This window comes from Oncorhynchus clarkii, chromosome 17 (genome assembly GCF_045791955.1).
Source record: "Oncorhynchus clarkii lewisi isolate Uvic-CL-2024 chromosome 17, UVic_Ocla_1.0, whole genome shotgun sequence".
In the NCBI taxonomy this organism is placed as follows: domain Eukaryota; kingdom Metazoa; phylum Chordata; class Actinopteri; order Salmoniformes; family Salmonidae; genus Oncorhynchus; species Oncorhynchus clarkii.
Genome location: NC_092163.1, coordinates 73,146,842 through 73,249,357, shown reverse-complemented (window position 1 = coordinate 73,249,357; position 102,516 = coordinate 73,146,842). Strand labels below are relative to the sequence as shown.

Genomic DNA, 102,516 nt, shown 5'->3' with positions numbered 1-102,516 from the left:
ATATATGAATGAGTGATGGTACAGAGCAGCATAGGCAAGATACAGTAGATGGTATCGAGTACAGTATGTACAAATGAGATGAGTATGTAAACAAAGTGGCATAGTTTAAAGTGGCTAGTGATACATGTATTACATAAGGATACAGTCGATGATATAGAGTACAGTATATACGTATGCATATGAGATGAATAATGTAGGGTAAGTAACATTATATAAGGTAGCATTGTTTAAAGTGGCTAGTGATATATTTACATCGTTTCCCTTCAATTCCCATTATTAAAGTGGCTGGAGTTGAGTCAGTGTCAGTGTGTTGGCAGCAGCCACTCAGTGTTAGTGGTGGCTGTTTAACAGCATTGAAGTGTTGAAAATTAAATGGGTTTTTATGTAAGCTGCCCGTATTAGAGGCGTGATCAACCAAACCTATAACAATGTATCGGGGTAAAGAGCCTAGAAAAAGGTTTTCTTGACTGCAGATTCTACTGCCCACAGGTATGCTAAAGGTTTTCATGGTAATTCTTTTGAGAAGGTAAAGGGCATTTCCTTTCATCAAAGCCTGTGAGTGACCCGGACAAACTGCAGGAGATAGACACTTTTTTAATAAAAAACGTTGCCCCCAACACGTTTAAACTAAAGTCACCGTCCTGGGCAGATATCAGACAAAACTCATCCTTGGCCCTGGTTAATTTTAGTCTTAAATCAACCGAATTTAAGAGTAAACGTTCTTGAAAGAAAATGTCCCAGTGTATAGGCCCTAGCAGATGAAACTCTCAAGATTCGGCACAGTAGCGAGCGCGTGCCTCCAGTCCTTTGTTTGCACCGGTGGAAGGGTCTGTAGATTCCATAGAGACTCCTGCAGTATCCTTGCTAAACAACCCGGCGCTGAATTGTGTTCAATGTTATTGGTGGCAACAATATTATACTATTTTGACCAGACAGCATCAGATAGATGGGCTACACATACAGATATAGAGAGGGGCTGTTTTACTCGCTCGGATGATTTCTCCGGTGAGATACATTCATCAAATTAAGAACTGAAAAAAAAAAAAAAATGAAACACAGAGAGACGAAATATAAATGATTTAATGTTTTTTTCTTTGTAAATTCTTTGGGGAAGCCCGGCTTCCCTTGGCACCCATAAATACACACCGTCTCCTGGTTTAGATACTGGATATCAGGAAATACAACACAGATATAAAGTGTATTGTGTAATTAATGAAAAGTCATGATTTGAAATAAATGTTTAAAAGATTACTTTTGTTAATGTAAAATATTAACATGCAAATCTGGACCAATGCCCAGATATTTGTAATTGTCAACAGTCTCCACAACTTGATCCTTTAATAGTTGTTTGTTGTGGGGTTGGGAAATCAACCAATAATAAAATAATGATTGGCACATTTTGTGTCTGCTCTCATAGTCATAGGTGTCATTGTGAATTGACAAAGTTGCATCAGTGTCCCCAAAAAATATTAGATCTCAGAATCTGATGACAGGTTCCTTTCATCTGCCTCTAATGCATCAACGCTGGCTAGTTGCAAATTCTGCGATGCGGCGCGTATCCTCCTTGCGAGGCAAATTAAAATGCAGAACAGAATAACAATCAGCGCCATCACCAGTGGAGCTGAGAGGATGAATAGGTGAACTCTCTCTGCCCCAGACTCCCAACTGACATCCAGCTTGTTGTTCAGACTGAGGTGAGAGGCAGTGCAGGTGTAGTTGTGTTTCTCCCTTAGCTCCTCAGTACTGACATAAATACTCTTCCTCAGCTGGTAGGTCCCGTCTCCACTAGGCAGTACCTCCCCCCCTGTCAGCTCCTGTTCTGCCACTGGATGGCCGTCTCTCAGCAGGGTCAAGTTGATGTGGCGGGGGTAGAAACCAAACGCCAGGCAGATCACCTGGAGGTCTCCAGAAACCTCTTTCTTTATCAACCTGAGTCTGGGAGGCACCCTCCGCATCACAAAGTTCTTCTCTCTGTTCAGGCATTTTTTCAGTGTGTTGATGCAAATAGGAAGCCAAACATTAGCATAAAGTGTTCTTTCAGTTGCTTGCCTCATCCAATTATATCCTAGTAGGAGTTGCCCAGAATCATATGTAAAATGTGTCATGTTGTAATATACCGCATAATCTGCAAAAATTCCATTAAAAGAGTTCTTTGTCATGATCAGGGCCGGTTCACCATTGTGCAATATCTCACAGCCACCAATTCTTTGCTGAACGTGAACACCTTCCGTGAGATTTAAGTGGTGCTTTAGGCGAAATGATCTCTCTTTCATGTGGTGGTACATAGTTCCAAGTACATAAGTTCCATCCTGAGCTTCGTCATTCATTTTGTCTGTAATATGGTAACCCCTGTAGACAGACAGTTTAATGTTGGAGTCATAGTAACCTATTTGAACATCATCCAACATCAACACAACTGTAAACTCAGGGAAAGGTGTCTCTCCGATTATGTATGTTGCAAGTGCCCACAGAGAATGTGATCCTGAACCTGAGAAAAGAGTGACATTATACACCGTTGTGGACCGTTAACATTTTATGACATAAAAGTCATTAAATGAGTTTGAGAGAAAGTTAGTAGTCCATCTTACCTGCGTTGACAATGGTGTAAAATGAAAGAACAAACAAAAAGATTGACAGTTTGCCCATGATTTTGAAGTGTAGCCTTGTGTAGCATGTCTCAAGTTTCTGACAGACTTCCTGTTTCACTTCTAAAAATAATATATACTACGTTCCTGCACGTGGGCATTCTTGCGTTTGCAGGAACGCCCCTCCCTCCAGCATCCCATTGGTTCCTGCATTCCTGACGTGGCGAGGCGCGCCGGTATTTCGTGGACGGCAGCGATTGGACACGCGATATTGACAATTTTGTAAATGTAAATATGCAGGTGCGCTTGCCGGACACAGAGTGTATTTATGTAAATATAACTACCGAGGGACACCGAAACCACTGAGCTGTTTCTCCTCGCGCCATGGCTTGTCCCGCACACCTGCTGTCAACAGACTTTACTAGTTGACTTCCTCAGGAACGATGTCAAACAGATAGTTATTTAAAAGTTGATTTGACTTGGGATTTATTGTAATCACGGTAAGATAAGGGTTCCAATATGTCTGCTAGGTTTAGAAAGCTGTCAGTTGGTTTGTGTCATTATAGCATAAGTGTGTGAGTTATTTTCTAAATGGAAAAAAAATGCGTTATGGGTTTACAAGCATCGGCTAACCATGTGTATGTGACCCAATAAAATTTGATTTTGATTTGAGTGGATAACCGTACAAAGTTCTTACATATAGAATAGGACTATGTTTTATGTTTCCATATGGCAGTTGAGCTGTAACAAAATGTAATCAATTCATAAAAAACGGACCATGAACACCGAAGTCAAATTAGTTTTATACTGGATATTCGGTGTTCTCTGGCCAATAGCTATTGAACCAAGCTTGCCATGACTATGAAAATAGTGTCTCCTGAATCAGGGGTGGACAGAGAACATTGGGGGGGGCACTTAAAGATTTTGTCTTGCACATTCACCCTCTGAATGGCACACATACTAAATTCTTCTTTTACCGCTCTCCTCCCCTCATCTACTCTAATTTGAAGTGTATTTAAGTGACACCAATAAGGGGTTGGAGCTGGATTCACCTGGATAGTCTGTCATGGAAGGAGCAAGTGTTAATGTTTTGTGTATTCTGAAGCAGGTGGATGATGTATAAAGCCACTTTATTCCTTCCCTGATTCACAATATAATTTGTTTGTTTAAATGCCCACACCAGTAGGAATCAACCTTTTCGTGTTAAACTATTGCCAGTGCTTACCCTGATGTTGCACAATGACAAAATGATGACTTATGGTTCAAAGTATGATAAATCTGAACTGCCCTCTTCATGCAAATCCATGTGACTGCGCTTCCTTTTCCTATTATATGACATAAATTGTTTTCAACCTACATTTTAGTTTCAGGGCTGGGTTTTATTTTAACGTTACCACTAGGCTAGGGTGGTATACTGTATATTTGGACATTACCACGGGTTCTTTCAATATCATTTAAACTAATTCGTTGCAGTTTTTTAAATAAATGTGAATATTTGTACCTACATCTTAAGTAAATCCCTGCAGTCAACATGCAATACGTTAGGCGATAAAGATCTCGTTCTTCATTTCTCGTCACAATTTTTCATTTTGAAGTCATGTGGTGTTTGTTTACGCCTGGTGATCTAGTTACAGTATGGAATTCGCAAGTAAATGTTTGCCAGCTAGATAACTTACTAAAATGTGCTAAATTCTCTGCAGTTGTGCATTTTGGTTTGCTAATTTAGTAGCATTTAGCTAAGTGGTAAGCGTCTTTCAAAATCAAGCTTAGTTTGGGAACAGCAGAGAATCCCCTCCTGGATCAAGAGCCTTGCTGGCTAATATTTGTGAGTAGCATGTTTGAGTTACTTGTATAACTTTTTGAGCTGGTTTGTCTGTCCTGAAAATAGTTAAACTGTATAAAATGTTCGCAATGCGCTCATTAGTATTTAGTTAGCATTCTCTATGGGATATTACATGCACTTTATAGCATTGCTAACCTTTGCATTAGAGGCTGGGGGGTTAGAAAATAACGTCCCTTGTCTTCAGTGCTGGTATTACCGACTATCCCGGTATGGCACAAGGTTGGTATGATAATCTGAATACCGCCCAAGCCTAGTTATCACCCACCAGTGATATTATTAATCAGAAACGTCTGCTAAGTTATTTGTCTTCGTCACTGAAATGAGCCAAACAGCCTGTGAAATTGGCTATTGAAGATTTTAATCTGAAATCTTGTATTTACATATTTTTTTTTTTTCTCCATTTAAAAAAACAAAAACATTTTACATCCACACCTGATTCAGAATACACACTTTTCATAGTCATGGCCTGCTTTGTTCAGTTGCAATTTATGAAAGAAAACAGACTATAAAACTCAATTTAACTTATGCTCAAATTATTTGATTTATTTATATAGCCTACGGCAGGCATACCTACCTGCTGGCACCAACCGTTTTAGCCTACTGATAATTATGTCCTGTTCTCTGGTAAGGCCAGGTGTCGTGATGCCCCAGTTAACAGTGGCAACCATCCTGCAGCTCACCCTACTGCTCTCCGCACTACCAGCCCAGTACCTCATCTCCCGGTGGACCGGAGCGTCCGTAGCGCAGCGCTACCACGCCACCAAACGGTAACGGTCCGCTCAGACCCCCTAATGGCATGGCACTTATTCATCTGCAAGCACACCCCTTCACCATTCTGAGAGCCACCACCTCTCTAAATCTAGCAACAAACATGGCACAGCATATGAGCGCTTTTCTTTTACCATTATTCTCCTAATATTATAAGTGAAATATCTGACTGCAGGGTGTGGGGTTAGGGTTAATAATGTTTCTGTTTTTACTGCAGTTTTCTGGGTATCTGTGATCAGGGGTTAGAGGTCAGGGTTATGGTTATTATAATGTATATCTGTCTCTACCAGGCTCCAGGGTATCTAGGTTGAGTTGAAGAAGTCCTACCTGAACACTGCCATCTGGACTGAGTTAGGCTGGGGTTGGGGGTAAGAGGTTAGGGTTATTAATGTGTCTGTCTTGACCAGGTTGTTGGGTATGTGGGGTGAGTGGAAGAAGTCCTACCTGAACACCACTGTCTGGACAGAGTGGATCGCAGACCTTATGAATAGAATCACGTACGTCACATTTACCTCTAGTAATTCTACAGCATTACTCCTTATAGCAGAGGTGTCAAACTCATTGCTGGAGGGCTGTGTGTCTGTGGGTTTTCACTGCTCCCTTGTACATATTTGATCAATTAAAGTAATTGATTAGTTAGGACCTCCCCTCACCTTGTCTGGGTCTTAATTGGACACAAAGGGAAAAAACAGAAACCAGCAGACACTCGGTCGTCCAGAAATGTAGTTTGATCCCCCTGCTGTAGGGGTGAGTGGGGTAAGTTGAGCCACCCATGTTTCTAGGGAACCATACACATAATTCATAATTTCACCAAATATTTAGTAAGAGGTCATCATTTCATGAAGTCTGAAGGAAAAAAAACATGGAAAAGTGTTAAGTTAGGTAAGAAAGTAAAATTAATTAAAATGTTGGAGGTTTCATGATGCTTGTATCTAAACCAAAGTATATAATTTTATACATTAGTTGGTCTCTAAGCTTCAATATGAGTTCCTAAAACTAGCATTAAAGTGCATCATTGTAGCTGTGTGGGCTAATATAGTCAGTGTTTACCTTGGTAAGTTGAGTCAATAGCAAGTTGAGCAAATAAAAGTGTTTTCTTCCCAGGCGTAAAGCAAGGCATTATCGTTGGGATATGAGCTAACAACAGGGCCTCTTTAAAAAATTAAAACTTAGCATACCTGGTAAGAGTATGTGAGTACGAGACCACTTTCTTTTTTTTTGTTGTTGGACAAGTTATGTTTTCAAAATGGTAGTGTTTACATTCATTCTTATTATTACCAGGGATACACAACATCCTCATGGATGTAGATTATCTTTGTTAGAAAGAACACTATTCCCTTGACGGAGTGATGCATTAAAAAAAGAGTCTAAATTTACCCCACTTTCGTTACATTATACACCAGCTTATAGTATCCGCTACCTGCAGACTGACCCAGGCCCCACAGGCCATTTTGGAAGCAACCATGGTAACACTGTCTCTAACTCCCAGGATGCTGGTGGGAGGGGAAGAGGAGGGAGAGGTTCCTGGAGAGTCTCCTGCTCTGGAGGTCATGCTGCAAGACAACGACCTGGGCTTCTTTGGAGGTGTGTGTGTTTGTTCTTGGTGTGTCTGCCAGGCAGAATGAATGAAGGGGAGAAACCCTGCAGAACCAGTCTGAATTTACTTCCTGTTACTGGCCTGGTCTGATTGGTATGAACCTCTCCTTTCTCCTCTCCTTTTTCTTCCCTCATCCTACTTTACCACATATCCTCTCTTTATACCCCCAGCCTCCCGGTCGGTCCGTAGGCCGCGCCCTCCCTTCGTCTTCCTGCGTGTGGGTGATGTTGTCATGGAGCGGAATGGTCACATGATCGGGGTGATCGTCAGCTGGGACCCAGAGCTCCGAGCCCCCCCAGAGTGGATGAGCAGGTTGCACCCAAATGAGGAGGTAGCTTTGCAATGGAAAGAAGTTTTGAAGTTGAGGACTTTTCCCATTCTGACTGACTCGTCATCTCGATGGTCAGCTAATTGAGTTCTATGTAGGCTAAAGCCTGCGCTGACCTTGTGTTTTGCCATGCTGACAGCAGTTAGCTAGCATAGGTTGGGGATAGATAGGCTAGCCAGCTGTAGATATTTCTCTGTCAAATCAAAGTTATGCCAAGATAGCAAGAACGAGGATCTAGAATGTGTTTCGTAAGACACGCTTTCTTAGCAAGGTGTTGTAGAACGAAAATCTTGAAACTTTTCAAAGTTTCATCATTGCATGTAAAGACATGTAACCATGGTAACAATATCAACTGCAAGTTGAATGCCTGTGGTCTTCTGTCAGCTCAGCTGTCATACAACACAATATTCTATAACTGGATAGTTTTATCTCTTATGTCGACTGATATTTTTCCTGGGGGAGAAATCCCAAAACGACTAATATCCCTACAGGGGTAGGCTATATGATAGCATTGCCCAGCTTGAGCATAGATGCATTTATCAACAAAAATCTATGGGTGTGTTCGTGTTACAAAAACAAAACATTTGTAAATATATTGATGTGCTTATAAAGACAGTATGTCTACACTTAACTAGCAAATACAAATAGGTTTCGTGTAGAGTCTAACCAGAACTAGAATGGCATTCTAATTCATTCAACCTTTATTTAACTAGGCAAGTCGGTTAAGAAGAAGTTCTTATTTCCAATGACGGCCTACGCCGGCCAAACCTGGACGACGCTGCGCCAAATGTGTGCCGCCCTATGGGACTCCCCAATCACGTCTATTTAACCACACACTGACCTGCACAGCTCTCTGGGTGAGGTTCTATATTCAACTCTCCAGTGGGTGATGAAGTCCCTTCCATCTATGTTAGGGACAGGTGCAGGCACGAGGGGTGGCGTGCATGACACTCCATCCTGGATATGCCAGTGTGCCTCAACCCCTGGGTCCAGGAGGCAGAGTTCAATAACTACAGACAGATATAAGATGCAGAAGCAGACCACTCTGTAGGCTACTGACCAATTCAAAGCTCCTTCCAGGAGGAGCTTTGAGAATGGTCCTTTAAGAGTCTCATTAGGTCATTAACTAACGTTTTCATAGGAACGTTTCCATTCCCACGTCAAATAGAACTTACCCAGAACGTGGTTACCATGATCTCAGAATGTAATATATTAATGTTATGGACACGTTTCATGGGAACGTTGCAAGAATACGGCAGGGTAGCCTAGTGGTTAGACCGAAAGGTTGCAAGTTCCAATCCTCGAGCTGACAAGGTACAAATCTGTCGTTTTTGCTCCTGAGCAAGGCAGTTAACCCACTGTTCCTAGACCGTCATTGAAAATAAGAACTGACTTGCCTAGTTAAATAAAGGTCAAATAAAAATACCTTTTTTATTTATCGGTTGTCACCTGATGGTTCCAAAAACGTTCTCCCCCAAATGTTGTTTTCATTACATATCGTTCCTTGTTGCCGAGCCAATCAAGGCCCTGATTGGTGAAACGTTAATCCATTCATGGCTCTATTTTTTTCTGTTGGCAAGGTTAAGGATACTCCCACACAGTGCTTTTAGCATAGTATTTTCAATGTACATATTTTAGACACTTTGACGTAGAGTCGTAGATGATTACATTGTGCATGTTCATTTATAAAGGAATTATTATTGAACATTGTTGTGGAAACCTTCTACCTTTAGCTAATAACGAGTAGAGGCAAAATCAAAAAGTATTACTTTTATAATGAGGAGGCTGGTCGCCCCACCCACGCAGGTGAGATGGAGTGAGAGCCTCCTATACAAAGAGTACAGGAGCATTTATACAGTCAAGCTACCCCATGCAAGCATCTGCAAAACACGTGTCCTTGTGTATGTGTGTGATTGGACTGGGTGAAAAGGTTGCCTCGGTCTGTCACAACTCAGTGAGGACAATAGGGGCCAGAATGACAGGAAGTCACTCCAGGCTTACCTCCTCTAACAGTAGCTCAAGTGCCTTTGACTGTCGGCCCAGATCATGTATGTTCGTACTGGTCACACACAAAACATGCTTCTTTGGCCCAGAAACAGGCTCCAGACAGAACAATAGCTTTATCATTGGTGTGCAGGATAAAACCTTTACTCTGTTTCCAGTTAACTTAAGAGGAACCAGTTAGTTTCTGTCAAGTATTGGCTGAGTGCCCAGACATCATGGGGTCATTCTACATACACAGAACTGTTATAACAGGCCTCTTATTAATGCGTGCACACACTTTTCTGAGTTAGTTTCTTTGACAAGTTTGAACCTAATGCCTAGGCTTTAAGACTTTTTTAGTACACAAGCATTACTAAGGTTGAGCAGAATGTCCTCACCTGGGATTTGTACTCGCAACTTCTTGGTTCATGGTACCCTCTTGGTTCATGGTACCCTCTTGGTTCATGGTCTTCCCGCCACGCTAACATGTCCGTGTCAGGCATCAGTTTATTTGACTATACTTATCATTCTATAGCCAGCAGCATACCACCCTGCACCCCACTGCTGGCTTGTCTCTGAAGCCAAGCAGGTTTGGTCCTGGTTGGTCCCTGAATGGGATACCAGATGGTGTTGGAGAGCTAGTAGGAGGCACTCTTATCCTCTGGTCTCCCCCAAAATATCCCAGGGCAGTAATTCGGGACATTGCCCTGTGCAGACCATGTGAGCGGAGCTGGAGAGCTGAGCGTGATCCCCAAAAGGCTGGAGCATCGGCCTTCTCACCCGCTCCAGTAGCGCTCTCTTCACCAGATCAGGGAATGCCAGGCCCTGCATGCATTCGTAGGCTGTGTGCTGCTAATAGCCCCTTGCTTTAGTTACTGTCATGGAGTTTGCTAAATATTTTCATAAAGAAACTGATCAAATGCACAGGTGCAAAATCAAGGTGACTTACAAAAGATTAAGAGCAAGGGAGGGGGTGCAGTGATGTAGTGTCCACAACCTAAAGAATCCATTTGGAATCTGAAAAGACACGTATCCCGAAAGCATGATGGTGTACTTACTACGTGCACATGCTAAAATAAAGGAACGAGCTGTGTAGATAACTGTCATTGTAGCAAAGTATTTATAAACTGAAAAACTTTTTTTATAAACGGATACTTTTTTGTTCTATTATCGATCAAATAGGCTATATTAATATGACATGTAGCCTATTTGAAATTATGAGCACCTTACAGTCATGTTTTATTAATACTTTTCACATGGTTTGGTTTCAATACTTTAAAACCAAATGGTAGGTCCATGTAGTGGTTAAATTGTGATTTTTAATGACTGGAGTGGCAGTTTTTAGTTTTTTTCCTGTGAGTTGGAAAGGACGTAGAGCCCTGGGGCAATGATTTCCAACCGCTCAACTCACAGGGTGCCGGCTAACGGCTGGGACGTTAAACGGGTGTCCTGACTGTGGTCACTAAAGATCCCATGGCACTTATCGTAAAAGTAGGGGTGTTGACCCCGGTGTCCTGGCACCATCATGGCCACCTAATCATCCTCAGCTTCCAACTGGCTCATTCATCCCCCTTCCTCTCCCCTGTGTGCTCATTTAACTTACCTGGTAAAGTAAGTTTTTTAAATTAAAAGACTCCTGATATCTCCAGGAGTGGCAAGTATAATTTCTTGTCTGTTGTTTAGTAATGTATCTTTGCTAGCTAGGGCCATCTACATTAAGTGCTGCCTACTTGGTGTGCAGACTGCTGTTAACTTGCAGATGATTGACATATCAACCTAGGCAATCAGCAATTAGTACTGGGAGGTGTGCTCTTCACCTTTTGCAAGGCCAGTAGTACTTCAGTCTCTCCTGTTTTCTCAGCAGCTGTAATCGGCGGATTCATCTCAACTAAGGCTATCGCCAAAACAGACTGTTCTGCTGTGTTAAATCAAGTCTAATTTTATTGGTCACATATACATATTTAGCAGATGTTATTGCGGGTGTAGCGAAATGCTTGTGTTCCTAGCCCTGACAGTGCACTAGTATCAAAATTCTCAAGAATTACACATCTAAATGTAAAATAAATAAATATATTTTAGGAAGGAAAGAGGGCAAGGCTCCACACCACTCTCTCAATTCAGTATTTTTACCTAGTTATTTTCAGATTCTCTCATTTTACTCTTTTGTAGCTTTGGAAAGTGTGTTTCCTATCCCAGTTCGCTTTTCTCGCTGTAGGCTTGACAGATGCTCTCCACCCTTTTGACTGCAACCATTCTAATTTAGTGTACCCTGTGCGCACAAACCACATGAAATTTCTGGTCTCTGGTGTTGTTTGGAACTGCTGATCTGTGGTCAGGAACGCTGAGTTCGTCTCAGCCTATGCTGCCCTTCAGTCCCTTTACTTTTTGACCCTGGCGGAGACATGGATCGCCCCAAAGAGCAGCTCTCTTAATCTGACTACGTTTTCTCAGTCATATGGTCGTCGCGGTGGTGGCACAGGGGGTACACATTTTTCCTAAATGGAGATTCTCTCTTCTCCGGCTCTCACCTGTCCATCTCCTTACTTGAATTCCATGCTGTCACTTGTCCACTCAAGCTTAACATTGTTGTCCTCTATCACCCACTAGGTGTATGTTGTCAAATCCAATTAAAAAGTTGAACGTGTAGGAGATGGCGCACGTGAAGATGAAGCGTCATTGCGCAAGCAAACTCTGAGTCGAGAGAGAAATGTGGTCGAGTGAGCAGAGGACGGGTCCTGGGAGAGAGGGAGAGCAGAACAACACAAAGGGCAGAATCTGCTACAGTTTATCCAGTACAATAAACAGAATATAGATGCAGAATTTCCAAGGATCCACACGCGCAATATAGTTTATTATGAACATTTATAAGCTACATTATAAATGATGCATGTAAGAGATGTTCAGGGATAATAGTGTAGGGTGCGTAGTCTGTGGATGAATAGTGCGAAGTCCATGGATGGGGAAGAAACTGTTCAATGTGACAGGGTTTTGGTCGTGATTAACCTCAACCGTTTGCCAGAGAGGAGTCTTTGGAAGAGAGGGTAGAAGGGGTTGGCGGCGATCTCTTCCTTGCCCTGGAGTCGTGCAGGACCTCTATGGAGGGCAGGTGGCAGTCAATGACCCTCAGCAGACCGGACAATCCGTTGGAGTTGAGGATGGACTTGATGGTTGTTCTAGAACTGAATCAGTACACGCAGCGTTCAAAGGAGGACTGAGGACAAAACGACACCATGCATTCACCAAACATTGCACTGAGGAAAACCGATTTTAATTGTCTGATTGTTGATCAATTACAATGGTAGTTCCCAATCTCATTTAAATTTGGCATTGGAAGTTTTATTGAATAAAGTTAGTAATGCAGGAGTCAAATTGCAGGAAGAGTCGGATCAGATGTCATCAGCGAGCCAGGGCCATCTGTGGAAACGGCACAAGTAGAACAAAGATATCAGTGCAAACAGAATAAGTGAGCTCTGTCCCAATTCATCTCTCCTTAACCCCTCGCATCCTTCTCAAAATCCATTGGAGGAGGTCCAATGTGAGGAACCTTGGGTCGTCTCCTCCAACAAAAATAAATACATCTATTGAAGGATGCGTGATGGTTGGTTCTTGCATTCATAGCTCTGTCTATGAATTTAGAGAGGGTAGTTAAATTTCTCCAGCCCCATCCCGCAGCTTTTTACTGAAACATGGTTGGGAGATCCACTTTGTTGTTCTTTAAACTACTGATTGACTCTTTAAAAAACGCATAAATGAGCACACAGATATGTTTAAGCATACATGACTGTTGGGAATGCTGTGCCATACCTTCAGCTCCCAGGTGCAGCAGAGCTGACACACTAAAGATGAAGTTGCAGCAGATGTCTTGACCACCCTCTGGCTGTTCTCCAGACAGCAGTAGCATTGGAAGGTGTCCCAAGCACTGTTTGTGGTCACCTCCCTCAGAAACAGTGGAGATCTCCAGGTTCTTACAACAGGGCATCAGCATAATCTATAGAGAGGTCAGAACAGTATAGGAAATGGAATTAGATTTAGTATGGAGTCAATGTCCCAAATTCAAATCCTTGTACAATCCATAGACATTGGTAAAATGGTAAACAAAAGTAGGGCACTGGAGTTGGTGGAGCGATATGTGTCGGAACTGTGTAAGGCATAAGATAAGCTGGTGACTCATTGGTCCAAACTTGGCGTCCTCTGCCTTGTTGGTATAGTGGTCCAGGGCGATGAAGTAGAAGTCTGACTCCACCTGGTCAAACGTGTTCCCTATACACACACTGACCTGTCTCCTGAGAATAACTGGAGTGAGAGAGAAGAAAATAAGATGTCAGGAAATGTCAGAGTTCAATTGGAGTTCAAATGTTTTTTAACATCTTAAAGTTGCATTTCAAGGTAACAGTCCATTTTAAGACTGCCGTGGCTGTATCAAGAGGCAACTATGGATAGTCATTTAGTCAAATAAATGAAATTGCCCTGTACCAATTAACACCACTTGTCGGTCAGCATGGCTCAGTATTGAACAGCCTGCTGTCATGTCATGCCCAACCCACCTCGAGGAGAGCTATTCTTCTATAGGTTCTCACTTCATCCCTTACCTACACTAATCATATTGTTTAGCAATGACTGTCACATACATTCAGTATAGAACCATATTTCTAACCAATAGACAGCAGCAAGGTCATCATCCTCTCTATATGTCAAATATCCTATGGCACAATGCCTTCATACAGCATCAAAGAAATTAGAGGAACTCTCAGTACCACTAATGTTTAAGTTACAGGGGTGATTGGTGGAAGTCATGGTTACCTGCAGGAAGTCCCCAGAGTGATGTGCATAGAGGAGAGCAAAGGTTACCTAGTTGGAACAGAATGGACTGTATCTCCTGTCTGTCAGCTGAGCAGAGAACTTCACCACCACATATTAGTGACAGAGGAATGGAGAGAAGTCATTCATTTATTGTACCTGCACCAAAACTGACAGAATAAAAGGTCTTTATTTCAATCAAACTGTATCTCAAAGTATGCGGTTAGTGGTTCACAATATTGGATATTATTTGGTTCGGAGAATGACCTCATGGCTCCCCCTCCTCAATCACTGACCTCTTCCCCAGTGAGGGTCTTCCCTGTCTATTCTCACGCTGCCTCTCCCCCCTCTTCTGCCACCCAGTCATGCTGATCTTCCAAGTACTCTACTAAAAAAAAATAACTCCTCGACATAGGTACAATGCTCTTAGTTAAACCAGAGACGATATAGAAAACAAAACCAACTTGGCTTTGGTTAACCTCTCTGGGATATTCGGGACGCTAGCGTCCCACCTCAACAGCAGCCAGTAAAATTACAGGGTGCCAAATTCAATACAACAGAAATCCCACAATTCAAATTCAATTTTAAAGATAAACTTGTTGTAAATCCAGCCACAGTGTCCGATTTCAAAAAGGCTTTACTACGAAAGCACACCAAACGATTGTTAGGTCAGTGCCTAGTCACAGTAAAACCCAGCCATTTTTCCAGCCAAAGAGAGGAGTCACAAAAAGCAGAAATAGAGAGAAAATTAATCACTAACCTTTGCTCTTCATCAGATGACACTCATAGGACTTCATGTTACACAATAGATACATGTTTTGTTCAATAAATGTTATATTTATATCCAAAAATCTCAGTTTACATTGGTGCGTTATGTTCAATAGTTCCAAAACATCCGGTGATTTTGGAAATCAAATCAAAGTTTATTTGTCACGTGCGCCGAATACAACAGCTGTAAACCTTACAGTGAAATGCTTACTTACAGGCTCTAACCAATGGTCCCCAAAAAAAGGTGTGTGTGTGTGTGTGTGTGGGTAAGTAGAGAAATAAAGCAACAGAAAGACATTTGAAAAAAGAGTAGCAAGGCTATATACAGACAGACACCTGTTAGTCAGGCTTATTGAGGTAGTATGTACATGTAGGTATCGTTAAAGTGGCTGTGCATATATGATGAACAGAGAGTAGCAGAAGCGTAAAAAGAGGGGTTGGCGGGTGGTGGGACACAATGCAGATAGCCCGGTTAGCCAATGTGCGGGAGCACTGGTTGGTCAGGCCAATTGAGGTAGTATGTACTTGAATGTATAGTTAAAGTGACTATGCATATAAGCTAAACAGAGAATAGCAGCACAGCGGGATTGGGGGAGGCACACAATGCAAATAGTCCGGGTAGCCATTGGTTACCTGTTCAGGTGTCTTATGGCTTGGGGGTAAAAACTGTTGAGAAGCCTTTTTGGCACTCCGGTACCGCTTGCCATCTGGTAGTAGAGAGAATAGTCTATGACTGGGGTGGCTGGGGTATTTGACAATTTTAGGGCCTTCCTCTGACACCGCCTGGTGTAGAGGTCCTGGATGGCAGGCAGCTTTGCCCCAGTGATGTACTGGGCCGTACGCACTACCCTCTGAAGTGCCTTGCGGTTGGAGGCCGAGCAATTGCCATACCAGGCAGTGATGCAACCGGTCAGGATGCTCTCGATGTTGCAGCTGTTAAACCTTTTGAGGATCCCAGGACCCATGCCAAATCTTTGTAGTTTCCTATGGGGGAATAGGCAGAGCCACATCAATTTACAGAAATACTCATAGTAAACATTGCTAAAAGATACAAGTGTTATGCATGGAATTTTAGATGCACTTCTCCTTTAATGCAACCGCTGTGTCAGATTTCAAAAAAGCTTTACCGAAAAAGCACACCATGCAATAACCTGAGTACAGCACTCAGACAACAAAACAAGCCATACAGATATCCGCCATGTTGTGGAGTCAACAGAGTCAGAAATAGCATTATAAATATTCACTTGCCTTTGTTCTTCATCAGAATGCACTCCCAGGAATCCCAGTTCCACAATAAATGTTTGATTTGTTCGATAATATCCTGTCTAGGACTGGGGTTCCGCTAGCGTTTGGTAAACAAATCCAAATGCGCGTTCAGGCTGCGCCGAACGTCGGACGAAAAGTTCAAAAAGTTCCGTTACAGCCCGTAGAAACATGCCAAACTAAGTATGGAATCAATCTTTAGGATGTTTTTAACATAAAACTTCACTAATGTTCCAACCGGACAATTCCTTTGTCTGTATAAATGAAGTGGAACGTAGCTACCTTTCACGTGAGCGCGCCAGACCGAGGCTGTGGCACTCTGCCAGACCACTCACTCAAAGAGCCCTCATGAGCCCCTCCTTTAGAGTAGAATCCTCAAAACAGGTTCTAAATACTGTTGACATCTAGTGGAAGCCTTGGGAAGTGAAACATAACATTTTATCAGGTTTTTGCCTACCATATGAGTTATGTTATACTCACAGACATCATTCAAACAGTTTTAGAAACTTCAGTGTCCAAATCTACTAATTATATGCTTATTCTAGCTTTTAGGACTGAGTAGCAGGCAGCTTACTCTGGGCACCTTTTTATCCAAGTTACTCAATACTGCCCCCCGTCCCAAAGAAGTTAAACCACATGGTTAAACGTTAGCTTACTAATGTTAGCCTGCTTTAATAACAAAAGACTAAATAAACTACTGTTGACGTGGGGTCTGGTATTTTGCGGGTACTATTTAGATTCAACGTCAACAGTGAAGAGGCGACTCCGGGATGCTGGCCTTCTAGGCAGAGTTGCAAAGAAAAAGCCATATCTCAGTCTGGCCAATAAAAATTAAATATTAAGATGGACAAAAGAACACAGACACTGGACAGAGGAACTCTGCCTAGAAGGCCAGCATCCCGGAGTTGCCTCTTTACTGCTGACGTTGAGACTGGTGTTTTGCTGGTACTATTTAATGAAGCTGCCAGTTGAAGACTTGTGAGGCGTCTGTTTCTCAAACTAGACACTAATGTACTTGTCCTCTTGCTCAGTTGTGCACCGGGGCCTCCAACTCTTTTTATTCTGGTTAGGGCCAGTTTGTGCTGTTCTGTGAAGGGAGTAGTACACAGCGTTGTACAAGATCTTCAGTTTCTTGGCAATGTCTCGCATAGAATAGCCTTCATTTCTCAGAACAAGTATAGACTGATGAGTTTCAGAAGAGAGGTCTTTGTTTCTGGCCATTTTGAGCCTGTTATCGAACCTACAAATGCTGATGCTCCAGATACTCAACTAGTCTGAAGAAGGCCAGTTTTATTGCTTCTTTAATCAGAACAGTTTTCAGCTTGCTAACAATTGCAAAAGGGGTTTCTAATAATCAATTAGACTTTTAAAATTATAAACTTGGATTAGCTAACAACGTGCCATTGGAACACAGGAGTGATGGTTGCTGATAATGGGCCTCTGTACACCTTTGTAGATATTCCATTTAAAAAATCTGCCATTTCCAGCTACAATAGTAATTTACAACATTAACAATGTCACTGTATTTATGATCAATTTGATGTTATTTTAATGGACAAGAAATGAGCTTTTCTTTCAAAAAGGACATTTCTAAGTGACCCCAAACTTTTGAATGGTAGTGTAAGTCACTAATTAATCATTTCCTTGTCAGTCTCATTCTGAACGTCGCAGACTTCGTGAATCTGCACAAACCCGAGTCTTATCATTCCGTCCACATTTATTTGGTTATTTATTTACCAACAAACTAAATGATAACATAGGATATACACACACACAGTATAGGTTGTGGATTAGAAAGTTAATACGGTGACAACAGGTCCCCAGCGGACTAACGCAATATGACACTTGTTAAACAAGATGGAGTTAGAGAAAAAGCGAGAGAAAGAGAAGCAACACTTGGATACATTTGGGAACTACGCTCACAGTAACCCTAATACCTTGCCCAGGACTGCCGCTCTTATGGGTAAGAAAAATGCATCTATTTACGTGTTGAAGGTCTTCGTCGAGGATCTCTGTTGGGCCCTTCGTGGAAAGGGTTCCGCTTTGTGAGAAGGGTTCGATTAGGCCTTCTTCATTCTCAGTTGTAAGTCTCTGATTGTCCACAAGAGGTCACAATGTCCTTCTTAGTTGTCTGTTTACTTGTACTCATTCTGGAAAAGTGGTCTTCTGAGGACAGCTAATCAGCCATGTCGATGATCCCAGTGGTGATGAAAGCAGTGTAGCACACGATGATTTGAAGAAAAGAACCAGATGGTCCTACTTAAATTCACCTTCCTAGATAACAGCTACTCAACCGTAGCATTGATTGTTAAGAGGTTATTTTGTCTTCAACATTGTTTTGCAGTTTTCGGTGTCGTGACCAATGTGGATCAAGCTGCAGCTTGTGGTCCGTTTTAGTCTGTTTAATTCTTAACTCAATCTTTTTATCCCCTCAGGTGAAAAGAGGTCATTTTCGTCATGCAGACACGCTCTCTGGGCTCCCTGGGGCGTGGCTAGTTACGAGGAAAAGTATCCTAATTACTATGATCTCGTTAGAGAAATAAAATCACAATCCAATCGTTACAAACATTCTCTTCATCCTTGATATTTTCTACACCACGTGAAGGATGTAAAGATGAGATATATAATTGTACTTTAACATAACGAAAAGTTATGAAAAAGGACTGTAGTGTCCTCTTCACGTGTGTGTGTGGACTATGTTAATTCCTTAGTGATGTGGACACAGAAGAACTTGAAGCTCTCGACCCACTCCACTACAGCCCCATCGATGTGGATGGGGGCGTGCCCGCCCCTCCGTTTCCTGTAGTCTACGAACAACCACTATCCCAAAAAGGGACATCTCTAGGACATGTGCTTATTGGGTCAGTATAGTTGGGCGCTGTCCTGTCCAGAAGAAACCCTACCCCTGCTCCTCAGGCACTTGTGTAGATCTGAAATAACTTGATTGGTGTAAGGCTGTAAGCAATAAGGTCAACGCACTTTGAAGTAAATCTCAGCTTTGTTAAAAGTACACAAAATGTATCATAGTGATTCAGGAGTATCATTTAAAATGGGTCAACATGCCCCACAAACATTAGACAACGATACTGAAAAGTGTTAAATTGCTGAAATAAGTAAATCGATTCAATGATGAGAATAGTAAGATTAACCGGTACATGGTGGTATAGCAGGGAGATTGGCAAACTGAACCAAGTGGTTGTGAGTTCAAATCCCAGGTGAGGACTATTGAATATTAAATTGCTGTTCATTTACACACTATAATCATGTGTGTCAAATACATACATTAAATTAATTAAACACCAATTAAACACTGGAGTGATTGATGTGCAGAAGATGAATGTGCAAGTAGAGATACTGAGGTGCAAAGGAGCAAGATAAATAAAAAATACAGTATGGGAATAGGCTACTTACAGATGGGCTATGTGCAGTGATCTGTGAGCTGCTCTTACAGCTGGTGCTTTAAGTTAGTGAGTGAGATATGAGTCTCCAGCTTCAGTGATTTTTGCAGTTCGATACAGCCATTGGCAGCAGAGAACTGGAAGGAAAGGCAGCCAAAGGAGGAATTGGCTTTAGGGGTGACCAGTGAGATATACCTGCTGGAGCGCATGCTATGGTGACCAGTGAGCTGAGATAAGGCAGAGACTTGTAAATGACCTGGAGCCAGTGGGTTTGGCGACATATGAAGCGAGGGCCAGCCAACGAGAACGTATAGGTAATATATGGGGCTTTGGTGTTACGAATCCCTTTTGGCCCGACAGTCTAGGGGGGGGGATGGTAATGAGACCCGTAACATTACTCAAGCAAATTATAATAGTGACAAAGTAAAAGTGTGAATGAAATAACCAGGACAACTGAAATCTACCGTCAAACTCAAGGTTTATTTGAAAACACACAGTAATAGGGGGGAGCAGGAAAAGGGGCTGAGCTGGACCCAAGGAAAGAAACAATAAGTATTCAAAAACACCCCTAAGCTAGACTAGCCTACTTTAACAACAGCTAACTAACTAACCAAAAATACAGTGGGTGGTCCGCCCAGTTCTAACTAGTGTATTTAACAAAGTCTACCTACGGGTAGTGTATGCCCATGGGCGACTTGTCTTGGTTTCCCCTTTTCCCACCAGCAACCAAACACAAACACCATAACCAAAAACAATACTCACAGGTGAGGACAAAGTGCTATGGAGGTGCTCAAACAAAAGATAGGTTAATACACAAAGAGAGAGTGAAACACAGAGACCTACAGACATGGCATTTACAGAGATATTGAGCTCTAGAGCAAACTACTGACAGGGTTTTTAAACCAAGGGAAAGGAACTGTGATAGGGTAGGAAACAGGAGGAGGTGTGTCTTCTGATTGATGATTGGATTGGTGACTGATTGGGGAGTGGTGATTTTCACCTGTGAGGGGAGAAGGAGAGAAAACAACACAGGATACATACACACACACACACACACACAGAGGATACCTGTATCCGTAACATTTGGTGACAAAACGGATGGCACTCTGATAGACTGCATCCAATTTGTTGAGTAGAGTGTTGGAGGCTATTTAGTAAATGACATCGCCGAAGTCGAGGATCGGTAGGGTTGTCAGTTTTACGAGGGTATGTTTGGCAGCATGTGTGAAGGATGCTTTGTTGCGAAGTAGGAAGCCAATTTTAATTTTGGGATTGGAGATGCTTAATGTGAGTCTGGAAGGAGAGTTTACAGTCTAACCAGACACCTAGGTATTTGTAGTTGTCCACATATTCTAAGTCCGAACTGTCCACTTAGCTAACGTACTCACCAAGTTTGTGCCAACTTTATGGAAGCCCATTTTACCACCTATTTGCCGGGTGACGTGTGTGTGTTGCAGACTTCACAACATGGCAACTGGGGGCGGACTACAAACGTGTTGTCACTGGGCAATTGTATAATTCGCAAAAGTGGGCATGTAAGTCATGCATTACCAAATCCTCAAGTAAGTCGTGGTGAATTTACTTACAAAACTCAAGTTTTGGACGAGACTAACTTTTATGACAAATTATCCCATTTACACTTTGTAGTGAATTTTGACACTAGAATACATTTTTGACTCCTCTATCGATGCCACATGGACTGTTTTCAAAAGGAGAATTTGGTTTTCAGGGGCAGTTGCTCTTTAAAGATGGAATCCTCAGTAGGGAAAAACGATGGCACTGTCCGCCCCACCGTCGTTTTTTGTTTTGTTGACGAAACCGAGCTGGGGAGCATCAAGGTAATAACAATTGCAATAGGTCCTACATGCTGCTGTTCTATCGTGTGTGCAATGATGTCCGAGGGACTTCGTTGTTGTACTGTAATATCACTAACGGAAGTGGCAGTTAAACCATTTAAGAATTCTAGCTTGAATTTTACCTTCACCTCTCACTGTGTGTGTGTGTGTGTAGGTTAACGCAGAGAACACCCCCCACTATAAGGTGTTATTCAGTGGTCCTGGCCCCTCCTCTCTCCTAGTGGGATACCTGCCTCAGACCAGGCTGGAACGGGTCACTGGAACCAGGGTAGGAACACGAACACACACTCACTGTGCATTCAACCCCCTTGACTTTTTCCACATTTTGTTGCATTTCAAAGTGGAATTAAAATGGATTTAATTGTCATATTTTGTCAACGGCCTACACAAAATACTCTTGTCAAAGTAGAAAAAATGCAAACTTTTTTTTTTTTTTATTAATGAAAAATGAAACACTCATATTTTGATTAGATAAGTATTCAACCCCCTGAGTCAATACATGTTAAACACCTTTGGCGGCAATTAGAGCTGTGAGTCTTTTTGGGTAAATATCTTAATTTCTTTGCACAGCTGGATTAAACAATATTTGGCAATCATTCTTTTAAAAATTCTTCAAGCTGTCAAATTGGTCTTGCCATAGATTTTCAAACCAATTTAAGTCATCTGTAACTAGGCCACTCAGGAACATTCAATGTCGTCTTGGTAATTGGTAAGCAACTCCAGTATAGATTTGGGCTAGGTTATTGTCCTGCTGAAAGGTGAATTTGTCTTCCAGTGTCTGTTGGAAAGCAGACTGAACATGGTTTTCCTCTAGGATTTTGCCTGTGCTACCAGGTTTTCCTCTAGATTAGTGACACAATCTCAATAATCCATTTTTAAATTCAGTCTAACACAAAATGTGGAAAAAGTCAAGGGGGTTTAATATTTTCTGAAAGCAAACTGACACACTCAAACATACGTATACACACCTAACCCTAGCTGAACCTCCGAGTGTGTGTGTGTGTGTGTGTTCCAGCCGGAGATCCCCACCCTAGAACAGTACTTCACACACTTTGATGGAGAGCGGTTTATCATGCAGCCCTGGCTCCAAGAGATCTTCCCTGAAGACTGACAGACGGGGACCACAAGAGTGTGTGTGTCAGTGGGACACCTAACTGGACGGTAGATGTAAAGAAAAGGACAGCTCCTCTCTCTGTTCCCCCCACAACAAGATCAATTTAATTTCACACAGTAATTTAATGGAGGGGAAAAGGCTAACGCCTTTAGCCACCTACTGTGGAAAAATGCATTGAAAATATAGGAAGCATTATTTTATTAGCTGCAAACGTGATCAGCGTTTACCCACCTACTGTTTTAACCACTACATCATTGAAGATGTCATACAGTATTTCATATCAGAACAAAATTAAAGACAGAAAATATAATACAGTTCATTATCATAAAGACCTCAAACTTGAATCAAGAACAGCCACATTTACATAATTTATTGACATTCATGTTTATGGACAGAAGCTTTGAGGAAAAGCTTAAATAAATATTATTCTAAACAAAACAATGACTGTCCATCCTCGTCTTTGTCTTCATATCTACAGTGTGATTGTGAGGGAGTGTGTGTTTGCACTGTGCTGACAGGGTAGATGGGTAATGTAGTCTTCAAATCTTCTTCCTGGTTCTGTCTTTGTGTCGGAGGTTAAAGGTGACAAACACACGAGAGGTCGCACTGATGCTAGGCCTGTGTACCCCCTCTCCTCCTTCTCTCCCTCCATCTCTCTCCGTGGCCTCTTCCTCTCTGACCAGTAGGGGGTGCCCCAGAGTCTGTCCCAGCATGCTGCTCATCTCAGACGCCTTCAGACGAGCATTCTCTACTGCTGCTACACACACGCTCCGCCTGGACACATACACACATTATTATGATAGTATAGTGTGTGTACATGTGTGTGTGTGCGTGTGCGTGTGTTACCTCAATAGGCCGAGACACTCTTCACTGTGGTAGAAGTGAGGTGTGCTGACACACACACTCTTATCCAGCTTCTCCAACAGAACAATACACACTCTCTCCATCTGACCAAAGTCTGAGAACACCACCATCACCTGTAAAAACACACACCCACAGCGGTAAGATTGTTGGGCTAGTAACCGAAAGGTCGCTAGTTTGAATCCCCGAGCTGACAAGGTACAAATCTGTTGTTCTGCCCCTACACAGGCAGTTAACCCACTGTTCCTAGGCCGTCATTGAAAATAAGAATTTGTTCTTAACTGACTTGCCAAGTTAAATAAAGGTTAAAACAAAAATGCTTTGAAAGGCTGGCCATGGCTCAAACACCATTTTCCCAGAAACCCTAGACCCACTCCAATTTGCATACCGCACCAACAGATTCACAGATGATGCAATCTCTATTGCACTCCACACTGCCCTTTCACACCTGGACAAAAGGAACACCTATGTGAAAATGCTAGTCCTTTAATACAGCTCAGCGTTCAACACCATAGTGTCCTCAAAGCTCATCACTAAGCTAAGGACACTGGGACTAAACACCTCCCTCTGCAACTGGATCTTGTACTTCCTGACGGGCCGCCCCCAGGTGGTAAGGTTAGGTAACAACACATCCGCCACACTGCTCCTCAACACGGGAGCCCCTCAGGGGTGCGTGCTCAGTCCCTTCCAACACCATTAAGTTTGCTGATGACACAACAGTGGTGGGCCTAATCATAGACAACAATGAGAAAGCTTATAGGGAGGAGGTCAGAGACCTGCCCGTGTGGCGCAAGGACAACAACCTCTCCCTCAACGTTGGTCCAAAAGGTTGCTGGATTGAATCCCCTAGCTGACAAGGTATAAATCTGCCATCCTGAGCAAGGCAGTTATTCCACTGTTCCCCGGGCTCTGAAGATGATGTCGATTAAGACAGCACCTCTGATTCAGAGGGGTTGGGTTAAATGCAGAAGACACATTTAATTTGTACATATTACTTCAACAGTATTTAACATGAGATCCTCTCTAATATTTACAGGAATGTGGTTCTGAATATAAACAGCAACACCATTGGCATTTCTATTTAACCTTTATTTAACTAGGCAAGTCAGTTAAGAACAAATTCTTATTTTCAATGGGTTCAGTGGGTTAACTGCCTGTTCAGGGGCAGAATGACATAGTTGAACTTGCAACCTTGCGGTTACTAGTCCAACGCTCTAACCACTAGGCTACCCTACCATGGTAGCCTAGTGTTTGAAACTACTACTTAGGTAGTTTTTTGGGGGTATTTTTGATTACTTTTACTTCATTACATTCCAAAAGAAAATGTACTTTTTACTCCATACATTTTCCCTGACACCCAAAAGTACTCGTTGAGTTTTGAATGCTTAGCAGGACAGGAAAATTGCCTAATTCACACATTTATCAAGAGAACGAGCACATCCCTGGTCATCCCTACTGCCTCTGATCTGGCAGACTCACTAAAAACATACTTTGTTTGTAAATTATGTCTTGAGTTTTGGAGCATGCCCCTGGCTATCCGTTAAAAAAAGAAAATGATGCCATCTGGTTTGCTTTATATAAGGAATTAGAAATGATATTACTCTTACTTTTGATAAAGTATATTTTAGCAATTACATGTACTTTTGATACTTAAGTATATTTAAAACCAAATACTTTTAGACTTACTCAATTAGTATTTTACTGGGTGACTCACTTTTACTTGAGTCATTTTCTATTAAGGTATCTTTACTTTTACTCAAGTATGACAATTGGTTACTTTTTCCACCACGGATTTCATGAACCTTGTTTCTCTTCGATATAGGGGGCGCTCTTTTAATTTTTTGATAAAAAAACTTTCCCGTTTTAAACAAGATATTTTGTCACGAAAAGATGCTCGACTATGCATATAATTGACAGCTTTGGAAAGAAAACACTCTGACATTTCCAAATCTGCAAAGATATTATCTGTGAGTGCCACAGAACTGATGCTACAGGTGAAACCAAGATGAAATTTCAAACAGGAAATGCCCCAGATTTTGAATGCGCTTTGTTCCAATGTCTCCTTATATGGCTGTGAATGCGCAAGGAATGAGCCTACACTTTCTGTCGTTTCCCCAAGGTGTCTGCAGCATTGTGACGTATTTGTAGGCATATCATTGGAAGATTGACCATAAGAGACTAACTACATTTACCAGGTGCTCCGTCTGGTGTCCTCCGTTGCAATTATTGCGTAATCTCCAGCTGCATGTATTTTACCATTTGCTTCAGAGGAGAAACCAAACTGCCACGAATGACTTATCATCGAATAGATATGTGAAAAACACCTTGAGGATTGATTCTAAACAACGTTTACCATGTTTATGTCGATATTATGGAGTTAATTTGGAAAAAAGTTTGGCGTTGTAATGACTGAATTTTCGTGTTTTTTTCTTAGCCAAACGTGATGAACAAAACGGAGCGATTTCTCCTACACAAATAATATTTTTGGAAAAACTGAACATTTGCTATCTAACTGAGAGTCTCCTCATTGAAAACATCCGAAGTTCTTCAAAGGTAAATTATTTTATTTGAATGCTTTTCTTGTTTTTGTGAAAATGTTGCCTGCTGAATGCTAGGCTTAATGCTATGCTAGCTATCAATACTCTTACACAAATGCTTGTGTAGCTATGGTTGAAAAGCATATTTTGAAAATCTGAGATGACAGTGTTGTTAACAAAAGGCTAAGCTTGTGAGCCAATATATTTATTTCATTTCATTTGCGATTTTCATGAATAGTTAACGTTGCGTTATGGTAATGAGCTTGAGGCTATAATTACGCTCCCGGATACGGGATTGCTCGACGCAACAGGTACATATGTTGATGTGGGCTATTTTTTTAGCACTTTTCTTATGGGATGCTTACTTGTTTTTATTGCTTTACTGGGACGCTTAGCAGAAGTAGATATGCTCATGTTATTTATGTTAGTGCAGGGTGAGCTGCACATGATTGATACTATATGCTGGACTTCTCACAGTAGGCATGGACTAGAATATAATTCCCAACACTTCGTAGACCCGTCTCCATTCCTTTCCCATGTTAATGCACGGTCTACTTCAGTCTGTACATACAAATTTAGGGATTTCAGCACAGGGAACCTACCAGAGCCTCCATGTGGTAAAGGTCATCAGCTCTGTAGATGTGTCTCGTCACTGTCAACTCTTCCCCCTGCAGGGTGAGAGGAGAAGATGAAGAGTGGAGAGGAGGGAGGAGAGACATCTTCAAACATCCTACTTAATAGTGATTAGACAGCTGTGTCAGTCAGTCAGTGTGCTGACTGTATGTTTGCCCCGTGTCTGTCTGTCAATGTCACTGGCATTGCACTACACCAGTTGCCCACCTCCTGTCCTCCAGTACCCCCAACAATCCAGCACACATTCTAGTTATATCCGCAGACGATTCAACTCATTGAGGGCTTGATGATTAGTTGACAAGTTGAATCAGGTGTGCTTGTCTGGGGCTACAAAAACATGTGTGCTTTTGGGGGTACTGGAGGCCTGGAGTTGAAATACTGAATTACACAGCTGGGATATGAAATTACCTATCCAACCAATAGCAATAGATACCCTATTGAATTGTTTTAGGCCTATATGCCAATATATCCATATTACAAGTTCTTTGAACTAATATAATTAGGAATTATAATACTAGAATAGACATGAGCCTTCATATGATGGGATAAATGTCAGACATTTTGGTCATTGTTTTGTATTTATTAGGATCCCCAATTAGCTGCTGCCGGGGTCCAAACAAAAAAAACATTGAGTTGGTCAACCCTGGTTTGCCAGTGCTGTGATAAGATATGTGTAAAATAATGAATTTGAAGAATGTATCTGCACTGTATGTTTGTTAGCTAGCTAGGCAGACCGTTTTAGAGGAATGATTCCATAGATTTATTTTTATAATTAACTGCCAATATGCCAATATTCCATTCAAACAATGCAGTCAATCCACACCCATACATGCACTGGAGGAAATCAGTTGATTATAGAACTTAGACAAGTTGTAAATGCAACAAGTACTTGTATCAAATACTTGTAACAACCACCTGTATCAAGTACTCGTAAGAAATACTTGTATCATACAATAGCACTGACAGCTTTCCAAGAACTAAAATGTATACATTTATGGTCTGTTTACATATTTTAGAGGATATTTATACAGAGCATTTGTATAAAACACTTATAAACTGTATATATAATTGTATGACTATTCTAGGTTGACAATTCTATTACACCAGTTCTGATATATCACATGCCTTACTTTTATTTTTCTGCATAAGTATAATCAGGATTAAGTCTCTACTGCCATTCATTCCAATTACTGTTTTGGATTTGTCCCTGAACAATATGGCTGCCATTTTCAAAGCCATTCTGGAACTTTAAAGGCTTTATGACATAGCCCATCTAATAATTTAATAGGATGTCTATGGTTGTATGAACTCCAAATTACCTTGACATGGTGTTGTCTCAGGGTCTGTAGAATGTACTCTACTCTCCTCGAGATGCTGTTGGTGACGTCGTTCACCGACTCCTTGCTGTTTTTGAAACTAACGGAAACAGTAGCGCGGTCGGCTGGGCACGAGACCTCTGCGCTCCCAGTCACCTGGACCTCTCGCGCGCTGTTCTGGGTTCGCTGAACGGTAACCGTGTGTCCCCCCATCCCTGGTTCGTTTTCGTCCCGGTAAATATCTCCCGCGGGTAATAAAGCAGCGAAAACTCTAGACGGACTGATAGCCATGGCGGAACACAAATTAAACTCTCGCTGCTATGGTAACTAACGCGGGTGTAGGGATGTGTAGTTCATATGTAGATCCATCTGCGAAGAACTACATGTTCCAAGACAGATGGAGCGGGAGGTTTACAAATTTAGCTGACACATTTTCTTTGTCAAAAATGTCAATTTTGTACACATTTTAATGTATACAAATTGTAAGATTTGCTGAGATTTTGTATAAAGCTTGTTACAAATGTTAGACTATTAGAGTGACTGATAAGACAATAGGCTTTACATTGTAGGATGATTTATTATGCTTTTGAGTTATTTAGCCAATATTTCAGATGTTGAGCACTATATTCCCAGTCCCCCAGAACATTTCTAATAAAGACAGACAGGCTTTTACCTTTTTAAAATAGCCCGCCCAAAAATGTACCAGTGTATTGATGTGGTCAATAGAAGGCACCAGAAGCCTTTTAATGTAGGCCGACCCAGTAAACCAAAGTAAGGAAGGGTACCTTTTCCATTGGCTTCGGAATGAATCAGTAATGCTGAGGGGATTTCCATTCCTAGCTATTAATTAATAATAACATATGACAAGTCTATTTCTACAATAGCAATTTAAAATAAGAATATAGATATTTTTATGGACCCATGTCACTTGAAATAAGCTTTAATAATAGATCTATCGTAGGCTAGGCTACAGCTTTTTCCCCCCCTTTTTTGTTGAAATGTTATCAAACAATAAATAAAATAACCAATTGATAATGGAAATTAACTATAATTAGGATTATTTTTACCCAAATAATGTTGTTTGTATATCAGTAGGAGGGTACTGGAGGTGCTGCTGCATATGTGATGCAGTCATATGATAATAGTATTTGGTCTAATGATTATGGCAGGGGTCAAAGACGGGCAGTAGAGAGAGTGAGAGAGAGAGCACCGCCCATGTTGAGGCAGGTTAAAGGACGAACAGGTCATCAGGTAAGAATTTGAGTTATAAGGCACTATCAGTTCAACTCCTCATCTTTGCTGACTATAGCCCAAGTGCTATAACATAGAGGTTAAAGTTATTGTCATATTTTCCATCATATTTTGAATGTAACTGAATTATTTTATGAATTAATACTGCAATTAAATTGTGTAACCAAGTAAGAAGTGCCTTGACTCCTTTTTTAAAAAGTTAATAGGGCATAATTGTTTTATTTATTCAAGACCATGTACTAGCCAAGCGTGGTGATAGAATAATGGGTTTTGACATTTCAATTTAGTTAAAGAAGGGGTGTAGCTGTGACTTTCTAAACTGTTAAGAGTAAGAACACAGTTTAAATTAATATAGAAAATATTGCTATTTCAGTTGTAATTGGGGAATATTGATCGTTTCTGATCAGGACATTTTTTAAATGTATTTTTGCGAGACTTGGTGAAGGGCCCTGCGAGGCCCCGGATAAAACTCAACTACTCTTCTCCTTCTCCCTTTTTGACACCCAGGTGGCGGCACGCAACTCTGCATGCCTGGCAGACATCTCAGCTCGGATGTTGGCCCACCACCTCAAGCTCAACAAAACAGAGCTGCTCTTCATCCCGGGGAAGGCCTGCCCTCTCCAAGACCTCTCCATCACGGTTGACAACTCCACGGCGTCCCCCTCCCAGAGTACCAAGACACTTAGTGTGACCCTGGACAACACCCTGTCATTCTCTTCAAATATCCAAGCAGTGACTCGCCCCTGCAATTCCATGCTCTAGAACATCCTTACAGTATGACCTTACCTCACACAGGAAGCAACACAGTTCCTAATCCAGGCACTTGTCAACGCCCATCTAGACAACTGCAACTCTCTGTTGGCTAGGCTCCCCGCTTGTGCCATCAAACCACAGCAAGTTATCCAGAATGCCGCAGCCAACCTGGTGTTCAACATTTTTAAGTTCTCCCATGTCACCCCCCGAGCACTCCGTTCCGCCACCTCTGGTCTCTTGGCCCTCCCGAGTCCCGGCTGTCCTGACTTTACCGAGCTGCCCTATGGGAGGGCAGCTCCCATAGGGGCAGCTCGGGTAAAGTCAGGACAGCCGTGTCCCTGCCCATGTTCCAAGTACATCTGAAACCCCTACTTCTTTGAAGAGTATCTTAAGTAACTCTCACAGCACTTGTCTTTTCCTACTAGCACTGACTTTGCTGATAAATACTTTGTTGAAGGAAAATGTACTTGATATGATTGTGATGTGTTATTGTCTCACCTAGCAATCTTAAAATGAATGCACTAATTGTTAGTTGCTCTGGATCAGAGCGTCTGCTAAATGACTCAAATTAAAAATATATATAAATAAAAAGAGGTCCCAGGATGAAAACAGGACCCGTGGCACACTCAGGGAAACTATTAACAATTCACCTTATTTGAACTATGTAATGCTAATCCTTAAAATAATCATGAAACATTTTTCTCATGTACTAAAAGTGATACCAAGGATAATTTAGCTATTTGATAGAGAATTTTCAGATCCCTTGAATTATAAAAAAAAAAAGATATAATTGTTTTAATTTAATGAACATTTTTTAGGCCTTACTGCTATTAGCCCGTACAAACGCATTGAATAACATATTTACTACACGGAACAACAGATAGTCCCAAAAACAAATCTAAAAGATGTTTGTTCTGAAGTGTCTATCCGATATCTGAGAGGTATTAGAAAGATCAGGAAACATTTCTTATTTTTGTACATGTAATTAACCCCTTATTTTTGGCACTAAACAGTCTCCACATTTCCATTCATGGGGTTCTGGGGGACCTATATACGAGTCTTGTGAGGCATGTGGTTGTCCTAGAGCAAAAGAAACTGACATGTACGTGTTCGTGAGAGTTTCACCTTCCCACAGAGTCTAAACTGTTCGGACACTACAGACAGAAGTTGGCAGATCAGCTGTATCAACTTCAGACAATTCCCAATTCCCAAGATGCTTGTGGGGGTTGTGTCCATAGAGGGGTCATAATAGTTTGTAGGCCAAACCGTTTGGATGCTAAGGACAATTTTGTGAGAAGACCGATTTTTCGGGATATCTCATGGTCTGACAGACACCATGAGTTTGTTTCCCCACCAGCATTTTCTTTCTTTTTTACAAAAACAATAAATATATAAAGTACCAGTCAAATGTTTGGACAAACCTACTCATTCAAGGGTTTTTCTTTATTTTGACTATTTTCTACACTGTAGAAAAGACATGAAGACATGAAGACATCAAAACTATTAAATTACACATATGGAATCATGTAGTAACCAAAAAGTGTTAAACAAATCAAAATATATTTTATAATTTAGATTCTTCAAAGTAGCCAACGTTTGCCTTATAGCACACTCATTCATAGGAAACCGTGTGTGTGTGTGTGTGTGTGTGTGTGTGTGTGTGTGTGTGTGTGTGTGTGTGTGTGTGTGTGTGTGTGTGTGTGTGTGTGTGTGTGTGTGTGTATATATATATATATATATATATATATATATAGCAGGTCTGTGTGTGATTATATACACTATATATACCCAAGTATGTGGACACCCCTCAAACTAGTGGATTCGGGTATTTCTGTCCTCGGTTGCAACACTTACTACAATGTTCCAAACTGCTTCATAAAATGGGTTTCCATGGCCAAGCAGCCACACACAAGGCTAGATCACCATCCGCAATTTCAAGCGTCGGCTGGAGTGGTGTAAAGCTCACTGCCATTGGACTCTGGAGCAGTGGAAACGCGTTCTCTGGAGTGATGAATCATGCTTCACCATCTGGAGGAGGAGGAGAGGTTATCAGCCTGGGGCAGGAGGAGACTGTGGGCAGAAAGACAGGTGTGGTTACTTAGACCTCAGTGGCTGGGTGGCTGGGCGGGTGGGAGGCTGGGTGTGGAATAATTAGGTTTTGTGTGTAGTAATGGAGGTATTGTCTTCTGTCTCTCTAGCCTGACTCTGTAAACAGAAATAAATAAAGAGCCAACCCAGGCAACTTCCCTCTCCCTCCCTCACCTCATCCCCCTCTCCTCCTCTCTACCTCCCCCTCTCCTCTCCCTCTCCTCCTTCCAGACTGGGTGTGTAATATAGGCAACCCATTGCGTATGACTACCTCAAAACTAAAACAACTGTTACATCAAATCCTAATCAGATACTGCTGACATGGCACTGACACACACATGCATACACACAACACACAAACTCACCTCTGAACCTGCAGGACTAGCGGGTGCATGTGTGTCAGAGCTATGATTGGCTGAGAGCTGTCTGTCAAAGAGGTCAGCAGGTCCATGTTTATGAAGCCACGCTTCATTACCTTAGATAGGTGTGTGTGTTCAATCTCCTCTGTTCTTCCTCCCTCCCTCTATACGTCCCTCTCCTCTCCACCCCGCTCTAGCCCTCTCCATCTCTCCCTGTGTTTTAAGGCCTGGTTGGGTTTCAGGGTTCTATTAACAGTTCAAAGGCAGTGTTTAACTACAGGAATTGGAACTAACCTGCACCAACACAGCTCTAATGAGTACACACACGTTCCCCTCATGGCTCTGTCGCTGTCGGCAACAACACAAAATATTCCCATTGGGTAATAGGCTGTCATTACCATGGTAATCCTGTCTCACTTCACGTCAAAATCTGTCACCTTTCAGTCTCTTTTTCCCCCTCTCCTTTGCCCTCCCTTTCTCTCCCCCCCACCATTTTCTCAGTTTTGAATTGTTGTTGGAAGAGATCAGATCAGGCAGTGTATCATGTTATATTTGTCCACCAGTTTTATTTCATGGAGGTTTTGGGTACATGGTTTCTGCAAGCAACCAGTGTCAGGCAATAATAGCATATTCATACAAAATACTTTAAACAACTTAAACAGACCGACAACCAACACAGGACATACAAAGAAGGATACAAAGGAACACTGGCTTTTCAAGCTGCAGAAGGAGTTGGTAATTGAAGATCCAGCTGTTTCCCCTGACGAGAGGGCGGGGTCAGAGCTCCAATCAGCTATGGGACCGACCAATCAGCTGCTTGAAGAATCCAGGATTCCATTTCCTGAAATACACACACACATACAAACACACAACACAGAAACTGGGGAACGTAACAGCATGGATGGGTGTATGGATGGATGGATGGAAGGAAGGAAGGAAGGAAGTAAGGAAGGAAGGAAGGAAGGAAGGATGGGTATATGGATGGATGGATGGGCGGATGGATGGTTGGATGGATAGATTGATCGTTGGATGTGACAGTCATCAGACAGGATGTAAACTTCTCCTTAGGACAAGTCAATAATCAGAGAGGCTGTTGATAGTTTAACAGTGTACCATGTTATTACAGTGCCTTTGGAATGTATTCAGACCCCTTGACTTTTTCAAATCAAACTTTATTTGTCACATGCGTCGAATACAACAAGTGTAGACTTTATCATGAAATGCTTACTTACCAACAGTGCAGTTCAAGAAGAAGAAAATATTTACCAAGTAGACTTCAATTAAAAGTAAGAATAAAAAGTAACACAGTAAGAATAACGAGGCTATATACAGGGGGCACCCGTACCGAGTCAGTGTGCTGGGGTACAGGCTAGTTGAAGTAATCTGTACATGTAGGTGGGGGTGAAGTGACTATGCATACGTAACAAACAAACAGCGAGTAGCAGCAGTGTACAGAAGGGAGGGGAGGGGGGGGGGGGGGGGGGTGTCAATGTAATGCACTTCACATTAGATGGCTGTAACTATAAGAGGCCTCTCTGCACTTCACATGAGATGGCTGTAACTATACGAAGCATCTCTGCACTTCACATTAGATGGCTGTAACTATAAGAGGCCTCTGCACTTCACATTAGATGGCTGTAACTATGAGGCCTCTCTGCAATTCACATTAGATGGCTGTAACTATAAGAGGCCTCTGCACTTCACATGAGATGGTTGTAACTATAAGAGGCCTCTGCACTTCACATGAGATGGCTGTAACTATAAGAGGCCTCTGCACTTCACATGAGATGGCTGTAACTATAAGAAGCATCTCTACACTTCACATGAGATGGCTGTAACTATAAGAAGCATATCTGCACTTCACATGAGATGGCTGTAACTATAAGAGGCCTCTCTGCACTTCACATGAGATGGCTGTAACTATAAGAAGCATCTCTGCACTGCGATTTTATGAATTGCTCAGAAGTCTTATGGCTTGGAGGTAGAAGCTGTTGAGGAGCCTTTTGGTTCTAGACTTGGCCCTCCAGTACCGCTTGCCGTGCGGTAGCAGAGAAAACAGTCTATAACTTGGGTGACTGGAGTCTCTGACAATCTTATGGGCTTTCCTCTGACACCCCCTGTTATATAGGGGACTACGTACACACCCCTGAGGGGCCAAGTGTTAAGGATCAGCGTGGCAGACGTGTTGTTGCCTACTCTTACCACCTGGGGGCGGCCTGTCAGGAAGTCCAGGATCCAGTTGCAGAGGGAGGTGAGTTGTTTTTTGGGTATCTGTACTTTACTATTTATATTTTTGACTACTTTTACTTCACTCCATTCCTAAAGAAAATAATATACTTTTTACTCCATACATTTCCCCTAACACCCAAAAGTACTCGTTACATTTTGAATGCTTAGCAGGACAGGGAAAATGTCTAATTCACACACTTAAAGAGAAAATCTCTGGTCATCCCTACTGCATCTGATCTGGTGGACTCACTAAACACAAATACTTTGTTTGTAAATTATGTCGGAGTATGCCCCTGGTTATCCGTAAATAAAAAAAACAAGAAAATAATGCTGTCTGTTTAGCTTAATAGAAGGAATTTGAAATGATTTATACTTTTACTTTTGATACTTAAGTATATTTGAAACCAATTTGTTTGAACAACTTTTACTTCAGTAGGATTTTACTGGGTGACTTTCACTTTACTTGAGTCATTTTCTAAGATACTTGAGTAAAAGTAAAGCTATGACAATTTGGTACTTCTTCATGGCACTGTATATATGGGCCTACTTCTTTAGTTAATTTGAGAGATACTGGTATCTGCCACGCATAAATGCAATTATCTGAAATTTGGTCAAACATCATATAGGCCAGTGATGAAGCAATCAAATCAAACAGCATGCACTAGAGATTTAAATTTAAGTTTCTTTCTTTCTTTTAGAACTCTTTCCCTACACCTTTATATCGTCTCCTTCCTGATGCCTGCAGGGCTGGCTGCCTCCCTGCTGCTCCTTTGTCTCTACTTCCCTCAACTTAATGGCCTTGCTGTGGCTCAACTAATTCAGTCTGAAGGAGACAGATTAGTTCCTGCAGGGGCGTTTCTCAAACAATAAAATTGTCGCTAAGCAGAGATTATCTCTGTTTGCGTCCCAATTGACAGCCTATTCCATAGTGTGCTGCTTTTGACCAGAGCCCTATGGGCCATGCCCTGAACAAAAGTAGTGCACTATATAGGGAAGGGGTATTCAACTCTGACCCTACGACGTCTGGAGCCTGCTGGTTTTCTGTTCTACCTGATACTTAATTGCACCCACCTGGTGCTAAATCAGTCCATGATTAGAAGGGGAAAAAAATGGAAAAGCAGTGGAACTGGCTTCGAGGTCCAGAGTTGCGTTTGAGGGATATAGGGCACAGGGTGCCATTTGGGATGAACACTTAGGGTGTTCATCGGCAACACAACACCCACTGCAAACTAAATGAATGACCTGACATTTCTTCCCATGATAATTATATTTTGGGGGAAAAAGAACGTCACCAATATTGCTGCCGGATGGTGAAAAGAACATGAACGCAAATTATGAACCACTTGCAAAGGTAGGCCTTTTTGTTTGTCAATGATCTGATCTGTTTATTAAAATGTGTAGATACCCTAGACAAATTGACATTTACACAATATAATATATTAGACATATACCAGAGAGAGAGTGAGAGAGATCCCTAGAATAAAAGTACTGTAAATCTTTTTGTGTCCTTGTTTTAGCATTAATCATCTTCTTTGTCCTTAAGATCTGCAAAGGCTTTTTTCACCATGAGGAACTGTGACTCTCTGTGAGAACGTTTCAGCTTGGCCCTGCGATTCTGGAACCAAATCTGTGGAGAACAGTGCATATAGAGCTCTTTAGAACAACCTTTGTGGTGTAAATAGTTTACCTTAGTTTATCAACTAAAACAATGTTTTTGTATAAGACTATCCAGTATTTACTCTGCTAACAACTTTTTATTAGCATGTTGTTACTTTATAATTCCGTAATTGCATAGTTGAGTTCAGATGAATAAATAACAGTCCTTATTTCACTTCTGTATTCTATTACAACGCAATAAGTAATGTGCTACTTAATAACTATTCAACAACAATTACAGTGCAACTGCACATGTATAAGAACAACCGTAAGTGTTACTAGTTTATAATGCCTACCTGTATTCTGTCCTCCTCCAGTTGCAGTCTCTGTGCCAATTCTTCTCTGATGCCAATACCCGGGTAGGAGTTGATGAGGAACACACTCTCCAGGACCTCAATCTGCACGGAGCCCAAGAAGATATATCAATCATACAATCAAATTGTATTTTTGTTATTTTCACAAAAACATCTGTCACAAAGTGAATAACATTAACTATCACAGCCCCCCAAAAAATGTGAAAACATAGGCCTACAGGATATGTCAATGAGATGTAAATCAGAAATGCTTTTTAAAAGTTGATTTATAATATCTCTATCAATCAATATTTTGTTCGTGGAATGTTATGTCACTCACTACACATGGAACCTATATGCCATTGGGCACAGTTGTGTGTAAAATTTAGAGAAACACTCTTTTCACACCACTTCCACACAGAAGTGAGATTTTTATAGAAGGTATTAGCTGAACTTACGCAGCAGGTTAGGAGAATTAACGTAGGATGTTAGGAGACTGATGTTAACGTTAGGGAAACAAGTTAGGGTTAAAGCGCCTGTCTGCATGCTTGCCATTCGAAAATGTTCAGAATAGATCGTGCATATATTAGGAAGGGATTTTAGTCCTCGTAGAGGTTTTTTTCTCTCCAGGCAAGCCGAAGTTCGGAACCGAAGTCTATGCTCTTTCGTCGGTCATTGGTCAACAGTAGGGATTCTTCAATTAAGTGTTTGTTGTCATTCAATGATAGACGACTTGTTTTCATGCACATTTTTTTCACTTGAGAAATACTGCACCAAACATCGTAGTTTGATGTAAAATTGTGTGACTAAGATCTCCTCGGCAAAAACCGTCAAAAATGTATGACAGAGTTCTCGAATGATCTTATTAACTGGGTTCATTTTTAGTATTTTGAGGAAGTGAATACTGGCTATAGCGTCTCAAGAAGGACAAACAGCACTATTGCCGCTTTTTATCGTTTTTCAGTGGTATTTTAAGAGAGTATGCTAGGAGCCAGCCAAACCGAAGCATGCGGAAGCTTTTAAAGCGAAAATGCTCTCCTAACCTGCTACGAAAATCGCTTTGTATCAAAGTGTCATGAAAAATGTGCCTAAAAGTGTATTTTTACCTGTGCACTACTGAATGCCGTCCGCGGCCTGCGCCCGATGTACCAATTCAATGTTCTCCTGTGGGACTCTGTAAAGTGTTTACAGTTGAGTTTATGTTCCTCTTCTTTTCTCTTAATCTCCGACGAAGACTTCGATGATCCTTTTACTGTAATGTGACTTCTCTGTTTGGTTGTTTCCAACTCTGAAATCCAGACAGAACCCAATATAACTCAACAGACAATGACGACAGGTTTAGTCTACAACGACATAATGGCTACAATGCAAATAAATAATATTTGACCTGTCCATGGTCGATACAGCTTCAGGGACACATTGCGTAGTTCTTGCCTGTCCAAGTCCAACCCAAGGATTCTGTCTATGGTGAAAACTGGCCGTGCGTCAACCTGCCTGATCTGGCAACTAACTGTAGATATAGCCATAGTGTCAACCAACTATCTTCTGGAAGCTGTCCGCTCAGGTTACGATTTTTAATGATTCTGGGATTTATATACGTCACTAAATAAAACCGGAGGTTCTTAAAATTTTGCATATGAATTGGAGACCCCTATTCGGATTTTGGGGGTTGCAAACAGACAAGGCATAAAGGTATTATCTCTTTAGGCAAGTGATTCCGTTTCTAATTGTCTCACTTTAACGAAACACCAGTGCCATTCTTTTCATTAAAACTACCATTCCCACTTTTAGCCTATATTGTCATTATGCGGGGCCAGTCAAGTAACCATTTTGTAAATTTTTGCCATGGAAATAAACGAATAACAATCCTCCAATACTATCAGGTTTAATCCTGATGAATGTTCCCTCTTCCTGCCGTTGTGATGCATATAGGACAATGAATTATGTTGGGGCCAAACAAAAGCCGTCACAGCACCAGGTTGACATGTTGCTGGAAATCCGCGTGTAATCATTGTTCTTCCTCGATTCGACCGATTAAGAGCAGATTAGTGCTCGCTTTAGCGAACAGAACAACGGGAGTTTTAAACGAATAGCACACTTGTTTACTTTTCTCCCTGAATGGAATGGAGAGGATTCTGATACACGGGACGTCCTCAATGCGCACGGGCGCACCCAATACTTTTGTTCAGACTATAAAAGTAGTCTGCTATTGTACGAAATAATATGCTTGTTTTTACAGTCACCCTTTAGTCTCGAGACACACACACACAACCTAGGAGTTCTAAAATAAAGACAGCCTTGAATTAGTGTACCTTTATTGTTGAAAAGCTATTTAAGACTGCAACAGTAATCACTGAAGTATATAGAGTAAACATGATCCTATTTCCCCCTGCATCAATAATTAAAGTGCAGCCCCCCCCTATTAACATCTAACAGTTCCTAACTACTCCTTTAAACACCTTTCCCCAAAATGATAATAAAGTAGACTCAACTTTCATTACCAGTAATATGTCAAATCAATTCAACTTTGTTGATATGATAGTTTTCCCTGCATTATGTGTTCACTATGAGTTGGTAAGTGGTAAACTTAGTCAGAGCTCAGCACAAACTTACATAGCAATGGGTTAAGGGTGAGGAACATTTCAGACAAACTGTTCAATAGCATACATACTTGTATGTAGTGCATTTCTTTATACAGAAATCTGAGAAAAACACAAACCACTTCGAAACATAAAATGGATTAACACACATAATGGGGGAAAAAACAAACAGTTCATAGATCCCATTCTTCCTTTTAAGAGTCAATGCCCTGATTTGGGACTTTGTAATATAGTGTTGTTCTTCGTTCCAACCAATGAGATGAATACATTACACCTCAGGCACAAGGTCTGTAGGGCTATGGCAAGTAGTCTGATCCATTGAACGAGAAACCATTATGGTGTTTGGGGTTAAATGATTAGAGATCTAAATTCTCATCTTGAAACCAAACACACTCAAACGGTTAATTGAAAAGGGTAAATATTCATTATAGAAGAAAAACAAGCGTGGCAATTAGGTATCTTGAATGATGGGATCCAAAGCACATGCAAGCGTGTTAGCTGAATGGAAGACAACATGTATATGGTTGACATAAACAAGTATTTTATACATGTCATTACAGTATTAACATGTGCAATGTCTTCCCTCCCCCAACAAATTAATACACTCTATAATCTCCATGTTTTCTAGTATGCCAATGGTATTCAGAGTCACCCTGATTATAAAAAATAAAATAAAAGCTTAAAAGCATTAATCATCTCCTTCTACATTTCCTCTGAATACAAGTACCAGTATATAATACATGATTTACATATGGAGGATGAGAAAGATCCGGAAGGATTCTTTGAGTGTTCAGTCATTCACACACATTTATTTCTCCTCTTCTTTTGTTAAGTTTAGTGGGGTCTTAATCCATCTTTGTTTAATGTTATAAAGTCTATTTGCAGTCCAACTCCTCTGTAAAACAATGCAGGAGCCAGAGAAAAACCCATAGAGGCTAAGCCGAGGCCCAGGGTTGAGGAGCCAAGGAACCAACTCCCGCTCTTACTGTGCTTTTTCACCGGATAGTACTTTGTAGTAAGACATCGCCAAGCTTGTTCAGTTGTCTGTTCAGAAAATAACATTGGCTCAACATAGGTGACTTTTAAACATTTATTTAACTAGGCAAGTCAATTAAGAACAAATTCTTATTTACAGTAACGGCCTACCCCTAATCCAGAAGACGCTGGGCCAATTGTGCCTGCCCTATGGACCAAAAATCACACAAACAATTGCTCAAAGTCTTCTCATGTCGTCTCCTTCCATTGAAGATGATCGATTTCCGGTAGTTTGATGGTCCAAAGTAGTATCTGATGAAAGCTCTTTCCCCTTCCATTCTCTTAGGCCTCAGATTCTCCCTTCTCCCGACCCTCCGGTCCTGCATCACTGTCCTCTGATTGGCTTTTGCTCAGCACCAGGAACTGCCCATCAGCGTTAGGAGCAGGGGGGGTGGGGCGACTGGAGGCTGCGATTAAACGGCTCTGTTCCTCCAGGTCCTGTGGGTTCATTCAAATTAATTGACTCATCAATTAATCAATGAATCATTCAGTTTACTGTAACATGAGTGAACACAGAGGGTAATACAGTTATGATTATAGACCAAACACTGATCAAGATAGGCATTGATCTACAAGTCAACAAGAATAGGATAAGTACTATATTGTCAATTCTTTTGGTACGGCAATGTATTGATTTGCTGGGACACTGACGCTACCTTTTCAATCTGTTTCTGTTTACTCAGCTCCTCCTGCTGTTTCTCCTTGGCCTTGTCCTGCTCCTCCTTCTTCTCTGTAGCTTTGCGATCCTGAATCAGTAAAAAAAATTGTCAAGGTCCCACATGAGTAGCTAAGATTCATCTTAAAATCTTAAATGAATTCCACTAAAACAGAGAGTCTCACATGTCTTACCATCTCTGAGTGGAAAGCGATCTGTTTGGCCAGCCCAACACTGTCACATATCTGAAAGGAGAACAACACAACTTGCAATCAGAGATAAAAAAAAGAAAGAAATTAACACAGGGAACAGTAGACACATGCAAATATCTTCCTTTTGTCACAACATGAAAACTATAAACCGTTTTAACTGATAGTGCCATCACTATACAGACACAATATGCTTATTCCTAGAGTCAGGACTTGTTCCAAACCATGAAAACACATTTGCATGTGTGGCTGACCAGGAAAAACTCCAGGCCCTAGTTATATCGTGTAACTACTGGCCCTACCAACACATGTTAGAACAAAGGCTACACAGCAGAGCAGAACTTACCTTCTCCCCATCATTGTTGGACTCAAAGATATAGCAGACGGTGACAGGTCGTCCGTCCACCCTGCCTTCTGCAGTCTGCAGGACGAATCCAAACAGACGCTTGTTCTCCTGGTGGGACGAACACACCACCACACTGGAAAGAGGGAACTTGGGGAGGGGAGAATTAAAACGAAGTCATGTCTAATGTTGAGTGTAGACAGGTGTTGTGTCAGTGATGATTGATTTCACCTACCAGTAATGCTACTGAGGAAATTATATAATTGACTATCAGTAAATAGAATGCCAAACATAAACATGTTCTAGTGGAGGTAGTGTGAGTTGGAGGACCTACCCTCAGCCGTGTGACTTGTGTCTGAGGATCGATGAGCCTGAAAACCACAAAACATCACACACAGGTAAATCTATTGACTGTAAGAGCATGCTGTTAATTATGTCACACATAAAAATAAAAAAAACGCATGCACATTACTCAAAGAGCATATGTCTCACTTGAGGCAGTCGCAGGTGACCAGCAGGTGAGACTCAGTCATCCTGAAGATGTTATGTATGGCCCTGGCTGCTAGGATCTGTCTCATGGTCTCATAGATGACGTCAGAGCTGTCTGCATTCTTCACCTCCATAGAACCCAGGAAACGCACAATGAACAGCTGGTGCAGGATGGAGTCTGGATGGACACACAGAGAGAGAGAGAGAGGGGGGGTGACACAAAGCCAGACCTGACACAGACAGATAGAGAGGGGGGGGGGACAGACAATGGCATGCGCACAGACACACAGCAAGACAGACCTGACACAGACAGACAGACAGAGACACTACCTTCACTCTCCTCAGGTGGAGTGTCTCCTGATTCACCAAACGGGTTGGTCCTTCTTTCAGAAACGGGGAGAAAAGAAACACAAAAATATGAATTAATATGACTGTTTTCGTTTCAATATAGCTTGAACGAGGGGCGAAACCTTCTGCAATTGCATTTTTATTATTGAAATGTGATATGAAACGAGGCAACGGGGTGCTTTAGGACCATGTGGATGCCTTCGAGCGGTTGGGTATGCTGTTTGGAGTGTTTATCCAACTGTATAATTCAAAGAAATAACTAATCTCCCCCCACTTCTAAAACCAACGTTTCGCCCCCTAACTTCAACATATACCAGGGTCTCGTCCCGCCTATACACCGTTTGGGAAACCCTGGTTAGTTAGTACCGACCTGCCCTGTCCCGCAGCCTTGGCCTGGCCTGCGTACTCCTCGCTGACTGGAGAGATGATGTCAAACTGGATGGGCGTGTCAGGAGCCACCAGGGCGTCCAATGAGAGGACAGAGAGGGCCGGTGAGGCCGTCTCAGAGCCCACTGAGCTCACACTGCTGGTCCGCACTGCCCGGGACCGCCCTTGTCTATACAGGAGAGACGGACGTCAGAGAGAGATGGAGGTCAGAGAGGTTAGAGAGAGATGGAGGTTAGAGAGTTGGACAGAATGCAATATCATGACACCTCTAACTAGAGCAGGGTTTGTCTTAATTTAACTTACTACAGTAGGGTTTACCTTGGTTAGTCTTGATTATGTAACCACTTTATAGGCTAGAGTAGTTATCGGCTATACACTACCAAGGCCCAGAGTGTTCCATGGTCAGGAAAAACTCCTGGCTCTAATAATAATGAAGTCTCTATGATTCAGAAACGCACGTGGTCGGCCGCATACTCTCATGCCTCTGCTGGAAGGAGGGAGACGGTGTCACAGCCTCAAGAGCTGATTGGTTCACTCTGGCTGCAATTTCCTGCCAAAAGAAAGAGGGCATTTCAGCAATGAAGAAATGTGCTTGACAACAGCTCGGTAACAAAGGGAGGTGGGAGATGAGACTCACATCACAGACATCCAGCATTGTCTGGGGGAATGTCACACCATAGGGCTCACAGCTCTAATTATAGATGACAGATTGAATGATGATGATGATGTAAGAGTAGGGTTTTCCAGTGATTGCCGGCTACTCACCTCTGGGTTCTCACTCAGATATATCCTCTTTGAGATGTTGTTTATAGTTGCAATCCACTGAAGGAGGAGAGGAGCACAGGACAGCGTTATTAGGAGATGCGCGAATTCCATGTCTGTGCTGTATTTATACAATACAAAAATAAGATGTACAATACATTGTGACTAAAACTGTTGTCTCACCTCTTCACAGTCCTTTCTGCTATCTGCCTGCAATATGACCACCCTGAAACAAAGACAAAGCACCTCCGTAACTTCAGTGAAAATAGTGTTCTAAAGGTTCATAATCAAATCAAAATGTATTTGTCACATGCCCCGAATACAAAACAGGTGTAGACCAAAACATTAAATGTTTACTTACAAGCCTTTAACCAACAATGCAGTTAAGAAAATATTTACTAAATAAACTGAAGGAATACAAAAAACAAAATAACAATAATGAGGCTATATACAGGGGATACCGGGTCAATGTGCGGGGGTATACATTAGTTGAGATAATATGTACATGTAGGTAGGGGTAAAGTGACTATGCATAGATAAAGCAGTGAGTAGCAGCAGTGTACAAAACAAATGGGGGGGGGGGGGGGGTCAACGTAAATAGTTCGGTGGCCATTTGATTAATTGTTCAGTAGTCTTATGGCTTGGAGGTAGAGGCTGGTAAGGAGCCTTCTGGACCTAGACTTGGTGCTCTGGTACCGCTTGCCGTGCGGTAGCAGAGAGAACTGTCTAAGACTTGGGTGACTGGAGTCTTTGACCATATTTTGGGTCTTCCTCTGACACCGCCAAGTATATAGGTCCTGGATGGCAGGAAGCTTGGCACCAGCGATGTACTGCGCCGTAAGCACTACCCTCTGTAGCGCCTTACGGTCGGATGCCGAGCAGTTGCCATACCAGGCAGTGATGCAACCGGTCAGGATGCTCTCGATGGTGCAGCTGTAGAACTTTGAGGATCTGGGGACCCATGCCAAAAATTCGGTATCAGGAAAAGGTGTTGTCGTGCCCTCTTCACAACGTTCTTGGTGTGTTTGGACCATGATAGTTTGTTGGTGATGTGGACACCAAGGCACTTGAAACTTTTGATGTGAATGGGGGCGTGTTTGGCCCTCCTTTTCCTGTAGTCCACGATCATCTCCTTAGTCTTGCTCACATTGAGTGAGAGGTTGATGTCCTGGCACCACACTGCCAGGTCTCTGACCTCCTCACTATAGGCTCTATTGTTGTCAGTGTTCAGGCCTCCCACGGTTGTGTCGTCAACCAACTTAATGATGGTGTTGGAGTCGTGCTTGGCCACGCAGTCGTGGGTGAACAGGGAGTACAGGAGGGGACTAAGCACGCACCCATGAGGGGGGCCCCATGTTGAGGACAAGCGTGGCAGATGTGTTGTTACCAACTGTGGGCGGCCCGTCAGGATGTCCAGGATCCAGTTGCATAGTGATGTGTTTAGTCCCAGGGACACCTGAGGTTAGTGATGAGCTTTGAGGGCACTATGATGTTGAAAGGCTGAGCTGTAGTCAATGAACAGTATTCTCACATAAGTGTTCCTTTTTTCCCAGGAGGAAAAGGGCAGTGTGGAGTGCAATTGAGATGGCGTCATCTGTGGATCTATTGGGGTGGTATGCGAATTGGAGTGAGTCTAGGGTTTCTGGGATGACGGTGTTGATGTGAGCCATGACCAGCCTTTCAAAGGAGTAGTAGACATTTAGGCAGGTTACCTTCACTTTTTTGGGCACAGGGACTATAGTGGTCTGCTTGAAACATGTAGGTATTACAGACTCAGACAGAGATGCCAGTTGGTCTGCGCATGCTCTGAGTACACGTCCTGCTAATCGCGGCCTTGTGAATAATTGACCTGTTTAAAAGGTATTGCTCACATCGGCATTTAGCCCGTCTGGTAGGCTCGTGTCACTGGGCAGCTCGCGGCTGGGTTTCCATTTGTAGTCTGTAATAGTTTGCAAGCCCAGTCACATTCGACAAGCATCAGAGCCGGTGTAGTATGATTCAATCTTAGTCCTGTACTGACGCTGGCCTGTTTGATGGTTCGTCTGAGGGCATAGCAAGATTTCTTAGAAGTGTCTGGATTAGTCTCCCGCTCCTTGAAAGTGTCAGCTCTAGCCTTTAGCTCGGTGCGAATGTTGCCTGTAATCCATGGCTTCTGGTTGGGATATGTACGTACGGTCACTGTGGGAACGACATCGTCAATGCACTTAATCAATTAATATTTGTATTTATTATGAATCCCCATTAGCTTCTGCCAAAGCAGCAGCTACTCTTCCTGGGGTCCAGCAAAATTAAGGCAGTTTATACAATTTTAAAACATTACAATACATTCACAACACACTGTGTGCCCTCAGGCCCCTACTCTACCACTACCACATATCTACAGTACTAAATCCATGTGTATGTATAGTGAGTATGTTATTGTGTGTGTGTGTGTGTGTATGCATATGTCTGTGCCAATGTTTGTGCTGCTTCAGTCCCCGCTGTTCCATAAGGTGTTTTTTAAATCTGTTTTTTAAATCTAATTCTACTGCTTGCGTCAGTTACTTGATGTGGAATAGAGTTCCATGTAGTCATGGCTCTATGTAGTACTGTGTGCCTCCCATAGTCTGTTTGGGACGTAGGGACTGTGAAGAGATCTCTTGTGGCATGGCTTGTGGGGTATGCATGGGTGTCCGAGCTGTGTGCCAGTAGTTTAGACAGACAGCTCGGTGCATTCAACATGTCAATACCTCTCATAAAGTAGTGATGAAGTCAATCTCTCCTCCACTTTCAGCCAGGAGAGATTGACATGCATATTATTAATATTAGTTCTCTGTGTACATCCAAGGGCCAGCCGTGCTGCCTTGTTCTGATCCAATTGCAATTTTCCTATGTCTTTTTTTGTGGCACCTGACCACACGGCTGAACACTAGTCAAGGTGCAACAAAACTAGGGCCTGTAAGACCTGCCTTGTTGATAGTGTTTTTAAGAAGGCAGAGCTTTATTTATTATAGACAGACTTCTCCCCATCTTAGTTACTATTGCAGCAATAAGTTTAATAATATACTCCTCAAAGCCATTGGATGAATCCCGGAACATATTCCAGTCTGTGTTTGCAAAACAGTCCTGTAGTGTAGCATCATCTGACCACTTCCGTATTGAGCGAGTCACTGGTACTTTCTGCTTTAGTGTTTGCTTGTTAGCAGGAATCAGGAATATATAATTATGGTCAGATTTGCCAAATGGAGGGCGAGGGAGAGCTTTGTATATGTCTCTGTGTGTGGAGTAAAGGTCTATAGTTTTTTTCCCTCGGGGTGCACGTGACATGCTGGTAGAAATTAGGTAAAAACGGATTTAAGTTTGCCTGCATTAAAGTCCTCGGCCACTAGGAGCGCCGCTTCTGGACGAGCATTTTCTTGTTTGCTTATGGCAGAATACAGCTTGTTGAGTGCGGTCTTATTACCAGCATCGGTTTGTGGTGGTATATAGACGGCTGTGAAAAATATAGTTGAAGTCTCTTGGTAGACAGTGTAGTCTATAGCTTATCATGAGGTACTCTACCTTAGGCGAGCAATACTTTGAGACTACCTCAATATTAGATATCGCGCACCAGCTGTTATTGACAAATAGACACACACCCGTACCCCTCGTCTTACCGGACGTAGCTGTTCTGTCCTGCCGATGCATGGAAAACCCAGCCAACTGTATATTATCTGTGTCATCATTCAGCCACGCCTCGTGAAACATAAGATATTACAGTTAATGTAGGATAATCTCGAACGGAGGTCATCCAGTTTATTCTCCCGTGATTGCACTTTGGCCAAAAGAACGGATGGTAGAGGCGTGTTACCCACTCAACCAAGGCATTCTTACAAGGCACCCTGATCTGTACGAACGGAGGTCATCCAGTTTATTCTCCCCTGATCTGTACCTACTGTATTCCCTTCTTTGTCCCGTTTGAGGTGAGTAAATCGCTGTTCTGATATCCAGAAGCTATTTTTCGGTCATAAGAGGCAGAAACATTACGTACAAAATAAGTTACAAATTAGAAAAAACACAAAATAGCACAATTGGTTAGGAGCAAAACGGCAGCCATCCCCCGCCGGCGCCATTATTTTTCATAAGCTGGTATTACTGGTTTATAAAGCTTTAATATGTAGTCATTTACTTCTTGCCGTCAAAGGATGTGATCTGGAAGCAGAAGCGTCGGTCCTCACAGTCCACGGCCATGACAGAGCAATTATCGATGTCCATGACCAGACCCCCAGCTACATGCCCTCGTGCCTGGCCCATCAGGTTCCCTCCCTGGGTGAAGAAGTACTGCCGCTCCCAGGAGGAAGACACTAGGCCTGTTTTACTAGGCGGACACATTCAGAAGAGAAAAGGTGGCATGGTTAAAACGTGTTGTTGTTCTGGTGCAGGTGACTGCCTTTTGGGACCAAACTAACGTCAAACACTACAAATTAATAGGACCAATATATATATATATATATATATATATATTTTTATTTTTTTTTATCAAGCAAGCGTTATGAACATCTGTGGCCAGAGACAAAACTGCTGTCCTACCGTAGCTTGATATGGACTAACTTGAGTGGATTGATTTGAATGTATACATTTGTTGAGGTAGCCATTGCCAGGCTCGTGTGTGTGTCTGGTGTGTGACAGTGCTGTCTTACTTTCGTCTGTAGAGGTAGCCGGCCTTGCGTGTGAGGTTGCGGTTGACAGGAACCTGGCTAGGGTCGGGGTCTGGCATGTAGAGGAGGTCACTGGCCTGCTCCAAGTCCTGGATGGTCTGTTGCATTACATCTACCTCACCATCCATCTCCCTGCGGACACTGGACACAACCACACACGCCCAGCCTTAAACACACTGCATGCAATATGGCAATAATTCCATTTGGCCTAACAGAAGGCAATATGGAGCTACCACCATTGCTTACAACTATCCAATCTTCTCAGATCTCTACAAATTCCTAGGGTCTAGGAGATTCAGGTTGAAGCTTACTTCTGAACGCTGGTTCCTATGTTGGTGAGGAAATCTTCCCACTGCTGGGTGAGGTTCTCTGATCCCAGCTTGAAAAAGTTGATCTGAGAGATACAGAGATATAGACATGCTGATCAGAACATATACTGGAGATAGAGAGACAGAGAAAGAGAGAGGAGAGAAAGAAGGTGTAATCGAGAGAGACGGAAGGGAGGCGGAAGTAAGGTTGTTGTACAGTACCTGTGCCTGCATATACCCCAGCAGCGGCTCCAGAATGGCAATCTTCTTCTTGTACTGCAGAGTGTTGAGGGCTGTGAAGTAGTGCATCATGGTCTGGTGCTGCTTCTTCCTGGAGGTATACACATCCTCCATCACCTCGCCCTTCACCTGGAGAGAAGACACACACACAAAATGTCAGGTTTAATTTGGTGAGACAGTTATTGTTACAACAAGGTCATCTTATAATAATGAACTTCTCCAAAAATAATATTATGTTCCCAAAAACAAACCCTGTACCTTCTCGTTGTCCCTCCTTTTAGAGAGACGGCTGTATCGGTTGATGGCCATGTCATGATCTGTAGACAGAAACATGTCATGAGTGGTTATTACAATTACAACATGGGCTCATGAAATCATACCATGTCACAACAATAATTTGTTTTCATGTTTTACTGAGTAGTTCGCACTCACCATCACTGGCAATCTGGAACACTTCCTTCAGAGTCAGTATCTCTGTAGGGGAGAGAAAGATGGTTAACATCCATTTCAACTATCTGTTCACATTCTGCCACTAGTCAACTTTACAAAGTGCCAGACGTTGGTCTAGGCTAGCGATAGTGCAGCACAGCCACCTTCAGACTCCTATTAATTTAGATTTATTTAATAGGATTTTATATGTAATTCTATGCCCTTGTCATCCCTGTGATCGGTCTCCATCTCTCATAACTGTATTTATCTCTATATAAACAGTAAAAAAAAGGGTTATGGAATTTAGAGTCTTACCTCTTAAGTCCCTCTCCTTAAACTGGGTGATAGGGAACATCATGGCGTCAGCCAGCTGAGTGGAGAGGACTGCATGACAGGAACTCAACTGCGGGAGAGAAGAAAGGCCAGTTACATTATGGAATCTCCTCAGGGAAATGTCTCTCTCATCACAGAGGAGAGGTGGGGGAGCCTAGCAAGAAGGAAGATAGGTAAATACAGAGTGAAGGAAGGAAGGGAGGGGTTTAAATTAAGATTGAAAGAGTATGTAAGAGTGAAGGAAGGGAGGGAGGGGTTTAAATTAAGATTGAAAGAGTATGTAAGAGTGAAGGAAGGGAGGGAGGGGTTTAAATTAAGATTGAAAGAGTATGTAAGAGTGAAGGAAGGGAGGGAGGGGTTTAAATTAAGATTGAAAGAGTATGTAAGAGTGAAGGATCGGAGAGTTTTTTTTTTTTTTACCTTTAACTAGGCAAGTCAGTTAAGAACAAATTCTTATTTTCAATGACGGCCTAGGAACAGTGGGTTAACTGCCTGTTCAGGGGCAGAACGACAGATTTTGTACCTTGTCAGCTCGGGGATTTGAACTTGCAACCTTCCGGTTACTAGTCCAACGCTCTAACCACTAACCCTGCCGCCCCAAGGTTAAGACGGAGAGATGGAAGAGGTTAAGATAGACAGAAAGAAGGAAGAAGTTAAAGTGCAGTGTGAGAGAGTGTTTATAGTGTAATTAAAGAAGGTAAAGGTTAAGATAAATGTAATCCTATGTGAGCAGCAGCGTGCCACAGTGAGGAGGAGGATGAGGGCAGAGCAGCAGTTCTCACCTCGTCTATGACTTTGGCAAAATGCTGCAGTGTGGAGCTCATGACCTCGTCGTCGCTGCAAAGAGGGAAGCGCTGCAAAGACAGGCCAAAGTCCTAATGCATTTTCCATTTATATTTTAGTCGTTTGACAAGACACTCTTATCCAGAGGGACCTACAATCAGAGCATTCAACTAATGTTTTAAACAAACGGGTTTCTTAGAAGATGGAAAAGAAATGCAAGCATTTCCTGACTGGAAGAAAATTGACTAGGCCCTAGTTTCTTGCCTGGTCAGGTCACATTATAAAACAAAACTCTGGGCCTTAATGATAATACCATAATTGACAAGGTGTTTTTATGTTTCACCTGATCCTAGTAGTGCATTAACGTGCCATAGAAAACATAACGGACAGTTCAAAGGGAAATCCATCACCTCTATCATACATACAACATGTTGACATTGTGAGAACATACCTGTTTCTCATACTCCTTCAGGAGTTTGGAGGTGAGATGGGTGGCAGCACTCAACTCATTCTGAAAAGGAGAAAAGCAAATGTAGTTTTACCTAACCGACTGTAGGAGCAACTACTTATTATTGTGTGTTTGTCTGCTTGGCCTTAACTGCATGAGGAGGTCTGGAAAATGTCTCATTTGTAACAAATGTTGAATAGTACAAATATAGTCCATTCGGAAAGTATTTCAGACCCCTTGACTTTTTCCACATTTTGTTACATTACAGTCTTGTTCTAAAATTAAATTATTTTTCATCAATCTACGCACAATACCCAATAACAACAAAGCAAAAACAGTTTTCTCCCCAAATGTATTAAAAATAACTGAAATACCACATTTACATAAGTATTCAGACCCTTTACTCAGTACTTTGTTGAAGCACCTTTGGCAGCGATTACAGCCTCGAGTCGTCGTGGGTATGACGCTACCAGCTTGGTGCAACTGTATTTGGGGAGTTTCTCCCATTCTTCTCTGCAGATCCTCTCCAGCTCTGGCGGGTTGGATGGAGAGCGTCGCTGCACAGCTATTTTCATGTCTCGCCAGAGAAGTTAGATCGCGTTCAAGTCTGGTCTCTGGCAGGGACACTCAAAGACATTCAGAGACTTGTCCCAAAGCCACTACTGCCTTGTCTTGGCTGTGTGCTTAGGGTCATTGTCCTGTTGGAAGGTGAACCTTTGCACTAGTCTGAGGTCCTGAGCGCTCGGAGCAGGATTTCATCAAGGATCTCTCTGTACTTTGCTCCGTTCATCTTTCCTTCGATCCTAACTAGTCTCCCAGCCGCTGAAAACAATCCCCACAGCAAGATGCTGCCACCACCATACTTCACCGTACGGATGGTGCCAGGTTTCCTCCAGACATGACACTAGGTACGCAGGCCAAAGAGTTCAATCTTGGTTTCATCAGACCAGATAATCTTGTCTCTCATGGTCTGAGAGTGCTTTAAGGCAAACTGTCATGGGCCTTTTACTTAGGAGTGGCTTCCGTCTGGCCACTCTACCATAAAGGCCTGATTGGTGGAGTGCTGCAGAGATGGTTGTCCTTCTGGAGCATTCTCCCATCTCCACAGAGGAACTCTGGAGCTCTGTCAGAGTGACCATCGGGTTCTTGGTCACCACCCTGACCAAGGCCCTTCTCCCACGATTGCTCAGCTCTAGGAAGAGTCTTGGTGGTTCCAAACTTCTTTAATTTAAGAATGATGAAGACCCCTGCATTCTTGGGGATCTTCAATGCTGCAGAAATTTTTTGTACCCTTCCCCAGATCTGTGCCTCGACACAATCCTGTCTCGGAACTCCACGGACTGACATATATATATATATATATATAGTGCCTTCAGAAAGTATTCACACCCCTTGTCTTTCTCCACATTTTGTTGAGTTATAGCCTGTCAAACACAGAATCAACCACAAAGACCAGGTTTTGAATTACACTTTGGATGGCGTATCAGCACACACAGTCACTACAAAGATTTCACCATGAGGCCAATGGCAACATTAAACAGTTAGAGCTTATTAGCTGTGATAGGTGAAAACTGAGGATGGATCAACAACATTGTGTTACTCCACAATGCAAACCTAAATGACAGAGTGAAAAGAAGGAAGCCTGTCAGAATACAAATATTACAAAACATGCATCCTGTTTGCAACAAGGCACTAAAGTAACACCGCAAAAAATGTTGCAAAGAAATTAACTATGTCCTAAATACAAAGTGCTATGTTTGGGGCATATCCAACACATCCCCGAGTACCACTCTTTATGTCATGGGTATGCTTGTCTTTGCCAAGGACTAGGGAGTTTTTTTATGAAAATAAACAGAATAGAGCTAAGCACAGGCAAAATCCTTCAGGAAAACCTGGTTCAGTCTGCTTTCCAACAGACACGGGGAGACAAATTCCTCTTTCAGCAGGACAATAACCTAAAACACAAGGCCAAATATACTTACCAAAACGACATTGAATGATCCTGATTGGCCTAGTTACAGTTTTGACTTAAATCTACTTGAAAACCTAAGGCAAGACTTGAAAATGGCTGTCAAACAATGATCAACAACCAACATGACAGAGCTGGAAGACTCAGACAGACTCAAAGTTGTAATTGCTGCCAAAGGTGATTCTAACATGTACACTCAGGGTGTGAAAACGTATGTAAATTAGATATCTGTATTTCATTTTCAATACATTTGCAAACATTTCTAAAAACATGTTTTCACTTTGTCATTATGGGATCTTTTATGTAGACGGGTAAGGTAAAAAAATAGTACAAAAAAAAAATCCATTTTGAATTCAGGCTGTAACACAATAAAATGTGGAATAAGTCAAAGGACATGAATACTCCTGGATTTGCCTCCCGGATTTGCCTTTTTGGCAGCACATTCACTACCCTTTCGCAGCACAGGCCAGGGGCCTGAGACGTGATATGAACTCCCCGCCTCACATTCGGCTCAATTAGGCAACTTGAGACGCTGCTGATCGTATGCTTGCGAGATACTGGACAAAAGGCCGTTTTAAAACCATCCTGCGATTAATACTGTTTACAGACATCCCCAAAACAACCAAAAACCAACTCTCAGAGAATGAGTGCACAACTGGTAAATAGTTGCTTATAAATATGTCAGTGAGTCAGGTGGCTAGCTGCCAGCAGAGACATATTGCAATAATGTTGAAGGGCTCTGGCTAGTATTACTTAGCCAGCTAGAAGAATGAAGAAGCCAAAGCGAACGTTAAACAGAGCCTATCTCAGCAGGAGCAAAAAATACGCTACTAAGTTCTCATAATAACGTTGCTCTACAGAGAGTAGGCTACCGAGACAGACAGTGATGCAGTGCCCAGTAGTGAAGCAGACTGCAATGCATGCAGAAGGGAGGGAGCAGAGGAACAGAGCCCCATGTGGGGTCCCCTGAGAAAATCTGTACTAATCTTATCAAACAAATTAGGGGGAAAAAAAACATACGTTTCAATATGAACATCTCCATGTGGCTTATGTTCCCTAAAGGCCGACATTAAAATACAACATGCAATCAACACAGTTCTGAAAATGTCATACGTTTTTGTTTTCGTTTCCAATGCTACGTGTCAGTGTGAATCCTTTCTCATATTTCCCCCCTTTCAGGGGTATGACGTTACAATTGTATAGCTAATAGGCTCTGTGTTTGTAGATGGACTGAGGTGAATGAAACTACAGCAGCCAAGGTGATAATGGCTGGGGGCATTTTTGCTTGTTTTTGCTGTTCCCCAAATAGCATTTAAAAAACATTTTGGTAGAAATGCAGCAAATGAGCTTCAACTTTCAAAAATGTCAGGACCTCACCAAAACCCTGGTTACAGCCCTGTTTGTATGAGTGTGCTTGCTTTAAAAAAAAATTTAAAAGCCTGAACACTAACTGGCATGAACTTATCCCAGGGCTCATTGCTCACTTGTGCATCGTAGATTCTGTTCATGGCCTGGAAGAGCTTCTGGGAGTAGTTGGATATTGCAGCCGCATCCTCCTCGAACACACCGAGCAGGGAGCGCGTCTGGCAACAGGGAGAGAAAGACAGTAGATGAAGGAACCACTCATCTAAGGAAAAATTCAGGTTAGGCCTACCTGAAAGAGGAAGCTTAGATGGCACACGTATGTCACCGTTGTGCAAGGCTAATCTGGTCCCAGATCTGTGGCTTTAGCCAATCCATCTGACTATTGTGTTCATCCCACACATCTCCTCCTGGAGAGCGACCCTTCATCAAGATTATGTTTAGCTGAATCAGGTGTGTACTGTGTAGGTTGCATAGGGCAGGATAATGAAGAATGCATGCCCAGTAGCTATCCAGGAGGCAGGGTAGCTGGGCGCCACCACTGCCATACTGTACAGCTACATGTCATGCCCCAGACGCCTCAGACTAGGTCAGGGACATGTCATGTCTGTGGGTGCAAGCTAGTGATCAACACTCTGGAACTGGTCTCACCGGTATATGTTGTTGCATTCTGTCAGGGGAGAGAGCCTCAGCCATAGAAATAGAATGACTAGAATGGATTGGAATATAATTAAATTGTATTTTCTATTGCCTCAGTCCCCTGACACTGCTGGACAAGCCTGTTCTGCAACAGACAGTAATGATTCTTATGACTACTGGACATGCAAGCAGTTTTGTTGGTTACTGTATCTAGGCTATATACCGTAGCTGAAAGAGGGTTTCATTAATGCCAACAAATACAAAACTAGGTGTAAAGAACATTTAACATTCACTGTACAAGTGCAGCTCTCATAGACAAGCCAAATACCAATTATAAAAGGCCTAGCTATGGTCAGACAGCCAACCCATCAACATCCAGCGGTTTGCAGCTAGAGCGGTAGCTAGCCAATAACCTATTCTCTAGATTCTGGGGAAGTAGCGGGGTTTACTCAACTCCACGATAGGGAGGAAGTGGTGCACCCAGCTAGCCAGCTGGAGCTAGGACGGTCACGTAGCTTAACCGACTAATTTGTGTGTTCAATATCATCAACAACAAGGGTGTGATGTGTGTCATGGCATTGTCTCAATAGAAACCCATTATCTAGTTACTTTTATCAGGTGGTGCAAAGGCCGATAATGCAAAAATAGCTACTACCATTGACAGTTGGCCAAATATCATGAAGCAGTTTCGCTCGTTTGCCTGGGGACCAGACATATTGGCTTTGAAGAGGCCACCTATCACCTTCTGACAGCTCTTTATTTGACGCTTGCTCAAGCGAACTAACATGTCTGGCTAGCATTCGCAGGCGCTCTTGCACACCACAAAGACAACAGGGAGCTACAGAGCATAGATTGAGATTACCTGCGGACTGTCCTCGAATGTCTCCTCGATCGGTAATTTATCTATTCCAGGCATGGCTATAGCTAGCTATTTCAATTCGTACGAATATGAACTGTAATCGGTCAATAAGAAATGAAATAGCTAGCCTATCACTCCCACTGAATGTTTTCCCTTTAGATCAACCTCCACACACATATCATCCTACATGCGGATATCCCGCCTTTAGAACGATTATGATTGGATAAAGTTTTTCTCGACAGATTTCATTGGTTCCTTGCTCTGGTTCCTTGCAATAAAATACATTTTGGCTCAATTTAACCGTTGTCCATAAACGATTACCAGTCTGTTTTCAGAGCCAAAAATGGCACCACCCGCTGTGCGGTTACGAAGGTGGGTGGCTATGTCTGAACAGTTTTGGATGACTTTTTTTCCATCTATCTTGTTTCCATGGTTAGGATTATGTTTTTTGTTGCAATTTGCAACCAAACAACAGCATAGGTTTAGGCAAAACTTTACAAAACATTAAGAACACCTTCCTAATATTGAGTTACACCACCACCTTCAATTAGTCTGGGCATGGACTCTACAAGGTGTCAAAAGCATTCTGCAGGGATGCTGGCCCATGTTGTCTCCAATGCTTCCCACAGTTATGTCAAGATGGCTGGATGTCCTTTGGGTGGTGGACCATTCTTGATACACACAGGAAAGTGCTGAGTGTGCAAAACCCAGCAGCATTGCAGTTCCTGACACAAATGGGTGCACCTGGCACATACTGCCATCTCCCCAATTTCAAAGTCACTTAAATATTTTGTCTTGCCCATTCATCCTCTGAACGGCACACAATCCATGTCTCAATTGTCTCAAAGCGTAAAAATCATGATTTAACCTGTCTCCTCACCTTCATCTACCCTGATTGAAGTGGATTTAACAAGTGACATCAATAAGGGATCATATCTTTCACCTGGTCAGTCTATGGCATAGAAAGAGCAGATGTTCTTAATGTTTTGTACACTCAGTGTAGACACACATGTACATGTAGCTCTGATAAATAACACACAATGAAACTTGACAAAAAAAAAGAGAAAGGTTTTATTTTATGCTGAAACAGACCAAAATTCTTCAATCCCCCCCTGCCCCACCCTCATTTTTTAGGTGAAAAGTAACAAATTCCACTTGATGATAACAGTAAACTCTTTTAACCTGATGTGAGTGAGCTCAGCTCGTCTGCCTGACAGACTAATAGCAAGGTTTGAATTACAGTAGAGCTAGGGGGCTATAGCCACAATGAACAAATCAGCCTCGATGTGCCCCCCTTCCTCCAAAAAATACTCACAAGATTTCGACGTTGGGCACCCTGGCCCTAAGAGACGGCACCTCTGAGAGTAAAAAAAACTGACTAATAGCATTGCTGAGTCACTGACTAATTGTTAATGTAGGCCTATCTTCTTCGCTCATCCTCCATGTACTTCTTCCAGTCAGCCCACTAGGATCTTCTGGCTGAAGAGATCATATTCCCGGTACAGGATGTAATCTTTGAGCCGGTTGGGTAGAGGCAGGAAATGCCTGAACACTGGGGCCCTGAGACGCAGTCGGCCCAGACAGCTCCGGATCTTCAGACGACAGAGATGCTGAAGACAGCGAGCGTTCTCTATGGAGAGGGATGATGATTATGATGATGATAGACACAGTCAGATATGAGCTAGTCAATTACATAGACTGTCAAGTAGGCCTAGTTCATCAACTGTCTGAGGGACATATTTCGGGTCCAGTAATTATAGCCAATAATTAGGGGCAAGATTTTTACCATGGTCAGGTCGCATGCTCAGGAACAACTCCAGGCCCTCAACATAATCATAGTCATGGACAATCTATGCCTTCCATGAAAACATAACTGTTTTCCCATTGAATGGTTAACAACACACATAGATGTGTTTTGTCCACCTAGTTTTGTTTTATTTATCCACCAACCTTGAACTTTGCAGATATCAGGCCACTGCTTTTGTTCCATCAGAACAGCCTTTAGTTTCGAGCAGAAGGTCACGTGATCGACGTAATCCATCATGATACGCACCACGTGTCCCGAGTGTTCTTTCAACCAGTACACTGAGATAACCTCGCAAAACTGCAAGGAAGCACATCATAGTTTTAGGTAACACTTTACTAAAAGCCTGCAGTTATTACTTAATGCGTTCTAACTTGTTATAAGCATACTAGGAGCCTAACGTTTTAAAGCTAGAATCCTGAATTCAAACGATAAAGTGTATTTTGGGTTCGGATGAATTTATGAAACTTATACGTTTATTCTTCAAGAATCAATGGGTACATATCATTCATTTACATATCCAAAAATGGATGTTGCAACTTTGTATTCTAGCTTTAAGGAACTAAAGAATAATACTTAGCCACATAACCTGACCAGAGAGAAACCCCTGGACCTATTCACCCTACCAATATCCCCCTTACCATGGAGTCGTTGATGACAGAATTTGTCCAGCCCTCATAGTCATCAGGAACATGGGACGCTTCACCGTAGTTGCACTCGAAGCAGCGCTGGACATCGTAGCCATAGTTACAAAGCATGCGCAGGACAACCTCGTCCTTCAAGGCGTACTGCAGCGCGGAGGGGAAGTGGGTGGTATTGATGCGGGAGAAGTAGTTGACGTTGGCTCCGAACCTCAGCAGGACGTAGATCATCTCCAGGTTACCCGACCTCAGAGCCACCTGCAGGAGGGAAGAAAAGTGTGTTGCTGTGTGTTGATAAGTGCACCTTTCTTTCAAACCTTGGTGAATCCACTGCTTTATTACAGTTTTTTGTGTGTGCAACTTTCACAAGTATGTGGTACATTTTCACAATTATATGCACAACAATACAAAACAGATCATCATAATGGTTCATGTTTGAAAACACTAAGCCATTTTCAATTGACTGAGTACAACAAACACATTCACCAAATCACTCTTTCAATTTGAATACATATTCAATCAAAGTATCTGCTTTTCAAAATGCAATATTCATTTTACTTTTGATATGATTTTCTTGTAATTTGTTCACACATTCATAACATTACCCTGAAGAAGGCACAGTGAGGTCGAAACATTGGTGTTTTTAAGCCAATAAATGACTGGGAGGTTATATTTATGGAGTGTGGGAGTCTCTTTGTTTTCATAGCTTAGTCAGCACCTCTACACTAAATCATTTTCTCTGAGTGCTCATGCTTTTTATTAGACTTGTCATTTGTTAACAATACAATTAATTAGCACTTAATCAAACTGCTCAAAACTGATAACTACTCAACCAAAATGATGTAGTGCCTAGTAAACGTACACTACCGATCAAAAGTTTGCGGTCACTTAGAAATGTCCTTGTTTTTGAATGAAAAGCAAAAAATGTTGTCCATTAAAATAACATCAACTTTATCATAAATACAGTGTACACATTGTTAATGTTGTAAATGACTATTGTAGCTGGAAACGGCAGATTTTTTTATGGAATATCTACATAGGCATTATCAGCAACCATCACTCCTGTGTTCCAATGGCACGTTGTGTTAGCTAATCCAAGTTTATAATTTTAAAAGGCTAATTGATCATTAGAAAACCATTTTGCAATTATGTCAGCACTGCTGAAAACTGTTGTTCTGATTAAAGAAGCAATAAAACTGTCCTTCTTTAGACTAGAGTATCTGGAGCATCAGCATTTGTGGGTTTGATTACAGGCTCAAAATAGCCAAAAACAAAGAACTTTCTTCTGAAACTCATCAGTCTATTCTTGTTCTGAGAAATGAAGGCTTCGGAAAATATTCAGGCCCCTTGACTTTTCCCACATTTTGTTATGTTACAGCCTTATTCTAAAATGGATTAAATTGTTTTCCCCCCTCATCCATCTACACACAATACCCCATAATGACAAAGTACATTTTTTGTTGTTGAAATTTTTACAAATTTATATACATATAAAAAAACAGAAATATCATATTTACATACACTAAGTATTCAGACCCTTTACTCAGCCAGGTACATCTGTATTTGGGGAGTTTCTCCTATTCTTCTCTGCAGATCCTCTCAAGCTCTGTCAGGTTGGATGGAGAGCGTTGCTGCACAGCTCTTTTCAGGTCTTTCCAGAGATGTTCGATTGGGCTCAAGTTGGGGCTCTGTCTGGGCCACTCAAGGACATTCAGAGACTTGCCCCAAAGTCACTCCTGAGTTGTCTTGGCTGTGTGCTTAGGGTCGTTGTCCTGTTGAAAGGTGAACCTTCGCCCCAGTCTGAGGTCCTGAGCGCTCTGGAGCAGGTTTTCATCAATGTACTTTGTACTTTGCTCTGTTCATCTTTGCCTCGATCCTGACTATTCCCCAGTCTCTGCCGATGAAAAACATCCCATAGCATTATGCTGCCACCACCATGCTTCACCGTAGGGATGGTGCCAGGTTTCCTCCAGACGTGACGCTTGGCATTCAGGCCAAAGAGTTCAATCTAGTTTCATCAGACCAGATAATCTTGTCTCTCATGGTCTGAGAAAATGTAGGTACCGTTTGGCAAATTTATAGAGGGCTGTCATGTGCCTTTTACTGAGGAGTGGCTTCCATCTGGCCACTCTACTATAAAGGCCTAATTGGTGAAGTGCTGCAGTGATGGTTGTCCTTCTGGAACGTTCTCCCATCTCCACAGAGGAACTTTAGAGCTCTGTCAGAGTGCCCATTGGGTTCTTGGTCACCTATCTGACCATGGCCCTTTCACCCCGATTTCTCAGTTTGGCTAGGCGGCCAGCTCTAGCAAGGGTCTTGATGGTTCCAAACTTCTTCCATTTAAGAATGATGGAGGCCATTGTGTTCTTGGGGACCTTCAAAGCTGCAGAACTGTTTTGGTACCCTTCCCCAGATCTGTGCCTCGACACAATCTTGTCTCAGAGCTTTCTTGACAATTCCTTCGACCTCATGGCTTGGTGTTTGCTCTGACATGCACTGTCAACTGTGGGACCTTATATAGACAGTTGTGTGCCTTTTCAAATCATGTCCAATCAATTGAATTTACCACAGATGGACTCCACCTCCATCAAGTTGTAGGAACATCTCAAGGATGATCAATGGAAACAGGAGCTCAATTTCGAATCTCATAGCAAAGGGTCTAAATATTTACAGTACCAGTCAAAAGTTTGGACACACCTACTCATTCCAGGGTTCTTCTTTAGTTTTACTATTGTCTACATTGTAGAAAAATACTGAAGACATCAAAACTATGAAATAACATATATGGAATCATGTTGTAACCGGGTTCGATCCCGGGCTGTATCACAACCGGCTGTGATCGGGAGTCCCATAGAGAGGCTGACCTTGGTCATCAGTTGAACACATTGGTGCGGGTGGGTGTTAATAAGCGTGGTTAGGCGGGTCATGTTTCTGGGGGACGCATGACTCGACCTTCGCATCCCGAGCCTGTTGGGAAGTTGCAGTGATGAGACAGGATCGAATTTGGGGAGGGAAAAAAAATATATGATTCACCGTTATTTAACTAGGCAAGTCAGTTAAGAACAAATTCTTACTTACAATGAGGCCTTTTGCGGGGACGGGGGGGCTGGGATAAAAAATAATAATAATAATAATAATAATTTTAAAAAACATAGGACAAAACACACATCATGACAAGAGAGACAACACTACATAAAGAGAGACCTAAGACAACATAGCATGGCAGCAACACATGACAGCATAAATACTACATCTGCTGAAATACTTAAATATAACTAAATATATTCCACTCATTATGTGAATTACATTGACAGGTGATAGTGTATCAGTCGACAAAGTCATGTAGAAAAGGTGATCTTGTATAATGTCCCCTGGGGCAGAAATGGTATAGAACACGTGCTACATTTTTACAGGAGCCAACTGCTTCACAGTTTTTTTTTAAATATTTTTTTTTAAATTTTACCCCTTTTTCTCCCCAATTTCGTGGTATCCAATTGTTGTAGTAGCTACTATCTTGTCTTATCGCTACAAGTCCCGTACGGGCTCGGGAGAGACGAAGGTTGAAAGTCATGCGTCCAACCCGGAAGCCAGCCGCACCAATGTGTCGGAGGCTACACCGTGCACCTGGCCACCTTGGTTAGCGTACACCCGCCACAGGAGTCGCTGGTGCGCGATGAGACAAGGACACCCCTACCGACCAAGCCCTACCGGGCGACGCCCAACCCGGTCGACGCTAGGCCAATTGTGCGTCGCCCCCCGGACCTCCCGGTCGGTTACGACAGAGCCTGGGCGCGAACCCAGAGACTTTGATGGCACAGCTGGCGCTGCAGTACAGCGCCCTTAACCACTGCGCCACCCGGGAGGCCCACAATAACCCTATTTCTGATGATTTGTCCTGAGTATGGACTGTATAAGGATAATGAAACTGTAAGACTGACATATTTCTCAACTTGCTCACAACCTGCCATTTGACAGAAATTATATATATATATTTTTGATTGCATGTCAAGTCAAGTTTTTGTTAAAATGATATTTACCATCTACTATTGTTTCTATTCAGCACGTCAAAAAGAACAGTTTTGACATTTGTATCTTGTATTTTTTGCTATTGGATTAAAAGGTAGTTAAAATGACTAAATGGTGAGTTTATCATTATCTGATGTATTGGGGACTAAACTAAACATTCTCGTGGTATTTCACAGAAAAATGTGATTTTGCATGAATGACTCAGGGGTGAAAGATGTGTGAAACCCCAATCAATGCACAATCAAAGGTTCTGAATATAAGATAGGGGGAATTACAAGTGTTATCAGTTTAGTACTTAAAGAGTTTTTGATTGAGAAAAACGAGTTTCTGCGTGTTGATGTCATCAGGGTATTTGACAAAAAGCCACGAGGGCCTGTTTTCAAAAAGTGTCTCAGAGTAGGAGTGCTGATCTAGGATCAGGTTTCCCCTGTCCATATAAATGTATCCATTATGATCTAAAATCCTAGATCAGCATTCCTACTCTGAGACTGTTTGTGAATATGAGGCCTGACCTGTAGGCACTTGACAGGGTCCTGGTTGGGCATGGCCCCAGCCTCCAGCAGCAGCTTGACCGAGGGGACATCATCGTTGGACACCGCAAAGTACAGGGCAGACTTCCGCTGGTCGTCGTAGTTACGTCGGACCCAGGGGTGCAACATGTAGTTTGGGTCATAGCCTGCCTTCAGCAGGGCCTTTAGACACTGTGTGTGACCACCAGCAGCTGCAGAGTGTAAGGGGCTCATTCCACTCTCATACACTGCGTCACAGGTCGTCACAGGGATCAGGATCTTCAGAGCTCTAAGTTATTGAGTGAGTGAGGGAGAGAGAGAAAGGCCAACTGAGCTCTGAAATGTGATTGTGATTTTTAAGCACTAAACTCAGATCTGTGACGAGGTTAAGGGTGCAGTACCGGTGCCACCTACTGTAAATGGCCCCTGTGGGAGACTCTGTGGATGGGGAGGTGTCCGGTGTGTTTGGGGACATTGGCATCAGCTCCATACTCCAACAGCAGAGAGATAATCTCAGGGTTGCCAGAGGCAGATGCCTCAAATAGGATTGTGGCATAATCCTGGGCCATAGACTCCACGTTGGCCCCTGCTGATACAAACAGCAAACAACAACAAATCTGTATTGCTTGTACAGAGCAACAAAAACAAAGTCCATGACATACAAGAACTAGTTGATGCCAATTATACACCCTTATATGGGCCCAAGTCATAAGATACAGCATGTGCTTGTGTAACAGGTATGACCTATCGGCATGCCAACTAAACAAAGCATTTTTATTGGTTAATTGACAGATCATGTGATTTCAACCTCCTGTTTTGTGTTTCCTGGCGGCTTCCCACAGGGGGTGATGCAGTGCAGAGGCGTGATGGATCCTATGCAGACTATGATGATTTAGTTGATGAAATGGTCAATGGGGTTTGAGCTGAACGTTTAATATGAGAAGAAGTAGTATGGATGCCTGCCTGCTGGGCTGCGCCCTTTCCTGTGCCACTTCGTGTGGCCGTTTTGATTTATTTGGTTTGTTGGTATGTTTTGAGTGATTTTAACTAGACTGGTTTTAAGAGTAAAACGTAAGTGAAAATGATATTTATGGGGGAAAAGTAATTAGAAACTGGAATGTGTTGGATACAGAATAATGGAAAAAAATGCCATAAAGGGGACATCTGCAGTTGCTACATCTGATATGTACCCATTGATTCTTGAAGAACACACTTTATAAATTCCTCCTGAGCTTAGTTCAACAATTGTACCACATCAGAACCAAAATATAAGCTTGCTTTACTCCAATATTTGTAAACAAAGTAAATGTAAACAAACACTGTATAGCCTCATCTCAAAACATGGTTAAAATGATATCACTTTGATATCATTTCACCAGCCCCTCCCTCAGCTTTTTACTAAAACAGGGGTGGGGATAGGCTTTGTTATTATATCCACTGCAGATTGCCACATTAAGAAAATAAACATCCCTTTTGTTGTCTGCCTCTTCTTCACTCTGCCTGCTCAACCCAGACATAGAACCTGTCACTTTTCCACCTTGTGACACAGGGACATTAGTACAGTACAAGTAAAATAATCTAATTGAGCCAAGGGTTCCCAAACTTTTTCACTTGGGGAACATTGTCTATTTCTATGGGAATAAGCACTGTTCATGACACAAACTGTTCACACCCCTCTTGTTGGTGGAGAGAATTTAGCTTATTCCCTGCAATTCGACACATGTTGCCGTTTCAGAGCAAATTTTCTTGCAATTCTATACATTTTGCCATGTCAAATGTGTATTCATGTGATATTTGAGTGACAAAAAAATTACAACAATATCTAAGGGCTAAAAAAACCCAGAAAAAAAACGTTAGCTGACATGGGCTAGTTGACCTGGACATTTCTGACAAGTTATAAATATCTCTCTAAGTTATGCAATGACTAACATGACAAGAGGAATTGATGATGATCTACACAATTTCGAAATTATATACGTATACAGTACCAGTAAAAAGGTACTTACTTTGCCTTGAATTCTAAATAAATCCCAGACAGTGTCACCAGAAAAGCACCATCACACCTCCTCCTCCATGCTTCACTGTGGGAACCACACATGCGGAGATCATCCGTTCACCTACTCTGCGTCTCACAAAGGCATGGCGGTTGGAACAAAAATCTTAAATTTGGACTCATCAGACCAAAGGACAGATTTCCACTGGTCTAATGTCCATTGCTCGTATTTCTTGGCCCAAGCAATATGCTTCTTATTATTGGTGTCCGTAAGTAGTGGTTTCTTTGTAGCAGTTCGACCATGAAAGCCTGATTCATGCAGTCTCCTCTGAACAGTTGTTATTGAGATGTGTCTGTTACTTGAACTCTGTGAAGCAGAGGCTGCAATTTTTGAGGCTGGTAACTCTAATGAACTTATCCTCTGCCGCATAGGTAACTCTGGGTCTTCCTTTCCTGTGGCGGTCCTCATGAGAGCCTGTTTCATCATAGCGCTTGATGGTTTTTGCGACTACACTTGAAGAAACTTTCAAAGTTCTTGAAATTTTCCGGATTGACTGACCTTCACATCTTAAAGTAATGATGGTCTGTCGTTTCTCTTTGCTTATTTGAGCTGTTCTTGCCATAATATGGACTTGGTATTCTACCAAATAGGGCTATCTTCCGTATACCACCCCTACCTTGTCACAACACAACTGATTGGCTCAAACGCATTAAGAAGGAAAGACATTTCACAAAATAATTTTTAACAAACCATCCCTTATTATTGAAATGCAATCCAGGTGACTACCTCATGAAGCTGGTTGAGAGAATGCAAAGAGGGTGCAAAGCTGTCATCAAGGCAAAGGGTGGCTCTTTTGAAGAATCTAAAATATATTTAAATTTGTTTAACACTTTTTTGGTTACTAAATGTTTCCATATGTGTTGTTTCATATTTTTGATGTCTTCATTATTACATTATTATTCTACAATGTAGAAAATAGTAAAAATAAAGAAAAACCCTTGAATGAGTAGGTGTGTCCAAATTTTTGACTGGTACTGTATATACATATAATTATATAATTTTGGGGGTCCAGGCCCACCCCACAGTTTGGGAACCACTGACATAGGCTACTGTACCTTTCTGGACGAGGGCTTGGACTACCTTCACATGCCCACACTGAGCAGCAAGGGCCAGGGGCGTGAGCCCATAGTCAGACCTGGCGTCTGGGTTGGCCCCAGACCTGAGAAGCAGCTCCACAAAGTCCTCCCGTCCCAGCTTGGCAGCCTCGTGGAGGGGGGTCCTGCTGTGACATCCCTCCAGGTTCACATTGCTACCGAACTCCAGTAGGAGCTTGGCCAGGTCCAGACGATCGTTTCTGATAGCTGTTGGATGGAAGGAAGAAGTGGGATAAGTCTGTAATGATCCTACATGTCCTAGAGTTCTTCTCATTGTCAGGACTACATAGGCTTACATTTGGACTGTCTATTGTTCTGTCAGCTCTACATTCAGTTATTCCCAGAACCAAATATCATGTGAGCTGGAGTCTGTCACGAGAGACTAACCTTCAGTATGTTTTCAGTGTATTAATAACAGAGGATGCAGACAGGTTTACCTATAACTAGCGGTGAGTCCTCTTCGTCATCCTGGCAGTCAGAACTGGAATGATTCTGTAGCAGAAAGGTGGCGTTCTCTATCAGACCCCGCTCCACCGCCAGGAACAGAGGTGTCTTTCCCCGGTCGGTCCGACATTGCACTGCATCTTGACTCGACGCTGAGGAAGGCGTACATCAAGTCAGTCTTATGATCTATCATTATACTTTAAATATTATTTTGTCATTGAAAGAAAACGTGAACTCATGTTCACATTTGACTATAGTGAACAAAAATATGAATGCAACATGTAAAGTGCTGGTCCCATATTTAATGAGTTTAAATAAAAATCCCAGAAATGTTCCATATGCAAAAAATGATTTTCTCTCAAATCTTCTGCACACATTTGCTTACATCCCTGTTTGTGAGCATTTCTCTATCCACCTGACAGGTGTGGCATATCAAGAAGCTCCTTAAACAGCATGATCATTACACAGGTGCACCTTGTGCTGGGGACAATAAAATGCCACTCTAAAATGTGCAGTTTTGTCACACAACACAATGCCACAGATGTCTCAAGTTTTGAGGGAGGGTGCAGTTGGCATGCTGTAGGAATGTCCATCAGAGCTGTTGCCAGAGAATTTAATGTTAATTTCTCTACCATAATCCGCCTCCAACATTGTTTTAGAGAATTTGGCAGTACGTCCAACCTGCCTCAGAACTGCTGACCAAGTGTAACCACGTCAACCCAGGACCTCTACATCCAGCTTCTTCACCTGCGGGATCGTATGAGGAGGGGGTGGTTTGGAGTATTTCTGTCTCAATAAAGCCCCAGCGGCTCACAAGTGGGTGGGCCTATTCCCTCCCAGGCCCACCCATGGCTGTGCCCCTGCCCAGTCATGCGAAATCAATAGATTAGGCCTAATGAATGTATTTAAATGGACTGATTTCTTTATATGAACTGTAACTCAGTAACATCATTGAAATTGTTGCATGTCGCATTTATATTTTGGTTCAGTGTACTTTCGAGCTTTGAAAACATCAGACAAACTTTCATTTTGGTGTTTAATGTCCCTTTGATTGTTTGTATCTTCTCGAAACAATGCATGATTTAATTGACCCTTGTGTGTAGGGATGTACTAGACGAGACAAAGATATACAAACCTGCAAAGGTGACCTCTAGAATATTTTGGTTCTTCTGACTAACGGCCTCATGTAGGGGGATCCAGCCTCTGTTGTCCACTTCAGAGAAAGCACTCTGGCTGACAGACAGCTGGCGGAGAGCTGCTTCATCACCTGGCAAAAAACCAGGAAGCAGAGAGGATTATCAAGGAGACACTGTTATGGAGACACAGTAAATAACCAATAGTGCAGAACCGGCACTCACTACTCACCTTTTCTGATGGCGGAGAAGATTTTTACATTATCTGTTATATCTTGACTGTGGAAAGAAAAAAGTCACACCATAAAAGCTGTGCCACCAACCTCATGATGAAGGTGTGAGTTCCAGATACAGACTTTATAATTTATAACCTCTTTATGTCTGGAGAAGTGTTTACAATCTCAGGACCAACGTAAAATGTATAACTATCCTACTATCTGGGCAGACCTGTGTATCTGTGTCTGGTGTGCTTCTAAAGGTTCACAAGGGTGAAGCAAGAAGCTGTGTACCTGCACTCATCCCCTAGGCTGGAATCCTGCGATTCATTCTGCTTGTTACATTCCAGAAGACTCTGTTCAATCATGTATTGAGTGTCCACATCCTCATAGTCGTCCCCTTCATATCCTAGTTCGTCAAAGTGCATGTCCAGGCCTCTTGCAGTCTCTCTAGTGGGGATCTCTCCAGCTAAACTCAACAAGACAAACTATCACCTGGCATGACCTATGGCCTACAGCATGGCATGCATGTGACAGGCACATCCCTTCACAATCAATCGACCAGGTTTACATTGTTTACTATGCCTAACAATAGTCTTAGTTGGTTTGGTGGATATGCCCAATAATTTACACAGACTCATTTAATTTGGCATGTTGCATCATGTGTAACAAAATAACAGGTATCCAGGTCAAGATATTCATAAACACATCCACGCAAACACATAGAAGTTCGTGAGTCATAACCCCTTGTTGTGAAATGTCAAGCATGCATGTGTTCAACGGCTCATGGCGCAGTAAATGGCAGGTTTCAAATGTTCCATTTTAAGGATGCATTTGTAATGAAATGTGATACAGTGTTTCAATCTTCATCTAATTAAGGGCTGTAGGTCTATAGCTAACAATCTCATGGATTTTAGAATTCTTCACTTTTTTTTTTACATATTGAAGAGAAAAAAACCCTTACAGTAGACATTTAGTGTAGGCCCACGACTCATTTATATGAACTTTTCATATGATCTAACACACCAAGACTAGGTTTATACTATGATGCAGTTTGTTTTCTTTTACCTTTCGTAATCAGGCTGTAATGTGGCTATGGCGTCCTTCGTGGTTTAAAGGGGATCTGTTTTTCTCCATTCTGGGGCTATTTATACCTCCCCTGCTATAAATACCTGATCATGAGACAGACCAGCACCCAGGGTTTCTCTGTACCTCTGGCACACTGAACGACACTCACTGACACACTTTTCCTGCTCCTGCATGTTGCTACTGATAGACACAAACAGATTCACTTTTATGACGGAATTACTGCTTTTATAAAGATTATAGACTAGAGCAAGTATATAAGAAAGAGATGCATGAAAGACTATTTGCATGAACATTCTTCCTTTAAGATACACAATTGAACAGTTTACAGTTTTGAAAGCGGAAAGAATGCATGCAATACCTTCTAAGTGAATTCTCAGTGCATTATTTTAAATAAGACAATTGAATCACCACCCATACTTATGTGAAAATGTCCAGTGTAATGAAGTGTCTGTCCATCATTACTCACCGACAGCATCCTCCAGGAAGAGTGTTATCATTCACTGTTTCTCTGTGCTACTCCAGTTGTTTGAAGGTCACCAGACTTCTGCCTGTGGAGAGGATGGATGGGTTGCTGCCCTGCACAGGCTCTGGCTGCTGGATTCCTGTCACTCACTATCACCCATGTCTCATCACTCACCAGACACCTCCACTGAAGTGATCAATGTAATCCTCTCTGCCTCTGAAGGAATGCTGTGAGAAAAGAGAACCGTGAGATCACTCTTGGCAACAATCACAATCTCTCTTATTGAACCTGATAACCTTACAGGAAGTTAGGCTAAGTGGATGTACTGGTACTGGTACTTCCTGTATATAGCTCCATTCTTGTGTCTTTTATTTTATTCCTCGTGTGTTACTATTTTCTTTTTAAACTCTGCATTGTTGGGAAGGGCTCGTAAACAAGCATTTCACGATAAAGTCGACACCAGTTGTATTTGCGACATGCGATAAATAATGATTTAAAGCTCTGGAATGATTTACACAAAATATGACAATTTATATATAATTTATATGAACTGTAACTCTGTAAAATCGTTGAAAATGTCACCTTGCATTTATATTTTTGTTCAGTATAAAAAGGATTAGGGAAAGTACAGATTATTCTCACAACATAAGAATGATCTGACAGCATGTTTTCTGTCTGTGACAAAGTACTAAACGAACTGAAAGAATTTCACCACTGAATTATAATTTCAGCAGCAGCTGGCGACGAGTCCACGTGATCTTTTCTATTCAAACTGTCCATTTCATATCCTTTCTATTATTCCCAAACATGTCACTTTCATAATCTGCAGCAAATCCTCTTCCACCCCAACACCAAATAATTTGTCATTCAGGTTAACACTGCATGTCTCAATATGTCTAGACTATTGCACATTGCATCAAACATCAAAATGTAATCCTATTAATAATTGGGATGAAAGGATATTACATTCTGGAAGAGGGGATTAGTATGGTTGTGTAAAATGTCCTAAGATACTTCTTGCCATATTCAAAGGTCCGGTCCTTCGAGCTCAAGACTAAAATTGTTTTAATAACAAAGGCTCCGGCCAATGCAATCTATGCTCCCACCTTCGAAATCAATCACTATGCCATACCAAAACAAGGATCACACAATCTGTTGGACAGCTTTTATACCGGTTAAAAAGGACTGTAAATTATACATCAACAGGTGTGGCTAAATTTGGGCAAGTGTATGAGGAAATGAGATACACCAATCATGGTTGAGAAAAAAAAAGACATTGCCTCTTATTGGCAGCTGTCTGACATTCATGCCCGTTAGTCCCAGATGATGCCACGGCATGAAATAAGTCCTCTTCATTACTGGAGGGGTACAAGTGGCATGTCAAGAGGCACAAAACTTGACTGAAGATGAAATGCATCTACTCTACGACCAATCAAGACACCCAATGTCAAACCATTACAATCCCTCAAACAAGCTATAAATAAAACACCAAATGGAACAGGTGAAGATGTAATTGCCAGAACAGACAGCTTGGGTAGAGCTGAACACATCGGCACCACTGACGCTCTGCTGGCACGATCACACGCTAACACACACTCACATCTTGAGGACATTAACTTTATAAAAAATAAATCGCTTGAGTTGTTATTCTAATTATCAACCTGGTCATGTAGAAGTGAATCAGAGAAGACCTTCAGATCAGGAACCAGGATGGGCAACTTCAGTCCTCTGGGGCCAGAATGTCAGCTGATTCTTTCAATGGCACGCACACACACACTACACCTGGTATCCCAGGTCTAAATCACATGGCGATTTGGAAAAGGAACAAAAACAACACTTCGAGGACCACCAGAGTTGCCCATCTCTGCAACATAATATCAAAATGCACAACAAAATGCACAACAAACCAACTGGAATTGTGAAAACATTTTATTGATTTCCCCATCAGAACTGTCTAAGATCTGGGTCTCTCCTTCTTGCCTTTGTAGAGGGCCAGCAGGGAGACGTTAGCCACTTTGACCACCTTGAAACGTACACCAGGGATATCACCGACGGCGTGGCCCTTACGCCCGAATCCTGCCACAAGAACTTCATCATTTTCCTGAAAGACCAAGGGAAACAAGCTGGATACACGACAAAATGCATAATTGAATATTATAAATATCGTCCCAGGCTACATCACATATACACAAATATATATTACTTTCTTTCTTAAGATTATTCAGGGCTCTATGCTGATGTTATTTTTTACAAGGAGCACGTGCGCTTAAATTGGGGAAAAAAATGCATGTACAAAGTAATTTACGATAGGCTCATTAATCCCCCTCCTCTCCCCTGTAACTATTCCCCAGGTCGTTTCTGTAAATGAGAACGTGTTCCCAGTCAACTTACCGGGTGAAATAACGGATAAAAAAAAAAATAATAATAATAATTAAATAATAGGCGCACAATGGAAAATAGTTGAGGTATCAAATCACATTTTATTGCTGCATACACATGCTTGTGTTCCTTGCTCAAACGGTGCAGAAATATCTAACAATAGACACAAATCTAAATAATAGAATGGAATTAAGAAACGCAATATTAGGATTAAAGCTAGAATCGTTACATTTTTCTAGGCGTACTGGTGCTCCTAAATTCAAAATATACAGGCTTCACATCAAATATTTAGGCTCATTTGATCTCACTGTAGACAGCCCTATTATTTATGGGGAGTCTTGCATTTGTTAGTGGATATCAGGCACAGTTTATAGACACTAAACTGCATCCATCAGACCCTTTACACAGTGGGTGTAAATAAAAATGTTAAAGTCATTGAATAAAATAAAAAACACTACTTTGGAAAAATGCTTGGGTGCCAGGCTGACTAGTTAACTCTTACCTCGATGAAGTTCAAGCAACCATCATTGGGGACAAAGGCGGTGATCTTCTTGCCGTTCTTGATGAGCTGGACCCTGACACACTTCCTAATGGCGGAGTTGGGTTGCTTAGCTTCAACACCACTGTAAGACAGGGATAGAAACATTGGGAACTGGCCTATTGGTTGACATGTCATTACACATTATTGATACTCAGAGAAGACATTAGGGCCTATATTAACAGAGTAGCGGTGCTGCTGAACTAGAATCTGTTTTGGCTTTCAGATTATGCTATAAATAAGATTAAATGGGGGGGCTGAAACCAGATGTGCACTCCAAACAAGACAGTCTCTCAATACGTCCCTGATTATTAGTGAGGATATTAGGGGTGTTGTGATGTACTTACACTTTCTCAAGTACAATTCCCTTGGCGTGGGAAGCGCCTCCGAAGGGGTTAGCCTTCAGGGCAGTGCCGAGATGGGCCTTTTTGTACTGTTTATCGTGCCATCTCTGCTCACGACGGTGGTTACGCAGCTTTCTGGCTGTACGCAGACCACGACACTTTCCTGAAGAGATACAAAGTAAATAGTTAAAAATGCTGGCTTTTGACTTAATAATAATGTCCAACAAAACGTTGTTTGACCAGTCAGCCAACTACCGGTAGCTACACAAGATAACCGGACATTAACACCGCATCAAATGCGGTTAACACTGTGGCAGTTGGCTAACAATTAAGTTCATTGGAAAATAATTAAGTTACATTTAACCAAATTGCTTATGCAGAGTGCACATCCATTTCAACAACTTTGTAACCAAAACTCTGGTAACTGGCTACATAAATGTTTGGTGACTGAAAAGGAAGCGCTGGCCAGCACTGACGGCATGTTATGGCCGTCTCCACGTTGCGGTGATCGCGCTAGTTGGCTGGTGGCAAATTTCAGAATATGTCTAGAAATACATCCTGTTCTGCCACGATAATAACGAAATGGGTAAGAATACATTCAAATTCCATGTCAATATAGAAAAGACACTGATATATTTTGTAACCATTCCGTTAAAAATAGAAAATTATCGTACCCATGTCTGCAGATTACGAACTCAGGTTAGAAAGAAAGAAGACCAGAATCCTCCGCGGCAATGTCTCCTCGCAGGACCCCAGAGGTGGATACTAACATGCCTGTTTGGCATAGTTTTCTCTCGGTAAATTTAGCGTATTTTAAATTTAGCTACATTTAAATAAACATTATTAAAAATACACGATTTAGGGAAATGGCACATGTGCACTATTTGGATAGCTTTGTTATATCAAGTCTATATAATATTGAGATGTTTACGTGCCTGATTCAAAATGCGAAAAATCATCAGTCAAAACGAGTCTGAAGAGACATTCTTCTTCTTCGATGGGATTTAACGGCGGTTGGCATCAAATGTTAATGGTGAATTACAGCCACCAGCTTAACTGGGTATTGAATAAGAAACAAACAAACACATTTCGGGAAAGGGGGAAAACAACACAATACAAAATAAAACATGTAAACAAAAAATAAATAAATATCACACTTCTTCAATCACATTCCACTCCAAAATACATCCCTACACAGGCTCAGGGGCCTGTGATGGGGCTACATTCACCAAGAGTAAATCACAAAACCAAATAAACTTTCAGCGTTATTCACAGTGATTCCAATTTTTGTAGACTTATTTTCCGCTTGTGCTGTACAGTTTATGACCATTGCAATAAATAATACAACATCCACCTTTTTAGCATGTAGAATTTCACTATCCCTTGGTTGATGAGAAATCTTCCCTGGTTGTGGCTCTACTACCATTGCTTCTTCCCTGCCACTCACTCGTTCCTTCTAATTTTCTCACTGCCTCCAGGTAGAAGACACACTGGACACTCCTTACCCTTACCACCTCATTCTCCTTCACCAGGGCACTTCAAGAATTCAGGCGCATGTTCACCTCCACAGTTGCAATATTTCCCTTCTTCTGGCGTTCAATATTCTTACCTTCTGCACAAAATTTACACATTACCAAATATTTTACATGTATGACACTGACACTGGGCTTATGCACAAAAGCTTTTACAGGGTATCTCATGAATCCTAACTTTATATGAGAAGGGAGAGACTCTTCATCAAAGAACAGTAGCATGGATGAAGTGAACTTCTTTTCTTCGTCCACCATACAAGTCAGTCGACGTGCACCAACAACTCCATCTATGTCTTCAGTTATATCCTCTGCCTTTACTTCTTGCGCCACCCCAGAAATAACCAGCTTGATAGTTACCCTGCTACGAAAATCCATGCAGGAAACATTCCACTCCGATATCTTTTTCAGTCTTAAAACACCCTTCTTCTGTTTCGCAGGCACACAAAAAATCTAAATAAGACCACTTTTTGTTACTCTCACCGACTCCACACTTTCTTCCAACACATTTTCCTGGAGATGTGAAATGGATTTCCCAAGTAGCATTGATCCAAAACGCTGACTCCGACCCAAAATAAGTCTAGTGGTTTCATATTTTCCAACACAGCTTTTACTTCTCTTGTTTCCCTTTATCTTCGCCACTGTAACCCACTCATTCTCACTTTCTGTACTATTAGCTTCACTCGACTCACTAGCAGTTTCAAACAAATATATGTTTCCGCCATCTTCCATCCCACTCATTCCTCTAACCGGCCTTCCATCAAACTCATGAGCATCTCTCTTCCTGCCTGACAACTCAGCTCTGAAGAGACATTATATCTGCTCAAGATGATATAGTAGCCAGTAAATTATGCGAAAGAGTAGTGAGGTGAAATCCCTGCTTATACTTGTCTAGCTAGGTACTACAACTACAACTTCCACCATTGGTGAAGAATTGAAAATGGTCCCAGTCTTCTCGGCTTCCCATCACTAGTAGACTCATTTGACTAGTCTTGCTTTATCACGTCTAATTTCATGTGACAAAGCAACTACAGAGACATAATTCAAGATGTCCTCTAATAATATACAGTGAGGTCCAAATGTATTTTGACAGTGACACATTTTTGTTGTTGTTTTGGCTCTGTGACCCAGCACTAGATTTGATACAAAGACTATGAGGTTAAAGTGCAGACTGTCAGCTTTAATTTGAGGGCATCTTCATCCATATCGGGTCATTAAACTATTTAGAAATTAAAGCACTTTTTGTACATAGTCCCTTCAATTTAGGAAACCAAAAGCATTTGGACAAATTCACATACAGTACCATTCAAAAGTTTGGACACACCTACTAATTCAATGGTTTTTCTTTATTTTTTACTATTTTTTACATTGTAGAATAATAGTGAAGACATCAAAACTATGAAACAACACATATTGTGTCATATAGTAACCAAAAAAGTGTTAAACAAATCAAAATATATTTGAGATTGGAGATTCTTCAAAGTAGTCATCCCTTTGCCTTGATGACAGCGTTGCACACTCTTGGCATTCGCTCAACCAGCTTCACCTGGAATGCTTTTCCAACAGTCTTGAAGGAGTTCACACATATGCGGAGCACTTGCTGGCAGCTTTTCCTTCACTCTGCGGTCCAATTCATCCCAAACCATCTCAATTGAGTTGAGGTTGGGTGATTGTGGAGGCCAGGTCATCTGATGCAGCACTCCATCACTTTCCTTCTTGATCAAATAGCTCTTACACAGCCTGGAGGTGTGTTGGGTCATTGTCCTGTTGAAAAGCAAATGATAGTCCCACTAAGCGCAAGACTGGTAGGATGGCGTATCGCTTCAGAATGCTTTGGTAGCCATGCTGGTTAAGTGTGCCTTGAATTCTAAAGAAACCATAGATGGTGTCACCAGCAATGCACCACCACACCATCACACCTACTCTGTGTCTCACAAAGACACGGCGGTTGGAAACAAAAATCTAAAATTTGGACTCATCAGACCAACGGACGCCAAAGCAAGTCTCTTCTTACTATTGGTGTCCTTTAGTTGTGGTTTCTTTGCAGAAATTCTACTATGAAGGCCTGATTCATGCAGTCTCATCTGAACAGTTGATATTGAGATGTGTCTGTTACTTGAACTCTGTGAAGCATTTATTTAGGCTGCAATTTCTGAGGCTCGTAACTCTAATGAACTTATCCTCTGCCGCAGAGGTAACTCTGGGTCTTCCTTTCCTGTGGCGGTCCTCATGAGAGCCAGTTTCATCATTGCGCTTGATGGTTTTTGCGACTGCACTTGAAGAAACTTTCAAAGTTCTTGAAATTTTCTGGATTGACCGACCTTCATGTCTTAAAGTAATGATGGACTGTCGTTTCACTTTGCTTAGTTGAGCTGTTCTTGCCATAATATTGACTTGGTCTTTTACCAAATAGGGCTATCTTCTGTATACCACCCCTACCCTGTCACAACACAACCGATTGGCTCAAACGCATTAAGAAATAAAAAAATTCCACAAATTAACTTTTAACAAGGCACACCTGTTAATTGGTTGGTTTAGAGAATGTCAAGAATGTGCAAATTTGTCATCAAGGCAAAGGGATGACTACTTTGAAGAATCTCAAATCTCAAATATATTTTGATATGTTTAACACTTTTTTGGTTACTACTACTATGGTGGAAAATAAGTATTTGGTCAATAACAAAAGTTTATCTCAATAGTTTGTTATATACCCTTTGTTGGCAATGACAGAGGTCAAACGTTTTCTATAAGTCTTCACAAGGTTTTCACACACTGTTGCTGTTATAGTATATACAAAAAGTGCTGTAATTTCTAAACGGTACCCCGATATGGATGGAAATACCCTCAAATGTAAGGTGACAGTCTGCACTTGAACCTTTATAGTCATTGTATAATTTGAAAGTGCTGGAGTACAGAGTCAAAACAACAACAAAATGTGTCACTGCTCAAATAATTTTGGACTGCACTGTATGTCAGGAATCCAATGGGATGATTTGAGGTAGGCAGCGGTCAGCGGTCTAACAGTACTGCGCTTTCGTCCCTTTCCTCGCCCCAACCTGGGAGTGAATCAGAGACTCTACACACATCGACAACAGTCGTTACCCATCGCCCCCACCAAAACCGCGGCACTTGCAGAGCAGCCTAATTCCCCGCTTTATTGACTACATTTCGATCGAAACGGATCTTATTCGTCAGGTCAAACAGACTGTGCTCACACACCAAAATATACACATTTCACTTTACATGACCGTTAAGCAAATGATGCATGGTTGGTGTGGAAACAATTCAATTTACGTTTGCGCATAGTCAATCATAATTCATCACAGAGCTACATATGGTCATAAAGGATTACGTACATACAAATGGGTCCAAGTTCAAACCGAGGAAAACCTAGGTACAATATGCTACAATAAAAAAGTTTAAAAAAACAAACATAGGCTATCAATGGACTGATTCATATTGTAATAATCTAAATAGTAATAAAATAGAGCCAAAACATCATAATATAATAGCAAATGCTCATGATATAATAGTTATATTTTAAATTAAGGGGTGGTAACACCAGTCAGTTGTCATAATAAAATTAGTTATAGGGGGTTGAAATACAGTGCCTGCTGCTGCAACTGGTGTGAAATGGTTGGCTAGTTAGCGGTGCGCGCCAGTGGCGTGTACATCGGTGACGTCACACTCCGAAACCTCGAAGTAACTGTTTCATTTGCTCTGGTTGCTGAGGAGCGTCAACAGTGTGCGGGCCTGCCTGTTCTTTACAAGCATATTGTACAATCTCATCATTCATGGGTTACTGATGAACAGACAGAAGGGTGGACGAGTCTAGGAGACAGAACGGATTCCTCTATAGTCAGACAGCTATATTCCGTTGATGAAAATGAGGATGTAATTCCAGTGGTTTAACATGCCTTTTGTCATACTGCTTCATTAACCCATGATCGAATCGGACGCAGAGCTATTTTTCTTCTGAATTAGTTATTTGATTTATTTGACCCTTATTCTACCAGGTAAATTGACTGAGAACACGTTCTCATTTACAGCAACGACCTGGGGAGTTACAGAGTAAAGGAGGGGGGGGATGAATGAGCCAATTGGAAGCTGGGGATGATTAGGTGGCCATGATGATATGAGGGCTAGATAACTGGTTTATCCTTCAAATGAATTCCAATAGAGATAGCATCGTATCTAGGTCATTTAATCATGGGGCTGCCTTCCCTATCGAACAAAAATCCCGGCAAGCATACTGACCTTGAACATATAAGTATCGGTGTATTTATGAATCAGTTTTGTTGAGGACAGCTCATGGGCTTTGTGCGCGTGTGTTCTGAGTGGGTGTGACCGTGACACATGATTACCCCTCCCTCTAAATGCCGATTGGCTGCTGCCCGTGTCCATCATTAGGTTCAGGCTTCGGCTCTTATCGAAGAACGTTATGAAGCAGTCATCATCTGTGGCAGTCTCACCTGGCCGGCTCCATGGCAAAACAAGACTTATTTATGTATTTGAATTTCTTTTCTGTCGTTTTTCTGCAGCTCTCTTTGTCCTTTGATCAAGTGTCTGCGGTTGTGGAAAAAAGGTAGGTGTGAAAGGAGCTATTTCAACTCTAGGCTGGAGTCAGGCAGGGCGATGGATGGATGCTGTGCAGGCGGAGGGGGAGAACGAAGGTATTTTATAGTGTGATGGAGACCGTGAGAATGAGGAGAAAGATACAGTTTTAGAATGCGTTTGTGAATCTGTAAAAAGCATGATCTCGTATCATCTGTAACCATTGTGATAGTGATTTCCTTCTTGTACATTTACTGCACTGTTACTGTAGGGTACGATACTGTAGTGTGCACATCTGCAATGCAAATGTAGCTACTAGGGCTCTGTCAGTGAAATACAAGAGACAATCCATGGGTGTTGCACTGAAGGCATCAGTTTACAGGGCAAATCCATATATGCACTACAAAAAAATAGGCAGGGATGAATGCTGCTACATCAGAGATGAGATGGAGACAAATTATGTTCGCTGTATACTGCAGAGACAGCTTTCCTCTGAGAATTACACTATTTGAGTACAGCTCCGTATGATGCTAGATGGAGGAATTCTATTTTATTCTACGCTATTCACCTCAGTATGTCTGGCACAGCTGCCACACAAATAATAAAACTGTAATAACGATAATCACATAAAAAACTTTAGTTATTTCTGTAACGCAGAAACGTTATTTTCTTTAGCTTTACAGTTGAATATATTGAATAGAATATGTTAACTGTGACGAAAAGGGTACAGATTGTTATAGTAAATTAATGTATTTGGTTGTAGTATTCCATTGAACAGCAATTCATTGATTTTGGTTCTAGTGATTGACAATGGAATTATTGCAGTTCATTTTAAGAACATGGATATAATATCCCATGAATTGTATTTTGTATAACTTTAATGAATGCATTATTCTGGGGGAGCCGGATCCACCATATTTTGACTGAAATATGACATAGCAGATTGCCCGGTAAATCATGGTGCCTTGAATACCCCCACCTTCTGAACCCTGCTGACTTCTTAATCATCCTGTTTTGGCATGTGGCATTTTGTCATAACCCTGATACTTGCCCCAGCTGCTGCTGCCTAGGCTCCAGCAGCCTCCAGTCAACCTTTCTTGAATACACAGCACAGGGGCTTTATATCTAAATATAAGATCAGATATTAAGCTAAAATGTTAGGCAGTATTGTACACGTACTGTTTATACATTTCTTCATATCATATTTGATTGATATTTCAATTCAGATGCCTGTAAACATGCTCTGAATACAAAGCAGCAGCTTATAATGCTCCCTGTAGGGTAGTTATGTGATATTGTGATATTTAAGTAAGAAATGTGAAATGGTGTGGTATATGGCCAATATAGCACGGCTAAGGGGTGTTCTTGTGCACGCCGAAACGCGGAGTGCCTGGATACAGCCCTTAGCCGTGGTATATTGGCCATATACCACAAACCCTGCGATGCCTTATTGCTATTATAAACTGGTTACCAATGTAATTAGAGCAGTAAAAATACATGTTTTGTCATAGCAGTGGTATATGGTCTGATGTACCAGGGCAGTCAGCCAACCAGCATTCAGGGCTTGAACCACCCAGTTTATAATGTGATGAAAACATAGAATACAGTAAACAAAGTCACCTGATGATCCAAGAGGTAAGGATCATTCCAAATGCAATAACCCTGAAACATAATCAATAAAACACATTTTCAGGCTAATTTCACTTGTCAATGTGTCTTTTGTGCATTTAGGAACAAACTATACATGGACAATACTGCTAAACATGTTTGATCTTTAACTGAAAAGATCAACTCCCCCACACCCGACCTGTTTACCAAAGTAATTATTCTCCGCCCTGTCTCCCAACACCTTGGGCTCATCTATTAGGGAACATTTAACTTAATAAAAACCCCTAATGTAATTGGCAACATATTGCCTCAAGAGCATTGGTGGCAACATGTAGGGCAGTGCAGGCTTTAGTCTGAGCACAGGAGGAAGTCTAAAAGCAGCCCCTCTTATCTTCAAACTTACCCTCACAGAATATATGACATGCCTGGCATTGTGAGGTGAGTGAGAGAGATGATCAGTGGATCATATTTATTATGTAATGGCTGGTCCACAACATGCTATGTTACAGCCAGTCAATGACAGCGGCAGGGTAGACTACAGAGTGGATTTGTAAGCTGATGTGTAGGGTGGGGTGGGGACAGAGGTAGGAGAGGATTTCTCTATCCCCTGTAGATCATCACAATCGGTTCAGTCGTTTGAATGAAAGCTACATTTCTGCTTAGGTTAGTGGTTTTGATGAGGCCGTGTAGGTCTGTGTAGCAAATTCAGGTTGACATTTGTGTTCAGATAAATGATTACTCAGTGTTTTGTCACTTTTTATTATGTAACAATGGCATCTGCTGGTGAACAAGAAGACAGAGCACTCACTCCTCATCAACTCCCAAATGTATTGTTATGTCCCTGAACCAGGCCAACAGAGATACAGCCACAGATGGGCTTTCAATAACAAATGTCAGATAATTACACTTTTACACTGAGGTACACTGAATATGATCTATTCCTGTTATAGATAACATAGTATTACAGTAGTATATGCCTCTCTGCAATAGTGTTAAACAAATCGCCACACACAATGCAGTGCCTTACTGCAGGGTCAAGCCTTATGCCCTCATGCTTTATGAAGTGATGAACGAATCAGATAAGGAATTCTGATTCATGCAGAATATTTGTGTTCAATGTAATATAAATACTATTTAGCAGACGCTTTTATCTAAAGCGACTTCCAGTCACTCTTGCATACATTTTACTTACTGGTGGTCCTGGGAATCAAACACACTATCCTGCGGTTGCAAGCGCCAGGCTCTGCATTGGATTATGACTGGGTAAACTATAGATGCGAACTACCCACTGCTCTAATAGACTAGTAATGGTCCAATGGAGAATTCTACTCGACACCCGAAGACGAAAGCTGTAGAAAATGTGCTTTGTACAATTACATTGCTGAAATTTGCATTGATATAAAAGTACAGCGACTCTTTTTTTTACAGACTACAGGCCAGTGCTAAAATTACACTGCTAATGTTTGTCAGTCAGGGTTAGAGTCAATTCCATTTCAATTCAGGAAGTTAACTGAAATCCCAATTCAAATGAAGAACATTGGAATTTCAGTTTACTTCCTGAGGACTCCAACACTGCTGTCTGCCAGTCCAGGTTGCTTCCTCAGATCTGATGGGCAGACAGTCTACGCTAACCCCCCTTAGCCATAATAAGGATACCATGGTCTGGCTGCTAGCTTCCCTGATTCCCAGTAAGGACACCACGGTCTGGGAAGATATGTTGGTAAATGACCTTTTATTTTTTAAAGACATTCTAAAAGAGATTGGTGTGGTTTTTTCCACTATCTGATCATGGCATGGGGTTGTTCAAACACAGACATTTATTTGTTTAAAATCTATCAGTTGATGGTTTAATTTCAGAGAGACAAAAAAATAATGTCTTATTTGCAAAATGCTATATATCCGCCTCACTCACAGAGACATAAGTAGTACTGTTAGGTTTTTAAATGTAACAACATAACTACATTCTAAATAAAGAACTGTGCAAATTATACATTTGTGACAATAATATTAAATCTTTTTTTATTTTAATGATGTTATGTTCAATCTACCATTGTCTCTACATCTACAGTCCTAATAATACTATAAGGGATATTTACGTTGATGTTCACTGTCGAGTACCTTATAGGCTACTTCTATATCATCTGAAATAATCATTTATTTTTGTATGTTTACAGTTTAGCGGGGCCCACATCCCAAGATATCAGGGTTCAAAACAGTGAGTTATTTTCCCTTATTGTCAATTGATTATGTAAATGTTTTGAATCCTGTTTTTCATGGTATGTGTATAAAAAATACACTATAATTCACTGGTAACACTTCACCTTATGTTGTTAATTTACCTGTGTAATAGTGACACTGGTGTAGTAGTGACACATTGTTAATATTCATTTGATAATTGCTTTATAAGTTCTAAATATTTTATTTAATAACATTTCTCTCTTTCTCCTTGTATACAGATGGGTTGGCTGTCCAGAGCCACAGTGCTGCTTCCGATGGGGAGAGTTCTTCGCTTATAGCGGAGGACCCTCTCAGGAGAGTCCTGCAGGTCCCAATTATTATCTTTCCTTCCTCCCGAAGTGTGTACTTGTTCACTTCACTTCACTGACTTGAAAGGAAATGACGAGTACAACAAATATGGTGGAAACTCCCACTAGCCAATGCCTCCACCAGATTTGCAGAACATAGTGAACGAGTGCACACTTCAGAGAAGGGAGATATAGACTACTGTGTGTGTGATTAGACACTAGAGACTGACGTTTCTAGGAATCCAATATGGCATTGTTAATGAAAAAAGCTTTTATTCCCAGTCGTCTGAAACTAATCCCAGACAGAAGGCTTAGTCTCAGTGAGATAAACCATTGGATTCAATTTCAACAAAAAATTATAACTAGATTGGATTATTCCTAACAACAACACCTTTACACAAAGTCTTATTGGTCAATGAACGCCCACTGTAGCCCCCACAATGAGATGAAAAAGCAATCTGTAATAGTTTTTCAGATGACTGTTGTTCGTCAATCAGTGAGCCACCATCTTATCTCTTTCTACCTCTCTTTCTCCCTTTATTCTTTTCTCTGTCTTCCCCTCTGTCTCTTCTGCTCTCACTCTCCCTCTTTCACCCCTTCCTGTTTCATCCTCTCATTCCCACCATCAGCCTTATGAGTGGCAGCTGGACTCCCCACACAGAACCAAACGGAGGCTACTGCAGACATCCAGCATTCTTCCTTACTCTCCTCTGAGCGTGGTTTACAACAGCAAAACATGTATCCTGTTTAGGGCCAGGAAGCTTGCCATCAGGTTCAGGAACAGCACCTTAGTGGATCTCACAGAGAAGGCCTTCGGCCCCGATGCACCAGTGGACACCAAAGGCTCTATGTGCAGTAAAGACAAAGCTACGTATGTCTGCTTTGCGGCTGTAGATATTCCTCCTGCACTTCCCAGTACATTACTCTTCCTTGCTATCCTCCATTTTTGAAGGATTAAGTAATGACAGAGAACTCTGGAAGAAGAATCATCACAAAATTATCAGAGGGAATTATTGTAATGTTTGTTTACGTGTCAATTAATCCCCTAAGGGATGGGTTGCCAACTGGCAATTTGACACAAAAATAAAATGTCATTAATTGATTCATTAATTCGACAGTACTATTGAACCTTATTTTTCCACCAGGCTTGTACTACGTTTCGGAGATGTGGAGGACTTGAGAGGACTTGCAATTAGGTTTGTCTCTTCATTCATTTTTATAGCCAGTGCTAGGCTATAAGGACCAATTTACAAATAATAGATAGGCCCATGGTTTTCCTGGTCAGGTCACATGTAGGTAAATAAAAACACTTGGTCTGAAGTATATTGTGCGGGGTCCATTTTGGTTGTGATACTTGATATTTATTTATTGTACTGTACACTGACTGTAAGTCTCTCTTGATAAGAGCATCTGCTAAATTACTCAAATGTAATTGTGTGATCAATGTATATGCACTGTTCCAACAGACTACAAATGTCCAACACATTCTATGAGTCGGCAGGGCAGAACTGGTTCACTCTGGACAGCGTACACATCCACTACAACTGGACCCATGAGGCAACGTTCAACGCCACCGATGTTTACGCTCCTAGTACCCACTCCTACCACTGTCAACACGTCAGCAGTCTGCAGAAGTACGACACGCTGCTCGTACCCAGCTCCATCACAGACAACTCTGCAAACTGGCACATCACCTTCACAGACTTCCAGGTTGGCATGCATTGTTTTTACGGGGAGGTATCGTTTTATGGCAGGAGGGCGAGGCATGTTTTAATAGGGGAGCATGTTCTGAGGGTTCTGTTGGAACCCGGCAGCTACTCCTGATGAATTATAATGGATAACTCGATAACTTGTATTGTTTCTTAAAACATTTTGGTAAAATAATAATGAAAGATCTGTAAACAGAACTGCAACTTGAGTGTGGCTTTATTCAACTGGTCATAACACAGGGCAGTTCCTAGTTATACCTCTAGATGGCACTAATTTTTTTATACCATAACAATACCTTGTTATTTATTGTATAGTTTTTTTTTGTGTGTTTGTGTATGAACCCAGAAAGATGAATGTTTGGTTTTTTAAAGAGTTACATGATATAGAAAAATCCACAAGATTAAAAAAGTATATCATATCCTTTATATGCTGCGCTGAGACAACCATAAATTATCAGCATTGTCATCATACTGCAGGCCCGCCACAGACAACCCTCATTGACTCTTATTTTTAACCCATGTCCTCACTCGAGGCATAGACCCAATGGTTCTAGACAATCTTGTACCTATACCAATTCAAACCAATCCCATGGTATTTTCAAACAAGAGGTCACCTACTGATCATAGCATGCTTGTATTAGACTCCATCTGACCTGAAATCCGGCATCTGCGGTCTAGGATCAGTTCATGTAAATTCCAGAACTTTGATTTCAAAGATGTATTTTATTTTAATTCTGGCTTCTCAATCCAATGTGGACATTCTGCTAATTTCTGAAATAATTCTGTGCAGGACTCTGATGTGTCTCTATCTGGTTATAATGATTACAGATGGGACAGAACAGGAAGTGGTGGGGGTGTTGCCATATTGACCATTCAAATGTTTTTGTAACTCTTGCTACATCTGTCCCTAAGCATTTTGATTGTCTTGTTCTTAATGTGGGCCTTGGTCCTAATAACCAGCTGTGTTCCTCTGTCCCTAAGCATTTAGGTTATCTTGTTCTTAATGTGGGCCTTAGTCATAATAACCAGCTGACACTAGTTGTCTTGTTCTTAATGTGGGCCTTAGTCATAATAACCAGCTGAAACTAGTAGGAGTGTATCGCCCCTCTCGGCTTCTTCATGTTCTCTTAACAATTTATCTCAATTGCTATCTAAGTATGGTAAATACGAACTATTCATTTTGGGAGATTCTAATATTGTCAGATACGCTAAAAGATATTTGCTCTGAGCTAAACCTGTCTCAGCTGATAACTGAGCCTACACAGCCCAATCCTAAAGCTGTCTCAGCTGATAACTGAGCCTACACGGCCCAATCCTAAACCTGTCTCAGCTGATAACTGATCCTACACGGCCCAATCCTAAACCTGTCTCAGCTGATAACTGAGCCTACACGGCCCAATCCTAAACCTGTCTCAGCTGATAACTGAGCCTACACGGCCCAATCCTAAACCTGTCTCAGCTGATAACTGAGCCTACACAGCCCAATCCTAAAGCTGTCTCAGCTGATAACTGATCCTACACGGCCCAATCCTAAACCTGTCTCGGCTGATAACTGAGCCTACACAGCCCAATCCTAAACCTGTCTCGGCTGATAACTGAGCCTACACAGCCCAATCCTAAAGCTGTCTCAGCTGATAACTGATCCTACACGGCCCAATCCTAAACCTGTCTCGGCTGATAACTGAGCCTACACTGCCCAATCCTAAAGCTGTCTCAGCTGATAACTGATCCTACACGGCCCAATCCTAAACCTGTCTCGGCTGATAACTGAGCCTACACAGCCCAATCCTAAACCTGTCTCGGCTAATAACTGAGCCTACACGGCCCAATCCTAAACCTGTCTCAGCTGATAACTGAGCCTACACGGCCCAATCCTAAACCTGTCTCGGCTGATAACTGAGCCTACACGGCCCAATCCTAAAGCTGTCTCAGCTGATAACTGAGCCTACACGGCCCAATCCTAATGCTGTCTCGGCTGATAACTGAGCCTACACTGCCCAATCCTAAACCTGTCTCAGCTGATAACTGATCCTACACGGCCCAATCCTAAACCTGTCTCGGCTGATAACTGAGCCTACACTGCCCAATCCTAAACCTGTCTCAGCTGATAACTGAGCCTACACTGCCCAATCCTAAACCTGTCTCAGCTGATAACTGATCCTACACAGCCCAATCCTAAACCTGTCTCAGCTGATAACTGAGCCTACACTGCCCAATCCTAAACCTGTCTCAGCTGATAACTGATCCTACACGGCCCAATCCTAAACCTGTCTCAGCTGATAACTGATCCTACACAGCCCAATCCTAAACCTGTCTCAGCTGATAACTGATCCTACACGACCCAATCCTAAACCTGTCTCAGCTGATAACTGAGCCTACACGGCCCAATCCTAAACCTGTCTCGGCTGATAACTGAGCCTACACGACCCAATCCTAAACCTGTCTCAGCTGATAACTGAGCCTACACGGCCCAATCCTAAACCTGTCTCAGCTGATAACTGAGCCTACACGGCCCAATCCTAAACCTGTCTCGGCTGATAACTGAGCCTACACAGCCCAATCCTAAAGCTGTCTCGGCTGATAACTGAGCCTACACGGGCCAATCCTAAACCTGTCTCGGCTGATAACTGAGCCTACACGGCCCAATCCTAAACCTGTCTCGGCTGATAACTGAGCCTACACGGCCCAATCCTAAACCTGTCTCAGCTGATAACTGAGCCTACACGGCCCAATCCTAAAGCTGTCTCTGTGTCAGAGATATGAGAATGCATAAATCTAAGCCTCATGTCATCACTAAGAGGACCTTTAAAAAAGCTTTTATTTTTTATTTTTTACAAAGTATTTATTTTAGTGACCTTGATTGTATCTCAGCTATCCCTTAACCTGATTTAGATTTAAGCTTTTTTTGCAAATGTCATCAATACTATTGTAGATAATCATGCCCCTTCAAAACTATGACAGTAAAGGTAGATCGAATGCCTGGTTCACTCCTGAATTATCCAAAGTCATTCACAAGACAAATGTTGCCTGGATCAAGGCCAGGAACACAGGCTTAGGCCGAGATTGGCAATATTTTAGTCAACTGAGGAATCAATGTGGAAGACTAATCAGAAAGGCTAAATCGGATTATTATGTCACCACTCTACGATTGTAATGGGAATCTGGCTAAATTCTCGAACACTGTCATATCTCTAAAGGGTTGCACTTCCTACTCTCTGCCCCAACAAATAAATTCTGGTCCCATTACAGACAAAAATGCCATCATTGATGGATTTAATTGCCATTTTATTTCAGCGGGCTATCTTTTTCAAAGAGCGTCTAACCCTACTATATCTAAGAGTGGGCTTAATGCTGATTCTGACATTTTGCAGATGAACTCAGAAAATGGTAGTTATTGCATTTCGGCAATTCACAGAAAAATAAATCCTTGATTCCGTACTTCAAATCAAATCAAATTTAGTGGTCACATACACATGATTAGCGGATGTTATTGCTAGTGTAGCAAATTAATTATGCTTCTAGATCCGACAGTGCAGCAGTATCTAACTGGTCATATCTAACAATTCCACAACAAAACCTAATATCTAACAAATTCCACAACAAAACCAATACACACCATCAAGTAAAGGAATGGGATAAGAATATATAAGTATAAAATATATGGATGAGCAGTGACAGAGTGGCTAAGATGCACTAGATAGTAAAGAACAGATAGTGAAGGATACAGTATACATTATATACATATGAGATGAGTAATGCGAGATATGTAAACATTTTTAAAATGGCATTATTAAAGTGGCCAATGATATCAAGTCTGTAGGTAGGCAGCCGCCTCTCTGTGCTAGTGATGGCTGTTTAACAATCTGATGGCCTTGAGATAGAAGCTGTTTTTCAATCTCTCTGTCCCAGCTATGATGCACCTGTACTGACCTCGCCTTCTGGATGGAAATGCGGTGAACAGGCAGTGGCTCGGGTGGTTATTGTCGTTAATTATCTTTTTTGCCTTCCTGTGACATCGGGTGTTGTAGGTGTCCTGGAGGGCATGTAGTTTGTTCCCGGTGATGCGTTGTGATACAGCCAGGATGCTCTCAATTGTGCACATGTAAAAGTTAGTGAGGGTTTTCGGGGACAAGCCACATTTTTCCAGCCTCCTGAGGTTGAAGAGGCACTGTTTCGCCTTCTTCACCACGCTGTCTGTGTGCGTGGACCATTTCAGTTTGTCGGTGATATGTACACAGAGGAACTTAAAACTTTCCATCTTCTCCACTGCTGTCCCGTCGATGTGGATAGGGGGGTGTTCCCTTTACTGTTTCCTGAAATCCACGATCATCTCTTTTGTTTTGCTGACAATGAGTGAGAGGTTATTTTCCTGACACCACACTCCGGCCCCCACCTCCTCCCTGTAGGCTGTCTCGTCGTTGTTGGTAGTCAAGCCTACCACTGTTGTGTCGTCTGCAAACTTGATGATTGAGTTGGAGGCGTGCATGGCCACGCAGTCGTGGGTGAACAGGGAGTACAGGAGGGGGCTGAGAACACACCCTTGTTGGGCCCTAGTGTTGAGGATCAGTGGAGTGGAGAAGTTGTTTCCTACCTTCACCACCTGGGGGCGACCCGTCAGGAAGTCCAGGACCCAGTTGCACAGGGCGGGGTCGAGACCCAGGGTCTCAAGCTTAATGATGAGTTTGGAGGGTGTTGAATGTGTAGTCAATGAACAGCATTCATACATGTGTATTCCTCTTGTCCAGATGGGATAGGGCAGTGTGCAGTGTGATGGCAACTGCATCATCTGTGGACCTATTGGGGCGGTAAGCAAATTGAAGTGGGTCTAGGGCGACAGGTAGGCTGGAGGTGATATGATCCTTGACTAGTCTCTCAAAGCAGTTCATGATGACAGAAGTGAGTGCTATGGGGCAATAGTCATTTAGTTCAGTTACCTTAGCTTTTTTGGGAACAGGAACAATGGTGGCCATCTTGAAGCATGTGGGGACAGCATACTGGGATTGGGATTGATTGAACATGTCCGTAAACACACCAGCGAGCTGGTCTGCGCATGTTCTGAGGACCCGGCTAGGGATGCTGTCTGGGCCGGCAGCCTTGCGAGGGTTAACATGTTTAAATGTTTTACTCACGTCGGCCATGAGAAGGAGAGCCCACAGTCTTTGGTAGTGGACCTTGTTGGTGGCACTGTCCTCAAAGCGCGCAAAATAAGTTGTTTAATTTGTCTGGAAGCAAGACGCCGATGTCGCGCCGATGTCCGCGACGGGGCTGGTTTTCTTTTTGTAGTCCGTGATTGTCTGTAGACTCTGCCACATACGTCTCATGTTTGAGCCATTGAATTGCGACTCCACATGGTCTCTATACTGACACTTTGATTGCGTTACGGAGGGAATAACTACACTGTAGTTCGGCCATATTTTCAGTCACCTTGCCATGATTAAATCCGGTGGTACGTGCTTTCAGTTTTGCACGAATGCTGCCATTAATCCACAGTTTCTGGTTAGGGAATGCTTTATAAACTCGCTCACCGAGTCAGTGTATACGTCAATGTTATTGTCTGAGGTTACCTGAAACATATCCCAGTCCACGTGATTGTTTCAATCTTGAAGCGTGGAATCCGATTGGTCAGACCAGCGTTGGATAAACCTAAGCACGGGCGCTTCCTGTTTTAGTTTCTGCCTTTAGGGGAGCAACAAGATGGAGTCATGGTCAGATTTGTCTAAAGGATTTCTTGATATAGATACAAAGAAATCCACAGGGGCTGACCTAATGGAACTGGATCTGCTCAAGTGAGCTGCCCCCCCCCATTGCTGGCTCAGTAAGCTATATCTTAAATCTAACATTGTTATCAGGAAAAATTCCAAAAGTATGGAAAACAGTGCCGCCACTCCATAAGGGCAGAGATCATAGTGATCTTGATAATTATCATCCAATCTCCAGGCCTGTCTAAGATGATAAAATCTTTGGTAAAAAAGCAACTTCACTATTTTTTATCTGAGCATGGTATTATGAATATAAATCAATCTGGGTTTAGGCCAGGGCATAGCACTGTCACCACATTAGTTGTTAATGATATTGTCAGTACTTTAGACGCTAAAATTAATTGTGCTGCCTTGTTTGTGGATCTTTCAAAAGCGTTTGATACTGTTGATCATGCTATTTTATTGAACAAGTTGTCCTCGATTGGCCTGGGCTCTGACTCCTGCTCGTGGTTTCATGATTATCTTAGTGACAGAACTCCGGCCATCGTGATTGATGAGGTTAAGTCTGAATTTCTTGTACATAAAGGTGTTCCACCTGGGTCGATACTAGGCCCTGCTCTTTTCGCTATTTATATAAATGCTATTGATCAATCTGTTAAAATGTTTACATTTTATCAATATGCAGGGGATAATATTATGTATGCAATTTCCCCTACTGCTGACCTGGCTGTGACAAGGCTATAGTCCGATTTTGCAACTGTACAGGAAGCCCTTACTCATATAAAACTCGTGCTTAAATACATATTTTCAAATTCATGTAAGATTGGCTCATTGGATGGTTCTATAATCGAATGAGTCCCCTTGATCACAGGAGACTGCATTGTTTACCAAAAGGTTTGCTGAAACTTTTTGAAGTCACGTAGATCACATCATTACACTCTTGTTTCCAAAGCCCTGCTGCACAAGCTTCCAACTTACCTAACTTCACTGTTTAGATTCACACTTCCTTGCACCCTGTTTTAAAAAATCTCAAATATATTTTGGTTGGATGCTTTGATGATATGTTACATACAGCATGTTTTTTAAGGACCAAAAAGTTGCCTGCTTCTGATTTGCAATACTGATTTCGTTACAGCCCTACTTTGTTGCATCGTTTACTTTACTCAAACATCTCACCTTTATATTTCTCTTTGCTCGACAGATACAATCGTTCAATGTGCTGTCCAACAAGTTTGGCTCAGCCAGTGATTGCGCTACGTTCTTCACCCCAGCTATCCTCATGGGTCTGATCACCTCTCTAATCCTTCTCCTGGTCCTGGCCTACGCGCTGCACATGGTGGTGCACCTCAAACACATCGACACCTACGAAGAACACAAGACCACCGTCTACTTCCCCCGCAGCACAGAAACTGCAGAATGCACCGGCGCCACCAGCTCCGGCACTACCAGCTCCACTGCCACTGAGAAAAACAGCTTGTAGGACTCCGTTTCCCAGGATCCACCTCAGTCTCCACCACTAGGAGTATACTGTAAACTGTTTCTGTAGGTGTCAAATAGTGACTATGCAGGGCCTCTGACTGAATCCTCTGATGGCTGGCAGACCGACCGACTGACTAACCTCAATAGATAAAGCAACCTCCCATACTGAAGGGACAGAAAGACATGGTGATAGTCTGAACCTGATATGGTTGTCCACTTTTGCATCACTGGGCTCAGGCAGTGGTTGTTCAAGCCAGATAGATCTAATCATTTGTGGCTCAGCCTCATCTGGTGGATTTGGATACAGCTTTGGAGGTGATCCGGAGACATTGACCAGTTATCGGGCATTGCAAAGCAAAAACAAACTAATTATGTACTCTTGAATGAAATTCAAACAGATATAAGAACAAGAAAGTATTTAGTTCCTTGTCAGTACTATAAATGCTGGTATATATATCTACACTGGATAAAGAAGTTTCATTTTAATAACAAAACCATACCCTAAAGGGTACATACCGTAAAGGCAATGCAGTATATACTTATGTAATTAATTAATTAATCAATATGTTACATTCTGGTGTTTCAGACCTGTGTTTAAGAACATGTGTTATTGTGAGCGTGTGAAAATAACTATGTACATTTCGGGCCATTATCCACAAAGCATCTCAGAGTAGAAAATTCTAAGAATAGAGACATTTTACTCCTACTCTTATTGGTAAAAATAAAAGATATGCATGAATCCTCTTTAGTCATTAGTCCCACCTAGTTGACAGAAATTTAGGAGACCTCATGAGCTGTCCTAACCAGTTACTTTACCAGCAGGTGTCTTAATAATAGAAAAGGGTAGCGAGTCAGTGGTTCCTGCACCACATGGAATTGCTTTTGAGTTGTTAAAATCACAATTGGTTATTCCCCATCATTTGCAGCAACGTCAATGAGCGTCATCACTGTCTTTCCTTCACACTATCTCAAAATGTTGTGATTACCAGCTGAGAAACTTTTATGAGTTGATTTTACTCCTGGCTATATGATCAATCCATAAAATAATGTTTTGATATTTATATATGATCAACCCATAAATAATCTAGACCTACATGCAACAGTATCTCTTGCTTACTTGACAATGACTTCACAAGGCCAATGTCACGTTCGTCATAACGAGGAGACCAAGGCGAAGCGTGATAAGAATACATTCTTCTTTAATGAAAGAGAAACACTGAACAAAGTATACAAAATGTGTTACGGTTTTCTGGTGAAAGAGAGGAGGAACAAAATGCCGCGTGGTTATCTTGATACATCTTTAATGAAGATGAAAAAGGAATACACCATACACAAGAACCGTGAAAAACCGAAACAGCCCCATCTGGTGCAACAAACACAGAGACAGGAACAATCACCCACAAAACACTCAAAGAATATGGCTGCCTAAATATGGTTCCCAATCAGAGACAACGATAAACACCTGCCTCTGATTGAGAACCACTCTAGGCAACCATAGACTTACCTAGACTACTTCACTAAACCACAATCCCATAACCTACAAAGAAACCCTAGACAAAACACCACATAAATACCCATGTCACACTCTGGCCTGCCCAAAATAATAAAGAAAACACAAAATACTAAGGCCAGGGCGTGACACAATGAATGTGAAGCTATACGACACGAGTGCTGACAGGCAACTACACAGACAATAACCCACAACATACCCAAGGAATATGGCTACCTAAATATGGTCCCCAATCAGAGACTATGATCAACAGCTGCCTCTGATTGGGAACCAATCTAGGCAACCATAGACAAACACCTAGATATACAAAAACCCTAGACATACAAAAACTACACATACCACCCTCGTCACACCCTGACCTAACCAAATAAAGAAAACAAAGATAACTAAAATCAGGGCGTGACAGTAGTACCCCCCCCCTCCCAAAGGTGCGGACTCCCGGCTGCAAACCTAAACCTATATGGGAGGGTCTGGGTGGAAATCTAACCTTGGTGGCGGCTCTGGTTCTGGACTCCGCCCCCCTTCCTAACACCGAGTCCGCACTTGTAGCCCTGACCCGTGGATCATCGTCAGATCCTTTGGACTGCGGATCCTCGCCGTAGGCCCCGGGCTGGGGACCCTCGCTGCGTGGATCATCGGCGGATGTTCTAGACTGGGGACCGTCGCCGGAGACCCCGGACCGGGGACCGTCACCAGAGACCCAGGACCGTCGCCGGAGACCCCGGACTGGGGACCGTCACCGGAGACCCCGGACTGGGGACCGTCGCCGGACGCTTTGGACTGCCGAGGCGCACTGTAGGCCTGTTGCGTGGTGCCGGCACTGGTGGTACCTTGCTGGGGACACGCACCTCAGGGTGAGTGCGAGGAGCAGGAACAGGGCGTACTGGGCTCCGGAGGCGCACAGGAAGCATGGTGCGTGGTACCGGCACTGGTAGTACCGGGTTGGGGACACGCACCTCAGGGCGAGTGTGGAGAGAAAGAACAGGGCATACTGGACCCTGGAGGCGCACTGGAGGAAGAGTGCGAAGAGTAGGAACCGAACACACCGGGTTGTGAAGGTACACTGGAGACCTGGTGTGTATAGCCCGAATCAATTGTTCCAGAACTTTAACACGATTCAGGATGAGTATGACACAGGTGGCAGCGGACAGTTAACACACTCAGGGCATATTTGAACATATTTGTAAACAACATCTGGTACACGAAATCTAAGGAAGTCTCTAGATTTTGCTCGCCTGAAGTTGAGTATCTTATGATAAACTGTAGACCACCCTATTTGCTAAGAGAGTTTTCAGCTATACTTTTCGTGGCTGTTTATTTACCACCACAGACTAATGCTGGCACTAAGACCGCACTCAGTAAGCTGTATAAGGAAATAAGCAAACAGGAAACCGCTCACACAGAGGCGGCGCTCCTAGTGGCCAGGGACTTTAATGCAGGGAAACTTAAATCAGTTTCAACATGTTAAATGCGCAACCAGAGATATATTTTTTTTAGATCACCTGTACTCTACACACAGAGATGCGTACAAAGCTCTCTCTCACCCTCCATTTGGTAAATCTGACCACAATTCTATCCTCCTGATTCCTGCTTACAAGCAAAAATGAAAGCAGGAAGCACCAGTGACACGGCCTATAAAAAAGTGGTCAGATGAAGCAGATGCTAAACTACAGGACTGTTTTGACTGGAACATGTTCCGGGATTCTTCCGATGGCATCGAGGAGTACACCACATCAGTCACTGGCTTTATCAATAAGTGCATTGAGGGGGCCTCCCGGGTGGCGCAGTGGTTAAGGGCGCTGTACTGCAGCGCCAGCTGTGCCACCAGAGAATCTGGGTTCGCACTCAGTCTCTGTCGTAACCGGCTGTGACCGGGAGGTCAGTGGGGCGATGCACATTTGGTCTAGCGTCATCCGGGTTAGGGAGGGTTTGAAATCCTTGTCTCATCGTGCACCAGCGACTCCTGTGGCGGGCCGGGCGCAGTGCGTGCTAACCAAGGTTGCCAGGTGCACGGTGTTTCCTCCGACACATTGGTGCGGCTGGCTTCAGGGTTGGATGGCGCGGTGTTAAGAAGGTTGTGTATCGGAGGACGCATGACTTTCAACCTTCGTCTCTCCCGACCCCGTACGGGAGTTGTAGCGATGATACAAGATAGTAGCTACTAAAACAATTGGATACCACGAAATTGGGGAGAAAAAGGGGTAACATTCAAAAAATAAATAAAATAAAAATAAGTGCATCGAGGACGTCGTCCCCACAGTACATACCCCAACCTGAAGCCATGGATTACAGGCAACATTCACACTGAGCTAAAGGGTAGAGCTGCCGCTTTCAAGGTGTGGGTCTCTAACCCGGAAGCTTATAAGAAATCCTGCTATGCCTTCCGACAAACCATCAAACAGGCAAAGCACCAATACAGGGCTAAGATTGAATCGTACTACACCGGCTCCGACGTGCGTCTTATGTGGCGGGGCTTGTAAACTATTACAGACTACAAAGGGGAGCACAACCGTGAGCTTCCCAGTGACACGAGCCTACCAGACGAGCTAAATTTGCTTGCTTCGAGGCATGCATGAGAGCATCAGCTGTTCCGGACGACTGTGTGATCACGCTCTCCGTAGCCGACGTGAGTAAGACCTTTAAACAGGTCAACATACACAAGGCTGCGGGGCCAGACGGATTACCAGGACGTTTGCTCCGGGCATGTGCTGACCAACTGGCAGGTGTCTTCACTGATTTTTTAAACATGTACCTGTTTGAGTCTGTAATACCAACATGTTTCAACGAGTTCAAAGCAAGAAATCAGATCCTAGCAGGATTAGAGTCAAGTATTTTCTGGTGGTCCACTCTCAATAAGAACGTGGACTGGATCAATTATATTTATTATAATCAACAGCTCTTTATCAATTATACCAGAGATGCAATACAAGGATTGGCAGAGCAGACTGAAGCGACCAGCTCGATGGCTTGGCAGAATAGAATAGCCTTGGATATGTTACTGGCTGAAAAGGGTGGGGGGTGAATGAGGTTCGGAGCAGAATGTTGTACTTTCATCCCCGATAACACAGCTCCAGACGGATCAGTGACCAAGGCCCTGGCAGAGAACTCTAGAGTAGATAATGCTCTAACAAATTGGTTTAATTTTAAAAATATTTTTTATCCTTTATTTAACTAGGCATGTCAGTTAAGAAAACATTCTTATTTTCAATGACGGCCTAGGAACAGTGGGTTAACTGCCTGTTCAGGGGCAGAACGACAGATTTGTACCTTGTCAGCTCGGGGATTTGAACTTGCAACCTTCTGGTTACTATGCTACCCTGCCGCCCCAGGGCAGATAGTGTGTCTGGGAAATGAAAAAAATCTCATGATCACTGTGTTTTGCACAGCCTTCACCTGTGTGACTATGTTAGTTTTGTGCGGATGTTGTGAGAGAGGTTCTCATTTCTAGGACTCGATGGAAATCGATGACGGAATAGATGGTGAGATATGGTGAGATACGGACCGATTCCGATGAAGAATATAGACTTCCAGGCCTAGGAGAAGGCTCTGTGTCTTTTAATTATGAGGAGCCAATGTTGGATGAGACTGTTTTCAATGTTTTATTAAAGGCTGTTCATTTCATGAAGATTATGATGAAGATCCTAAACCGGAAGAGTTATAATTGGATATAGGCGTAGAACAGTCATTGATGAGGAATTGAATGTAAATACATGTGTTGTTTTGCTATATTCTTGTATAAAAATGAATGTTTTCATATAGTGTTTGATATGTCAGTATGAATTATTTAGTCATTAAGGGTGGATTGTTAAGATATTTTATCAAGGTTTAAGATAAATGATTAAATAATTCTACCCAGAAACTTAACCATTAGGATTAGAGGTTATGTAGCATGAACAAGGAGTAATTAAAATAAAAAAATTAAAAAAAAATAATACAAATAAACACAGCTTCAACTAGGTTGGCGGGGGGAAGAGAGGAATGCATGTGTGTGCCTAAAGTAAGCAAAGAGAATCCTTAACCTATGTTTGAACTGACCCAGCTATAACTTTGTGGATATAAAATAAGACAGCGAAAGCCCCTCCAGGTTTTCCGTATCTGGGGGGAACTGGAACTGTCAGCTAAGTGGTAATAAACTGTGGTGAGACTTCAGGAGATAATCCAGATATAGTGTGTGTGTTAGTGGGTTGGAATGGACTTTCGAATCTGATTTGTACTTGTCGGAGAGGAGGAGGGACATTTAAAACGATTATGACATCACATGCGATTTATAAACTGATGTACACGGTATTTTGAGCAGGGCTCTCGAGAATAAATGCTATTGGCTAATTTTGGTAGACTGGTCTCTGTCTATTTTATTAAAATAAGGATCTTACAAATTCTTAGAAACAGACAGAGTGATTTAAATTGAATTGGTTAATGAACACATATAGGAATTGTTATATTCCTTTAACAGTAGCAAGCTCGGTGAATCTCGTTAAAATAAATCTTTATATTGTCCACATTGTAACAAAACTTATGGTTGCATAACAGCACATTGTGTAACATTACCACGGTTTTATATTGAACAATTGCGGAGCCAAGGACAACATACCTTGCTAGCCGAAGGTCAGCAAAAGAGGGGGGTACGGAAATACAGATAACCCGCGATGGACCAAACCAAAATATACAAAACTTTTACAATCATGTGTATTTACAATATAGATATGAAAAAGTGTTTGTACACCAAAAAATAACATTAGCTATGCAGCTGTAATTAAATAAAAAAAACACAGAATTATTATTATCAAATTATTAACTTGACCTGGTCTATTTGAATTGGTCCGTGTGTGCAACTTGGTGCATAATCTAGGGAAACAACATCACACTGCTACAAGTGCAGGTTTTAGGAACTGGAGAAAAGCCATTGAAAAATTCACAGCACATCAATCAACTCCCAAACCCACCGCTAAATCACACTCAAGATGATTTGCTGGCAAAGCAGTGGATCACTAGGGCAGAATTATTTTAAAGTGTTGGATGGTGTGGAGGTTCAGTTTGGCGACCGTTTTGACCAGGACAGTCTAAATGTCCTGCAAAAGTTGAAAGAGCGCTTCTCACCGGGGTGTTGGATGAGTCTCTAGAACAGTACCCTGAGCTGAACATAGATTCTCTTTCAGTGCAGTTGCCGCTCTTTTGCAACAAATACCCCTGTAGCAGCAGAGGTCCTCAGGAGGCTTCCAGTGGAGGTGCAGGGGTTGGTTGACCAAGTTGAGGTGCTAATCAGAATTTTGTTTGGGCACCCCAAACATGTGTCTTCATGTGAGGCTGAGAGGAGTTTCAGTGCACTCCGCAGGTTAAAGACTTGGCTAGCATGGGCCAAGAGAGACTGAACGGCGTAGTTGTCTCTAATGTACATAAAGACAGGCTGGACAGTCTCGAGGGAAAATATCCGCTAACAATTTGTTGGATCCATTGAAACCCACAAACATATGTTTGTTTATTTTGTTCAGTAGTGTGTATAGCAGTGGTTCTCAACCTTTTTTGGGTACTGGAACCCCTGCATATTTTTAGGCAAGGCGGGCAAGGTTTAGAGTTGTCCTCAGGGACCCCTACCCCCTCTATATTATATGTAAAGTTACTGGAATCCTTGTGGCGCTGGTCCTTGTTACACTTTTTTTTATTTCACGGACTCCCTGCAATTACACAAGGGACCCCTGTTTGAGAACCCCTGCTGTATAGTATGATATTTGTTATTTTGATTAGTAGTTTTCAGTTTTTAGTACATGACAGTACACTTACTAATTATTTATTTTGTTATTTTATTTAAAATTGCATACTTGTCCATAATTGCTGTTTGAATAGTTGAGACAGTGACAGTGACTGTACAATAAATAAGTATTTTTTTTACAGATATTTTGGTCATTGAAGTAGTTCTTTCACTTTTAGAACTGTACTTATTCAATCTTCTGACCTGTTATCGGACACGTTATCGATTGCGCCACTGGCCCCACGTCTAAGCTGAAGTCAGGTCACAGCTAGACCAGTGTACACAGTCATTGCGTCTGTCAACAACAAGGTTCCTTGGTTTTCTGTTTCAGATGCATATCTTAATTTGATCCTCCTGTTGTTGCATGAATTTTACTGCAGAGCAAGAAATGCAAACTTGAAGTGTATTCAATGTTTAAAAAGTCTTGTAAATTATGAATCTACAAAACATGTCACATTTGCTGTTGCTGAGGGAATATTGTTGTGTTGTGTGATTCTGCTGCCAGTTAAAATGTGGTATCTGTTCTTACACAAGTGCATCCCAAATGACAAGATGTTCTTTCCCATACTGGGAGTTCAACCCGGGCGAAAACCAGGAATCCTAAACGCCAGACCATATGGGAAGACAGTTACTTGAAAAAAACATCACAGACAAATCCATAAACGTTGAAATGATGCTTGTTGTAATTACAAGCTCCATCTTTTTTCTCAGAGATGTTGGAGAAAAGTCCCATATAAAATCAGTCTAAAATGTGTTTGAATCGAGAACTGCCAGACACAATGAAAAGTATACAGTATTTTTCCCAGCTTGATTTTGGTCAAATAAATCTAGTTTTGAGCCAAACAGGAGTCAAATATTCAATCTTCTGACCTGTTATCAGACACGTTATCCATTGCGCCACTGGCCGCACAGCCAAGCTGAAGTCAGGACACACCTAGGCCAGTGTACACAGTCATAGCTTCTGTCACCGACAAGGTTCCTTGGGATTTCTGTTACAGATGCAAATCTTAATTTGATCCTCCTGTTGTTGCATGAATTTTACTGCAGAGCAAGAAATGCAGCCATGAAGTGTATTCAACGTTTAAAATGCCTTGTATAATTTGAATCTACATAACATGTCACATTTCCTGTTGCTGAGGGAATATTGTTGTGTTGTGTGAAACTGCTGCCAGTTAAAATGCAATATCTGTTGTTACACAAGTGTATCCCAAACGACAAGATATTCTTTCCCATACCGGGAGATGAACCCGGGCCACCTGGGTGAAAACCAGGAATCCTAACCGCTAGACCATATGGGAAGACACATACTTAAAATACACATCACAGACAAATCTTTAAATGTTGACATTATGCCTGTTGGATTAAAAGCTACATCTTTTTTTCTCTGAGATGTTGGGGAATGTCCAGATGAAATCAGTCTAAAATGAGTTTGAAGTGAGAACAGCCAGAAGCACTGAAAAGTATTCAGTGTCAATGCCGGCTTGATTTCAATCAATTAAATTAAGTATCTAGCCAGCCAGGAGTCGAACCTAGAACCTTCTGATCCGTAGTCAGACACGTTATCCATTGCGCCACTGGCCCCACGTCTAAGCTGAACTCAGGTCACAGCTAGACCAGTGTACACAGGCATTGAGTCTGTCAACAACAAGGTTCCTTGGTTTTCTGTTTCAGATGCATATCTTAATTTGATCCTCCTGTTGTTGCATGAATTTTACTGCAGAGCAAGAAATGCAAACTTGAAGTGTATTCAATGTTTAAAAAGTCTTGTAAATTATGAATCTACAAAACATGTCACATTTGCTGTTGCTGAGGGAATATTGTTGTGTTGTGTGATTCTGCTGCCAGTTAAAATGTGGTATCTGTTCTTACACAAGTGCATCCTAAATGACAAGATGTTCTTTCCCATACTGGGAGTTGAACCCGGGCGAAAACCAGGAATCCTAAACGCCAGACCATATGGGAAGACAGTTACTTAAAAAAAACATCACAGACAAATCCATAAACGTTGAAATGATGCTTGTTGTAATTACAAGCTCCATCTTTTTTCTCAGAGATGTTGGAGAAAAGTCCCATAAAAAATCAGTCTAAAATGTGTTTGAATCGAGAACTGCCAGACACAATGAAAAGTATACAGTATTTTTCCCAGCTTGATTTTGGTCAAAAAAATCTAGTTTTGAGCCAAACAGGAGTCAAATATTCAATCTTCTGACCTGTTATCAGACACGTTATCCATTGCGCCAAAGGCCGCACAGCCAAGCTGAAGTCAGGACACACCTAGGCCAGTGTACACAGTCATAGCTTCTGTCACAGACAAGGTTCCTTGGGATTTCTGTTACAGATGCAAATCTTAATTTGATCCTCCTGTTGTTGCATGAATTTTACTGCAGAGCAAGAAATGCAGCCATGAAGTGTATTCAACGTTTAAAATTCCTTGTATAATTTGAATCTACATAACATGTCACATTTCCTGTTGCTGAGGGAATATTGTTGTGTTGTGTGAAACTGCTGCCAGTTAAAATGTCTGTTGTTACACAAGTGCATCCCAAACGACAAGATGTTCTTTCCCATACCGGGAGTCGAACCCAGGCCACCTGGGTGAAAACCAGGAATCCTAACCGCTAGACCATAGGGGAAGACACATACTTAAAATACACATCACAGACAAATCTTTAAATGTTGACATTATGCCTGTTGGATTAAAAGCTACATCTTTTTTTCTCTGAGATGTTGGGGAATGTCCAGATGAAATCAGTCTAAAATGAGAACAGCCAGAAGCACTGAAAAGTATTCAGTATCAATCCCGGCTTGATTTCAATCAATTAATATCGAGACAGCCAGGATTCGAACCTAGAATCTTCTGATCCGTAGTCAGACACGTTATCCATTGCGCCACTGACCCCACGTCTAAGCTGAAGTCAGGTCACAGCTAGACCAGTGTACACAGTCATTGCGTCTGTCAACAACAAGGTTCCTTGGTTTTCTGTTTCAGATGCATATCTTAATTTGATCCTCCTGTTGTTGCATGAATTTTACTGCAGAGCAAGAAATGCAAACTTGAAGTGTATTCAATGTTTAAAAAGTCTTGTAAATTATGAATCTACAAAACATGTCACATTTGCTGTTGCTGAGGGAATATTGTTGTGTTGTGTGATTCTGCTGCCAGTTAAAATGTGGTATCTGTTCTTACACAAGTGCATCCCAAATGACAAGATGTTCTTTCCCATACTGGGAGTTCAACCCGGGCGAAAACCAGGAATCCTAAACGCCAGACCATATGGGAAGACAGTTACTTGAAAAAAACATCACAGACAAATCCATAAACGTTGAAATTATGCTTGTTGTAATTACAAGCTCCATATTTTTTCTCAGAGATGTTGGAGAAAAGTCCCATGTAAAATCAGTCTAAAATGTGTTTGAATCGAGAACTGCCAGACACAATGAAAAGTATACAGTATTTTTCCCAGCTTGATTTTGGTCAAATAAATCTAGTTTTGAGCCAAACAGGAGTCAAATATTCAATCTTCTGACCTGTTATCAGACACGTTATCCATTGCGCCACTGGCCGCACAGCCAAGCTCAAGTCAGGACACACCTAGGCCAGTGTACACAGTCATAGCTTCTGTCACCGACAAGGTTCCTTGGGATTTCTGTTACAGATGCAAATCTTAATTTGATCCTCCTGTTCTTGCATGAATTTTACTGCAGAGCAAGAAATGCAGCCATGAAGTGTATTCAACATTTAAAATGCCTTGTATAATTTGAATCTACATAACATGTAACATTTCCTGTTGCTGAGGGAATATTGTTGTGTTGTGTGAAACTGCTGCCAGTTAAAATGCAATATCTGTTGTTACACAAGTGTATCCCAAACGACAAGATATTCTTTCCCATACCGGGAGACGAACCCGGGCCACCTGGGTGAAAACCAGGAATCCTAACCGCTAGACCATATGGGAAGACACGTACTTAAAATACACATCACAGACAAATCTTTAAATGTTGACATTATGCCTGTTGGATTAAAAGCTACATCTTTTTTTCTCTGAGATGTTGGGGAATGTCCAGATGAAATCAGTCTAAAATGAGTTTGAAGTGAGAACAGCCAGAAGCACTGAAAAGTATTCAGTATCAATCCCGGCTTGATTTCAATCAATTAAATTAAGTATCGAGCCAGCCAGGAATCGAACCTAGAATCTTCTGATCCTTAGTCAGACACGTTATCCATTGCGCCACTGGCCCCACATCTAAGCTGAAGACAGGTCACAGCTAGACCA

General features: G+C 42.0%; 8 protein-coding genes and 6 non-coding genes across 19 annotated transcripts; 2 read left to right on the top strand and 12 right to left on the bottom strand.

Moving 5' to 3' along the window:
• Nucleotides 1–1,062: 1,062 nt before the first annotated feature.
• Nucleotides 1,063–2,720, bottom strand: LOC139369922 (major histocompatibility complex class I-related gene protein-like). The gene is made up of 2 exons (XM_071109205.1): nt 2,589–2,720; nt 1,063–2,488 (listed from the first exon to the last, which is right to left on the bottom strand). The coding sequence occupies exons 1-2, from the start codon at nt 2,644–2,646 to the stop codon at nt 1,470–1,472; spliced, it is 1,077 nt and encodes a 358-aa protein (XP_070965306.1). The 5' UTR covers nt 2,647–2,720; the 3' UTR covers nt 1,063–1,469.
• An 85-nt stretch (nt 2,721–2,805) lies between these two features.
• On the top strand, nt 2,806–22,736 carry LOC139371398 (uncharacterized). Of its 2 annotated transcripts, none has more exons than XM_071111785.1 (7): nt 2,806–3,085; nt 5,063–5,195; nt 5,604–5,693; nt 6,686–6,780; nt 6,964–7,124; nt 21,341–21,454; nt 22,202–22,736. In XM_071111785.1, exons 2-7 carry the CDS (start codon nt 5,071–5,073, stop codon nt 22,295–22,297), a joined length of 681 nt encoding a protein of 226 aa, XP_070967886.1. In that variant the 5' UTR covers nt 2,806–3,085; nt 5,063–5,070; the 3' UTR covers nt 22,298–22,736. The 2 variants fall into 2 exon arrangements, with proteins under 2 accessions (XP_070967886.1, XP_070967888.1); XM_071111787.1 differs by having other exon boundaries at nt 2,852–3,085; nt 5,058–5,195; nt 22,202–22,733.
• Nucleotides 22,737–22,799: 63 nt separating this feature from the next.
• Nucleotides 22,800–28,050, bottom strand: LOC139371397 (interleukin-1 receptor-associated kinase 1 binding protein 1). The gene is made up of 4 exons (XM_071111784.1): nt 27,651–28,050; nt 26,301–26,366; nt 23,147–23,277; nt 22,800–23,074 (listed from the first exon to the last, which is right to left on the bottom strand). The coding sequence occupies exons 1-4, from the start codon at nt 27,936–27,938 to the stop codon at nt 22,840–22,842; spliced, it is 720 nt and encodes a 239-aa protein (XP_070967885.1). The 5' UTR covers nt 27,939–28,050; the 3' UTR covers nt 22,800–22,839.
• A 5,198-nt stretch (nt 28,051–33,248) lies between these two features.
• LOC139371396 (homeobox protein ANF-1-like) lies at nt 33,249–38,192 on the bottom strand. The gene is made up of 4 exons (XM_071111783.1): nt 37,664–38,192; nt 37,383–37,564; nt 36,280–36,381; nt 33,249–35,954 (listed from the first exon to the last, which is right to left on the bottom strand). The coding sequence occupies exons 1-4, from the start codon at nt 37,800–37,802 to the stop codon at nt 35,847–35,849; spliced, it is 531 nt and encodes a 176-aa protein (XP_070967884.1). The 5' UTR covers nt 37,803–38,192; the 3' UTR covers nt 33,249–35,846.
• Nucleotides 38,193–38,574: 382 nt separating this feature from the next.
• On the bottom strand, nt 38,575–55,347 carry LOC139371394 (DCC-interacting protein 13-alpha-like). Of its 2 annotated transcripts, none has more exons than XM_071111781.1 (22): nt 55,154–55,347; nt 53,775–53,873; nt 50,325–50,384; nt 49,873–49,944; nt 49,073–49,160; nt 48,761–48,802; nt 48,587–48,645; nt 48,311–48,457; nt 48,092–48,174; nt 47,763–47,921; nt 47,252–47,440; nt 43,288–43,330; nt 43,108–43,164; nt 42,801–42,892; nt 42,326–42,511; nt 41,938–41,990; nt 41,611–41,785; nt 41,453–41,489; nt 41,122–41,268; nt 40,761–40,811; nt 40,568–40,657; nt 38,575–40,349 (listed from the first exon to the last, which is right to left on the bottom strand). In XM_071111781.1, exons 1-22 carry the CDS (start codon nt 55,205–55,207, stop codon nt 40,194–40,196), a joined length of 2,139 nt encoding a protein of 712 aa, XP_070967882.1. In that variant the 5' UTR covers nt 55,208–55,347; the 3' UTR covers nt 38,575–40,193. The 2 variants fall into 2 exon arrangements, with proteins under 2 accessions (XP_070967882.1, XP_070967883.1); XM_071111782.1 differs by having other exon boundaries at nt 41,938–41,987.
• Nucleotides 55,348–56,208: 861 nt separating this feature from the next.
• Nucleotides 56,209–68,844, bottom strand: LOC139371419 (ankyrin repeat and SOCS box containing 14a). Of its 4 annotated transcripts, none has more exons than XM_071111818.1 (12): nt 68,626–68,844; nt 68,139–68,339; nt 67,365–67,539; nt 67,088–67,134; nt 66,858–66,989; nt 65,716–65,874; nt 65,240–65,485; nt 62,545–62,716; nt 62,134–62,419; nt 57,596–57,853; nt 57,101–57,254; nt 56,209–56,780 (listed from the first exon to the last, which is right to left on the bottom strand). In XM_071111818.1, exons 3-12 carry the CDS (start codon nt 67,496–67,498, stop codon nt 56,608–56,610), a joined length of 1,761 nt encoding a protein of 586 aa, XP_070967919.1. In that variant the 5' UTR covers nt 67,499–67,539; nt 68,139–68,339; nt 68,626–68,844; the 3' UTR covers nt 56,209–56,607. The 4 variants fall into 4 exon arrangements, with proteins under 4 accessions (XP_070967919.1, XP_070967917.1, XP_070967918.1 ...); XM_071111816.1 differs by having other exon boundaries at nt 62,545–62,719; nt 68,626–68,830; XM_071111817.1 differs by lacking the exons at nt 68,139–68,339; nt 68,626–68,844 and having other exon boundaries at nt 62,545–62,719; nt 67,365–67,713.
• A 1,689-nt stretch (nt 68,845–70,533) lies between these two features.
• On the bottom strand, nt 70,534–72,653 carry LOC139371418 (small ribosomal subunit protein uS12). Its single transcript, XM_071111814.1, has 4 exons — nt 72,558–72,653; nt 71,887–72,046; nt 71,504–71,624; nt 70,534–70,723 (listed from the first exon to the last, which is right to left on the bottom strand). The coding sequence occupies exons 1-4, from the start codon at nt 72,559–72,561 to the stop codon at nt 70,577–70,579; spliced, it is 432 nt and encodes a 143-aa protein (XP_070967915.1). The 5' UTR covers nt 72,562–72,653; the 3' UTR covers nt 70,534–70,576.
• A 9,078-nt stretch (nt 72,654–81,731) lies between these two features.
• LOC139369500 (V-type proton ATPase subunit S1-like protein) lies at nt 81,732–91,725 on the top strand (the record flags this gene model as incomplete). Its single annotated transcript, XM_071108744.1, has 6 exons — nt 81,732–81,789; nt 82,031–82,119; nt 82,729–82,970; nt 83,245–83,295; nt 83,566–83,809; nt 90,709–91,725. Coding segments are annotated over 6 exons (963 nt in total), but the record flags the coding sequence as incomplete, so codon positions are not given.
• Nucleotides 91,726–99,468: 7,743 nt separating this feature from the next.
• trnae-uuc (transfer RNA glutamic acid (anticodon UUC)) lies at nt 99,469–99,540 on the bottom strand. Its single transcript has one exon. It is a non-coding gene; the product is annotated as a tRNA-Glu (tRNA).
• A 210-nt stretch (nt 99,541–99,750) lies between these two features.
• trnar-acg (transfer RNA arginine (anticodon ACG)) lies at nt 99,751–99,823 on the bottom strand. The gene has a single exon. It is a non-coding gene; the product is annotated as a tRNA-Arg (tRNA).
• Nucleotides 99,824–100,803: 980 nt separating this feature from the next.
• Nucleotides 100,804–100,875, bottom strand: trnae-uuc (transfer RNA glutamic acid (anticodon UUC)). The gene has a single exon. It is a non-coding gene; the product is annotated as a tRNA-Glu (tRNA).
• Nucleotides 100,876–101,068: 193 nt separating this feature from the next.
• On the bottom strand, nt 101,069–101,141 carry trnar-acg (transfer RNA arginine (anticodon ACG)). The gene has a single exon. It is a non-coding gene; the product is annotated as a tRNA-Arg (tRNA).
• A 985-nt stretch (nt 101,142–102,126) lies between these two features.
• trnae-uuc (transfer RNA glutamic acid (anticodon UUC)) lies at nt 102,127–102,198 on the bottom strand. Its single transcript has one exon. It is a non-coding gene; the product is annotated as a tRNA-Glu (tRNA).
• Nucleotides 102,199–102,408: 210 nt separating this feature from the next.
• Nucleotides 102,409–102,481, bottom strand: trnal-aag (transfer RNA leucine (anticodon AAG)). Its single transcript has one exon. It is a non-coding gene; the product is annotated as a tRNA-Leu (tRNA).
• Between the last annotated feature and the right edge of the window lie 35 nt (nt 102,482–102,516).

Coding starts and splice junctions, on each gene's coding strand:
- LOC139369922 (XM_071109205.1), bottom strand. CDS start 2,646: ATGGGCAAACTGTCAATCTTTTTGTTTGTTCTTTCATTTTACACCATT. Junction 2,489..2,588: donor TTACACCATTGTCAACGCAG/GTAAGATGGACT, acceptor CTCTTTTCTCAG/GTTCAGGATCACATTCTCTG.
- LOC139371398 (XM_071111785.1), top strand. CDS start 5,071: ATGCCCCAGTTAACAGTGGCAACCATCCTGCAGCTCACCCTACTGCTC. Junction 5,196..5,603: donor CGCTACCACGCCACCAAACG/GTAACGGTCCGC, acceptor TGTCTTGACCAG/GTTGTTGGGTATGTGGGGTG. Junction 5,694..6,685: donor GACCTTATGAATAGAATCAC/GTACGTCACATT, acceptor TCTAACTCCCAG/GATGCTGGTGGGAGGGGAAG.
- LOC139371397 (XM_071111784.1), bottom strand. CDS start 27,938: ATGGCTATCAGTCCGTCTAGAGTTTTCGCTGCTTTATTACCCGCGGGA. Junction 23,278..26,300: donor TTTACCACATGGAGGCTCTG/GTAGGTTCCCTG, acceptor GTGTTTTTACAG/GTGATGGTGGTGTTCTCAGA. Junction 23,075..23,146: donor GAGTGTCTCGGCCTATTGAG/GTAACACACGCA, acceptor GTATGTGTCCAG/GCGGAGCGTGTGTGTAGCAG.
- LOC139371396 (XM_071111783.1), bottom strand. CDS start 37,802: ATGGCTATATCTACAGTTAGTTGCCAGATCAGGCAGGTTGACGCACGG. Junction 36,382..37,382: donor CGGCATTCAGTAGTGCACAG/GTAAAAATACAC, acceptor GGCTCCGTGCAG/ATTGAGGTCCTGGAGAGTGT. Junction 35,955..36,279: donor TGGAGGAGGACAGAATACAG/GTAGGCATTATA, acceptor TGTTCTCCACAG/ATTTGGTTCCAGAATCGCAG.
- LOC139371394 (XM_071111781.1), bottom strand. CDS start 55,207: ATGCCTGGAATAGATAAATTACCGATCGAGGAGACATTCGAGGACAGT. Junction 41,269..41,452: donor CACAAGTCACACGGCTGAGG/GTAGGTCCTCCA, acceptor CCCCTCCCCAAG/TTCCCTCTTTCCAGTGTGGT. Junction 40,658..40,760: donor TCGCTTTCCACTCAGAGATG/GTAAGACATGTG, acceptor TTACTGATTCAG/GATCGCAAAGCTACAGAGAA.
- LOC139371419 (XM_071111816.1), bottom strand. CDS start 67,498: ATGCACTTTGACGAACTAGGATATGAAGGGGACGACTATGAGGATGTG. Junction 67,135..67,364: donor AGCCTAGGGGATGAGTGCAG/GTACACAGCTTC, acceptor TTCTTTCCACAG/TCAAGATATAACAGATAATG. Junction 66,990..67,087: donor CTTCTCCGCCATCAGAAAAG/GTGAGTAGTGAG, acceptor GTTTTTTGCCAG/GTGATGAAGCAGCTCTCCGC.
- LOC139371418 (XM_071111814.1), bottom strand. Junction 71,625..71,886: donor GGAATTGTACTTGAGAAAGT/GTAAGTACATCA, acceptor CCTGTCTTACAG/TGGTGTTGAAGCTAAGCAAC. Junction 70,724..71,503: donor GTTGCTTGAACTTCATCGAG/GTAAGAGTTAAC, acceptor TTGGTCTTTCAG/GAAAATGATGAAGTTCTTGT.